Here is a 136,055-nt window from a genome sequence, read left to right on the forward strand (position 1 = left end):
CCTCTTTCATCAGAAGGAACTCCCTCTGCATCATCAAACTTGTCTTATACTCCCATAATTTTGTGGCTAGATATATGTAAATTTAGAAATATACTCCCGTAATTTTGTTTTGCCATAAATAAATAATATAATAGTATATAATTCGCTCGATCAATAGAAATAAATTGTTTTGAATATCTTCATCGAGATTCCAAATACTATGTATCTATTTATACGGATTATTTACTTTGTTATTACATTATAGTAATATTTCTCTTGCGAAATACTAATATTCTTTTAAATTTATTGTACTCTCGAATCTTGACACATATTGTTGAGGGGTCCAAGTCATACTTAAACTTTGATTAATCTTTACAACTTTAGCATAAACATTAGAGATAAGGTTAAGAAATTTTCTTGAGTAAGGCGGGGGGGGGGGGCATTGGCCCCCTTGACCGCAGGAAAGATCTGTCATTGTGAACAAGGGTCCCTTGGTGTTGTATCGTTCTAGGGCCCCCACAATCAGTGGAACGCGGCAGCAGTTCCTGCTAGCCTCTACGTCCTCTATTGTGAGCTCAGCTCCGCCAGCGGGATGGCGGTTCCGACGTCGTCCTTGGAGGACTGCTGCATTTCGGTGGAGGAGTCTCTGAACTCGGTCTACCGCCAGTGCCGAGCATCCGGGATCATTGGTCCTCTGCAGATCCGTCTCATTTTCAGCGGCACCTTCGACGCCCTCATGGACGACGCGCTCAGCAGGGGAGCTTCGGTGAACCACTACAAGTCCCCCGAGTGTGTCTCCTCCAAGACGCAGGTGGAGCTCCTCGACGGACGGGTGAACGCCCGCTACGTCAGCCCTCGCTGCCCCAAGCAGTGAACCTCCGTGCAGCAGGCCAGTGAACTTATATATATCTAGTAAAAAAATAAAACCAGGCCCGGGAAAAGTAGAGGAATAAGGGTTTGGAAACACCGACCGCTCCCTTGACCCTAGAGATAAGGTTAAGAAATTTTCTAGAGTAGGGGGGGGGCATTGGCCCCCTTGACCGTAGGAAAGAAATATCATTGTGAACAAGGGTCCGTTGGTGTTGTGTCGTTTTAGGGCCCCCACAATCAATGGAACGGCCCTGGTTCCTTGGACACATTGTGATATACGCCCCACAATCAGGCGAAGTGCTCCACGTAGACGCCTTCATGCATCGGTCTCCGCAGCGCCGCGGCGCGGAAGCTGGAGCGCTTCAGCGTTTCGCTTCCCGAGCTGGGCGGACGCGGTAGCAGTTCCTGCTGGCCGCTACGTCCTCTACTGTGAGCTCAGCTCCGCCGGTGAGATGGCGGTTCCGACGTGGTCCTTGGAGGAATGCTGCATTTCGGTGGAGGAGTCTCTGAACTCGGTCTACCGCCAGTGCCGAGCATCTGGGATCATCGGTCCTCTTCAGATCTATCTCGTTGCCAGCGGCACCTTCGACGCCCTCTTGGACGACGCGCTCAGCAGGGGAGCTTCGGTGAACCACTACAAGTCCCCATGTGTGTCTCCTCCAAGACGCAGGTGGAGCTCCTCGACGGACGGGTGAACGTCCGCTACGTCAGCCCTCACTTCCCCAAGCAGTGAACCTCTGTGCAGCAGGCCAGGGTACTTATATATATCTAGTAAAAAAAAATAAAACCGGCCCCTGGAAAAGTAGGGGACGAGGGTTAGGAAACAATGACCGCTCCCCACCGCTCCCTGAATGCCCTCCGCGCCTCCGGCCATTTCTCGCTCCTCTGTCGCCGCCTCTCATTTCTTCTTTCTTCCTCATCTTCTCATTTCTCCATCACTGGTGGCTCCTTCCCTTTCGTCCTCTCATCACTCTTCCCCTTCTATTGGAGGAGGGAGATCAATACATGGGTGTACAAATGTACACCCATTATTTTTTGCAAAAGTTTGTATATCTATCTCTAGTTCACATATAGTGCAATAAATATCAAGTAAACAAGAAGAAATATGAGTAAAACTATAACTTTGTACACCCATTATTCGTACGCTGACTCCGCCAAGCAGAGAAGGGCCAACTGGCCATGGGTTTATCTGAAAATAGATGGAGTATGCTGTCTAAATATATGAGGTCACCACTTTTGAAATGCAAGATGAAATGGCTTGTGAAAAACTAGCTGCCAAAAGAATACTCGTCGAAAGATCAAAAAACTGAGAACCAACCTGTGGTTGGATGGTTAGGTGGGCAGTGGCACCCCCAGCCCACCAGAGTTCAAATCCCAGATTTGACACTTTGGTGTCTCATAAAGGCGGAATATTCTTCAGTGGGAGGCGACGTTCCCGTCGACAATGAGCGCCTGTGGTGACTTTGTCAATCTCAAGACCCGCCGGATCAGTTCTTCAACGCAGTCTCTTGGAGGTGCTCATAGGGGTAGGGTGTGCGTGTGTGCGGTCATAGGGGTGAGTGTGTGCGCGTATGTATGAGCGCCTTTGACTGTATTGTGTTTCGCAAAAAAAAAAAAAATCAAAAAACTGCACGTGCCGTCCGCAAAACGGAACATATTCGTGCAAAACCCAGCCAACACGTCCCGTGCGCAACACACCATCCTTCTCCCTCTCAACCTACTACTGCGGCACGGGCCCACCCCAGCGCGAGCGAAAGCAACCCGCACTCCGCCAAGAAAAACGGAACGGCTTCGCCCGACAGGGCCGACCGGATCCCAAATCGCCATGGATTTCCTCTTCAACTCGCTCGCGGCGCCCGACCCCGCCTCGCCGCCGCCGGAGCCGGACACCGCGGGATCCGCCTCCTCCCCTCCCACCAACCCCGCCGACGCCGGCGGCGGCTGGGGGGCCTTCGGCGGGCTGCTCAAGACGCTCACCTCGCAGTCGGAGACCGTGCTGGAGACCTACCGCCGCGACCTCGCCGAGTTCAGCACGGGCCTGCGCCGCGAGACGGACGCCTTCCGCGAGGCGGCGGCCCGGGCCGCCCGCGACCTCCCGTCCTCCGCGCACGCGCTCGACGGGCTCGCCGACATCGTCGCGCAGGGCAAGGACGCCCTCGCCCAGGCCACCGCCGCCGCCACCCCCTCCTCCACTCCCGCGCCCACGGACGCCGCCGAATCCGACCCCAGCTCCGCGTCGGGCCACCTCCGCCACTACAGCCGCTTCGAGGCGCAGCTGCGGGCCCTCCAGTCGGATCCGTCCACCTTCGGCGCCGATCCCGACGACGCCGAGGACTTCGCGGCCTGGAGGAGGACCGCCGGGTTCAGCGTCGACGAGCGGCAGGAGGAGATCGAGGCGCTCTGCTACGAGAGCGACGCCGTGGAGGGTATGCTGGACCGGCTCGTGCCTGACGCGGTGGACAGCGAGCTGTTCTGGGCGAGGTACTTCTACCGCGTCCACAGGCTCAAGCAGCAGGAGGACGCCAGGGCCAAGCTCGTGAAGCGGGTGATTGCCCAGGAGGAGGAGGAGGATCTCAGCTGGGAGCTGGATGATGAGGCCGACGAGGAGGAGCCAGAGATCAAGCAGGCATCGATCAATGAAGAACCAAAACATGAACTACAAGAAGCTGAAAACAGCGTCGAGGAAGTGAAACAAGCCGGTGCTCTGAATAAGGAAACGAGGAACGCTGACGCGCCGCAGCCGGAAGTTTTCGGCAGCTCGATGGTGGTGGTGGACAAGGAGGAGAAGGAAGATGCGCCCAAACCGATCGTCGAAGAATCAAGCAACAAGAAAACCGTTGCCGAGGAACCACGTTCTAGCGCTGGAGATGACGCGGTGAAGGAAGGGGCGAAGCACGAGACTAGCGACTCGAGCAAGGACAGCGACTACTCCTTGGTGTCTAGACAGCAAACGGCGACCGAGGATGATATTGAGTGGGACGAGATTGAGGATCTCGGGGAGCATGAGGAGAAGAAGGGGAGTGGTGCGCATGGCTCAAGCCCCGCTCCGAAGGAGGAGTTGCGTAAGAGGCTCAGTGTTGCTGAAGATGATGAGGATTTGAGTTGGGACATTGAGGATGATGATGACAAGGCCTGAGAAGCCATCCTGGTATGATAGTGTCGATTGTATTGTCTACTTTTTTTTATGTTATATTACCTGTGCAAGATACTGTCGTGTGACCAATAAATATTGGTTTAGCTGTGCCGCTTATGTTATCGATACATGTGTAAACTCAAGCTTGATGTTATCTTGTGGCACCTGCAATTCTCTAATGTGTTTATGTTACTGTAAATATGTTGTTTTATTTGACTGTGTTGCTTCATTAAATGTACTTGACTACACTGGAAATTTGGAACGACGTTTGAACAATTTCTTTCAGAACACCCTTTCTCTTAGGACATACTAATATTATTAGCTGGGTTTTCCTGATTTGTGTATCCTTCAGTAGTGAATAATGTTATCTTCATAAGTTGGTATTTCCCCTCTTTGATCTGGTTTCGTGCATTAGTCAAGCTTTATCCAGTAGTAGTAGATACTCGATGTTGGATACATAAATCAATGCCTTGAGGTCGAAACTACTATGACCTCTCAATTACCTTATGAAAACATTGACATCTTCAGATGATCTAAGGGGTTGTTCGACTAGGCAGAACTCACACTGTTGCTACTTGGTTGTTGATTCTGCAACTTAACTCAACCCTAGGATAGTTGATTGACTTGTAGACTAGTCGCCAACTAATCTTGACTAGTTGAGCAACTTTTTTTTTTTTTGCCGTGAAAGGCAGACCCTCCGCCCTCCACTCCTCCAGGATCTACAATGAGCCATCTTCCAGGTTTAATCCAGGCCCGCCGGGCCACCGGTGGCCATGGTGCTTGCTATTGCTGCTCTGCTCCTCTACCCAGGAGCAATCTTCTCTCTGTTATTTGTTCTTCTTCCCCAGGCCTGTTTTCCTCTCCTTTCCTTCCAATCCTCTTTCTTCCAGTTTCAGATCAGCTCTGCTTTGGCAAGGGCTCTTCTACAGGGGAAGTGGAGACCCTGGCCACTGATATGCAAGTGTGACACCTCCACTCCATGTTCCTTCAATTTTATTTTTAGTACTTGTGGTATACGGGTATCTATTAGTATCTAGTGCTGGATTACCAGTCATGACTACCCTATGAGTCAGTACCCTATGGACATTGGCTCCACTCCCCAACCCTCAATGAGTTCAGGTTGAATTAATTTTGTCTCATCAGTTGGCTGTGAGTAATTCTAATTTGCAAGCTGTTAAAACCTAAGCTTGTTTATTGTTCGGTCACAAACTCAATGCCAAAGACTGGTTCATCCAATGTGATAATAGTGTAAGTCGCGCAGTTCCTTCCCTGAGATATTTCCATCACATATGTACCAGTAGAGATTTGTAATGATGGAGCTCCTATGTGCTAACATGTAAATCAGCAAGACACATCATCACATGGCGAATCAACTACTTGGATCTCGTGACTTGATATCTCATCATGGGTGGAGGCAGCACATGGGCTGGAACCGTGACTAGTTTACTGCTGACCCTGGTTCCGAACTCTTGAGCGAACCTATCCTCTGCATACTTGTTACCAGGAACCATCTCATGGACCCTGCTAAAGATAGCGTGCTCTAGGTATATCGGTCACTTGTTTTTCATTTAAGCTTCTTAGAGTATATTCCCGTTACAATCTTGCCCTCTTCACAGGGAAAGATTGTAGAAGGGCAAAGGTATTGTATGAAGTTTTATGATAAACGAGTGACAAACATACATAGAGAAACCTGTCAGTGTCCCCTGTAAGGAGCAGAGCATCTGTGAGATGGATCTCCACGACAGAAGTAGCCGGATATGCAGAGCGTAGGTTTTGCTCGCACTTCGGAATCGAATCACCGACCAACGAGTCTCTGTTCGACTTTCTGTCCCCTGTGCAGCCAACACTCTGTTCGACTAAGTCCCACTTATAATGCATTTGGCATTTCTAGTGTAAATTTGGTCTCAATTTGCATCAGAAAAGCCAAAATGAACTTTAAGTGGGATTTATGTGGGATCCCACTTGATGCCTTAATACCATGAATCTGAAAGGGGTAAAACTTATTCCAAACGCTAGACAGAGAACATGATCAGTAGAGGAACTATGGTCAACTCGGCTTATTTCACGTCTTCATGAATGTGTCTTAAGAAGACGACCAGCGAGGTGGTGGCTTGAGATGGCAGTGGCCAAGGGTGTGCAGCCGGATGAGGACATTCGCCCCCACCATGGGTGGCTAGAAATGGGTTTCCTGATTTGTGTATCCTTCAATAATGAATAATGTGATCTTCATAAGTTGGTATTCCCCTCTCTGATCTGGTTTCATGCATTAGTCAAGCTTTATCCAATAGTCGTAGATACTCGATGTTGGATACATAAATCAATGCGCCTTGAGGTCGAGACTACTATGACCTCTCAATTATCTTGCGAAAAAAATGAACATCTTCAGATGCTTAGGAGTTGTTTGACTACTCACAACTCACGCTGTTGCCACTGTTACTCAACCCTAGGGTAGTCGATTGACTTGTAGACTAGTCGCCATTTAATCTTGACTAGTTGAGCAATTTGTTTTTGCCATGAAAGGAAGGAGCTAGCCTCTTTGCACTTACCCTCCGGCCTCCAGTCCTCCACGATCTACAATGAGCCATCTTCAGGGTTTAACCCAGGCCTGCTGGGCCACCAGTAGCCTTGGTGGCTATTGCTGCTCTGCTCCTCTGCCTTCCGTTTGGTGCGTTGCTCCTCTACCGGGGAGCAATCTTCTCTCTGTCATTCTTCTTCCCCATGCCCTGTTTTCCTCTCCTTTCCTTCCAATCCTTTTTCTTCTAGTTCCAGATCAGCTCTGCTTTGGCAAGGGCTCTTCTACGGTGGAAGTGTAGGCCCTGGACACTGATATGCAAGTGTCACACCTCCACTCCATGCTCCTTCAATTTTATGTTTAGTACTTGTTGTGGTATACGGGTATCTGTAGTATCTAGTTGCTGGATTACTAGTCGTGAATACCCTGTGAGTCAGTAGTACCCTATGAACATTGGCTCAACTCCCTGACCCATCCTCAATTAGTTCAGGTTGAATAATTTTTGTCTCATCAGTTGGCTGTGAGTAATTCTAACTTGCAAGCTGTTAAAACCTGAGCTTGTTTATTGTTCGGTCACAAACTCAATGTCAAAGACTGGTTCATCCAATGTGATAATAGTGTATGTCGCTCAGTTCCTTCCCTGAGAAATATCCATCACACATGTACCAGTAGAGATTTGTAATGATGGAGCTTCCTTTGTGCTAACATGTAAAGCAGCAAGACACGGCATCACATGGCGAATCAACTACTTGGATCTCATGACTTGATATCTCATCATGGGTGGAGGCAGCACATGGGCTGGAACCGAGACTAGTTTACTGCTGACCCTGGTTCCGAACTCCTGAGCGAACCTATCCTCTGCATACTTGTTTAATAGGAACCATCTCATGGACTCTGATAAAGATAGCGTGCTCTAGGTATATTGGTCACTTGTTTTTCATTAAGCTTCTTAGAGTATATCCCCGTTACAATCTTGCCCTCTTCACAGGGAAAGGTTGTAGAAGGGCAAATGTATTGTATGAAGTTTTATGATAAACAAGTGACAAACATACTCTGGGCTGCCGTCTCGCGCACCACGCTTTGCACTGAGCCCGATAGGCTGGTCTGGAAGTGGACCGCCACTGGTACTTACACCGCCAAGTCTTGCTACCTCGTGCAATTCCATGGCTCCACTGTCTCCAGCTCCTGGAAGCTTAATTGGAAGACTTGGGCGCCGCCGCGGGTCAAGTTTTTCACTTGGCTTGCCTGCATGGATCGCTGCTGGACTGCCCAACGCCTTGCCAGGCGAGGCCTCCAGCACCATCCCCGCTGCCTCCTCTGCAACCATCTCATCCTCGCCTGTCCCTTCTCGCGACAGGTTTGGCACGAGGTGCTGGCTCGCCTCCGCATGACCTGTCAGCCGCCAGACTGCAACGACACCTCCCTCGACGAGTGGTGGCGCAAGGCCAGGCAGATGACCGCTAAGCCTATGCGCAAAGGGCTGGACTCCTTCACCCTGTTGACGCCTTGGATGCTCTGGAAACACCGCAACTCTTGCGTGTTTGACAGAACCCAGCCCTCGGTGCGCGACTTGGTCCAGGAGATCTTCGATGAGGCTCATCTTTGGGCTAGGGCCGGCGCGAACGGCATTAGGGTAGTGCTTCCGACGACCTGGGATGTGCACTGAGTCACTTCTTGTACCTGTACCCCGCCTCCTAGGAGGCTTGTAAAACTCTCTATCTTTTCAATGAAATGAAACGCAAAAGTCTTTTGCGTTTTCTCGAAAAACATACATAGAGAAACCTGTCAGTGTCCCTTGTAAGGATCAGAGCATCCGTGAGATGCATCTCCACAGCAAGTAGCCATATATGCAGAGCGTAGGTTTTGCTCAGTACTTCGGAATCAGAATCACCAGTGAACGAGTCTCTGTTCGACTTTCTGTCCCCTGTGCAGCCAACACTTGTGATGAGATATCATGTAGGGTGTCAAGTGGGATCCCACTAAGTCCCAGTTATAGTGCATTTTGGTTTTCTAGTGTAAATTTGGTATCAAAATGTGACGATAAGTGGGATTTATGTGGGATCCCACTTGATGCCTTAATATCATGAATCTGAAAGGGATAAAACTTACGTCCCAAAAGCTAGACAGAGAACATGATCAGTGGAGGAACTATGGTCAAGTGGGCATATTTCACATCTTCATGAATGTGTCTTAAGAACCATCGAGGTGGTGGCTTGAGATGGCAGTGGCCAAAGGTGTGCAGCCGGATGAGGATGTCGTTGTGTGCAGATACAATGGCGGACAGGAGTTTTCCTGAGGAAGAAACGGGTGGCAGATGATTCAAGTCACCAATTGGTAAGTCTTTGATGTGGCAATCATTCTGCATGTAGAGAATGGCAGAGGGCATGGACAATGATGGTGCATGTCTGATTATCTGGTAACCAAGAGGAGGGTGGTCCATGATCTGTGATGTCTTTGGAGAAGGTTGCCTAGTGAAGTCGGTAGGACTGGTAGATTTGTGCCATATATACAAGGGTGAATATTTATCCCAGTCCATCTCGAGGTATTTGTATCAATAAATATTCGGTAGACCTTTTTTTTTTCTTTGCCCGGAACCAGATTTGAACTGGTGACACGAGGATTTTCAGACCTCTCTACCAACTGAGCTATCCTGATTTAAGAGTCAAATGCTTAGTTTTTAGTTGAAGTCTGATAATGGAAAATGGCTAGGAGATAGTTTGACCATTGTTCAGGAATTCGTTAAGTGGTAACGCCTCGCTCGGCCACTGAATAGCGATTAATCGGCAAATTCGCCAGTTAATTGGTATTTATCGGCTACTCAGTGACCCACCGAGCAGCGATTAACTGGCTATTTAATCGGTGATTGGGCCGAATTCTTGAACAATGAGTTTTGACTTGTATCTGATCATAACTGTGATTCATTCTTGTAAAGACGAAAAAAACCTACATATTGTTTGCTACGGAAGAGCGCTGTGTATTGCAGATGATTTGTACTACTACTACATTTTATGGGTTTGATTTCAGCAGTACAGCTGCATTCATTCATTGTTCATCTTATTGCCCTTGTGAGAACAAGGTCAAGTTATAGGAATAGAGTTATAGAGTTACACCCAATTCCCAGTCAGATGTATAGAGTTACCGCAGGAACATTGCTACACACTTTATATACACTGTATGGCAAGAAAAGAATCCTGATCTTGCTGGAGTTCACTTTTTGTCTTGAATGAGAACTATATAAACATGATAAAGAGGATAAATAAGATAAGCGATAGAAAACTGGAAAAGGAAAAAAATAGAATGCAAAGAAGAAGAATAGAACGGAGAAAGAATGCGGTGCTTCCTTATTTTCCGCGACGTGCGGGAAATAAGGAACTAGCTCACCACCGTCCCTTCAGGCGAACCTCTTCCTGTGCGCTCGCCGGTTTCCTCCGGAGCGACAGCGGCACGAATGAGCCGCCTCGACCTCGCCGCAGCCAGGGCAAGCAGCAGAGCAGCTTGCTGTGGCTCCCGCCGGCTGCACCCTCCCCAAATCGGCAGGTGCGCTTACCTCCCTTGCGCCCCATCTCTTCCTGCATCCCTTCTGATTCCGCCAGCCGCCTCTCGCCAGCATAGCTCCCCCTGCACTACTTGCAAAGGTTTGGAGCATTCTGTGGCGAGGTCTAGGGTTTAGAAATTGCTGCCCTACCGCTTATGGTATGAATCACATTATGGTTTTGGGATGTACTCAGACTTTTTTTTTACTTGGTTGATTCTCTGATTTCTACCGAGTAATGTAGCATGCCGGTGCTTAATGAGGTGGTGTTTTGAGGTGCTGGAATCGAAGGGAAAAGAAATACTGCAGTGCTGGCGGTGTCGTGTGTTCTTAATTAAATGTTTAAAACAGTTTATTATGGGGCTCATACGGTCATACCCCTAATATCCAGATCATCAATTCATCATCTGCCAGTTATTATAATGAAACTGTTCAGTGTTTAGGATCTGGACTGAATTCACTGGCCTTTTAAGATACAACTCAATGCCTCTTGGCAGTTGGCATCATGCCAAACAGTGCAGTTTTAAGCTCAACTAGACCATAATGGCGCGCGTTGCCGCGCCCGTCCATTTTGACGATAGTATTGAGAAACGAATCAAGACGATAGTATTGAGAAACGAATCAAGCGAATCTGAACTTTTCAAGCTGTGTAGACATGTCTAAACTTGGAATGAAACATCCTGCAAGTGTAAACTGATCACTTAAGTGACCACAATTGGTTACTCCAGTCAGCTAATTAAATATGTGTATCCCAGTGATCACATGACTCTTGCATTGCAATTCAATCTTCTGAAGAACTAAATGTACAAAGTGCAGCATATCTCCCTGGGTGCTTACAGATTACTGCAGAATATATGTTCCTCTGAAAGCTTAACTAACAAAATACACATCGGCAGATGAGGGTATAGAAGGGCGAATTGAAAATCCACATGCTATCGTTGTGATATTGTGCAGCACCATAGACGTCAACACTTGCGGGAGCTATGACTGCATAATAGCGGATTCTTAGTCCTTATAGCTCTGAACCTGTCTATAAACACATCAGATGAGATAATACTTTAGATTCTGGCATATAATTTCATTACTCAAATTAACATTATCATCACATAGATTAATCGCATACAGAGTTATGACTAACAAACATAATAAGTGTACCGTGGACTAATAGTATTCCAGGATTGATTTGTTGGATTTCGTTCTCTCACTTCTAACAAAACACATATATATATATGACAACAATATTAATGCCCGAATGTATAAGCTATTCAAGAAAATGCAGAGAGCACTATCATGTTCCAACTGATTTATTGAGCAGGCTTCATGAATCCCCGACAATCTGATATAGAATGCAAAAAACTGAAGGTAGAAAAGATAACCAGAAGGTAGATTCCAGAATACAATCCTTCAGGAAGCAAGTCTGTAATGATTTGTTTCACCTCGTTGCTATGCTAAACAGGAAAGCCTGGCGGACTAAGGCTTGGATATGAGTTGACACCAGCAAAGCATCCGTTGTGACACCTCCATCCTTCGGACCTGGCCACCTATATTACCACACCAGCCTCAGCAATAGCAGCCACAAGCCTGAAAAAACAAGTACACACCTAAGTTGCCAATTATCATGATTAAGTAGTTGACCAGCTGAACACCCAAAGATAGGAGGACATGGAACAAACTAATAGACGTATTTGGATCTGGGCACAAATCAGGCAAATAGGACAGAGTACATAACCGGTCTGAAGGTAGTATCGACAGTAAGTAAAAATACATGAAACTGAAGGAGCGAGACTAAAATTGGATAAACAGGTGTAACTTGCCGGAAGACATTTTCGCATATGAGAGTTAACACCACCCTCTTAGCAGCTCCAGCACAGAAATCTAGAACCAGCGAGCACGGCAACTCAGAGCAAGTCAGTTGAAAGGATAATGGCGGACTCGTCGCTACGAACTACGAAATTAACACTACTCTAAGTACATCGAGATGGTAGGTCGACTGTACAACGAGATGGCAAAAGGAGAAAGATTATGCGCAACTTATACGAGGAACGGTCATCAACAATAAAAAGAAAACATATGTAACGGAAGCGGCACACCTGCTATGCCATTAACCACACGAATCAATAGCAGCAGCGGCGCCTGTGATGTAGACTATTACGAAATATTGATAGGGGTAGGTAGTTCGAACATGTACATGACAGTAAGAATATGCAGCATGGAAATGCATGTAAATGTTTGAGATAGCATAGAACGGATTTATGTAAGCAAGAGTATAGATGTACATAAAATTGAAGGAAGCATGTTTGAGTAAGATTACCTGTCCAGCAGCCTTGTTTGCAAATGATGGTTTCACAGGTCGTATGAGTACAGAAATTCCCGGACAAAATCCACTCCAGACAAATCCCGGAGAAACAATGAGGAGAATCCCTGAGGCAAATGAAGAGTGAGTCAATTATATAGCTAATGTTTGCATCACTTGAACAACAGGAAAGATAAGTACTGGAAACGAACCCTAAGCACCGAGCATGCTGTGATGACTGATGAACAATAGGAGGTCGACAGGGATGGATGGGGCAAGGAGATAGGATTGGCTGGTGCACATATTTATATAAAGGAAACATTAGAACCGGCAGTAAGGGTCGAATTTACCACCATCATTAGGCTGCCGACGGTTTCAGTTCTGGCACAATGATGACTACGCCGGCGATAGAAACATATGGCATCATGACCTGGGTCCACCCGGGAATCGAACAATCGGTGGATCGAAGAATCGTACGGCGACCGTCCCGCTGTCTGTGGGTCTTCCAAATCTCGCCGGCGCCGTAACCGGAGAAGAAAGGGGCAGGTCTACGTTGTGGATAGAAGGAAGTTAATTTGATGGAGGAAATAGATACAAAACATGGAAATAGAACGGAAATTAAGGGAAAATCCAATCGGTTACCCTTTTTTTTCATTCGTTGAACGATGACCGCTCCCGTACCGCTTGTTGTACCAGAAAGCATAGAAAGGCCGTATTGCACGGCCCAGAAACAGTTTAACGGCCCGATTAATCTGGGGAGGGCCAGCTCGTTTTGTGGAGCAGCAGCCCAACAACGCAGATGGCCTCGGCCCAGACGCTCGACAAAGGCAGCAACGATGTGAGCAAACGATTCGGGATTAGCCAACGATTGTGCACCTTTAGATCGTCTAATCGGATGGTCCAGACTCCCTAAGCGCTGTGGAGGCTCCTAGGTGGTTCCATTATACTGTTAACTAATTTTTTTCTTCTTCACGGGTAAAGCTCATATTTCGTGAGTACGGGCTTTTCAGCCTATTATATATGTAGTCGGCTCAATTATCACCCTTAACATTCCTGGGCAATGGGCGCAGCTTCTTATATACTAGCTCCGTTCTAATGAATAAGGTTTTTCTTAAAGTCAAGCTAAGTGAAGTTTGACCACATTTTTAGGAAAAGCTGTTGATAACTATAAAATTATATAGATATCACATCAAAATATCCAACGGTGTTGGTTTCGTATTGTCCATGTTGATCATCTTTTCTAAAAACTTGTCAAACTTTACATGGTTTGACTTTTAGTAAAAAGTATAAGCCTTATTCATTGAAACAGAGCTAGTATTCATCATTATATAAGAAACACACATATTTAACTTTATTTAACAGATGTGGTTGTTGTGTACACCAACACACGTGTCAGAACGTTCTGGTATCAATTCATACCAAAAAAAACTATGATGCCCTTGAACCAGGTGGAGTAGTAGTCACCTGGAACATCGACAGCCATTGATTGATTTATGAACATCTGGAAAACAAATAGTGGGAGCTACACAGGTTATACACCAGTATTGGAAGTATGCTACAAAGCAAAGCCTTATCCGCTCTAAGAATGTCGATCATACATCTGATCTTGTTAGTCTTGCCTCTAGGTTAGAAATGTGCATAGTCTTGTAACTACAATGCTGATTTTGTTTTACGATTTTATCCTCGCCATGACTTACATGCTTGATATTAACTCCAAATAGTTGATTGGATAGGTCAGTCATACCACCTAAATATATTGCTAGTTAGCACTCCTGAATGTTGATGCATGATCAGTCAGGCCACATGGTGTGTTAATTTATTTTTTGCTCTAGCCACAAGATCAGAGAGTGGTACGCTGTGCTCCATGAGTCCTGCATTCCCAAAGAAGAGCATGTAGTTTTCAACCTTTGAGGCTGTCTTTTCTACCGTAGCGAGTGCTTCTATCATTCGGTAGTTACTGAAATAGTTCGCATAACTTGAACTATTCTCCAATTCCATCATATGTATCACTTGCTCAACTATCGCCCTCCTTATCCCAGGAAAATGAGCAGTGGGTTTTGTATTTGCATTCAGAGCCATAACAAGCTTCTTCACAAATCTATCCTTAATCTGCCCACGCTCTAGTTCTCGGATAAAGTCTCCAGGAATAATGATACATATTCGGGAACTAAGGCTAATAAGGACCTCTAGTTCTCCTGCCTCCTCTGTATTCATTATTCTTTCCAACACCTGTAAAGAAAATAGCAATGCCATGTAAGGTACGTATGATTACTGAAAGCATATTTTGACAAACTATTCCACACATTTACCGGATATTTACATCCATTCACTCACTTGTGCTATTAAAACAGCACTACTTATGAACTCAGCGATAAGATGCAATATGAAAGGCTTGATGGAAGAATGGCACTTGGAGTGGAGATCCTCTGATGGGGGCAGAGAGGAACTAGATTTTCGGAGAGGGTCGTCCCACTTAACTTTTAAAGGTATAAGGCTTCTTGAAATAGATGAGGTTAGCACCGAACAACAATATATAACCCATATAACTACTGCAATTTTATCAATCAAAATAACTAATGCTGGTAACATGATATTCTTTTTGGTAAGAAAAGACCTGATTTAAACTAAGTAATTCTACAATGGTGCATATTGAACAGTACTCCTACACCTGGCATACATTTTTTGAATGATGAGATAAACATAAAGTTCCATGCATTATGGCAGGCCATCACAAGAGAAGAAAAGGTCATTTTGAAGGCTAGTTTAGGAAAAATAAAGATCAAAGAAAATAAATTAGATTGTAACATCTCTAACATTGAACATTTTGCATGAACTAGCAAGGCTCACCTTTCGCAGGAAATGAGATAATTCCACCATGTCCGAACTGCTGAGCATAGGTTGGGCATTCAGGCACAGATTTCGCAAGATAATTGCAGCCACATATCTGTTGTACCTGTCATCTTGAATCATAACGATGAGTTCCCTAATCAATTCATACCCTGGTTCCTTCAACATAAGTGAGCAGTTGTTGACACTCTCCATCGCTAGCAAGGCCAGTGCTTGACCAGCCGTTATTTGTAGTGATCGATCAGAATATGGATTTGACCGTGGATGCTGAGCAAGAAATGCATGGATCAACCTGCTAGTGATTACCCGAATGTGCACTATCTCCTGCCTTGTGTTTCTATCAGTGGCAAGATTTCTGAGGATCTCTGTTGTCAACTTCTTCAGTTCTTGGCTGCCTTCCATGTCATCCAAAATCTCTGCGAGGTTTCTCAGAAGGCAGGGTTGTTCTGATATCTTCCTCCGCAGTGTTATACCGATTTCTCCACCTGTAATTGAGAGCCTTCTCAGCAACTTTAGAGATGACCCTTTGAGTATTTGGTCATGTATCTCATTAGTATACTCTATGATCTTAGGGATGAGGTTATTTGCTCTGCAGATCTCCTCACAGTTTTCAGGACCACAATCAGCAAGCCTCTCAAGAATTGACATGCCCAGTACAGGGAGGAGTTCCTGATCTGTGAACAACTCTTCTTCAATCGAGTAGCATGTTGTCATCCATTGCCGGGATCTTAACATCCTGGAGTTTCGTCGGCTACTGGTATGCACAACTGGGTCTTGTCTATCCTCTTCGTCATCACCTATGTCTAGTACTATATCCTGTCTTTCCTCCTGACTGCCATACGTGTACAGAAGTGGACTTTGTCTTTTCATTTGGTTATCAGTGCCCAGAAGTGAAGATATGTTCTGCATTGACCCAGGAATCGCAACAACTTGAAGGTTATTTGCAAAATCGTTGATGACCTTTGCCGCAAATAACCTAATTGCTGCTTTTTGTGGACTTGTTGAGCCCAACATGCTGATCAATGTCTGTACTGTCTTCATGGAGGTACCTAGCCTCGAGAGGAGTAAAGCCTTGGAGGGTTCCCTTTGCAAGAAGGTGTGCAACATCTGAACCCCATAGAGCTGATTGCTGGCTGAGTCCGAGTTTGTGAAATCCATGGCAAAGCTGGTCAGTTGTGTGATCTTTGGGGCAAGTACACCCCCTGCTATGCATTGCTCATAGACACGTGAATAGTACATGTCGATGCACTTCACTCCCCACTTACTTCCAAACCCACTTTGATGGAGCAAGGATTTCCGAGGAATGGATGAAAATGTCTCAAGGATGCAGGCCAAAATACAGAGTGCCCCTTCAACCATCACCATTCTGTAGAAGATGGCCCGCGAATGCATGAAATTCTTCTTGGTTGGTTCCAAAGTGCCCTCAGGATAGTCATAGGAAACTTTTATAAAGCCCATCATTGCATACTGAATACGTACAACAGCTGCTAGTACCTCCAGGTTGCCACACGTCTCTACCAATAAAGCTAGTAGTAGGAATTGACACACCAAAACTCCATCCATGCTCCCCAAGATCGCTACTGCAGTGCACACGCAGAAGATCATAATCACTGGACTCTTAGATATCATTCTGCGGCCAGTAGGACTGTTCACCAGTGCAGTGATCCTTTGATACTGCAACTTGCTGATTGCCACTAGGAGCACCACCACTAGCAAGGGTATGAATATGAGTCTAGGCACCTTCAACTCATGTTCGGGTATTGATGTTTCCAGGAACAGACAGGGGCCTAGCAAGAGGATCGCAGCCAATGAGCTCCATACTGATCCGGGACGGTATTGTGGACCATAAAACAGGTTAAGAGCCACTGGATACATTAGCTTGCCGAGTGTAAACAGGAAGACTGCAAAATAGACTACAAACGCTTGGAATAAGTACTCCTCAAAGGTTGTGCAGTATATTGTGTATTTCTTGCAGTATCCATCCATATAGTTCTTGAACACTTCCTGAAAATTTGCTGCTTTCCAGAGGGGGCCTAATATTGGCAATGTATCTTCGTTCTCGTACTTGGCCATGAAGAATACTAGAACTTCAGCCATGCAAACAATCGCAATCAGCCTGTTCTGGCGAGGACGTCTGAGAGCACCCATGGCCCGGAAGAAGAATTGGTACTCCATTCTGGTGTTCTTGCTGAATATCCTGTAGAATGCATCATCAGTGTGAGTGACTATATTGACATCCAGCCATGAGGACATCCAATTCACATACGATCCAGTGACTAAGCCAGTGTTCTTTGATGAGTCATTTTGGGGTATGTGCGCCTATGTGAGTAATAAACAGGTGAAGAAGAACTGTTTGAGTATCCGTGTAATCCTTACGAGGCAGTAGTTGTTCCACGCTGTTCTTTGCCCGTTATTGTGACTTTACATAGGTGGATTTTTTCTGTTTCCCCTCGCAATTCTATCAATCTCGTGAGCTTCAAAGAAAAAGCCCTAGCCGCCTCCACTTCAGCCTCCTCCATAGATCGGTTCCCCCTCCTCCGGTCGGCTTCGCCGGCGTCGGGAGGAGCGGGGAACCCGATCTATGCGTGGAGTTTTCAATAAAAGTAGTCTTTTCATTAGTCTATGTTAGGGTTTTGGTCGCTGTTTTCTTGTTGGTTTCCCCGCAATGGAGATGGCATCGTCTGCAATAAGTGATCTTCGGCCTTTCGTTCGACGACGAGATCTTCTTCCCGACGTCAATGGTGGTGTTGAAAGATTACAATTATCTAGGTATGGGTGTTCAGATCTTGCTTCGCCAGATCGATCTTGGATCTTTTCTCATGGTTGCCGCGAGGAGGATTATCCTCGCAGTTTTTGTCCCGATTGCTACGTCCTCGACAATGGTGATTCGTACTCTCGGCTCTCCATCAATGTCGACAAGACAGATCGGTTTTTATTCCCTGACATACTGGTGTTGGTACTCTTGCCGATGTTGATTGACTACTTTAATGGTTGCGCGCGTGCACGCAGCCTTGGCATTGCGGCTCAAATTAAAATTATGGGAGAACCTTCGTTGGTATTTACAGGTCTATGGTTTGTTATCTATCTTTGGCTGCCTTCAGGAAAGTACAAGATTATGTCTTGGAAGAAGAAAGAGTTTGAAGACCTCGAAGATTTGTTAGTATCTTTTAGATTTTATTTTGTAATTGCTGGAGACAGCTCGTGTATCTCTACCATGTACTATTTGTTATTATGAATATATGTGGTATTGATTGTCAAAAAAAAAAAATCATTGTGTGCAATGAGAGGGTGCCTGCTTTAGAAACAAAAAAAAAATCATTTGTTCTTTCATTACCCCCGTGCACAGAAGCTAGCCAGTTGGAAATATCTAAGACTAGAGGGAACCATCACTGCCAGTCAAACTCACTGAGAATGTATCTCATTTGAAGCGGTGGCTGCATCAGCCCTTTTTCATGGGGATATTTGTGTTAGGATGATTATGGACTATTTGGAGGACCAGAAATGCTTTCATCTTTTAAGGAATCATGCCTAATTTATACATGCGCAAGACCTTATTTCAAGGAGGAGCTTCGTTGGATTGAAATTAATTACAGTGCTACGAGAAAGAGATGCTTCCTTTTTCCACTTGGATAGATAGCTTTCTTTAATCTTTTATTTTCATATAAAAATCTCTTGTACTAATGTAACAAACAAACCAAACTATTTAATACTCGTACATGCAGTAAAATGCTACCTACTACTATTTTCATGTCAAAAGATATATTTCCGACGCCGATTTTTTCCACAAAAGATTAGCTGAGCACATCAAATTAAGTTGAACAAGCCACAAACTAAACTTAAATAGCTAGGCGAAGCGAGGTACGTACTGCACCATCATTGCAGCCTTGCAGGTGGCTTGTCAAAAAACTGGTGGGAATATATATTTGAAACGAAATGTGGACGGGCTGCTGACCTGGCGGCTTGTCAAAAAACTGGTGGGAATATATATTTGAAACGAAATGTGGACGGGCTGCTGACCTGGCGGCTTCTAGGAAGACGAGGATGGTGGAGCAGAGGAAGTCCCGCTCGTTGAGCAGCGTGGAGAAGCCGCCGAGCACGACGACGGTGGCCCACATGAAGGCCACCGTGCCGATGCCGTTGCCGGCCCTCTCGAGGAAGGCGACGGTGCGGACAAAGAGGGTTAGGCGCCTCTCCGCCGGTGCGTCGTCAACGCCGGCACCAGAGCGTTCAACGGCAGGCATTGGGGCGTCGATGAGGTGGTGATCGAGTGTCGTCGCTCCTGCTCCGGCTGCGGCTCCGGCTTGCCGTCTTGGGTTCTTGGCTCTTGGCTTCACAGCTACGGCTATATCTTAGTGGAGTAGTTGCCTTGCAGTAGACGATCACGTACGCGGTCTGAGAGCCCTGAAGTAGCCAGTGAGTATATATACCGGCTTAGGAGTTAGGAGCATATAACACGGCCGCCGCGTGCATGGAGACTACACATGTTAAACGACAACTTGATTAACAAATTAGTGGCATCATCAAGCTCGCGCCATGGTTGACAGATTACGACACGGCAGTAAGCTAGGTTCAATTTAAGAATGAGCCCATGACGCTGGTGTAGCTATTCTAAACAAGCTGCGTGTGGCAAACTTTAACTTTCAACAACCAAAACGCTGAGCCCCAGACCGTCACCGTCCAAGCAAATTCCCATGCCGCTGCCGGTGAGGCAGGAGATGGCACACGCAGCTCGAAGCATCTGTTTACTTTCCTCCTGGCTATTGATTAATTAGGACCGGGCCTCTCTACGCGGAATCTGGCCGGGTTAGATTATCGATCCCATCCGGGGAGCGGGGAACGAAGCTGCATGAGCAGGTGCGTGACACTATCATTGTGTCTACCGGAATTTTTTTCCGACAAATAGTGTATATTAATAATACCAATTACATCCAGCCTCTGCAACAACGCACTGCTCTAGCGGCATTACGGATGCACACAGCTAAAAAAGAAAGTAGAATAACAAAAAGAAAAGCCCTGCTACAGTGATCTAATCCTTTAAACAATAGTACTAACACCACCATGACAACACCAGAAGTTTAGCTTCTCCAAAAGAGACGCCTCCAAGAAGATAACAGTGCACCGCTGTCGTCATCCGATCATAGATCTTAGCTTTTCACCCTGAAATCTTCACTCTCAAAACAATGCCTTCAACAAGGACATTGGCATGCACAACCAATTAAGACCAGACCTTGGATTTTCACCCTGAAAGGTAAGACTTTGAACTTCTATGCAGTCGCCCCCGCTCGCATGCCGCTGCTCCAAAGACCGATCACGAAGTCAATTCCTCCTCGCCACCCAGACTCGAGTTACCATTGCAAGACCACATATCTCGGCTTCCACGTCATTATCCGCCAGCACCACAGAACGAAAACGTGCTCCATGATAATAACCGCCAGCAGAGCTTCGAAGCGCTCCCTCCAGGCTTCATTCGCCCAATGGAGCGCCGGCGGAGCCTTCCGGAACACGACACATCCGCCAGATCGATGAGGACACATCTGCATCTTGGCGTGAGAAGAAATCAAAGGACTGCCATCATTATTCGCAAGACTACCGGATATGATAGTCCTCGTAAGAGACTTTCGCTCCGCTTTATTATAAGTAAAGACACAAATGACCAAACTGAAACAAAGTGATGCGTATACCCTCTTTTTTGGATAAAGGAAATATAATATCTAGAGATACCAATTACACCTCGCGTCTGAACAACGCAATACTCTAATGATAGTACGGATGCACACAACTAAACAAAGAAAAATAAAACTAAGCGAAAAAAGCCCCGCTACGGCCTTAGCAGCAACAATATATCCACCACCAAGACATCACATGAACTCCAGGCTCTCCAAACGCAACGTAGCCAATAAGGGAACAACGCACAAGCGTCGTCGTCGCTCAATCAAAAGATCTTAGGTTTTCACACTCTCAAAACAATGCCTTCAATAAGGTCATTGCCATGCACAACCAATTAAGGCCAGACTTTGGATTTTCATTCTAAAAGGTATGACTCTGGATTTCACCTGTGCTACCGCCCCCACTTACATATTGCTGCTTAGAACACCAAGCAAGTTCCTCAACAGCACATAGACTCGAACCTCCATTGCTAGTCCTCCAATTCGGCCTTCATGATATTCGCCGCCTTTGATTTCACCATGGACCAGAATATCATCTGATGGCAACACAGAACAGAGCTTCGCGCCACTCCCTTTAGAACCAAACGGTCGGAATAAAAGCATGGGTGCGCACGACCGAATACCACCCGATCTAGCAAACTCCAGGCAATATGTGCACTGTTACATTCGCCGGTGGAGCCTTCCGGAACTCAACACTCTGACCAGATCAAGAATGACAAGCCTCGGGCAGTTTTTCATCTTCGCACAAGAGAAACCCTAGGACCGCCTCCTTTATCCGCGACCCCACGCCGCTAGTCGTCTCCTTGACAGAACCGAAGAGGAAGGAGGTAGTCCAGCGCCAGGCTGCAAGTTAACGGCATCCCGAGGACATCCATAGACCATACAACACCGGCCCTGGCTGAACCCATTTGGTCAAGATCGGGCCTCACAACTTAGATCTCATCCCGACGGCGCAGATCACCGCCGTGCCCGCCGAAGCCGCGATGCCGATGTACCGCCTCCTCCTCGTCAACCCCCGACGGAGATCCTCAGGCCTCGGCCAGCGACAACCTGTGCCCCCACCAGCGACTCCCCAACTCCCGAGAGAAGTCGTCGAGCAGCACCTCTCCATCCCCACCGCCAATGATGGGAAGGGGGCCGCTACCACCGCCGGTGAGGGTGGCGGCGGCTAGAGGAGGATAGGGTGGAGGGTGGAGATGGCGCCTCCAGAGTCGCTTGGGAGGGAGCGGCCCAGAAGGGTTTCCCTGACTACCACCTCGTATACCCTGTTACAAAGTAGATTCAAGATAAACAAAGTACACATAAAACTTAAACTTGCCACCAAAGATATTCATAGTACTACCTAATCATCCTCGATCCCAAGAAAGGGCGTTGGGACTTGGGAGTAGGTAAGCCGAGTTGCCCTGAAAAAAATGGTACGCCGAGTTGCCTGCGAAAAAGTTCAGTGATTAGACTGGAGTCCGGAGACGTGGGCGCGAAACTCTGGTGGGCAAGCTACCCAGCGGGAAGCAAAACAGGGCGATAGGACATAGGAGTTTTTAAACATTAGGCCGTAGCCCTGCCTTAAATTAATAAGGCCGTTGCCGGCAAGTTGATACAAGATGCTGTGAACCAGCTAACAGGAACCGAAAGCTAGAAGCAAACAAGAAAAGAATGGAACACAGCTTGAGCTCCGAGACCATCGTCCAGTCTTGCGATCCTACTAGAGAGGCGTCGAGGCTGGTGAAGAAGGCCGCCATTGAGGGACTCGCACCATCATCAACCTCCAGAGGCCAAGCAAAGCCCAAGCACCATCCGTTTCCACCTCCAAAGAAAGCTCCCTGCTTTCTCGCCCCGGCTCGAAGGGCGCCGTACCTGTCGGAGGTAGATTGCTCTCCCTGAGCACGCATGGATATTGGAAGTTACCACCGGGGAGAAAGACTCCGAGCACTCGCCTCGCCTCGCCGCGCCGCCACCCACGAACATCATCGCCACCCGCAGCACACACCACCAAACCAGACCAAGCTGCCAGGAGTACGCGGAGACGATGCATACCAACCACCGCCGAGCTCATCCACCCAAACCCACTATCTCAAAACGGCGCCTCCAACGAGGGAACGGCACCACCCGGGCACCGCCACCGTCCAAACCAAAGCTTTAGGTTTTCACCCGAGATAGATAGGACAGGGAGGGAGGGGATATCACCTCGAAGTCGCCTTCAAGAAGGAGAACGGCGCCGTCAGCGTCGTCGATGTCGCGGCCGCCACCGTCGGCCAAGGGTTTCCCACGGTCCAGATCCCACATCCAACCACACCCCCAGCCACCGGAGGAGTCCGGGACCGGGGAGATGCGACGAGCACCGCAGGTAGAAGAAGCCTCCGTCTTTAGATCTGGTACCAGAGGCCCGTCGGGGCGACCTCGGTACCATGCCCACACCCGCCGCCCCCTTCACCGTCCGCACGGCCGAAGAGAGCCGACCGCAGCATCAGCACCCGCCGCCCGCCGCCAGGCCAGCGGTGCCCCACCCTGCGCCCAAGGCCGCCGCCCTGGAAGCCTGGCCCCAACCCGGTCGTCGGAGGGCACCATCCCCGGCCGCCACATCCCAGCGCCGGCGAGGCCGCGCCCGAGATGGGAACGGGGGGAGTCGGGCCGACCTCACCAGCGGCGGAGGCCACCCCCGCGCTGCCGTCTTCCTCCCTACAGCATCGCACGGGGGGCCGGAGGAGAGAGATCCCCGCCACCCCCATCACCGGCGTCGCACGGCCTTGCCGGCGGCCGCCTCCGGGGGCGACGAGGGGAGAGGAGAGGGAGGGGGGAGGCGGCGGCGGCGCGGTCTAGGGTTTCCCCCCCGGTCGCCTGGAGGGGCGACGCGAGGGAGAGCACGTTTCTGTCTCAGCTCGTGGAGAGTATCGGACATAGGAGTTCTGGCACACGCTGTGGTTAGATGGCTTGAAACCAAAGGATGTTGCTCCTTCTGCCTACAACACATAAGACATAAGAATGCGGTGGTTCGCAAATTAAATCCATTTTGGGCAACGAATGGGTAAACAAAACCGATACACATCATCATAAACTTTCGGGTCTAAATGTTCATCAACCGTCAGAATTTGTTTCGATTTGGATGATGTTGCAAGATATCCAACTCCTCGACGTGACCCAGCGCCACTATTTGGAAATTTTATACCTTCGGTGCTTATATAGCATCCTTTGCCTACGCCACGCGATTTGAGGGTGTGCCAACTAGAACGATGAAACCGGTAGTGTGGAACAATTGACCGACGTCAAAATGAATGTATTTTTGCTTGGTTGATTTTACAAAACAGGATTTGGAACGCAGATCGTCTAAAAATGGAAGGGTTGGCCCCATTGCGGCATTTTCTATCTTTGCAAGCGGGAGCTGGAGACGGCGGCTCATCTTATCTTTGGCTACTGCTATTCCATTTGGATTTGGGGCATGATTTTGTCAATGGCTAGGGCTCACGTGAGTTGTTTTGTTTTGGTGAGGCTTAAGACAGTGTTGCAGAATATGCTGAGCTGTTCGGCTGTCGGTAAGACCAATTTTCGATTAGGTACTTAGGTATTCCGATTCATTATCGAAGACTAACCAATACCGAATGGAAAATGGTCGATAAAATACTGCAAATTAGATTAAGCAATTGAAAAGGCAAATTACTATCCTTGAAAGGAAGATTAGTTCTCATAAACGTGGTACTAAGTAACATGGTATTGTATATGATATATTTCTTCCAACTTTCTAGAGGAGTCTTAAAACGGTCGGATTATTTCCGATCTAGATTCTTTTGGCAAGGGGATAGTGAGAAGCGTAAATATCGATTGGCTAAGTGGAGTGTGCTTTGCTGCCCCAAAGACCATGGAGGACTTGGAATCCAAGATCTTCAGGTCAAGAACAGGGCTTTACTTGGTAAATGGCTCTCTAAGCTACTTACCGAGGAAGGACTTTGGCAAACACTCCTCAAGAGAAAGTATATTGGTTCAAAGGTTTTATCTCAGGTTCTTTGGAAACCAGGAGATTCACACTTTTGGACAGGCCTTATGGATACAAAGAAATATTTATTTCCATATGGATCTTTCTCTATTAAGGATGGGTCGGAAATTCGTTTTCGGGAGGATAAATGGCTTGGTAATGCCACGCTCCGAGAATAATACCCGGCATTGTATAATATTGTGCGACACAAAGATGATACTATCGCTAAGGTGTTAGAAAATTTCCCACCGATTGTGACGTTCAGAAGAAGTCTCATCGGACTTAGACAAACCTCCTGGCATGAATTGCTACAACGTCTTGAGATAGTTCAATTGACGCAGGGGACAAATGAGTTTCGTCGGAACCTCACCGAAAATGGTTCATTCTCGGTGGCTTCCATGTACAATGCTTTGGTTCAGCCTGATATTCCAGTCGATAATAACTCGAAAATTTGGACGATGAAGATACCGCTCAAAAAGAAAGTTTTTTGCATGGTATCTTCGTCGTGGGTTCATCCTCACTAAAGATAATCTTGCCAAACGCAACTGACATGGAAGTAAAAAGTGTGTCTTCTGTCACCTAGATGAGACTATTAAACACTTGTTCTTTCAGTGTAATTTTGATAGGTCTATATGGTCAGCTTTTCAAATAGGGTCTACCTTATACCCACCGCGTAGTGTTGCCAATATATTTGGTAATTGGCTTAATGGTGTGGCTGTTAGGTTTAAACGTCTTATCAGGACGAGAGCAATTGTCGTTATTTGGTCGCTCCGCCTATGTAGAAATGACAAGATTTTCAATAATATTTTTTCCTCTTTTATGCAGGTCATATACCGGTGCACAGCTACGCTTCCCTCATGGATGCCACTTCAGCGGTTGGAGCATCGATACCTCTTTATGAAGGTGTCTTCACTGTTGGAGGATACGGCGAGGGATATTTTTCCCCAACATGGGTGGCAGCGTGGCACCTAGCTAGTTTTGTTTATCGAGATCTTTGAATTCTTATCGTCGAATTTTTTGGTGTTTGTAACAAATATTTGTACGGCTGTGTGCATCCTAGCTATGCAGAGGCCAGGTCTATTGATTAAAGTAATAAAGTGCATATTTTCGAGAAAAAAAAACCTTTGGAGCTCCTTCCTCATTGTCAAAGGATTCGTGGTCTTCAGGCACCTGTAGGATGTCAACCACTTTGCTACTCATACTTGTCTTTTGGGAAATATGCAACGAGAGAAACACGAGTGTCTTTAGAAGCATCTCCACCATGTCTTCAAAATTCCTTGCAAACATTAAAAAAGAAGCTACCTCATGGAGATCCGTGAGGGTAGAACACTTGGGGAATATTATGCCGCGAGAGTAGTTGTTATGTTATTTGGGCCTTCATGGCCATGTGTTGTAAACTATTCTAAACTCCTTGCTTAATTAATGGAAATGGGCAAAGCTTTATCCCTTATTTGGTCTCATATATGTAGAGGTACATTGAAAGGAGGAGGCGATGATACATCTATAGGAAGCTCCGTGCCAAATTACTTTTATCTTATTAATCGCATTGAAGTCTATGTAAGTGACCTATATAGTTTGATCGGATAAGTGTCTTACTTCATTCTCATGTGTTCGATACTCTTACTTCCATACAGAATTGTGCTAAGTATTCTTTGCACTTGGAGTACCACGGGCTCGGTGCAACATCACAATTAATTCTCAGTCCGAGAATCCATTAGCGTTTTGTTGTTGTTGGTTCGATAGCAACAAATATCTACAAGAAGAGCTCAAGTGGTCTTGTGGTCTCGTCATATATAGAAAAATGAGAGGACCGGAGGGCATCCACAACAACGGCGGTAGAGCTCCCCTGCTCGTGCAATTTTGTACCTCTTTAGGTTGGCTGTGTTTTTGGTGTATGTTGTCCCCTTGATGCTTACCCTAGTTTGTGGTGGTTGTGGTCATGGTTCTTTGGTTGAGGTTGCAAGGTCTCGCATTGGATGCCGCTCTTCGTGCCTTGCATGTAGTTCTACGATTCCTACTAGTATGTTAGCTTGGATCCTTAGGTCGTCTCATGGCGAGGACAAGGTTATGACCTCACCTCAGTGTGTTGTCATGGATTCTATATTATGTCGTACCGACAATCTCATTGTGGTTTTGTGTTGTTTAGCGCTAGTCACTACTCTTGGGTTGTGCCATCTTGTGGCAGTATAATCTTTTTCAATCTTAGTGAAGTACTCTCTCTGGTCTTTTTTTAATTGACTCGAATTTAGTATAAAGTTGTATTAAATCCGAGTCAATTAAAAGAGACCGGAGGGAGTACATATGTGGCTCTCCTAGATAATTTGGACCACTATAACAATGTCATTTTTTTAAAACGAACTATGTCACATGTAATTTAGTGTCTTCCAATGATCTTCAGGGTACCCTCTTTCAAAAATATAAATACTAAAAAGTCAAATTCAGGGAGCCAAACATACCACAACATTATCAGGCACACACGCACACACGCAGGTACAAAGCAGTAGAGGTGATTGATTGCAATAGCAAGTACCCCCAATTCATACATTAAACCAGTATAATAGGTCACGGTGGTACAAGTTTTTCTATTTGTTAATATATTCCCTTTCTAAAAAAAGTTTTTCTTTTTGAAAATCATTGATGTGCAAAAGAAGAAGAAGCTGGTGTCATGACTCATGCGTGCGAGAAGATCAACAAGTCAGAGTGGACGGTTGGAGAGCCAGCTGGAGAACATGGCCAAACACTCCTTGGGCTTGTACTCCGGAGCAGTGTGACCAGCGCCCTGATCAAACATATAAACACTTTCTTCACATTGCAACCACTGGTTATTGGCATAGGGTAATCAAAATAGAGTAATAAATAAATCGAACTAGCTAGCTAGGGCTTCCAATCCCTTGTATTGCATACCTTGACTGTGGCAAAGGTGAAGTTATTGGAATACACTGTGGCAAACCTGCACCAGAATGAAATGCAGACCGAAGGAATCAAATACACTATTAAGAACGAGTAGCCAGAAGTTCCCCTTGATCTTATCCCCGAAGCTCATCTGAAAAAACTTACCCTGCAACTTGGCCGGTGACATACCACGGCCTCCACTCATCCACGATGGGGAAGCCGAGTGACCTGATCCACGCCTCGGTGCCGATGAAAGGCCAAGTCATGTCGTGATCCCCACTGTAAATTAGACTCCGGTAGCCACTGGTGGTGACACTGCGGTGATACTCCACGCTGCTCGAGATGTCACCGTTGTACGGCATGCCATGGTTGCACCTCAACCACGAACGAACTGTTCCCTGCATCCATCACGCACTTAACTTAATTTTCTGATTTACAATATCCTGAATCTATTTTATCTTTTATTCAAGAAATGTATTTACATTGTGAACACCCAGAGCCTCTCTTACTCCCTTGTCGTTTGCCCATATGTTGGACATGGTATATCCCGCTTCCTGTAGTAATTATATAGTGAATCGAACATGTGATATATTATATAATACTAATATGCGGATATTCAATTCGGCTCTCATGTCCAGATGCTCCCTAAATCCTGACCTACAAGATGCACCAAGATTCGCTCAAGTCTCTGTATTCGCTGTTGTATTTTATATTCTGGTGGCCTTTAGGTACAGTCCATGGGTCCACATCTGTGCAGCAATTAATTCTGTCGTTGCCGTCACCACCTCTACGGTACAGATGTCAATAAACTTTCTTGGACCGTCTTCTTCTTTACCGGTGCCCTGCTCGATCCCCACCAAATTAACTTCGCATGATGTCTTTGCCATCGGTTTCAGCCATGACGGGCTTGAGGAGCGATCGTGACGTACTCGCGTCGTGGCCGGACACACAACAGTAGCTACTGTGAAAAGAAGCCACAACCTAAGTGGTCGCGTTCACGAGAATATCGAATTCAGCCATGATAGTAGTTTAGACTATCTTCACCGAAACCGTTTCCTAAAACGCGCCGGATCGAACATTTGGTGACGTGTTTTGTTCGTGTCGCGTTTGGAGGACGTCGCTCCCCAGTCGCGCCCCCTAAACAAAATTTCGGAAATTTTAAACTTGAACGAGATTCAATTAAATTCATCCAAACTTGACATATATTACATAGATTCGAACCAGATTCGACTAAATTTAAACTAAACCTAATCTAGAAGTACTTGCGGCGGCCGGAGGCGTCGTAAGTACTCGTCAGAAGTTGTACATGTCGTCGGTGACGACCTCCTGCTTGACGCGCTCGTCGGGCTCGTCGACGGGCTCGCCCTTCACCAGGCCGCTTGGTCCTGCCTCGTCGTCGTCGGTGAGGTCCACGAGCGGCTTGCCCGAGTCGCGGACGGACATGGCGATCGCCGTGTCGAGGTCGCCCCTCTAGGCGTCCTTGTCGTTCATCGACGCCAAGCACGCCGCTCGCAGCCCTGGGCAGTCCTCGGGGTCGTCGCTGCTGGCGATGAGCCGCTGCCGCCGCTCGTACTCCGCCAGCAGCACCGTCTGTGACGCTTCCTCCGGCTCCTCCTTCACCTCCGACTTCGGGATGAGGAGGGTGCCGCCGCGCCTCTCTTGCTGCCGCCGGCTAGCTCTGCCGCTGCCGCCGCGCCTCGGATTGACCGGCGTCGCGGGCTCCTCCTTCACCACGCGATTGCAGACGGTGTAGGGCGCCGAGCGGTCCGACGAGGACGGCGTCGATCGGGCCGGTCCTGAGGAGGAAGAGTTCGAGGAGGACGAGTACGTACTCGACCTCATTGGCTGCCATTGCGCTGCGGGAGATGGTGGCGGTGAGGACGGCGTCTCCAACCTTGGAGCGCCATTGCGGATGCCGTGGATAACGCTCTCCAGGGTGCGCCCCGGAACGCCCCAGAACAGGAGGCGCCCCTCCCTGTTCCAGCTGTTCGGCCCACCGATGAGGCCAGTGGTGCTGTGCATCTCCATGTCGTACTTGGCCTTGAAGTAGGTGGCCCACCATGCGTCGTTGTTCTTGGCCGCCCAGGTCGGATCCGCCCGCTCCTCGGCGTCGAGTTGAGCCCGCTTGGCCCTGATGCCGTCCTTCCATTGCTCCGTGTCCGGCTTCGGCGGCGGCGGGATGCCAATGCCGTTCACGGCCATCTTCCAGATGCCGCTGCTTGGTAGGCGCATGTCCGGCGGGACGGGATATCCCGCGCGGTACAGCGCCCACGCCTCCTTCACGGTTAGGCTGCCGCGGCCGAAGCCGTTCGCCGCGGTGATCTTGCGGGCGGACGAGGACGACATTGCTTGGAACGGCGAGGAGAAGATCTGGGGGCGGCGAGGAGAAGGTTTGGGAGCGGTGAGAGATTGTGATGAACCGCAGGGCCTCTTAATGTACATCGGCGATAGCGGGTGGTTGCATGCAATAACGCCGGTGCGGACGGCCACGTGGCCATGCACGACGAGACGCGTCCCTGCGTCGCCTGGGAAAGCAGGGATGCCATTAACGTCGCTTGACCAAAGGTAGGCGACGGGGTTTTAGACTTCCGAGCCGCTGACGTATCGGGCCCGCGTCGCTTCGCCTCGCTTTTCGTTGTGTCCGGCCTGCCCGGAGCGTCCCCTGTGGGGTGGGGACGGGCTCGGGGCGTCGGACACCGTATCGGGCCGCGCCGGACAAAAAAACGACTTTGGAGAACACGGCTAGAAACATTTTTTTTCTCCGGGACGCCCCAAATCGCTTTACGAGACGCTTTGGGGGATGCGACTGGAGATGCTCTTAGATAAGAGGAAGTGGCCGCGTTCACTAGAATACCAAATTAGGCCATCCTAGGATTCACGTTCGCTGGATCCGCCTGATGAATACTGATGTTGAGCTCTCTGTGAACGGATCCAGTCATGCCAGATACGCCGGTGACATCTTTGTCTCCTCCATCGTCTGTTAGCACTAATCTCGACTTGTACATGTTTTAGAGTTTCTTTGTATGAGTCATGCACGTAGAGTTGTATCAGGGAATTTCACCATAATCTTTTAAAAGCAATGACGAGAGTAGAATTTCTGGACCACGTTTTCGTCGCTGTTCTAACGTCAATGCGGCCGCAAGGAAACCAGTCCGTGAACTCCTCGCAAACCAACCGTCAAGGATCAGCTAGACAAAACGGCACGATTCAAAACTCCCGTCCACCTGTGGGCCCGTCGTATCTTTTCCAGGCATACGAACAGGACAATACGGGGCTTTCTGCACTCACGTATGCAACCATTAAATGCTTTTGGCACATATCCTCATGGCAGGTTTCATGGTCCAGATAACAGGACCATCTACACATGGGAGCCAAAACGCTGCCCCCACTAATATGGTCCTTTTAACAAAATATGTAACATTATAAAATGATTTTGAGGTTTCTCGGTCACTAACTCTGCACTCTGAACAAATGTCAGACAAGGGAAGCTCTGCATTGTTGTGGCCAAGCAGAATCCTTCCGCCTACTGAATTTCCATCGTATTCAGGACATTCAGGTTCGAGGATGTGGTGCATGTTAATGCCCTTCAAACACTACACTTTGAAGAAAAAAACATCATCAATAGTTAAGATCGACAAAATGGATTCAAATTCCCCTTTGCTGGAATTATTGTACCTTATCTATTGACTCGAGACAATTTGTGCATTCCACGTTTTGGGCCGCATCGGTGTCGGCGCCACAACTTTCCCTGTATATCTGAAATGTAAGCAAATAGAAATTTTAATCATCAGATGAATGAAGTAACTCAACTTGTTACTACGAGAAAGGATGCAATTCCTTCTACCACCTTATATTGTCCATCGGATAGGAGACCCATCCTATGTGCATATGGAATTCTAGCAGCAAAATCAGTCTTGCGATCTGTTAATGGGTTGCCTAGGATGTAGCCCTGAAGCAATATGTCTATAAAATTAGCAACTAATCAAAAATCTTCACGAAGATTAATTGTTCTACAACAAGAAAATTCCTGGAAAATTTATCCGTATCATTATTGTAAAGATGTTACAGTGAAGGTTTTGTCTGACCTTCAAATTAAGAACAGGCCGATCACCCATTTCCATACCTGGAAATGAGGCACGGAATAGGTTATTCGAAGCAAAACTTTGAGGGTTGAACACTAATGTCAAGCATTTGAGTAGATGGATTATAATTCATGTTAAGTGCAAATTTAGCAGTGATTGGCAATCAAGCAAAGTTTTTTGAAATTTTATAGGAAGCATGCAATATTCATAAAGAAGAACAAGGAAGTTAATACCTCTAGCAATTTTCAAGGTTAGAGGTGGCACAATTAAGCCAGAATACGAATCTCCGGCAATGTAAAGTGGATTGGATAAGAACTCTGGATGCTCCTCGTACCACTGCAGATGGGCAAAATAATGAGAGAGAGAGGGGGTTAGCATCCTAAGACTTGTTTTCTAGGATAACAACATCATAAGAATTCAGAATCTTTAGCACATCAAGAATAAAAAATATTTTAGGTAAGCAACACGATCGAGAGTCAAGCAAGCTAATTATGGGTCAGGTATAATGACATATGTGGTCGGACGGACCTTGGTAAGGAAGATGGCGATTTGATCAATGGTTTTGGTATCGGAGGAGTTGTATCCATCTTCTGTTGCAGAGTATGAAAAGCCAGCTCCAACAGGGGAATCCAGAAAGATGATGTTGGCCACCTAGTGATTAGATGTCGACCCAGATGAGGAGAGACAAGGATGATCAGAATGTTTAGTTAGGTGTCAAGTTCCGGAAGGGAGGTAGAAGAGAGATATACTGGCCTTGGTCCAGGAATCTGGCCTATACACCAGCTCTGGCAGACCATCGACGTAGGAATGCGTCTGGAAACTGAGAGGACCTGTAACAGCAACAATCAGTACAATATGGACGTCACATCAGGATGGATTGCATGGTAGTTACCGTTCTCGTAGACGAGGGCGGAGAAGCCGGAGCATCCGGGGCCGCCGGTGAGCCAGAGCAAGACGGGATCCTCCGCCGGATTCCTCTCCGACTGAACGAAGTAGTAGAAGAAGCGGACGCCGTTGCTCTCGTCCACCTCCACGTAGCCTGTCTGCAGGGAGAAGGGGAGAGGTCCTTGGTAGCCAGGGAGATGGCTCACCACCGTAGTACTCTGATGCTGCTCCTTCTCGCTCTGCATCATGATGATGATGATGATGATGAGGAAGAGGAAGAGCAGGAGGAGCAGGAGGAGCTTCAAGCCATGTCTACTTCTCATTGTCTCCTCGCGCAGCTCTGCAGAGTATTTGGATAGGAGTAGCTAGTAATTTCATTATGTAGGAAACATGGATTGTCATTACATACCTAGCTTGCGTGATGCCTCTGCAGTTCAATGGAGAGTCAGATCTCTGCGCGTCCAAATTCAACGTTGTGCTCTTACATTTTTTTTGCGAATAATCCCGAGCATCACACGATGGCCGTACTCTTATATTGTGTCTTCGGTTTCAGTTAATAATAATCCCACGCATCACACGATGCACGCGATAAACTATGGCATATAATGTACCACCTCCTTGTCTAGATAAGTTAAAGGAGATGTAGAACGAGTAGCTGGAGCAACTGAGATCCTTGTGGAGCGCCCAAGCGTTGACATTTTACTTTATTTTTTGTTGCGAGTGTATATGAAAAATCATCCAGTACTACATAATTGTCCATCACGCCGACACATCGACTTTATGCGTGCCCTTACCCCAGTTAATGATGCACTCCTCCTCCCCCCTTCTTCCAAAAAATATGTAGCTATCTAGGCGTGGGATTTCTTTTTAGAGAGAAGGCTCAAGCTGAGCCCGACTATAAATTAACAAAGTCATCACCACTACGTTTGATACAAAACACAACGTACAACGAAAAAATAGAAGTTCCAATACATGTGGATCCAGTTAGGTATTTTCCAGTGTTGACTTTGCCCTCTGTGGCGTTCTTGGCGATTTGCCAGCGACTGGCGTGATGCCGCTCTAATTCCCCTCCTGATTCCTTCTCTATCTGATTAGATCTCTCTAATCTTCCTCTTTCCCGGCTCAGTATCTTCAGGTCCGAATCCCTTTTATCAAGAACATACTGACTCACCGCTGCTTCTTTTTCCGCCGCCGCCGCCGGCTGTACCTTCACATCCGACGTCTCCCCAACTTGATCCAGTTGCCTGATCCTCTCCACCACCATCTCTTCCTACCTCGATTCATCAAATATCGCAAGTCGATCTGCTCAATTGTTTGAGAGACTCACGGTTCCTCTGTTTTCTTTTACCTAACACACCAACGAGCAAACTTCCAGGCAGCTACATAGGCTATCAATTTGCCTACTCAAATCTTGATTGGAGGAAGAGATTACTATCTGTGTGTCCGCTCATCGCCTCTACTAGCTGATACTGCTGGCTCTTGACAACGAATTCCAACCCAGATTCAAGTTCAATCTATGCAATACAACTGGATAGAGGTGCCAAGACCAAAGGCACTACAGACGCCATGAAATTTGTTGGCTGGAATTGTCAAGGTGCAGGCAAGAACCTTCGCCGTTCCACTAAAATGGAGTATCTTGCCAAGTTCATGAATTCCACTGGTGCACAAATAACTTTTGTCTCTGAAACTCAGACCTCTAGGTACAATTCTTCTAAACTTAACTCTCATTTTAATGTTGCCGATAGCTTTGTAGTTCCTTCCGAGGGTCGATCTGGTGGGCTTTGGATGCTTTGGTCTGACGAAGTTTGTGTTTCTGTTAAGATCTCCAACCACCACATGATTTTAGCCATAGTTATAGATAAAATTACTAATTCTGATTTTGTTTTGGCTTGTATCTACGGTGATCCCCATCATCGCCACACTAAGATGATTTGGGATCATGTTTCCAATTTTGTTCATGAAAATATTGGCAAGCCGGTTGTCTGTTTTGGAGACTTGAATGAAATCATGTGTGATGTGGACACCACTTCTGTCAATGTTCATAAGTATCGTATGCGCACTTTCAACACCTATGTAAAGCAGTGTGGTTTGTTTGATTTAGGTTTTAGTGGGCCGGCTTATACGTGGACGAATAAGCGTTTTTCTTCAACTCCTATCTTTGAAAGGCTTGATCGTTGTCTTGCAAACGCTGAATGGTGCACCCTTTTTCCTAACACCAATGTTTTTAATTTACCAATCATCATTGGTGACCATGCTCCTATTCTGATCTCAACTGAATCTAATTTTCATAGACCTAAACTTCAATTCAAGTTTGAAAATTGGTGGACTTATGAAGAAGATTTTCAGAATGTGGCAAAAAATGCTTGGAATGCTTCTATTAACAAACATTTCCATGCTAGAACAACTAATCTTGCAGGAACTTTGAAGCGATGGTGCAAAAAGAAGAAACCCATCCAGGAACAACTTCACTGTATACAGGAACAAATCAAAGATATACAAATGAGGCCATTACAGCTCCAGGATCATAATCTTGAGGTCAGCCTTATTGCCCAGTACGAAGAAAACATGACCAAACTCACTGAATATTATCGACAACGTGCAAAGAAGCACTGGGCTACCCAGGGGGACAGGAATACAACCTTCTTTCATAATGCTGTCCAAAAACGAAGGCGTCGAAATCGCATTGTTTCTATTAGAAACACTCATGGAAATGATTTGCATGATCCGAATGATATTGCGAATGAATTTGTTCACTACTTCAAATCTATATTTCGTTCCTCGACTACTAATAATGACAGGACCAGTTTAAATACAACTTTGCTGCAAGATAGTGAGGACTTCACCAACTCCGTGCCTGACAAGCAGGAGATTTGGGGCATACTCAAAGCAATGAGGAAAGATGCTTCACCAGGACCCGATGGTTTTAGCGTTGGATTTTACACTTCGGCTTGGTCTTGGATTGAAGATGACATAACAAATGTGGTAAGGAATTTTTACGCCACAGGTATTCTTCCTCCTCATCTTAATGATACTCAAATCGCGCTTATTCCCAAGAAACTTGTCTGTCATCTTCCATCTGACTTTAGACCCATCAGTTTGTGTAATGTAGTTTACAAAATTATTGCAAAATCCTTAGCAAACAGGCTGAAAGAGCATCTTCCTGATTACATACATCCTTCACAGCAAGCTTTTATTGAAGGCAGGCGCATTAGTAACAATATAATAGTTTCCCAAGAAATTGCCCATTCTTTCTCTTTAGCTTCGTGGAAAAGTCTTGATTTCATGTTAAAAATTGATCTTGCTAAAGCTTTCGATAGGTTAGAATGGCATTTCATTACGTCGGCTCTTGCGCGTAAAGGTCTACATGAGCATTTCATTAATCTTGTGCATGCATGCATTTCCTCACCGACTTTCTCGGTGATCATTAATGGCCAATCTTTTGCGAAGTTCAGCAGCACGAGAGGCATTAGACAAGGATGCCCTTTGTCGCCGTATCTTTTTGTCTTTGCAGTGAATGAATTATCTCTGACTCTTCAGGATGCCCTGCAAGCCGATCATCTCACAGGTATTTCACTTGGACCCAATTGCCCTCCCATCCACTCTCTTATGTTTGCGGACGACCTTATTGTGTGTGGCAGAGCTAACATACAGGAAGCTCAAGCTATATCTCAAATTCTAAACCAGTTTTGTGAGCAATCTGGACAGATTCCAAACTGGGGCAAATCTGGTATTCTTTTTAGCAAGAATGTTACCATGCAGGTTAAAGAAGATATCAAAAGAGTGTTTCCAGCTCCACAAATAGATAATTCTTTCACTCATCTAGGTCATCCTCTCATTTTGCCTTCCAAAGACAGGTCAGCTGCTTATGCATTTGTTTATGATAAATTCAAATCCAAACTTTCCACCTACAAAGCTAATCGTCTTTCACATGCAGCACGGTTAATTCTTATAAAATCTGTGTTCTCATCAATTCCAGTCTACTACATGTCCAACATCCTTTTCTCAAAAAAATTTCTTGCAAAACTCACATCGATTATCAGGAACTTTTGGTGGACAGGTGTTCAAGACGATCAGACAACTAGAAGTCTTTGCCTACGGGCATGGGCTGATGTTTGCATTGAGAAAAATATTGGTGGTCTTGGTATTCAAAATTTACAGGCAATAAACCAAGGCCTCATCCTCTCGACTGCGTGGAGATTGGCGAAGGAACCGCACAGCCAGCTGGCGCACATTCTGAAGGCTAAGTACCACCATGATACTTCCATTTGGAGAGCCAAGTCAAATAAACCTAAATCCGCTTTTTGGTCAGCAATCCTCAAGGTAAGACCCCTTCTAATCTCGGCATCTTTATATCAAATTGTTGATGGAAATAGTTCTATCTGGAGTTCTCCCTGGTTTGCCGGTTGGGAAACCATTTATGATAATCTAATTTTACAGCAACAACATTTTATTTATCCTGCTCAAGTCAAAGATCTTTGGATTCCTGGACAAAAAACTTGGAATATAAACCTGATCACTACTTTGTTCAGCCCTGAAACAACAAATGCTATACTTCAAACGCCCATTGTTAATTCTAATGGCGTTGATACTTTGATTTGGAAACTAACCCCTTCAGGCCAATTCTCCTCAAAAAGTGCTTACAAGCACTGTTTCAGTAATCTCCAACTTCCTCCGAGACAAAGGCCCAAAACAGTGCCACCGCAAGTTATAACACTTCTTAAGCAGGTTTGGAGGGACAAACATATGGCGCCAAGAGTTCAAACATTTGCTTGGAGACTACTTAGGAAGGCGCTTCCTACTGGTAAGAGGGCAGGCAGGTATTCAAAGCACATCAATGAATATTGTTCTAGATGTGGCAGTCTAGAAGATGAAATGCATATGCTGTTCTTGTGCCCATTCTCTAAGGCAGCTTGGTATTGTAACCCTTGGTTTATTAAAACAGAATTCATTGCTGAACATCATACATCTATCCCTGATATGATTAGTACCTTACTTGCTTCTCAGCACCCGGAAATAAATACTACTGCTATTTATACTTTTCTGTGGTGTCTTTGGAAAGCACGAAACGATACTTCATTTTGCAGGAAAATATGCAAGCCTTCTCAAGTATATGCAGCAGCAAATGCAATAATCAGAGGAACCAGTTTAGAAGTCAGCAACTCAGTTCAGCAACAAGAACATGACAACACAGCGGGGAAAAACCAACTAGGGCTAACAATTTCGCAAGCTCAAGATGCCAACTCCACTAGGAACATTATCTTTTGCGATGCTTCCTGGGAAAGGAAAACATGTGCAGAGAATAGCCGAGCTGGACTTGGAGTAGTCATTTGCTTACAAGGCAACAACCACCTTCAGGAGCTGCATGTTGCTGCACTTTCTCCGCCAGCCTCCTCACCACTGCAGGCAGAAACTTTTGGACTGCTGCTAGCTACGATGCTAGCAGATATTCTAGAGGTTCAAGACCCCATATTTTACACAGACAGTTTGGTGCTAGCCTTGGCGGCAGCTTCTCCATCTGTGTTCAATGCTCCAGGACATTGGGAGAATAGACCTCATCTTGCGGCAATCCAAGCATCTCCCTCCTTTCAATGCAACAACATAGCTCACATTGGGAGAGGCAGAAATGTTAAGGCGGATCATCAGGCACGTCTAGCTCTTAGAATTCAAAATTCTTCTTTAGCTATTCGTTGCTTAAGCACAAAAGCAGGTCAATGTCCTAGCAAGGACATCCTTTCTGTATCCAGCGTGGTCCCTTTCACGCTCCTTTTACGTAAAATGCACCTAAGTTTAATAAAATCTTTTATGTTCAAAAAAAAATACATGTGGATCCGATAGAACATGTGATTCATGAACGCACACACTGATCCGGAAGGTGTTGCCTCCTACTGCTGCATGGCGCGAAGCGAAGCGTGTAGGTCCTTCAGCCTACCAGTGACAAGTGCCAACCCTCCCTTGTCCTTCGTCTTCACCACCGGCTGCCATTGTTGCAAGACAAGGGTCATATGAAAGAGTAAATTAGCCGGATGCTTAGGAATGATCCATTCAATAGCAAGTTTGTTTTTCGCAATCCACAAAGGCCCGATTTTTTATCAAAAGAGACCACCTGCCCCAATTCATTGTCAAAAAGGACCACCTGCGAATCGAATTGACAAAAAAGACCACGTACTCAGTGGCGGCAGCGCCCCCAGGCGACACGTGGAGTTTGCCGCTGGAGGCTGTCGCGGCAGCTTCATGCCGTCGCCCGAGGTGGTGGCACGTTAGCCAGCAGAGATCACCGTCCGACCGCCATTCGATGGCGCGGGCCATGCCGCCGGTGCATGGGGCGGCATGCATGCGTGGAGCATGCCTCCACTCTCCCTGGCGGCAGGCGGCGGCAGGCCCCGCCATGCGCAGCTGCCCTGCAGCTGCATGCAAAGCTGAACCGGCCGACCGCCTCGCGCGGGAGATTCTCCGCCGACAGCCGGGCAACATCTGACTGCACACACTTTGATGCAGCACAGATTTTTTATGTTGTGTGTACTATTGTAAATTAACCTGCTTTCGATGCTCAAACTATTGCAAATTGCCTACTTTCGGTGGTCTAAGAGCATCTCCAGTCGCGTCCCCCAAACGGTTTTGGGGCGCGCCGGACAAAAAAACGGTTCCAGCCGCGTCCCCCAAAGCCGATTTTTGTCCGACGCGGCCCGATACGGTGTCCGGCGCCCCGAGCCCATCCCCGTCCCACAGGGGACACACCGGGCACGCCGGACACAACGAAAAGCGAGGTGAAACGACGCGGGCCCGACACGACAGCGGCTCATTCAAGTTTGGACCTAACCGTCGCCTACCTCGCTGCGGAAGTTATTCGCACGCAGTGACACACGACGGCACCTTTTCCTTAATGGCAACGGAGGGGCAGGCGAGACGTCTCGTCGGTGCTGCCGAGCCTCCACGCGTCGCCGGCATTCGCACGCCACCGCCCGTTCCCACGCTTTCTTCCCGCCTCTTCCCGCGCTTTCTTCCCGACGTCGGCGTCTATAAAAGGCCCTCCTGGCTCAATGGCAGCCACAACAGCCGCCGGCACCCCTTTCTCCACCACAAGCACATCCCTCGTCGCTCCACCGCCGTCTCCTCCACCACCAGTTGACAATTGCGAACCGCCCCGGCGATGGCCAATTCCCTCCACCGTCGTCTTCTCCAGCACCACCTCCACCACCGGATTCGCAGTTCGGCATCGATGTTGCCGCCCGTGAAGAGGAGCGGCGGCCAGGGATGGAGAATTGGCGTGCATACCGTCAGGAGCGGCGGGAGGCACTCGAGCTGCAGGCCCGCCAGCGGCGTGAGGCGGCACAAGCGGTGGATGTAGCGGCGTTCGACGCCCCTGGCCCCGCAGCTGCCGAGAGCGCGGCGGCAGCATTGTGGCAGGAGGAGGCGCTGGCGGACACCATTGCGGCATTCAACGCCTCCACGGAAGAAGAGGCGCGGCGGCGCCGGACACATGAGATGAGCCGGCGGTGGGATGATGAGCGCCGGCGCCAGCGCGAGGAGCGGGAGGCGCAATACCGTGAACGGCGGGTGGCGATCGAGCGCTGACGGCGGGAGTCGCTCGAGCGCCAGCAGCAGCTGGCGGTGGAGGAGCATCAGCAGCGGGAGGCGGCAACAGAGGTGGCCTGGGGGAGGCGGGCGGACGAGTTGGCGGCGGAGGCCGACGCGTTGGCGGTGGCGATGATGGAGGCGCCAACGGATGAGGAGGAGGCGCCAATGGAGGAGGAGGAGGCCGAGGCGGAGGAGGAGACCGAGGTGGAGGAGGACGACGACGACGAGTTCGAGTGGTCCGACGACGACGGGCCGCACCCGGACGAGACGGTCGATCAGCAACGCGCGCTCGTCGAGTCCTTCGAGTCGGAGAAGAAGCTCCAGGACGACGCCCGTGCCCGCGAAGAGGCGCAGATTCGTCGCGCCGTCGATTAATGCATGTTCTGTAGTTGCATGCAGAATTTGCATGCATAGGTCATCATCACAGGACCGAGCACCGTTCAATCGAAGCATTTGGCCCTGACTGCAGCAGCCATGATAGGCCAATCAGAGCATGAGGCACTGAGCCATAGCACCGGTCCATCGGAGCAGATGGTCGCCCAGTTTGCTACCGAACCAGGATACTGGTCCGCGTTCGTTGACATTAGCTAGCGTGCTCTATTTACTTTATCAGTACAAAACTCCTACGCAAATAGGGTTCTTTCGGTGGTTAATTTTCTGTACAAACGAGCAGGAATCTTAGACAACAGTCACGTCGCATCGAATTAAAATCAGTGCGGTCAGAGGTGTCGGTCTGCCGGCCAGGTTTGCTTGCGCGATATCGGGTACCATGCATCGAATTAATTTTCTGTACCATGCCGGCGGCATGACCCGCGCTAGTCGACGGCGGCCGGACGGCGATCTCTGCCGGCTAACGTGCCGCCACCTCGGGCGACGGCATGAAGCTGCTGTCACAGCCTTCGGCGGTAAGCTCCACGTGTTGCCTGGGGGCGCTGCTGCCACTGAGTACGTGGTCTTTTTTGTCAATTCGATTCGTAGGTGGTCGTTTTTGACAATAAATTGAGGCAAGTGGTCTCTTTTGGCAAAAATTCCAAAGGCCCAACATCATGCAGAAAAAGCTATCCAAACTAGGCGTCAACGTTGGCCTGGTACCATGCGAGAAAGGCGATAGAAATCACGAACGAGATAGGATTTCAATCAACCTGGAGCAGCTCCATCGCACAACTCCAAAGAAAACGATGAGGCGGCAATCGAAAAAAAAATGTGATCTACATCCTTAAAATCATTACATTACATAGAGCGCAAGTCCTAAATAGGCCTGCGGTGCTTGAGGATCTGGTCCTCGAATGGCAGTCGCCCCCTCGTGAGTTGCCTAAGTAGCCTTTACAGTAAGTGCAATGCTGTGCCTGTGATCTACTCCTACATTCGTCGGTGACAGTGTTCCCCTTCTGAGTCCTTCAAACTCCCTAGGTAGTATGCAAAATTACGAATGCAAACACTTCGTGTTTCTTCAGTTACAGTAGGCACGAACCAATTGTTGTTTCACGTAGAGATTACGCAGAGTCGAAGTGCTCCACCATTGTATTCCTCTCGGCCTACCTCGTCGCTATACCTTCTTCATGTCCATCCTCGCCATCTAGTCAATTGCCATGCCGCTGCCATGGCTGATACCTTTCGAGAGAGAATCATCAACAACAACAAATTTGGGTTTGAGAGCGAGACCTTCCTCCTCATCGGCCTGGTAGGCCATTGTCTTCTCGTTGTGGGAATCACATGCGCTGGCCGCTGGATGCACTTGCATGATAGGACATACTCCGAAGACGACCCCCTCTCCATGTTTCCTGCCATGCTTTAGTGTGTAATTACATCAAATCATGTGCCCTCTGGCAACCTAGCGCGGAGGTTTTGGATGGTGTTTCATGGAGTTTGAATGCTAATGATAGATTCTCTACTAAATCACTCTACCCATACCTTTGAAAATTAAAATTTTCATGTGGTAGCTATTTCAATATGCCATCTTGACTAGAGATAACCTGAAGAAGGTGGCATGGGTCTCCTCTTTGTTCTTTTTGCATTTTTTGAAAAGGGGCAGCCCCGGCCTCTGCAACAATCGATGCATATGGCCTTTATTTGCATTTTATTCAATAAATAACTGGTAAGAGCATACATTAGTCAACCCTAATCCATCACACAATGCCTACAAATCCGACAATGGGAGATGAAAATGACATGAGGGCCTTGTGCCCTAAAAACACAAACAAACCAGCTAGGTACAAGGGGGCATCACTGAGTCACCCTATGGTGGAACCGGAGCACTCATCCAGACCAGCTGACCATCAGCGAGCACCTCATGTCCTTCGTCACCTCTGTCAAACCGCAGAGAAATTTAGGGCAGATATCTGCATAACCCTATCTAGGCCTACCATCCGTCAACTACTTCAATCACTTAAAAAGTGTCACTTCTCCTTCCTACTAGCATACCTCCAGATTCCCGATTGGATGGAGCTACATGCCAAACAAAAAAAATGCTGTCTACCTTCAATTTTTTCCAACAAGCCCTCCCTAAAATCACCCCAAAGAAATCCAGACTACGCGCATCCATCATCCATGATTTACCTAATATGCTTCCTTTTATAAGAGGATCACATGCCCTTCCCACTCCAAACTAAGCCTTTGATTGCTTCTTCCTTCTCCCAACCTTAATTTTCAGGTTAACACTAATGGTTTTGAGGCTTTATTATTAAATTATCCTGAAGAGGAGAAAGCGTCTGAAGTGGGATCTCCTCTATATCATGGAACTCCCCCAAACTCTCACCATCATCTGACAAAGTGATTTTAGAGATTCAATATCAAGGGGCGCTTGAAAAATCTCTTCCTCCATTTTTATCGGAGTTCTTGGCATTCTTAACCGTTTTTTGCAGATATATGTACTATTTTGTAGTTATTTAATGATATCAATCACTTGGATGTGTTGTTTATACTCCCACTGAGATTAGCAAGCCTTCCGTGCGGTATTAACAATAGTGTGAAAATCATTGCATTTTATTTTGTTGCTTGCAAGTTATTTTTTTCGGCAAAATGCAAAAAAAAAATTGCATTTTATTTCATTATAAAAAAATAAAAGGGTTTGTCTTACAAGCCTCCGAAGAGGTTATATCATTGCTTAATATATGGAAATAATAGACATTCAGGTCGGCGGCATCACTACTCTAAGACCAGGTGCTCCAGCTTTGGCCCAAAGGTCCGCTGCATCTTTGATCTCTGCTAGAAGGTTGGAAGTGGATGGTTGGGCAACGTTGAAGAGACAGTCTTTACGGCATCAGCCTTTTCCTAATGTTTTTCTCTTCCATGGTTTTTATTCTTTCTCCTTCATAATCTCCTTTTCAACCTCAGCTTTACATTCTTTTTCCATATTATTTACCTCTTGAGTTAAACTGATATCCTCTTCAGCCTCTATCATTTCCTTCTCGGCTAAAACGTCATGCTCTTGAGAGAACCCCTCATTATCTCCATCCCCATAGACAATCCTCTCATCATTTTCATGCATCATTCTCCTTTTCCTGAATCCTATGCTCCTGTCTTTCTTGCATGTTATAATGTAGCTGCATATCTTCTATTTTCTGCATTGCCGCTGCCTGTTTCTATTCAGTTTTAGCTTGGATGAACTGGGACAGCGGCATCAGTAGTTGATCACTTAAAAAAGACCGCTGAAACTACTCTCTCCTTTCCAAAAATATGTTACATATAATATCTGGTTAAAGTCAAACTTTCTAAAGTTTGACCAATTATAGAGAAAAAATATCAACTTCTATAATATATAATCAATATCAATATTATTAGAATAATGGTGAATATCGTATACATTTTATATTGTAGATGTTGGCAATTTTTACTATATTTTTTTTTGACACAATTTTTTTACTATATAGCTGGTCAAACTTTATAAATTTTGATTTTGACTAAAAATTACATGCAACATGTTTTGGGAAGAAGGGAGTATGTCATATGGAATGTAGTGCCTTCCAATAATCTTGAGGGCACCCTCTTTCAATGATATAAATACTGAGAGATCTTTTACGGTGATTGGCATGGAACTTTGGTTCCGTCTAATTGAATCTGGGTTCCATCTAATGTATTTTTTTGTAGCCATTGATTAAATCGGCGTGTAACTTCAACAATTCTAAACGGGTGTTTTGAAGGTCAACTCGTCAGATCATAATCAGAAAAAAAGAACAAAAAGCTCAGCAAATCGTCCTTCTTCTCACGAGCGCCCGCCATGGCCGCCGCCCTCTCCTCAATCGCGCCGCCAGCCGCCGTGGCCGCCCCCTCTCCTCCATCACATCTCATCGTGACCTTCTCCTACCTGATTGGCCGCTGCCGCCATCATCCAGCCCGTCCTTGTCTCCCCGGGGATCCATGTGGCCTTCTTCTCCTACCTGACGAGCGCCACCCCCTCCTCACCAGTGAGATCCCGGCCGCCGCCAAACCCAAGATCCCGTCCGCTAGAACGCCGCGCTCTGCGCAACGGCGGGATCAGAGCCGCCATACTAAACAACGGGATTATCTTGAGAAGGTACTAGAAGCCATCTGTTAATTGATTTTGTTCCATGACTTTTGGTCAATTTCAGTTTAGGTGTGTTTCCGAAAGCGCTAACCGTCACGCGGGTTATGGTAGCAGCAGAGTATTCGGCTGTTTTAGATCAAACCTAGTTTAAGTTCTAGGCAGGAGTCAATCAACAGCACTATTTTAGTAACCTGATGTTGGTTTAGTGATTAATTTCTTTGGCTAGTGTTGTGGTAGCAAAAAGAAAAGAATAATTCATTTTGGTGGTGCATAAAGTTACTTTGGACACTGATAGCGTGTATACACACGTTCGTTGGGAACCCCAAGAGGAAGGTGTGATGCGTACAGCAGCAAGTTTTCCCTCAGTAAGAAACCAAGGTTTATCGAACCAGTAGGAGCCAAGAAGCACGTTGAAGGTTGATGGCGGCGAGATGTAGTGCGGCGCAACACCAGGGATTCCGGCGCCAACGTGGAACCTCGCACAACACAACCAAAGTACTTTGCCCCAACGAAACGAGTGAGGTTGTCAATCTCACCGGCTTGCTGTAACAAAGGATTAGATGTATAGTGTGGATGATGATTGTTTGCGAGAAAACAGTAGAACAAGTATTGCGAGTAGATTGTATTCGATGTAAAAGAATGGACCGGGGTCCACAGTTCACTAGAGGTGTCTCTCCCATAAGATAAATAGCATGTTGGGTGAACAAATTACAGTTGGGCAATTGACAAATAGAGAGGGCATGACAATGCACATACATGATATGAGGAATATTGTGAGATTCAATTGGGCATTACGACAAAGTACATAGACCGCTATCCAGCATGCATCTATGCCTAAAAAGTCCACTTTCAGGTTATCATCCGAACCCCTTCCAGTATTATGTTGCAAACAACAGACAATTGCATTAAGTATGGTGCGTAATGTAATCAATAACTACATCCTCGGACATAGCATCAATGTTTTATCCCTAGTGGCAACAAGCACATCCACAACCTTAGAACTTTCTGTCATTGTCCCAGATTTAATGGAGGCATGAACCCACTATCGAGCATAAATACTCCCTCTTGGAGTTAAGAGCAAAAACTTGGCCGAGCCTCTACTAATAATGGAGAGCATGCAAGATCATAAACAACACATAGGTAATAGATTGATAATCAACATAACATAGTATTCTCTATCCATCGGATCCCAACAAACACAACATATAGCATTACAGATAGATGATCTTGATCATGTTAGGCAGCTCACAAGACCCGACAATGAAGCACATGAGGAGAAGACGACCATCTAGCTACTACTATGGACCCATAGTCCAGGGGTGAACTACTCACTCATCAATCCGGAGGCGACCATGGCGGTGTAGAGTCCTCCGGGAGATGATTCCCCTCTCCGGCGGGGTGCCGGAGGCGATCTCCTGAATCCCCCGAGATGGGATTGGCGGCGGCGGCGTCTCTGGAAGGTTTTCCGTATCGTGGCTCTCGGATGCGGGGGTTTCGCGACGAAGGCTTTAAGTAGGCGGAAGGGCAACGCGGGGGGCCACACGAGGTCCCCACACGCCAGGCCGGCGCGGCCAAGGGCTAGGCCGCGCCGCCCTAGTGTTTGGGCGCCTCGTGGCCCCACTTCCTTTCCCCCTCGGTCTTCTGGAAGCTTCGTGTGAAAATAGGCCCCTGGGCGTTGATTTCGTCCAATTCCGAGAATATTTTCTTACTAGGATTTCTGAAACCAAAAACAGCAGAAAACAGCAACTGGCTCTTCGGCATCTCGTTAATAGGTTAGTGCCGGAAAATGCATAATAATGACATATAATGTGTATAAAACATGTGAGTATCATCATAAAAGTAGCATGGAACATAAGAAATTATAGATACGTTTGAGACGTATCAAGCATCCCCAAGCTTAGTTCCTACTCGTCCCGAGTAGGTAAACGATAACAAAGATAATTTCTTAGTGACAATGCTACCAACATAATCTTGATCAATACTATTGTAAGCACATGTAATGAATGCAGCGATTTGAAACAATGGTAAATGACATGAGTAAACAATTGAATCATAAAGCAAAGACTTTTCATGAATAATACTTCAAGACAAGAATCAATAAGTCTTGCATAAGAGTTAACTCATAAAGCAATAATTCAAAGTAAAGGTATTGAAGCAACACAAAGGAAGATGAAGTTTCAGCGGTTGCTTTCAACTTGTAACATGTATATCTAATGAATATTGTCAATGTAAAGTAATATAACAAGTGCAATATGCAAGTATGTAGGAATCAATGCACAGTTCACACAAGTGTTTGGTTCTTGAGGTGGAGAGAGATAGGTGAACTGACTCAACAATAAAAGTAAAAGAAAGGCCCTTCGCAGAGGAAAGCATCGATTGCTATATTTGTGCTAGAGCTTTGATTTTGAAAACAAGAAACAATTTTGTCAACGGTAGTAATAAAGCATATGTGTTATGTAAATTATATCCTACAAGTTGCAAGCCTCATGCATAGTATACTAATAGTGCCCGCACCTTGTCCTAATTAGCTCGGATTACCTGGATTATCATCGCAATGCACATGTTTTAACCAAGTGTCACAAAGGGGTACCTCTATGCAGCCTGTACAAAGGTCTAAGGAGAAAGCTCGCATCGGATTTCTCGCTTTTAATTATTCTCAACTTAGACATCCATACCGGGACAACATAGACAACAGATAATGGACTCCTCTTTTATGCATAAGCATGTAGCAACAATTAATTTTCTCATATGAGATTGAGGATATTTGTCCAAAACTGAAACTTCCACCATGGATCATGGCTTTAGTTAGCGGCCCAATGTTCTTATCTAACATTATGCATGCTCTAACCATTTTAGTGGTAAATCTCCCTTACTTCAGACAAGACGAACATGCATAGCAACTCACATGATATTCAACAAATAGTAGTTGATGGCGTCCCCAGGAACATGGTTATCGCACAACAATCAACTTAATAAGAGATAAGGTGCATAAGTGCATATTCAATACCACAATAGTTTTTAGGCTATTTGTCCCATGAGTTATATATTGTAAAGGTAGAGGATATAAATTTTAAAGGTAGCACTCAAGCAATTTACTTTGGAATGGCGGAGAAATACCATGTAGTAGGTAGGTATGATGGACACAAATGGCATAGTGGTTGGCTCAAGGATTTTGGATGCATGAGAAGTATTCCCTCTCGATACAAGGCTTAGGCTAGCAAGGCTATTTGAAATAAACACAAGGATGAAGCGGTGCAGCAAAACTCACATAAAAGACATATTGTAAACATTATAAGACTCTACACCGTCTTCCTTGTTGTTCAAACTCAATACTACAAATTATCTAGACCTTAGAGAGACCAAATATGCAAACCAAATTTTAGCAAGCTCTATGTATTTCTTCATTAATAGGTGCAAAGTATATGATGCAAGAGCTTAAACATGAGCACAACAACTGCCAAGTATCACATTATCCAAGACATTATAGCAATTACTACATGTAGCATTTCCCGTTTCCAACCATATAACAATTAACGAAGCAGTTTCAACCTTCGCCATGAAAATTAAAAGCTAAGAACACATGTGTTCATATGAACCAGGGGAGCGTGTCTCTCTCCCACACAAGAATTTATTCAAACAAAAACAAAAACAAAAATATACAGACGCTCCAAGTAAAGCACATAAGATGTGACCGAATAAAAATATAGTTTCAAGAGAAGAAACCTGATAATTTGTCGATGAAGAAGGGGATGCCTTGGGCATCCCCAAGCTTAGATGCTTGAGTCTTCTTGAAATATGCAGGGGTGAACCACCGGGGCATCCCCAAGCTTAGAGCTTTCACTCTTCTTGATCATATTGTATCATCCTCCCCTCTTGACCCTTGAAAACTTCCTCCACACCAAACTCGAAACAAACTCATTAGAGGGTTAGTGCATAATCAAAAATTCACATGTTCAGAGGTGACACAATCATTTTTAACACTTCTGGACATTGCCCAAAGCTTCTGAAAGTTAATGGAACAAAGAAATCCATCCAACATAGCAAAAGAGGCAATGCGAAATAAAAGGCAGAATCTGTCAAAACAGAACAGTCCGTAAAGACGAATTTTATTGAGGCACCAGACCTGCTCAAATGAAAATGCTCAAATTGAATGAAAGTTGCGTACATATCTGAGGATCACTCACGTAAGTTGGCATAATTTTCTGAGTTACCTACAGAGAATTAGGCCCAGATTCGTGACAGCAAGAAATCTGTTTCTGCGCAGTAATCCAAATCTAGTATGAACCTTACTATCAAAGACTTTACTTGGCACAACAATGCAAAAAAATTAAGATAAGTAGAGGTTGCTACAGTATTAACAACTTCCAAGACACAAATATAAAACAAAGTTACTGTGGCAAAATAAACACATGGGTTATCTCCCAAGAAGTTCTTTCTTTATAGCCATTAAGATGGGCTCAGCAGTTTTAATGATGCACTCGCAAGAAATAGTAGTTGAAGCAAAAGAGAGCATCCAGAGGCAAATTCAAAGCACATTTAAGTCTAACATGCTTCCTATGCATAGGAATCTTGTAAATAAACAAGTTCATGAAGAGCAAAGTAACAAGCATAGGAAGATAAAACAAGTGCAGCTTCAAGATTTTCAGCACATAGAGAGGTGTTTTAGTAACATGAAAATTTCTACAACCATATTTTCCTCTCTCATAATAATGTCCAGTAGCATCATGAGCAAACTCAACAATATAACTATCACATAAAGCATTCTTATCATGAGTCTCATGCATAAAATTATTGCTACTCCCAACATAAGCATAATCAATTTTATTAGTTGTAGTGGGAGCAAATTCAACAAAGTAGCTATCATTATTATTCTCATCATCAAATATAGGAGGCATATTGTAATCATAATCAAATTTATCCTCCATAACAGGCGGTACCAAAAGACCAATATCATTATAATCATCATAAATAGGAGGCAAAGTATCATCAACGAAAATTTCCTCCTCAATGCCCGGGGGACTAAAAAGATCATGCTCATCAAAACCAGCTTCCCCAAGCTTAGAATTTTCCATATCATTAGCAACAACGGTGTTCAAAGTATTCATACTAATATGTTCCATGTGTTTTTTAATTTTCGGATCAAACCATCCATGTCTTAAATCAGGAAATAGAATAAGAAGCTCATTGTTGTCCATTATGCCTTACTAGTGTAAACAAGAAACAAAAAGATGCAATTGCAGGATCTAAAGGAAATAGCTTCGAGCTCAAACACAATGGCGCCGTAAAAGTACTCGTTACCTGGAACCGAGTATGAGTGCCTTTTACCTTTCCCCCGGCAACGGCGCCGTGAAAAGTGCTTGATGTCTACGGGTGCTTCTATTCTTGTAGACAGTGTTGGGCCTCCAAGAGCAGAGGTTTGTAGAACAGCAGCAAGTTTCCCTTAAGTGGATCACCCAAGGTTTATCGAACTCAGGGAGGAAGAGGTCAAAGATATCCCTCTCATGCAACCCTGCAACCACAAAGCAAGAAGTCTCTTGTGTCCCCAACACACCTAATAGGTGCACTAGTTCAGCGAAGAGATAGTGAAATACATGTGGTATGAATAAGTATGAGCAGTAGTAACGGCGCCAGAAAAGTGTTTTGCTGCCCAGGATTGGCGTGTGATGGATGGTGGTAATATTGCAGTAATTAGAGATGCAGTAAAACAGTAAACAAGCAGTGATAGCAGTATTTGGGAACAAGGCCTAGGGATTATACTTTCACTAGTGGACACTCTCAACTTTGATCACATAACAGAATAAATAGATAGGTGCTAGACTCTACACCCTCTTGTTGGATGATGAACACCACTAACTGTGTAGGATTACACGAACCCTCAATGCCGGAGTTAACAAGCTCCACAATATTCGATATTCATATTTAAATAACCTTAGAGTGCACGACAGATCAACACAACTAAACCAAGTACTAACATAGCATGCACACTTTGTCACCTTCACGCTACGAAAGGAGGAATAAGTCACATCAATACTATCATAGCAATAGTTAACTTCATAATCTACAAGAGATCACAATCATAACCTACGCCAAGTACTACACGATGCACACACTCGTCACCATTACACCGTGCGGGAGGAATAGAGTACTTTAATAACATCAATAGAGTAGCACATAGATGAATTGTGATACAAAACTCATATGAATCTCAATCATGTAAGGCAGCTCATGAGATCATTGTATTGAAGTACATAGGAGAGAGATTAACCACATAGCTACCGGTACAGCCCCTTAGCCTCGATGGAGAACTACTCCCTCCTCATGGGAGACAGCAGCGTTGATGAAGATGGCGGTGGAGATGGCACCGGTGTCGATGGAGAAGCCTTCCGGGGGCACTTCCCCGTCCCGGCGGCGTGCCGGAACAGAGACTCCTGTCCCCCAGATCTTGGCTTCGCGATGGCGGCGGCTCTGGAAGGTTTCTCGTACCGTGGCTTTTTTTCGTATCGAAGATTTAGGTCGAGGAGAGGCGAAGAGGCGGCGTCAGAAGGGGTCTAGGGCCACCAGACACTAGGGCGGCGCCCCCCCGGGCCGCGCCGCCACCATGTGTGGGCCCCCTGTGGCCCCTCTCTGGCGGCTCTCGGGTGTTCTGGAAGCTTCATGCAATCCTAAGATGCTGGGCGTTGATTTCATCCGATTCCGAGAATATTTCCTTACTAGGATTTCCGAAACCAAAAACAGCAGAAAACGAGAGCTGGCCCTTCGGCATCTCGTCAATAGGTTAGTTCCGGAAAACGCATAAATATGACATAAAGTATGCATAAAACATGTAGATATCATCAATAATGTGGCATGGAACATAAGAAATTATCGATACGTCGGAGACGTATCAGGCGGCGCAGGAGGGGCGACAGGGTGGCCCCACACCAGGCCGGCGCGGCCAGGGTGTAGCCCGCGCGGCCCACATGTGTGGTGGCCCCCTGGCTCTCCTCCGACTCCCCTTAGGTGTTCTGGAGCCTCCCGGGAAAAATAAGATCTTTGGCGTTGATTTCGTCCAATTCCGAGAATATTGCCCGAACAGCCTTTCTGGAACCAAAAACAGCAGAAAACAGGAACTGGCACTGTGGCATCTTGTTAATAGGTTAGTTCCGGAAAATGCATAAAAACATTATAAAGTGCGAGCAAAACATGTAAGTATTGTCATAAAACAAGCATGGAACATCAGAAATTATGGATACGTTGGAGACGTATCAGCCTTTTGAAAGGATGTTTACCTTTTGGGTCGTGCTGAGCGTCCCCCAGGGGATCAAATCCCCCGATCCCCCGGGTGCACAGCCGTACGATGGAGTCCATCAACGGTCCAACGCGCTCAACGTTCCAGCATCCTTAAAAAATAGAAAAGCAGCACACGAAAAAGGAAGAAGGAAGGAGACCGTCCTGCACTTCCTCCACCCGCACTTTCAGCACCGCGCTGGCCGCAGACCCAAGTCGTCGGACAACCACATCGCACCCTCGCTGGAGAAACCCCTGGCGTTGCATCGCCGAAGAACCCATCATGGCGTCGCGATGCAGCTGCCCTCCTCGCATTTGGGCATCCTCCTCACGGCTCGCCTCCGCCACCCCATCCGTGCACGCCAGCGTTGCTCCACCGCCGGCCATGGCCGTCACCGATGCAGCAGCAACATGATGGGGGGCTTGCAGGCTTGCAGCAACGTCGATGGCGCAACGTAGCAGTGCCGCCACACCATTGTAGCAGCACCAGTGGCCACTAGGAGCAACTCCGCCGCGCCATTGTAGCAGCACTGGCGGCCGCTGTGAGCAACTCCGTCGCGCCATTGTAGCAGGACCGGCGGCCGATGGGAGCACCTCTGCCGCGCCATTGTAGCACTCCGCCGCGCCATTGTACCAGCACCAGTGGCCGCTGTGAGCAACTCCGCCGCGCCATTATAGCAGAACCGGCAACGCTGGGAGCAACTCTGTCGCGCCATAGTAGCACCGCCGCTAGCTCGAAGTAGCAACACCGGCTGCGCTTTTGTAGCAACATCCGTCGCCTCATGTAGCGAGTTTGGCCGCCTATTGTAGCAAGCCCGGAGATGGAGGATGCCGACACGGAGGTGGAAGGGCAGCGGTGACCTGGTCCTCGTCGCTGGTCCCCCGTGCCCACCGCATCTTGGGGAGCCCAAGGTCCAGGCCGAAGAGCACCCAGCGGCGAGCCAGGCGCTCTCTAGGTGGCGAGCTCCGGGAGGGAGGAGGTTGGGGCGGTGCTTGGTGTCGGTCCAGGGTTGTGGCGGCGCGAGGGAGCCACGAGGGAGCAGCAGCATGGGGAATTTACGGGAGGAAGAAGAAGACTAACTGGATCGAGCCCAGCGACAGCCGTGGGAGGAAGAAAGAGTGGGAATAGAGAGGCTCTGTCTTGGGCGGTGGGCGGGGACCACGCTGACGCGTGTCGATAGGAGGAGCCGGGGGACGCGAGACGTGCGATCCCCCGAAGGATTGATAGCGTTTTCCTTACCTTTTATAATGTTCGTAAAATATATTACCTTTTATAATGTTCGTAAAATATATTTGAGGTTCCGGTCCCACAAATTTTAGTTCCGGTTCCATGGTTCCGGTTCCGTCAGTTTGGTTCCGTTTATTTATCACCATCAGATCGAGGTCATTGAATGGTTATTAAAAATGTCAATCACCCTAAAACTTGTAAAATACTGAAGTGTCAAATTCATGGAGCCAGAAACGTAAAAAGAACCACGCCACAACATTCACCCGAAATCAACACTATAGAAAGAAAAACACTAGTATAACAATCACCCAAAATGAACACACGCGCCGGCGTGCACACGCACAGAGCAGCAGAGGTGATCGACTGCAGGACTAACAGTACCGCAGTTCTTCGTAACACTAACAGTACCGCAGTTCTTCGTAACAATAGGTCACGGTGGTACAAGTTATTCTTTTCGAAAACCGTTGATGTGCATAACAAGAAGTATCCCGTTCCATGCGTGCAAGAAGATCAACAAGTCAGAGCGGACTGTTGGAGAGCCAGCTGGACACCATGGCCAAGCACTGCTTGGGCTTGTACTCCGGAGCTGTGTGACCAGCGCCCTGATCAAACAAATAAACACAGCACTTTCTTCACATTGCAACCACTGGCCATTGGCATTGGCATATGGCAATCAAAATAGAGTAATAAAGAACTCAAACTAGCATTATGTACCTTGACTGTTGCAAAGGTGATGTTATTGAAATACACCGTCGCAAACCTGCACCAGAATCAAATGAGGACCAGAGGAATCACATACTATTAACAAAGAACTTCCAGGCTCGAACTTACCCTGCAACTTGTCCGGTGACATACCACGGCCTCCACTCATCCACGACGGCGCCGAGTGACCGGATCCACGCCTGGGTGCCGATGAAAGGCACGGTCATGTCGTGATCCCCACTGTAGATCAGACTCCGGTATCCTCTGCTGGTGACACTTCGGTGATACTCCAAGCTGCTCCATATGTCAGTGGTGTATGGCATGCCGTGGTTGCATCTCACCCACAAAGGAACCGTTTCCTATATTGGTCATATACTTAACTTAACTTTTGTAATTAGGATCCTGAATCAGCACTGTTTTTTATTCAAGTAATGTATTTACCGTGTGGACACCCAGAGCCTCTCTTACCGCCCTGTCATTTGCCCATATACTGGACATGGTGTATCCTGTATCCTGCAGTAATTATTAAACAATGAGTGGAAAATGCAATGTTATATCATAATAACATGGTCATTTTATCAAACAATACAATATCAGAAAACAAATTTGGTATTTCCTATTCACTGACTCTGCACTCTGAAGAAATATCAGACAAGGGGAGCTGTCCACTGTTGTAGTCAAGCAGCATCCTGTCGCCACTTGAATTTCCATCGTATTCGGAACATTCAGGTTCAAGAATGTGATGTGTGTTTATGCCCTTCAAACACTACACTTCGAAGAAAAAAACATCATGAATAGTTGAGATTTACAAAAATGGCTTTGAATTTACTTTCTGCTGCAATATTGTACCTTATCTATTGCATCAAGACAATTTGTGCATCGCATGTTTTGGGGCATACCGGTGACTGAGCTGCAACTTTCCCTGTATATCTGAAATTTAAGCACATACAAATGTTAATCATAAGAGATGAATGGAATAACCCAACTCATTACTGCAATGCAACTCCCTGTACCACCTCATATTGTTCATCGGATATGAGACCCATCATATGGGCATATGGAACTTTGGCTGCCATATCGATCTTGACGTCCGTTAATGGGTTGCCGATGATGTAACCCTGAAGCAATATGTTTAGAATATTAGAATCTACTCATAACCCTTTTCCGGCAAGATACCTGGGTGAATGGATCACCTCTGGCAGTTGTACAATAAATCTTTCCAAAAAAATGATTACTTGGAAGAAAGTAAAAGGTACTGGCTGGAAGTGTGTCAAATTCAGGAGAACTTTGTGGAGGGAAACTGAAGAACAATGGAATAATCTCAAAATTCTAGTTGATTCAGTATGTTTAACTGATAATCCTGACAGAGTTAGATGGAAAATTGGCTATCTGAATACTTTCAAGCCAGAAAATTATACTTGTAGTTCAAATCAGTTGACTTGGTCAATTTCTCATTCTTATGGAAAATAAAAATCCCCCTTGAAGATTTTTCTTTTTGGGTCATGGTTAGGAACATTATTTTGACCACATATAATCTGAGTCGTAGAGGGTGGACATGGAATGATCAATGAGATTTATATTGTTAGAAGTAAATTGTTGATCATCTGAAGTTCACGTGTGTTTTGTGTAAACTAGTTTTGCAAGTGATCTTGTGTGCTTTTGGCCTTACTAGGCAGCCAGATAGCACACATGATCTAACTGGGAGTCGTAGAGGGTGGACATGGAATGATCAATGAGATTTATATTGTTAGAAGTAAATTGTTGATCATCTGAAGTTCACCGAGTGCTTTTCCTCACATCTCAGCGAAAGCCGGTGCTCAGGGACAGTAGTGTGTAGGGTGGTTTGGAAAACCAGGAATGCAGCTTGTTTCAAGCAGCGATACCATAGTGATTGTGATGTTGTAATCTTCAGTTTCTTTAGCTATCTCACTGATTGGGCCATCTGCCCATCTCTTAGAAAAGTCAAGCCAGAGAAAAACTTGAAACCAGAGGATGAAAAAGCTACCGGTAGAAGCATACTCACGGCAGCATGGCTGGGCAGGTACTATAGGTAGACTGACGAATTGAAGGTTTCCGTGTGCTTGTTTTGATTACACTTATGTCATTTCGCTGATATTATGCTTGATAGCAGCAAGACTATAGGTGATTTTGAACACATGGGGATGTAATAAATGGTTCCTGCTTTCTACTTTGAACTCTTGGTCCATTTTGGTTCTCTTTCTGTTTCCAGTTTGTATTGTTGTAAAACTGGCGGATTCTTTAATAAAAATTGAAGGGGGGGGGGGGTGTTGTTTCAAAAAAAGACTACCAAAAGGCTGCACCAGGATTAATTGTTCTACAAGACAAATGACTAAAAAGTGATTCACATATTTATTCAAATTGTAAAGCTGTTGCAGTAAAGGTCTACCTGACCTTCAAATTAAGAAGCGGCCTGTCATCCGTTTTTATACCTGGAAAAGAGGCACGGAGTAGATCATGTGAAGAAATACATTGAGGGTTGAACAGAAAGGTCAACCATTTGAGTAGATAGATTGTTATTCACGTTAATTTTGCAAACTTTGCAGAGATAGGCAATAAAGTAAAGTTTACAAAATTTATAGGAATTACCCAATATTTTTAAAGAACAAGGAAGTTTACCTCTAGCAATTCGAAAGGTTAGAGGTGGCACAATTAAGCCAGAATACGAATCTCCGGCAATGTAAAGTGGATTCAGTAAGAATTCTGAATGCTCCTCGTACCACTGCAGATGGGAAAAATAACGAGATAGGAGCCCTAACATCATAAGAGAATGTCTTTACACGTGGCAAACACTAGTAAAGTAGCAGGAGAACTCCGAAGATTGGAAGTTTCAGAAGCAGTATTATAAACAACACGATCGAATAAACCAAATTGAATAGAAGTGATAAGACGATATGTGATTGGACGGACCTTGGTAAGGAAGATGGCAATTTGGTTAATGGTTATGGTATCGGAGGACTTGTATCCATCATCTGTTGCAGCGTATGAGAAGCCAGCTCCAACAGGGGAATCAAGGAAGATTATATTGGCCACCTAGTGATTAAATCGATGCAATGTAAAGATACAACTGGTATAAGAATATTTAAAAAGTTGCATATATATGCATGATGGTTGGTTAGTGACACTAGCCTTGGTCCAGGAATCTGGCCTGTGCACCAGCTCTGGCAGGCCATCGACATAGGAATGAGACTGGAAACTGAGAGGACCTGCAACATCACCAAAGTTATACTAACTTTTATAATATATGGACACCGCGTCCTGATGAATATGGACAATGCGTGCATGATGGTTGATCAGTTACCGATCTCATAGACGAGGCCGGAGAAGGCGGAGCACCCGGGGCCGCCGGTGAGCCAAAGCAAGACGGGATCCTCTGCCGGACTCCTCTCTGACTGAATGAAGTAATAGAAGAGGCGGACGCCGTTGCCTTTGTCCACTTCCACGTAGCCTGTCTGCAGGGAGAAGGGGAGAGGTCCATGGTAGCCAGGGAGATGGCTCACTACTGTAGTATTCTGCGGCTGCTTCTCGCTCTGCACGATGACCACGAGGAGGAGGAAGCTCAGTCCCAGTGCCAAGCCATGGCTACTTGCCATTGTCTCCTCGTCTATAGCTAGCGGTTGGAGACTGGAGAGGAACAGGATGGATCAACTCAGTTCAGCTCAGCTGTATTTATAGGATGATCATCAGTGAGTCGACATCTTAATTAATTTCCTTAAACAGGAAACTTTCACTGTCATTGGCGGCGTGCTTCCTCTTCAGTTACATGGAGAATCAGATCTCTACACACGTCTTAATTCCAGAAGCCAGCACCGCTGTGCTATTACTTGAGGCATTATAATAGTCCTAAATGAGCACCACGAAAGCAGTGTTAGATGGCACTAGTGTATGTCTTCTAATATCAGTAACTGGAGCCCAGCTGCTTCTCATGATCGCCAGAGAAAGAAGAACCCAGCTGGAACGTCCAACTTCAACTCAATTGCCTTGCTGCTGCGATGGCTGGTATCTTTTGGGAGAGAATCAGCAGCAGCAGCAGCAAATTTGGGTTTGATGGGTGGACAAGTGAAGTGCATGTATGTGTAGAACAAGAAAACCCTGTCCAGAAAGGCACAGGTGCAAGTGTTTGATAGGAGTAGGTCCGTAAGGCAATCAGCTTCAGCACAAAGAGTTTCTCATAAAGTAGAGAGTGCACGTGCTGAGGTTTTCCAACAACAATCCACATATGAAGTGATACGCAAAGACATTTGTACAAGATGCGACAAAAAGCACCTGAAAGAGATCCCCATCAAGGAAGGATCACATTTGCTATTTTTGTGCAACAGTGTAAGTGTAGTACATCCAACAGGACAACTTCTCAAGGGATGGTTGAAGATGAGCCATCAACTTCAGCTGAAAGCATTGGCGAGACTGCAAGAACCACTATTGTCCAACGATCTAAGTATACTGCATCTGAGGGCCGACGACATATCAATGTGAGATTCAGTACACTATTGTCACAGCAAATTGGAGATTGAAAGAAACTAAAAAAAAAAGGTACTTAAAAAATTCCAAAAAAGATGTGCATTCTCATTAAATCCGTCATGCTAATGTCAGCATAAAATTGTTGTATTGTTAGTGCTTCACCAGTTTTGACTGCTATATCTATGTATGACAAGTATAGTATTCATCAAGTGAGCTGTCAATCTGGAAGAACTCAATCAGTCATCTTACATTCAGACACTATGCAATGGAGATTGAAAGAAACAAAAAAAAAGCAGGAGTTAAAAATCTTCCAAAAAAAAGTGCATTCTCATGAAGTCCATCATGCTAATGTCAGCATAAAATTGCTATATTGTTATGCATAACAAGTATAGTATTCATCAAGTGAGCTGTCAATCTGGCAGAACTCAACCAGTCATCTTACATTCAGACACAATGCGGAAACTCCCAAAAGAATGCACAAAATACTGTTCAAGACGTACCTCAAATCAACTATATTTTATTAATCGAATGGGAAAAATTACATCAGCCCAAGATTGGGCACATATTATTAATCGAACATGAAAAATTATTCTGTCAAGGACCATACCAAATGGCTTTGTCTTCAACTACATTGCACCAACTTATTGCGATCAATGCAGGCACAAGCCCAGCAGTTTGCTACTACCCCCGAAAACACAGGAAAGGAAAGGACTGGTACACACCGTCAGCCCAATACATAAATGGGTACAAGACCACCAAAAATTCTGCAGACAAAAGAAGAAACACGGTGTAAATATGACATAGATACCTCATGTGAATCGGAAACTATGCCCTATCCGAGTGAGAGGTAAAATAAGTGGCACCAAGTCACGTTATGAAGCAACTTTGTTACTTGTCAAAATCAGCGTGTTCTATGAATCTTCCTGTTTATAATCATGTCATGATGGACAACATTCAGCATGAATAGCCAGTTGTCCACAAATAACTAAAAATGCAATATCCTAAAATATACATTGAAAGGCTAAAAAAGCCCCAAACCATACCATGTTTATCTTAGCTGTTTTAGTTCATTATGAGCAAAGAAATTCACAGCTAGGGAAAGGTACGCCTAACATAAAAAAATGTTTGTATCGCCAGGAGTGAGCGTACGTCTCCATCAGTTGGCAACAGCTGCACATGACACCTCTAACAACTAGAGTGATCCTACAGTAAGTGCTGGTATTGATCCAGATTTGGATGCTCAAGTGGAATTTGGAACATTCCAAAAAGTGGGAGATCCAACTACACATTGTTATGGTATCTTCGACCTCTCTTTTTTGATTTCGCATGGGAAATAAAACAGCTCCCATTCTTTCTTTGACTCTTTTTCTTTCTTTACATGGGAAATTGTCCCAAATGACAAATGAATAGGTGTGAAAGTACAGTTGCTACAGGCATGCAAAGTTGCAAACGCAGTACGAACAGGCATGAAAGTTACAACAGGCTAATTTCGCAAAGAGATGTTTTAGTTTAGCAAACATGTACCACACTGAATGGCCAGAAACATGTTCAATCAATGTGATACACATACAGAGAGACAAAGAAGCAAGGTACCTTTCTACTTCAACAATCTAGACGTTGAGATAACCCTGGCACCTGCTCTGTCGAGGTGGGCGATGGTGGCCGTCGCTTTCAGCTTCCCCGCCGACCAGAAGGCGTCGACCATCCTCCGGGCAATCTCCTCCCCCTTCTCCTCCCCCTCGATGACAGCCACGGCGGTCGGGCCGGCTCCGCTGATGGTGCATCCCAGCGCCCCGGCCTCCAGAGCGGCGGCCTTGACCGCGACCATGCCGGGTATGAGCGGCGCCCTGGTGGGCTCGACGATGCCGTCGGACGACATGGCGGAGCCGATGCCGGCAGCGTCGCCCTGCAGCACGGCGGCCACGAGCGCGGCGGCCTGGCTGGAGTTGCGGACGTGGTGGCCGATGTCGACTTTCTTGGGCAGCGCGGCGCGCATCTTGGCGGTGGGCGCCTCGAATTCCGGCGTGACGAGGACGAAGCAGAGGCGTAGTGCGGGCGGGCAGGGGAGCTGGACGAGCGTGAAGGGGTCGTAGCTCCGGACGAGGACGAAGCCGCCCTGGATGGCGGGCGCGATGTTGTCGGCGTGGAAGCCGCTGACGGCCTTCTCGGACTCGAGGCCGGCGAGGACGAGGTCGTGGGGCGAGAGCAGGGAGCCGAAGAGCGCGTCGACGGCCTTGGCGGCGGCGGCGGCGGAGGCGGCGGAGGAGCCGAGGCCGGAGCCGAGCGGCAGGCCCTTGGCGAGCGCGAGGGAGACGGCGTGCGAGCGCACGCCGAGGGCGCGCAGCGCGGCGGCGGCGGCGATGCCCGCGCAGTTGCGGAGCGGGTCGCGGGAGAGGCGGGCGGCGAGGTGCGGGCGGGACGGGGAGGTGACGGCGGAGATGGCGACGGTGCCCGCGGGCAGGGAGGGGTCGAGGGTGGCGGTGACGGTGTCGCCGAGGGAGAGGGAGGCGTCGGCCACCGCGCAGCCCAGGAAGTCGAAACCCGGGCCCAGGTTGGCCACCGTGGCCGGCGCGAACGCCGTGACGGACTGGAAGGCTGGGGACGGGTCGGAGGAGAGTGAGGCGGCGGGGAGCTTGAGCTTTCTGGGGAGGCGGAGGATCGGGAGGGGGGACTTGCGGGTGGTGGAGGGGAAGGAGGAGGGCGGCGCGGTGGCCGGAGATGCCGTCGTGGCCGCCGCCATTTTTGGGGTTGGTGCGAGGGTGGGTTTGGTCTGTGAAAAAGGTTTTGACCTTTGCGAGCGCGCACGGGACGGGGTTGCCGGTTGGATACCTATTGAAACTTACAGCTATGGCCCACCACCCACCACAGTCCACACAGGCAAAGGCAAAGGCAACCCAACTACATCTGGGCATGGGCAGCCCGGCCCGGATGGCCCGGCCCGAAAATACTGGGCCAGACCGGCCTCGGGCCTGAAATCTAAGCCCGAACGTCGGGCCAGGCTGGGCTCGGGCCTTCCTTTTTGCTCATTTTAGTCTGGTTGGGCCGGGTTTCTTGGGCCAGACCGGGCTTTTTACTCATTCGGGCAGGGTTCGGGCTTAAATTACAAGCCCGACGGTCGAGCCGGGCTCGGGCCTGACTTTTTACCCGTGGGCTTTTTAAAGCCTAGCCCGTAGCCCGGCGCAGCCCAAGCTTTGCCCAGGTGTAAACCCAACCCACTACAAATCTGCACGATCGACCACCATGGCGATGGTGACGTCGCCTCTGGCTCCGGTCGTCGTGGTCGTCGTCTTCGTCCTCAACTATGAGTGTGCATGTCCTTGATCCTCATCTGAAATCGATTCTGTCATTCCTGATCTGCCTTAAATTGTTGCGCATTTGGCACATGAGGGCATTTGATTGTTGGAAGGTTTTCAAGTTGTGGCCAACACGGTTCTTAAAGCACCACCAGACCTGGTTCGGCAGGAACGGTCGAATCACCCGTTTCCAGCGAGTCACCATCGTCTCATCCAAAAGCTCTTGCATAGCCACCGAAGGGAGATGGCGCGATCTCGGGTGGCACGGCGAAAAAGCAGCAGAACGAATTCGGTCACCACTCGTGAAATTTCGCCACCGTATTTAGAGACGACTCTCCCACCGCGAAATCAAAATCTCCCTTTTCCCCTGTTTCAAGCTCACCATTCGAGATCTAGCGACATGGTCGTCTCTTTGGCACTAGCAAGGTCCCCGAGGTCGGTGGCGGTGACTCGACCGTTGCAGTGGTGACTGGCCACGAAGAGTCCGCTTCTTACTCTACATCGTTCATCCAGTTGTTGTAAGAATCCCAACCCCTACCTCTAGGTCAAATCGAACTGATTGGTATACATGGGGAGATCTGATAGCTTCGATTCGATTGTAGTCGATCCCTTCTAAGACGCTCGTCCTTCCTGGATCTTCGTCAAGCACTGCGACGTTGGTTCTCCTTGGATCTTCGTCGTCCATGGAGACGATTGTGCTGACTGCCTCTGTGCGGGGATCTCCTTCTTCCCCTACCTATATATGTGCTACATGTTCTCCCTCTAACAGTAAGAAGCCTTTGTTCTTTCTTGTTCTACTTTAGAGATCTGTATAGTTATGGTTTATCAGTTTTGTGGTACAATGCTTAGCAATGCTCTCCATAACATAATGTAGGCGATCATACCTGTTAGCTTCCCCGATTTGTCAACTCCGTCAATCAACATCATTGCCATGACCTCAAATGAGCCCGCAACTTATGTGCATGATGAATCATTGTATGCACACAAACCTTTAATGGTTTGGCAACCTAATGTGTCTGAGTTCGTCCTGAACCGGTTAGTTGAGCTTCTGAAAAGCGGTGTATGCTTTAACCAAGGCTTCAAAGAGTCCTAGATAAAGAAGGTCACCAATGGTGTTCTTGATTTCATTGGCATCGTTGTGAGCACTCTTCAGATTTACAACCACATCGGGAAGTGGAGGAACATGTGGAGCCTCATTAGCAGCAGGTTAAAAAGTGAGGGCAAACTCAAATGGACCGAAGAAGGCACTTGCTTCGTGCTTGACGATGAGGACAACATGCATGATCACCTTAAGTAATAAACCTTTGTCATGCTTCCTTGTTGTTCCTTCGTGAACATTGATGCATGACCACCGAAAGTGGCTCGTAGCTCGTTTGCAACGGGCTAACACCCACTAAGCCTGCTCTCATGGAGCCCCAAATTCGGCTCAGTCTACCAAACGTCCATGGTGTGGCAAATATGCAATTTGTAGACAAAGGTTCCTTTATAATTTCGTTCATCTCTTAGTTCTTTTTAATCATTGGATCCATCAGTGACGAAAACATGACGCAAACGAGCTGCTGGTATTGTTCCCAATCGACCAGAACATTGGCCTGGATTTCTACATACAAAATAAAGCATTGCCAGCAACAGTTTCTGTCAATTCTTTCTGACGACATATACAGATAGATGTTACAGGATGAGCGTAAAGACAACGATTTTGAGTAGCCTTTTCGTAATACCTGAACCTATGATCCTTCTAAGAGCAGCAACTTTTGAACACCAAAAACACAGTTCAACACAGACGTTACAAGATTATTATCACGACACATCACGAAATCCCTTCTATAAAAACATCACAAAAACCCTACCTACGCGACGCCGTTCACAACGTCATCATCGTCGATTTTGCAACGGCTTCAACAGGTTTCTGAAAGTACCCGCTCTCTTGACATCCTTGTCCTGCAACTCCTCCTCCTCGGTGCAGCTGCAACTGCCCGTGTTGAAGTTCATGCCGCAGGTAAGGCACAAACCCTTGCAGCTTGTGCTGCAGAAGGCATCCAGTGTGATCTCCAGGTGGATGATGTCCCGGATGTGCTTCGAGATGTCCACCTCCTTCTCACTGGCCGGGAAGTGCACACGGTCATCCCAGTCGATGTCTTGGTCGTCTTCGTCCTGGCTCCCGGTCACTGAAGGGAACTTGGTAGTGTCTTCTTCGTATACGGTGCCGAGGTCAACCACGTCAGGTTCCTCCACCAGGTCTTCTGTCAGTAAGAGGGAGAAGTTGGCGAATATACCTTGTGGCGCTGGCTCGGCACACCTGTAAAAGGAAGCATAATAATGAGTTTAAAATAAGAGAACCAACAACAACCTTGCTAGAGTTGTGCAACAAAACAACCTAGTCGTCAGAATGATAGGTTTCCACTTTTCAGACAATTCAGGCATTCACCTGGGCCGTGAAATACCAGTCTTACATGGAAATATTTCCATGTTGTCACAGTTAAGTTGGACTACAATTTTTGACTGCTTATTGTCTCTGGCAGAGGTATCAGTACATGTCAGCTCCAGCTTAAAGATTATATTACTCTCTGGGAACTAAATAACTTTTCTTAAAGGTTAAGGGACTCTACATGATATGGAGACCATGGAGGCAAAGTCTGTCCTTATAGACAGTCTGAAAATGCCACACATGAGTCTGCCAGATTACTCTCAAACTAGCTAACGAAGTATCCTTGGCTGTTAGCCAATGGCCAAAGCAACAGGTTTTTGAACTGAATATTTGAGCAAGTCAAAGCTGGAATGCCATCCGCAGTTTAAATGCTGATTAGGTGATGCGATACAATAACAACAGAACAATGCTACTACCTTTGTTCCTAAATATAAGATGTTTTGGTAGGTCTTATATCGTGGAGAGGTAATACATTTCTGTAGGGTAAATTGGTATCAAGATTGTCACTCGGCTCTGAAATTTCTCAAGTCTGAAAATGCCAGGTTATTAAAAGTTTAAAACTAGCAAGCTAGTTGTACAAATTACTCGAAATTTGGTTGGCTGTTTTGCTGCTGCTTTCTTTTGGGTGAAACTAAGCTAGTATCAAGACCGCCACTTCATTCTCTCCAATTCTTGCAACAATTAATCGTCTATCAATAACACACAATTAGACATTATGCAAAGGTAACAGCAAGAGAATTTATGCTATTGTTCTGTAGAATACTAAATCAAAGTGGTAGTAACAGGAATGTCACTTTTGCTCTGCAATCATACACATACATTGAAACATACAGTGGAGGAACGAGGCAGCAAGAATTGGGGTCTAACCGGTAGCAGCCGAGGGTGATGACGGTGCGCACGATGCCGTCGAGGCGCAGGCGGCCGCGGCGCCTGGTGACGTCGACGGAGACGAGCACGGGCGTGGTCTCCGCGCCGTCCCTGGGCTTCGTCTTGGTGGAGGGGAGGATGCCCATGGCGGCGGCGCGGGCCCTGGAGTGCGAGGAGGAGAGGTCGGCGAGGCCCAGGCGCTCGAGCGTGGTGGCGTACTCCACGTGGTGCGCCGCCGCGTCGCGCCGGTACACCAGCGCGCCCTCCCACGGCGACGACCCGTCCTCGTCGTCGTCGTCCCCGTCAAGGCCCTCGAGCTCGTCGAGGTCGAGCGTGAGGAAGGCATCGTCGGGGTCGACGGCGTGGCGGCGCCCCCATGGCCGCCCAGCTGAGGAGGGGAGCCGGCGGGATTGTAACCACGGCTGGAGGAGGCGGCGCTGCAGGAGGGCGGTCGTCGCCGGCGTGCGGTGGGGGAGGAGGAGCGGGCAGTGGCAGTGCGCCGCGGCGCCGACCGGATAACACACCATCATTTCTCCTCTTTTCTCTCCGAAGTGAGCAGGGAACTTTTATTTTCTTTCCAAGGCTCATACAAGAAGATATTTCTACAATAACCATCAATCATGGAATAATTATGAAAAAATAAGAAAACATCATGTTACAAGAAGGCCAAATGGAAGATATTTTTGTTCTCCATAATATGCAAGATATCATGACACGAGCAGTGGAGCGTAGCTATGTCCTTGAGAAATACACTTGTAGCGTGTGACATCCCGTGCACGTAGCCACCGTCCATCCGCAATTAGATTTGAAAATTCACTATCTCTGATATTTCCTGACACACATGCACGCATCTTTCCTATTCACTTTGTTACCATATAGTATTAGTAGAGAAAAGCCTTTCAGTGGCAACCATCCTTACTCCTTAGGCTGGTGCCAATGCGGGCGAGAGCTGGGACGGTATCGCCCGCAACGGGGTGATAGCGGGGCGAGTTGGCGGCGAGACGGCAGCGCGGGGCGACGGATCCACCGCCCGGCGGTACCGCCCGCTACCGCCCGGCTGCCGCCCGCGCTGGTGCGGAGGGAGGCGAGAGCGGGGCGAGAAGGGGGCGAGAGCGGGAGCGGCGCGCTGGCCGGTGGGGGCGGTAGCGGGGCGAGAGCGGGTGGCGCGATTTGATTCGTCCACGGCAGCAAGTCGTTGGGTGATGTGGAGGAGAGAGAAGTGAGAGCTGGGACTATAGCCCGTGCACTGGCACCGTGGGGTGAGAGTGTGGTGAGAGTGAGGGTAAAAGCTGACGTGGCGAGGCTGTAAGGGTACATTGCCCCTATGTGTGGTTTTGGTAATTAATGACAACCCCTATGGACTAATGTTTTCATTGAGTTTATATGAAGGAATATTCCATAGGTACTACTTGTTCTCCATGTGTTGGATTCAAGTATGGATGCCATGAAGATAAATGTATACCTTGTGTATTGGATCAAGAACATCGTATGAGAAGATACAAGGTTGAGTTGGACAAGTTCAAGATAAGTATCTTGAGTGGATCACATGCTTGAAGCTTGTCGTCCATTTGGTGATAATGGACATGTGAAGATGTGCATCAATGGGGCTTTCCCATCATAGTGTATGGGGGAGCATTTGTGAGTCTTCACGAAGCAACATTGGTCAAGTGTGGCATTCCGGCTGAGTGAAGCTTGAAGAGTTATCATCAAGATCAAGCGGGATGCGCAAGGCAAAGGTATGACCTTGCTAGGTTTTCCTTTTACCGGTCTCAAGGTGGATGTTGGGAGACCGGATTATAGGATAGATAGCCGCACTATTAAGAGGGGCTTTCGGTTGGGTAACTTGATCACATCGTCTTAGGGAGCTCAATCCTTTGCATACTTTGCATATCCTTATTGCTTCTTGGTGTTTCTCTATGTGAGGTTCTTGAGCTTGTTGCTAGCTTTACAACAAGCCCAAGTTCATCGAAAACGGAGTTCGCATGCATCTTCTATTGCGTTTTCGAGGTTGGGTGATTTTACCGGGTATTCATGATATAAGGTTCTACCCTTTTATATTCATGATAAAATCCCCTCCTACAGGTTCTTGAGTTTGCACTTTCTATTGGATAGCATTCGTCGTTATCTTTCCAACAAAATTGGTTTCATGTTAATCGGAGTTCGGGAGCAATAGTTATTAAAGAAAAGGTAAAAGAGAAAAAGAAAAGAAAAAAGAAAAAGGGGGAGGCGGCCGGTTGCCGCCCGCCTGCCGGACCGCATGCCGGCCCACCCGGCCGACCGGGCGGCCACCGGCCCACCAGCCGGGCAGCCCAGCTCCACCTCCGGTCCAACCGGACTACGCACCGGGCCGCCTCGGCCTTTTCCCTCGCGCGGCTCGTGGACCGGCCTTGGGCCTCGGTCCACGACCGCCAGCCCGGCCGCCTCTCCGGTCCAGGCCGGATGCTCCTCCGGGCCGCTTCCCCACCGACGGCCCACGAGGCCCGGCGCCTCCCCGCGCGGCTCGGGGCTTATCCGCCGCCCTGCGCGCCCTCTACCCCGCCCGGCCGGTGGGCCGGCTCGACCGGACAGAGCCACCGGCCTCCCCGGCCCGAGTCTCGGCCGGCCGGCCTCGCCGGCCGGCCGGGCTGCTTTTTCAGCTCGTTTTTTAGCCGATTTTCTGCCCGTTTTTTCTGTCTTTTTCCCCCAACAGTTATTTTTCCACTTGGGCTATAAATACCTTTCTTCCACCTTGAGCTTGGGCACTTCTTCCCCTTTCTCTCACCTCCATTGTTGCATTTGAAGAAGTTGCTCTCTCTCTTGTTCCCCCCCATGATTCTTGCTCATATTTGAGGATTTGAGAGAGGAGATCTAGATCTACACTTCCACCAAACCATTTCTTCTCTAAGTGAGGGAATCTCTTGGGATCTAGATCTTGGAGTCTTTGGTTGACTTTCCCCTTGTTCTTCCTCTCCAATCTCATCCTAGCATTCGTTGCTTTGGTGGGATTTGAGTGTGAAGGACTTGAACACCTCCGGTGTTCTTGCTTTGCATCATTGCATTGTGTTGAGCTCTCCACCACGATTTGTTCGAGTGAGAGACCGTGAGCTTGTTACTCTTGGAGGGTGACCTCCTAGTTGGCTTGGTGATTGGTGCTCCGGTGATCTCTTCAAGAAGATTGTGAAGAGGCCCGGGCTTCTCCTTCGTGGAGCTTGTGAAGTGGTTGTGGAGCTTGCCATCTCCGGAGCGGAGGAAAAGCTAACCATAAGGAAGGGGCCATTATCCTTCGTGGGTGTGGTTCGGAGAATAGGGTGAGCCTTCGTGGCGCGGGGAATCCTTCGTGGGACCTCCACTCCTCCAAACGTGACGTACCTTGTTGCAAAGCAAGGGAACACGGGAATACATCCTCGTCTCCGCGTGCCTCGGTTATTTCTATACCCGAGCTCTCTTTCCTTGTGATAGCCATCGTGCTTGAAGTACATATATCTTGCTATCACTTGTGCTACATATATCTTGTGCCTATCTTGCTTAGCTCTAGTTGCTATTGTTACACTTAGTTGAGCTTAGCATATTTAGGGTTTGTGCTTGTAAACTAAACGATAGTTTAATTCCGCATTCATACAAGACAAATCCGCAAGAGTTTGTAATTGCCTATTCACCCCCCCCCTCTAGGCGACATCTCGATCTTTCAATTGGTATCAGAGCAAGGTCTCTCCTTGTTTTAGGCTTCACCGCCTTGAGAGTAAAGATGTCGGCTAGTAATTTAGTGCACAATGACACAATTATCTTTAATGGCACAAATTATCTTTTGTGGCGAAATTGCTTGCTTTGTAATCTTCGGACCTTGTGTCCACATATAGAGCAATTTCTAGATGTTGGTTTTTCTCCTCCGATGGATTCTCAAAATCTATCTTTAGAGGATGAGAAAACTTACATCTTGAAGCTCAAGTATCTAATGAGCTTTTATTCTCCTTGAGACCCGATTTTCGTAGGTTCTTGATATATATAAAGAGAAAATCGTCTCATGAGATGTGGATCAAGCTTAAGGAAATGTTTGGTGGATCCACTTCTAAATTGGTCGGTGGTGACTCCGAGGAGCTCTCTTCCCTTCACATCATGAAGAGCTCCAAGTTGCTTCCACCTCCGGTCGTGATGATATATCATCTTCTTCCACTTCACCAACGTGTTGCAAGACACAAGGTAATGATATGGTGAGTGGTGAGGGAAATTGCAATGTTGATATTGTGATCAATAGTGATGACTCTTCATCTCTATCTCATTGCAATGTTTCCTCTTTGGACTTAAACACATCTAGCATTGAAAATGACCTACATGCTTGTGTTGTTAGTCCTTGCATATCATGTGTAAATTGCTTACATAAATCTCATGAAGATATGCTTACCTTGTCTTGCCCCCATAATCGAAATGCTTATATTTCCTCTAGTTGTTTGTTGACTAACAATGTAGAGGAAACCGAACACTATATGGATCAAGACATGTTTTCAAATGAGGATTCAAGAATATCTTCATCTTCATCCTCCGGTATGCACATGTGCCTTATGGCAAATGGATCAAAGGTATCTCCTACTTTGACTCCTAACACTTCCTCTAATGATGAGAGTGATGATGATGATAATGATGAAGAATATAATACCTTGGTGCATAATATGGCAATGATATATGCTTCTCTTCATGGTAATAAAGAAGCTCGTGCTAATCTCGAATACTCTATGGATATCTTGAATAAATATAAGGAAACCATAGTGAAGTTGGAATCCCATGTTGAAAATGAGGAAATGAGATTCACTCTCCTCAAGCATGAGCTAAAAGAGGAGAAGCATGCTAATTTCATGCTTACACAAAAAGTTGAATCCTATATGCATGAAAATGAGAAAACTATTGTTGATGCTTGTGCTACTAACTCTAATTCTTGTGAAGCATCGACCTTAAAGGAGAATGTTGAGCTAAGGGCTCAACTTGAGTTGCTAACTAGCAATTATAGGGAATTGGAAGAAAGTCATAAAAAGCTCTCAAGCTCTCATGATGAACTTCTAATTTCCTATGATGGGCTAAAGTTAGCTCATGAGGCTAGTATCACTAAGGTAACATCTTGTGAGCCTCATGTGGACATTAGCACAATCTCTACTACAAATGCTATATCTTCATGTGCTAGTCCTTGTAATCCATCTAGTCAAACTAGTGATACACCTTGTGTTGGATTACTCACTTTGCCTTGTTGCTCTAACAATGAAGCTTCTACTTCCTCTAGTACTTGTATTTCTACTAACCATGTAGAGGAAATAAAAGAGCTCGAGGCCCAAGTTCTTTCTTTGAAGAAAGACTTGGAAAAGCGTCATGAAGGGAAATCCGCACTTGACAAGATGCTAAGTGTGCAACAATCCCCCAATGACAAGAGTGGACTTGGATTCAACTCCAATAACAAGAACAAGTCCAAGAGCAAGAGCAACAAGAAGAAGGGCCAAGACAAAGTCAAGGATTCGGCCAAGTTGGTTTGTTTCAAGTGCAAGGTTGAAGGGCATCATGTTAGATCATGCCCATTGAAGAAGAAGAAGAAGCACTTGAGTGAGAAACAACAAGGGAAACGGCCACAAGGTAAAGGTCAAGCTCATGCTCGACCTCAAGTTGAAGATAGGCCACTTCCCAAGAAGAATCAAGATATTGTTCCCCAAGAGAAGAAATCAATAAAGAAGAGAAAGGGGAACACTTGCTACTTATGCCGTGAGAAGGGCACTTTGCTTCTTCTTGCTTAGGTGGTACCTTATCTAACCCTATAATTGTTGATGATGATTATTCTCTAGGGAAGGATAAGAATGGCAATGTGTTTGCCAAGTTTGTTGGAACTCAAAGTGGTTTCAAGAAAAGAACCATTTGGGTTGCCAAGCCTATTGTGATTAACCTCTTAGGACCCAACTTGGTTGGGGACCAACAATCTCAAACTTGATCAATAGGTACAAATGGAGGGCATTGGAGATTTGGCTACTTCATGAAGAATTAAGGGATCTTCATATATTGTATTTTTACCAAGCCAAGTCGTATGGATTATCATCTATATCTTATATCCAATGTTCCTCTTTGCGGTAACTTATACTTCAACTCTTCATGTTTATTGTAAGTTACTTGCCCCTTTGCATGTTTGGTTTTGTACCAAATATGTGTATGTATGTGTTGTGTCTTACTTGCTTATCTTGTGTATTCAAGTATGTTTGTTTGACTCATCATATACTTATGTATTGTTTTGAGCCTAATGCATCTTGATGATATCTTATTTGGCTCTCTTTGAGTGATTAATGGAACATCCCATTTTGGGGGAGTGTTATGCTTTGTGCATTTCTCCTTCTATAAAATGTGTGTATATGAGTATCACCACTTAGTATTGATATTGCAAGATTATCTAGTCACTATGTGGTGTGTCATACTCATGAGAAATTCAAATTCTAAATGTCCATTAATCATCTCTAGTTGAATTTTTGTTGCCTCTTGTTTAGAAGAAATGTTTTATCACATTATGGGGGAGTAATATGTTTTGTACATATCACAAGCCTAGAAAATGTGAACATATGAGGTTATGCCACTTAGAGTTGATGCTCTTAATTATCTTATTCCTAAGTGGCATGTTTACTCAAACAAGCTCCACTCCTATTAAAAATCTTTTATTACTCATCTTATGGGTTCTTGTTTGAATAAGAAATTCTTGGTACGGTTTCCCTCAAATACATATCTCTATATCTTATTTGGGACACCGTTTGCTTCAAGTTATTCTAATCATTGCCTTGCGTGATTGTTTGACTATTTGAAGCTATCAAGAATCTTCATCCGTGCATAGTGCTTAATTCTATATACTTATTCTATGCCCTTTATTGTGAAGTTGATCCTTACTATCTTTGTTGAAATATACCACCGGAAGTTAATTCCAATATTCTCATTGTCTTTGACAATTGACAACCTTGTATGTGGTTGAATTTATGGATCATCTTCATCTTGGATTGCTTCTTATTTCCTTATATTATTTCCAAGAAATCTTTGTTGCTCCCACATGTCTTCCTTGTCCTTTTGAAAAATCTTTTGACAAATTCTCTTGATTCACATCAAGTGTTTGTTTTGGAAGACAAACCTTTTCCTTACGGTACATTGTGCCATTGTGAGAAATGTGGAGGGTTTGGTTTATTTGTTTGAACCTTGCTCTTTTTGGGAGCTTGCTATCTCATTCTTTCTTACATGATTTATTTGCTTGAATGAGATAAATCCTTGAGCATGTTTGCTTTATTTCATCCTTTATGCTCAATGGTTTCTTCTTAGTTCATTTGTTGAACTTTGTTGAACAAATCTTTTGTGATTTGCGTCTTTGATATAATTTGGACAACAAATTTGTTTGGTGACACCTTTATGCCTTATTCGATTCATTTGGTGTTTTGTCCAAAGTATATCTTTCTTGGATCTTTAAAGTCTTTATGTGTGCTTATATGTAATTTGTGTATATATGTAGCATGCTTGCTTTGTTTGATCCATTATATAGGATATACTCCATCAAATCCTAAATGGCTAAGATGTGCATGAAATTCAAACTTCATCTAAATATGCACATATTTATATGGAGTGTGTCCTATATATTGTGGTTTATCTAACCATGTTGGACCCAATAAGTTTGGGGACCAAGATGTACTTGAATGATGTTTTAGGTACATTGGAGATGCAATGGAGGCTTGTCTCATCTATAAGGAAGGTGTTGTCACCATATGAGGATTGGAGTCAAGCTAGGATGTTTGATGAACTCTTATCTACTACATCAAGCCATTGCCATCTCGGTAACAAGTATCTTATTCATGCACTCTCATATAGCATCCAACCTCTTGTAGGTTGTATCTTGGCATGAAATTATTTATTTCGAAAATATTGCGGTTCTTGAAAAACCCTTTTTAAAGTAAAACTTCTTATTGAACATTTGAGTAATTTGAGAAGATGCATATGATAGGTTATATATATATCATATTTTATGATTCACCTATCACAAATATGCCCTCTAGCAATTTATTGCATATCAATTCCTCAAAGATCTCTTGTGTGCAATATTGATGAATTTGTGAAGTAAATCCATATTTATGATACTTGTTGTCTTTCTCAAAACACTCCACCTAGCTCTACTTCCCTTATTGTTAGTTGTGATGTTTTTGAGGTTTAACTTGGTTGAAGTTCATTCATATACACCATAAGTGAAAATTGGAGCCATAGGCTATATATGCTTCTTAAGCAAACATCCTTTGGTATATTTTATGACTTCTTCTTGGATATCTTGTTTTATTTATTTTGTTAACCTCTTGTGTGTGCATGTTTCTTTATGGATCACTTTGTCCACTTTAGAAACTCATATACATAAGAGCGTTAATCCATCATCTTGATATCCTTGTTCTTTGCCGACCATCTTTTACCCCTTTTGTTTTTAGTGGGTTGGTAAAGAAAATTTATGAGTGCTTGGTTTATTTATTTTCTTCATACACTCATATCTCGCAACTGTTGGACTAAAGTTGTTCTTGATAAGCATACTCTCTTTATCTTAATTGTGTTCTAAATGATATATAGGGAGTGAGGATTCCATGTTTGTGCATATTGTATTCAAATGCAAACATTATAAATTGTGCACGAACCTTGGGGAGCTTTCTTATTTTATTAAGAGCACTATATCTCTCTTATCATGATATCTTTGTTTGTCCAATTGGATCTTTGATTGCTTGCTTTACTTGTTGAAGCTCACTTCACCATGTTATCTTTATGCAATCTTTGATCCTCAATATAGTTTGATTTCCTTCAAGTATTCATCATTGAATATGTGCACTTGATTCCACTCAAATTATGAGAAGTGCACACTTTGGGGAGGAACTCACATGATATTGGCCTTCTAAATTTTTCACCCATTTTGACAATCGATGCCAATAGGGGAGAAGTTTAGAGGGTTTAAGGGAATGGTTTTATACTTAAGTTTGGTTTGTGCTTAAGTGTTTTGCCTCTCATGCATTCCATATTTATATGTCTTGCATGGTTGTATATATATAGTGTAAATTGTCCCAAAGGTTAATCTTGACAATATATGCAATGAATTCATGTTCATCACACGTGCATACATTGTGGGGGAGTTTTCTCGATATATATTGGTTCTACTCACATCCATTGCATTTGTTGTAGTTGTGTGAGTAGAGCCGGTTTTGATATGCGCTAGTAGCTTTGTGTTACTTGACCATATCAAATACAACCTCTTGTATACAACTTATTCTCGGATAAGTTGCGTACTTGTTTCTAATATTCATCATATAAACCCTCTTATTTGTGGTTGTCATCAATTACCAAAATGGGGGAGATTGTAAGGGTACATTGCCCCTATGTGTGGTTTTGGTAATTAATGACAACCCCTATGGACTAATGTTTTCATTGAGTTTATATGAAGGAATATTCCATAGGTACTACTTGTTCTCCATGTGTTGGATTCAAGTATGGATGCCATGAAGATAAATGTATACCTTGTGTATTGGATCAAGAACATCGTATGAGAAGATACAAGGTTGAGTTGGACAAGTTCAAGATAAGTATCTTGAGTGGATCACATGCTTGAAGCTTGTCGTCCATTTGGTGATAATGGACATGTGAAGATGTGCATCAATGGGGCTTTCCCATCATAGTGTATGGGGGAGCATTTGTGAGTCTTCACGAAGCAACATTGGTCAAGTGTGGCATTCCGGCTTGAGTGAAGCTTGAAGAGTTATCATCAAGATCAAGCGGGATGCGCAAGGCAAAGGTATGACCTTGCTAGGTTTTCCTTTTACCGGTCTCAAGGTGGATGTTGGGAGACCGGATTATAGGATAGATAGCCGCACTATTAAGAGGGGCTTTCGGTTGGGTAACTTGATCACATCGTCTTAGGGAGCTCAATCCTTTGCATACTTTGCATATCCTTATTGCTTCTTGGTGTTTCTCTATGTGAGGTTCTTGAGCTTGTTGCTAGCTTTACAACAAGCCCAAGTTCATCGAAAACGGAGTTCGCATGCATCTTCTATTGCGTTTTCGAGGTTGGGTGATTTTACCGGGTATTCATGATATAAGGTTCTACCCTTTTATATTCATGATAAAATCCCTCCTACAGGTTCTTGAGTTTGCACTTTCTATTGGATAGCATTCGTCGTTATCTTTCCAACAAAATTGGTTTCATGTTAATCGGAGTTCGGGAGCAATAGTTATTAAAGAAAAGGTAAAAGAGAAAAAGAAAAGAAAAAAGAAAAAAGGGGGGGAGGCGGCCGGTTGCCGCCCGGCCTGCCGGACCGCATGCCGGCCCACCCGGTCGACCGGGCGGCCACCGGCCCACCAGCCGGGCAGCCCAGCTCCACCTCCGGTCCAACCGGACTACGCACCGGGCCGCCTCGGCCTTTTCCCCCGCGCGGCCTGTGACCGGCCTTGGGCCTGGTCCACGACCGGCCAGCCCGGCTGCCCCTCCGGTCCAGCCGGATGCTCCTCCGGGCCGCTTCCCCACCGACGGCCCACGAGGCCTGGCGCCTCCCCGCGCGGCCTGGGGCTTATCCGCCGCCCTGCGCGCCCTCTACCCCGCCCGGTCGGTGGGCCGGCCTGACCGGACAGGCCACCGGCCTCCCCGGCCCAGGCTCCGGTCGGCCGGCCTGCTGGCCGGCTGGGCTGCTTTTTCAGCTCGTTTTTTAGCCGATTTTCTGCCCGTTTTTTCTGTCTTTTTCCCCCAACAGTTATTTTTCCACTTGGGCTATAAATACCTTTCTTCCACCTTGAGCTTGGGCACTTCTTCCCCTTTCTCTCACCTCCATTGTTGCATTTGAAGAAGTTGCTCTCTCTCTTGTTCCCCCCATGATTCTTGCTCATATTTGAGGATTTGAGAGAGGAGATCTAGATCTACACTTCCACCAAACCATTTCTTCTCTAAGTGAGGGAATCTCTTGGGATCTAGATCTTGGAGTCTTTGGTTGACTTTCCCCCTTGTTCTTCCTCTCCAATCTCATCCTAGCATTCGTTGCTTTGGTGGGATTTGAGTGTGAAGGACTTGAACACCTCCGGTGTTCTTGCTTTGCATCATTGCATTGTGTTGAGCTCTCCACCACGATTTGTTCGAGTGAGAGACCGTGAGCTTGTTACTCTTGGAGGGTGACCTCCTAGTTGGCTTGGTGATTGGTGCTCCGGTGATCTCTTCAAGAAGATTGTGAAGAGGCCCGGGCTTCTCCTTCGTGGAGCTTGTGAAGTGGTTGTGGAGCTTGCCATCTCCGGAGCGGAGGAAAAGCTAACCATAAGGAAGGGGCCATTATCCTTCGTGGGTGTGGTTCGGAGAATAGGGTGAGCCTTCGTGGCGCGGGAATCCTTCGTGGGACCTCCACTCCTCCAAACGTGACGTACCTTGTTGCAAAGCAAGGGAACACGGGAATACATCCTCGTCTCCGCGTGCCTCGGTTATTTCTATACCCGAGCTCTCTTTCCTTGTGATAGCCATCGTGCTTGAAGTACATATATCTTGCTATCACTTGTGCTACATATATCTTGTGCCTATCTTGCTTAGCTCTAGTTGCTATTGTTACACTTAGTTGAGCTTAGCATATTTAGGGTTTGTGCTTGTAAACTAAACGATAGTTTAATTCCGCATTCATACAAGACAAATCCGCAAGAGTTTGTAATTGCCTATTCACCCCCCCCCCCTCTAGGCGACATCTCGATCTTTCAGAGGCTATAACCTATGATGCATTAGCACCAGCCTTAGTGACTTGAATTTAGCACGTCACTATGTCACGTTATTCATATCTGGTACCTATAGCGAGTCTTGTGCGCACCATAAGTATGTGGCAGAAACACGTCATAGGTACCAAATAATCTAGTGGCATGTGAGTTAGTAAGCCACGTTGCTATTTTTTTTAATTAAAACAAAATTATTGCTTTTATTCAAGTTGACATCAAAGAGAAATACAAGAAGCACATCTGAAATACATTATTAACACATTCAACAAGCTTTCATATTGGTAATCAAATCCATTACTAAGGAACATACAAGTTGTGTTGTAGCTTGAACCATTAACACATTCTTTTTTTTTTGCGAATCAACCATTAACACATTCAACAAGCTTATTAACACATTGGCCCTTATTTTTTACACAGGCTGTCAGCGAAATGGGTAGCGAAAAATGTGGGGCCTAAGTAAAGCTTATATGTCAAGTTGTGTTGTCGCTTGACCCAGAAAATTGCACCCAAATCACGTTCAAAAGAGGAAACGGAAAAGAAGGAAAGCGCTCAACCCAATATTGATCTTGTGGCCCATATTGTTTTGTCGTACTTGCTCAAGGGTGCATATAACTAAAATCTAATCCCCACTCTCACTTTTCATTTTTATATAAGACAAAGTACCTTCACCCACTCCTCCCTCCTCGCTCTCTCCACGCACCCCAAACATCAGCCACACTACTATGCTCATTGTCACACTCCGCGTCATCATCTGTAAACCCTAGATAGCCTCCCATCTCGATGTGAACATCCTCGCCCTGGTTTATGCAAGATCCAGACATGAACGATGTCTATGTGGGTTATTACCATGTTCTTTCCATGAAAGAATTTGTGCAGGAGTCCCCCATCGGCATTCTTGACCCACCGGTATCAAGTGCAGATGCATGATAGTAGTTGACTCAACTCTTCACCACTGTTTTGTTCAACACATTTTTGTTTTGACCATGCAACCTTTACTATGTCTACTAAAAAGCATCAGACAATCTTTGTTTTCGCATCTCACTCCACTATTAGGGGAAGATGAAGAGCTGATATTCCAAAAGATTTAAGTCCTCATGTTGCTGCATCATTTTTGCCAATCATGGTGCATTTGATTTGCATGCAAAATATAGCAAGAGTCATCTTGTTTTCAATGATGATATCCAGGAGTATTTGTTTCATCAGATGCTATTCTTATTACTCAGTATCGCTTTCAGTTTGTTGTGTTTTGTGTTCATATGAAATTATGAATTGTGTTGATTGGAGGGAACAACATCTGTGGTCCTTGCATGTCTGCTATCTTCCCTGAAGGTTGTCGGTCGAATCCTAGCATAGCACACTTATTTGCTCCTTGGTGCTGGCAAGGTTGTCACGCTCTAGGTTTTGCTGAACGGTTAAAACATGATGCTTATGGGTGGAAATGATATGCGCCTGGGTCGCTGCTTCCATCTTTTCTTGCATCGTCAATCATCTCCATTCATGTCGTCACTTCATGTCTATGATAAGCTTCCATCTTTTCTCGCATCGTCAATCATCTCCATTCATGTCGTCACTTCATGTCTATGATAAGATTTGCTCTGCATACTTGAATGTGCTTCAATGGATCTCTTGGCCCCTGTTTTCAGGGTTCATTTATTTTGGTTCCTGAAATGCATGCCACTGTTGTACTCACTGTCCTGATGTAAGCTGAATTCGTCCATCTTTTACTATCTTTTCGCACTTAGGTGGTGAATTGTTCTGTTGGTAGCAAATGATATATTTGTTCCGCTCTTAGGTGGTGAAACAAAGGCATGATAATCTGTATGGCATTATGTTGTTGCTGATATTATTGTTTGTGTGTTCACTGTAGAACTCTAAGGAGATTGGCTTCCTGGCCACCACGACGATGACCTTGCAATCTGCTGCTGGGAAGAGTGGCTTCCTGGCTGGGCGAGCAAGAGAGGGAGGCTTGGCGATTGCCTTGGGCAATCAGGTGCAGAGCGAGAGGAGGGCGATGCCCTGGGCAAGCAAGAGCAAAGCGGGACGGGAGGGGCGGCGATTCCAGGAATAGGAGAGGGAGGAGTTGGAGAGGGAAGGGAGGAGCAACGCCTGGGCATGCAAGAGCAGGATCTCAGGGAGGTGCTTCGCAGTAGGAGATGCACAACTGCTTGGCCAGAGATCATGGCGAGGAGCTCTCGAGGTGATTAACCGGCGACCGACGAAGATCAGAGGTGCCGGCGAGGTGCTTGGCTGGCGACCGGCGGAGATCACGATGAGGTGCTTGGCCGGCGGCCGACGGAGATGAGGAGATCAGGGTGAAGTGCTTGGCTGGATGAGATCATGGCGACATGCTAGCTCGGGGCGCGTGGAGGAGAAGCTGTGGCGGTGGTGGCGTTGGGGCGGAACGCGATGGAAGACGATGATAACGTGAGATTTAGATCTAGAGAAGGTAGAGATGTAAATTCCTAAATTCTATTAGGTGCTAGTGCATGGTGGTGTCTTACCCGGTGCCCCCCCTTTCCTCTTGCCGATCCACGTGGTCTTAGTTTGTGGAAGACAGCGGGTTGGGGCCCACCACACCACGAGCGACCTTATCTCTTTTGGGAGAGCTTTTCCCTTCTTTCGTACAGAGAGATCTTCACGAGCGCGCCGCCGCCGATTACCACCTCCGCAATCGCGTCGCGCCGGTCGCCACCTCCGCGAGCGCGCCGCCGCTGGTCGCCACCCCTGCGAGCACGCTGCCGCCGTTAGCCACCTCCGCGAGCGCGCCGCCGCCGGTCGCCACCCCTGCGAGCACGCTGCCGCCGTTAGCCAACCACCGCGAGCGCCGTCGCCCGTCGTGAAGGGCCTTCGCCTCGCTATCCGGCGCGCCGGTGATCCCCTTCTCACCTGGCGCCGTCGGGAAGGGCGAGCCGCTGGGCCCTCTCTCCCATGGTCCAGCGCGTCGCTGGTCCCTGCCACCACTCCTCTTCTCGTTAATTTCCGCTCCTCCAGGCTCCTTAGTTCTACATCTAAAAACATCCAATGATGTAATAAAAGCATGCTCCCCATTGTTCTGGTTGTATTTTTTTCTTTGAAGTTGTATCTATTTTTCGATTTTTTTACATCCCAAATGATGGTAGCGCTGGATGTATATTTTCTTCCTTTTCTACATCCAAGATCTGATTCGCCCCTATTTTGGATGTAAAAATAGTAGGTTCACCCAAGGTTTTTTACATCCCGAATGATGGCAGTGTTAGATGTATTTTATTTCTTTTTTCTACATTCACCGATCTGGAACCATATAACTTTTCTGAACTTGAAGTCTCGAAGTGCAATAGAAGTAGATGATGTATTTATTTTTTTCAGGATCGATCTTGTATTTTTTTCTCTCGTCATGAACTTGGAACGGAGCCACGAAATGTGAACTCGCTGATTTTGCACATCCCGAGGTTTACTTGCAGCGGACATTCCAGATGGAAAGAAGAAACGTGCGGAAGTAGACTTTCTATTTTTAGAAGGTGGGAAATGTTAGACTACTTTATTTCTATTTTTGGATGGAGCACTCTGTAAAACTAACCGGCGCTATAGCACCGTGTAGCAACGTCCATGTAAATTCCCCTGTTTTCACCTGGTCGGATATTTCCTAGAATGTTTTATAAATCGGAACGAAGGGAGTATTACGGATCTCCAACACGCGATTGGACAGAGGCTGGAGGGGGTATAGCCTACCGGGGGCAAAAAAATCCGCACTCGGGGCAAATAACATGTGTCGTCCATGGCCAATATGTTCTGCCTTTCTTTTCTAATTATTATTATTTTCTTCCCTTGCTTGATCACGTACTTGCATATCCCTCGTGACATCCGCCGCGAGGAGGATGCGGTGTAGGTCTACCACGGGGAGAGAGCGCAATCAGCTGGATGGCATGTACAAAGGCGAGTTGCTTAAGGTCGTTGGGAAGAGGAAGTAAGAAATTCCTAGAAAAGAAAGAGGATCCTCTTTATGCAGAAATGAAATGTATAAAATAATTAACTATACAGAAATGAAACAGAATTTATATCTGAATAAAATGAAGCAAATGAGTTATAGATTAAAATAAGTGTGGTCATTTGACCTTGACGTATGAATGGCTTTAGCGAAAACAAGGAGGCTACATCCCGAAAGCCGGATCAAGGATCGGTTACAACGGTTCGATAGTCGTTAAGACCCACCTAGATCACCTTTCGAGTCGTTGTTAGAGACCCAAAACCTTCATACATGGGACATACTTAGAATTTTTTGTTTCCCTTTCTTTCAGAACACCTAAATTTTCTAATGTTCACCTTTGTCAAGAGAAACCTTTTTTTTTAAACTGAAACCTTTTTTGTTAGATAAAGCAACACTTTTTTTTTGTAATGTTTATCTTTTGCACATGGCCAGTATGTTACACTTCGAGGCCCAGCTCAACTCAAATGAAACTTTACGGCCCATCCAAAACTACGGTGCCCTTGACGGGCCAAAGAAACGGCCTAGCTGACCAAACACGCAGTCGACTCGACCCCTTCTTCTCTTCCATTCCTCCTCCCGTCCAGGTCAGAAGCCTACCAAATCCCCAGCCTCCAGATCCACCCGCCGCCGCCGGCCACCACCGTCGCTTCCCGGCCCCGCCCGTCCCCGCCAGCCAGGTACGCGTCGATCTCTCCCTTCCCACTCCGACCCCGATCCTTTCTCGATCTACTCCGTCGACGCGACGTGAGGCCGTCGTGTGCCCCCGTGCGATTCTGTTTCATCCATTCGTATTCGTGAGGGGATCTAGTCGGTGGTCTGCGACGCGCCGGTGATCCGCTTGACGCGGTTTTCCTGGGCTGGGATTCGTCTCGCGGCGCGGACATGTGGACGCATCTTCTCGCGCTGTAGGGTTATTATTAGATGACTAGTTCTCTCCTGGGAATTGGGTATCGGTCCGTGGTGGTGATCTGGTGTTTGTTTTAACCTAGTTTGATGTTGGGTTATGTGTGTGAAATATCTCTCCTTGGAATTATGTCGTGGCTAGATTGGTAATACTGTGCGAGCTCCAATGGAATTTCTTCGGTTCGCTAGATCTTGAATGTGGAGGACACAAGTGGATTTTTTGGGCTCGTCAGTCGGTCTTTCAGGCTCTGGTCATTATCAGTGATTGCCTAGAAAGTGTCATATTATTTGTAGATGAGCATGGAAATGTTGTCTTATAGTGTTAGTGTGCTAAAAATTCAAATACGTTGAGATGCTTTGAAACACCAAATTCAAAGATGCCTGTTTGATCACCTAATGTAGTGGATTGTACAGTAAGTATTATTTCTCCATTTCGGTGTTTGCTCCCGCGAGTAGCTGAACAACTGTTTGAAGCCTGTATAGAAGTTAAATCAGTCTCACGAATTCAAGGCCCATGTTGCTGTAATGCTTTGCAGCCATAATGTAATCCTGTACAGAACTGTCCATCTCAAGGTTCGAAATAAAAGAGTAGCTTTTAAGTCGTGCTATATATTTTTGTGCAGGATGACAACAGAAGCGCCATTTTACCCACGTGAGAAGATTGTGCAGCAGCAGCAGTATTTCCAGAAGTTGAGCAAGCACACCCACCTTAAAGGGCGTTACGACGTGATCACCTCCGTTGCCATTCCCCTTGCGCTTGCTGGCACCAGCTTGTTCATGATTGTAAGTTCAAAAATCTCTACTGCTGCTTTGTTACTTGTGTTCTTTGAAATTGCTTCTACCCAGTGAGTGACATGTCTGTTGATTTGTAAACAGGGCCGTGGGATCTACAACATGTCTCACGGGATTGGGAAAAAGGAGTGAAGTTCTGTGGGCTTGCTAGTTACCCCAGTACGAGGCATGGAAGCGATACCGTCCAAGCTATGACGTCTTCTTTGTTTGCAAATAATTATTGTCAAAGAACGAGGGTCCATTTCCAGTTCTCTTTTGTTGGTGTTTGTGGATATTCGATGTCAGCAAATTGATGCTACACTGGCAATGATGATGCTATAACATCCGCATTGTTACCTTTTTCAGTTAATCTCATATTGTCTGCTCTATGATTTATTTCAGCTTGTGCTTTCTTTGTGCAATCCTTTGCGTGCCTGTTCATGATATAACTTTGTGTGAATTCATCAGTTCATTTGCGTGGTGTGCAGCAAGTTGCTAACAGTTTCAGGTTGAAGCCCTGAATAGTTGGATCTAAAAACATATCGGCTAATCTGAGCTCAAAGAGCTGATAGGTTATACGACTTGTTGGTCTCTTGCATGATAGTGCCTTATTGGCTAATCTGAGCTCAAGCTATTAGTCTGATTTTTGGTAGACGAATGTATTCTCATTAATGAACTCGTGATTTTTGGTAGATGATCGTATTCTCATTAATGAACTCGTTCCTAAACCATTTGGTTTTAAGTGCTGTTGGTTCGTTTAGAGAATCGGAATGGAATGTCCTGATCATTCGGAATGGACAAAATTGTCCATTATTCACGAGCCATACCATCCTGAAGGTTTGTTTAGAGAATCGGAATGGAACGTCCTGATCATTCGGAATGGACAAAATTGTCCATTATTGGCGAGCCATACCATCCTGAAAGCAATGATGAGCGTCTGATTCTGAGGAATGCTAAGCTTTACTCCGTCATAGGATAACCTGGCTAACATAGGGTATCAGACCGTCACAATAGATATTAGAGGGACGCTAGGAACTATTTACACATGTACAACTAAAATTTCAAATGCCACTGCAGCAGCTAGACTGAATTAGTACTTCGACAACTCCATTCCTCACATGTTGCTACAAGTTAAAATTGGAGAGATTGCCCACCTAAAAAAGGGGATGAACAGGAATCAGCTTCACTAGAGTAGGAGATCTGCATTCCAGATCATTTGATTCCATCAAGTCTGAGCAAGAAGATTAGCAGAAAATATAATAAACAATCAAGGAAAAACCTTGCATCAGAATGATAGTACTGAATTTCAAACAGACAGATGCAGTTTAATCCCTTCTAGGCAAGCATAAAAGAGCATCAACCGATCTTTTGAATCTGCGCAAGCAGGTGTCAAGATAGTTTTTTTTTTTTGTGTGTGTGGAGAAAGTGGCAAGAGGGGAGTTCTCGCTGAAACCCTGGTAGTAGCGACAATCACTAAAACTGTTGGTTATGGTAGATGTTTGACAGATCCAGTTCCAGGTGCTTGTATAAGTTAGTAAGTTGATAACTGTCCTTAAATACTACTCCTAAAACAATTAACAACTCATGTAGCAGATACCTTAGACATACATTATGTCAAAAATGAATAAACATGCAAATCTACAACAAAAGCTAATACGCCAGAACACTATTATACTAATCGTTTAATTGATTGGGAATATAGGATTCAGTTTCTACTTTGTTATATCCAAAATGCCTATGTTGGACTAAAGAACATTGAGAATAATCAAGCCTGAAACTTTTATTACAATGAAGTGCAATGCGACCATAAAGGATTTGAGGATCCCTGAACATACCATTCAGCATTCGTTGTATGTACTCCCTCCTGTAGATTTCAGGGAGGGCTAGGAACATGCCCATTTGGTTTGGTTCCTTCGTGAAAACAGTTGCAGCATTGACCACTTCACTTCCAGTAAACCCAAGCTTTTGCATTTCAGCAATAGCTCTTACCCTTGCATTCTGTTGGGGCACCTCAGGCGACAACCTTTCTTGCAGATCAGTATGACACTCAATCACTGCTGCAGCCGTGCTGGTGCTCTGAGTGATACTTTGAAAATGATCATGTGCATCCTTGAACCGTTCCATGGCTGATGTGGTGGTGCTCACATTCTGCACAACAGCCTGAAATTGAGTGTACGCATCCTTGAACGTCTCCATCGCTGTTGCCATTGAGCTGGCATGTTGAACAACACTCTGGAAGTGACGGTGCACATCCTTAAACAGCTCAACTGCTTCCACCATTGCGACGACATGTTGACTGGCACCTTGATAGTGGCCACGTACATCTTTAAGCATGTCCAGAGACGGGCAATTTGATTCAGTTCTCTTCCTTTTCCCACCATACTTACATTTCTTCGGCTTTTCATAGCTTGATGCAGCATTCAAGGAGCGACCAGATGGTCCTATGGACATCATATCCTCCTCCAGTTCCTCATTTCCACCTTCACTCGTATTTCCATTCTCCAAGTTAGCAGCTGCTTCTTCGGGCACTTCCATTCCTTCTCTGGCAGCTCTATCCTTGCCATATATCGCATCAAACGCGTCAAAATGTGGAAACGGAATACCATTCAGACCCTTGGCTCTAGGATTATCCTGCCGAGATGAAAACAAGTCAATCAATACAAGCAACATATTCCGAAGATAGATGCAGTGCCTAAAACACCAGGAATGGCTTACCTTGCAATATTTATCGTACCGTTCCTTTTCACAGCGGACGGCCTTTCTCAACCCATCCCAGGAGAACCCCGGCGACGCCAGCATATCTTTGATCGAGTAGAACTTGCGCTTCAGCACTTTCAGCCGAGAATCGACGTGGGGACTGGCCTTGATACCGCGGCCGGGCAGCCTCTGCGCGAGGAGGCTCTCGATCCCTTGAGAGTAGCAGTTCTTGAAGCCCCCTCCCTGGACCCTGAACCTGGGGTCGAGGGAGACCTCGCACAGGGCTTTGACCAGCTCCTCGTCCTCGTCCCATGTCCACTTCCTCTTGTTCCTGCCTCTGCCTCGCACAATCGTGGAGCTCTCAGCCTGATTCATCCCTGAAACGTGACGAAGGAAAAATCAGTTGATGAACACTGCAATGATAAACTTTATCGAAACGAACCTGAAACAGTAGCCGTACCGCGGAGCATAGTGTGCTAAGAGAAAAGAAATTACGGAAATATATGAACTGGATATAGACCTGCGAAAATCAGATGCCGCACCACAGTGCGAGGACAAGAGCGGAGCGGGAGCACTTTGAGCTTGAAGTAACCTGGAGGAGGACAGAAAAGAACAGTAGAAAATTCGCGTCAGAGAAGAAAATGCTAGTTCCGAACGCGGTAATCTAGAGGAGGAGGGGATGGGGGCTATGTACCTCACGAGCGGCGGCTTCGAGACGGCGGGGGCGAGTGGCGGTGGCGGAGCAGGCGGCGAGCACGAGAGACGTCGGAGGCTAGCGGCGGGGAGAGACGGGATTGGGAATGGGAATCCGGGTTCGCGGTGGGGGATTACCGGACTAGGGTTACTGCAATTGCGCAGTTGGGAGTTGGGACTTGGGAGTGGCCGAGCGGCAGTCTTCAGAGTGCGATTCCCACTACTACTTCACCTCGACCACGCGTCCGGGATTGGCTTTGAGGGCATGACCGTTTGCGTCCGCGCGGACCGCCTATATCCTTCTCCAGCGGAACGACGCATCATGTTTGGGGTGTCCGTATCGACGCAAACGCGACGCAAATATGTGGCACGTTTGCGTCTCTGTGGACGCAACGCGGTCGCGCCGAGCTTCGCTTGCTTCCCCCACGGGCCTGCCTGGCAGCGACCCTGGCTCGATCGACGGGAATTAAAGCATAGCAACTGCCGGGGAGATCGACCGCTGGAGTGGCAACCACGCCGATAAACCCGCCAACCGCCGAAATGGAGCGCCGAACTGCCGCGGAAGAGCAACCGCATGCCTCTTCGTTATACGAGCCATCATTAATCCCCGCTGAATATAACTCATGCGCCTGCTGTAATTCACGTCCAACACCGCTGCCATTCTTCTTCTTCTCCAACACCGGCTAGCCACCATGAACAACTTGTCCTTGCCGTCGGACACGGACAGCGAGGGCAAGCCGTCGGGATGGCGGCATTCGTGGGATAGGGCTGCGACGCCCAGCGACCCTAGCTCCCCGCAGAGGAAGGTCGGGGAGGAGGGAGGCGCCGTTGGCATCGATGGCCAGGAGGAGGAGGAGGAGGACCCCGACGCAAGTGGCTGGAGGCGGCGGCAAGGAAGGAGGCAAGGGCCCGGGCGAGGGCGCAGGCGCAGGCGGAGCATCGTCGTTCGTTCACCAACGACGACGATGAAGACCCTACTGACCAGTCGTCCGACTGGAACTCAAACTCCACAGACGCGTCGTTCGGCAATTCCTCTTCCGAGGAGGAGGTGATAAGAAAGAGGCGCGTCCGTGAGGACGACGATGCAGGGCCTTCTAACAAGAAGGCGAAGAATTAGTTTATAATTTCTTTGTTTTCAAATTTATTCTCTAGTTTGTATGTTAAATATGTTTAAACTTGTTCGATTCGAGAATTAGTTTATAATCAGTACAATTTGTTTTCGCGTTTGAACTTGCTCTTTCAAAGAGTCGTTACAACCGATGTAGAAATTGGAGAGTGCTTCAACAAGAGGAAAAGAAGAAGCATGAAAATAAAACAGTGGGTGTTCAATATGCGTCGGACCACTGTTGGTGCCCCCGATGCAAACGGATAATTTGCGCCTCGCGGTCATTTTTAGTCCGCCATCTGACGTAAACAGACGCTCACGGACAATTTGGGCGTCCAAAATGTGTTGCCCCGTTGGAGATGCCATGACGTCTGGGATTAGGAATTCGTCATAAAGCGAACTTTTGGAAACATGGGCACCCTTGAACCCGATGAAATTTACAAAAGTTACAGAAAGTTCCGGGAGGAGGGAGTTTTCTTTAGACTTCATTTTAAACTTGTGATTTTCGCCTAAGATAAATGCTTTTCTTTTAGAATTTTTGGATCGGTAGAAATACAAATTTTGGAGCTAACAAATTATAGGATTCATGAGTACCCATGTGTCGCTACTTACTTTTGAATTCGTGGCCTCATATGTAAGGGCATCTCCAGCCAACCAAAACGGTGCCCCACAATAATATACTACCTCCATCTCAAGGCTTAAGGTTTATATTTTTTTAAAAAAAGTCAAACTATGTTAAGTTTGACTAAGTTTTTATAAAAAATCATTAACATATCAAATATAAAAATAATATTATTAGATAGATAATAAAATATATTTTCATGTGCTATCTACAAAATATCATATTTATTGATAGATTATTCTAAAATTTTGATCAAACTTTACTTACTTTAAGTTTTTCAGAAAAAATATAAGCCTTAAGCCTTGGGATAGAGGTAGTAATGCGCAGCGGTATGTTTAGGTCAGGGATGCGTGACACATGTTGCCCTCCCATTCGCTGTCAAGGATTGACGCTGTACCTCTAATTCCGGTCAAAGTTTTATACTAACGAGTTTCAATATTACACACTAAAACTTTTCAGATAACAAACTAAAAAAGTATGCTTATGTTTGTCTTAAAAAGAATTTGAAAGATGTTAAGACCTTTTGGCTTTACACATACGGAAGTAATTTTTTTTGGACAAAGTCATAATTTGAGAACCGTGTCAATGCCAAAGCTAGCGGGAACAGTGCATAGTTTGCAACGTAAAGGCATGCTTTGTTTTATGTTGAATGTTGTTATCCTACAAAAACTAACTAGTAAGTATGCACGTGCTAGACACAAACCAGAATGCGAAAAAATCAAACAATCAAAGAACACCACACCTATACATGGGTGGTGTAATAAGATGATTCAACAAATATACACGGTGTTTAAATTTAGAAACTATGTTTCAAATTTGCAGAGTGTGGCAACACGTAAACTCATATAAATAGAATGTTTGTTGTAATCTCGTATGAATGGCCTGCTCATTACAACAATAATTTCAGAACATGTTTATGCATAAACCTAACTGTTAAAGTATTATTGAAATAATCATGCTTTGATTTAACAAATTATTTCTTACAAGGATGGCTAGATCGTGAAAGCTTTGAATACTCAAATCTTGTGTCTTCTCTCAAACAATCGTGTCACCAAGCAAGAAACTTTCTCAATACTCACTATAAATGCTAGCAACTCCTAAGACAATCAACAAAGATAACTGAACAATATCAATTTTTCATTCAGTGGGCACTGTTGTTAATAAATGATTAATAAGGAGCAGCAAATATACTCACAAATGGGTAAGAAGCAAATCCAAGGGGTAAGCAGTCAAGCAAGTTTCTGTCTTCTCCGGCCGCTCCTAATACAGTGGCATAGGCAAAATCATTTACAATTTCCAAGACAATTTGTTCCAAAATTATCAAAAAACCAAAATGAAAACAACTCAGCCTGTTATAAATATGAGTTTGTTTGTGGCTTATGTCGATGAAAGACCGTGTCTACCCAAACAATTCATAGCATCAACCCATCCTTGTAACTTCAAAGAGTTGGAACACATTAAGAAGTGCCTCTAGCACTCTAATTGACTGCATAATAAGAAATTGTTGGAAGCAAATTAGAAAGTATGTATCAGAAAGCACAGATGAGCAGCTGTTAAAGGGATTACAGATGGTTATATGAAAAGTCTATATGTTAAGCATTAGTATGATCTGTCAAAAATGTGCCAGCCTTTTTTATTTATGCTACTATTACATAAAACATGGAAAAGCTAGCATCTAAGGATTGAATTTGTGTCGGTGTCCGCTCCTATCATTTGTTTCAATAGCAAGCAGCAACTGCCAGATGCCTTTTCCCACAGGCCATTAGAAGGGCAAAAATTGACCCTTACTTATGAAGAGTGCTAAAGCCTAAAAATTGTCAATCAGACCACATAATAAAAGATAGTGGGAAAGTAAATTCTGTATTTATAAATCCAATGTCATTTGCATCCTAAGAATTATTCAACACGGTGAAGTGCATTACCTTGTCTGAAAAGAACACAAGTTGCATAAACTGCAACTCTCCTCATGAAAGAAACCATCACGATTGATTTTCAAGTTGTTAGGTTCTTCTTTCTGGAAATGACATCAGTCAACTAAAGTGGGATAATAATCATTCGCAGATGCATGCTGAACTTTTGATCTATCAAGTATAAACAACATCATAGTTGATCAAAACTAAATCATATTTGAACAACCTAGAGGTTGGTGATCAATTTGGGAAGCAGATCATGCTGCATCTTGCCAAGTGCCCAACCAAGAAAATCCATAATTCATGAGGAAGTTTGCCAGTGTAAAACATTATATAGATTAGACTTTATATATGCAAGAAGACAATGTTATATGGTCAGGTACTAAGGAGAACGCCGAAATGTTATATCGTTTGCACCCGTGTCCGGGGTTAGGTCATTTTATACCACACATGGGCTAATACTATGAAAAACAGCAATCATCGACTTCTACTTTTGGAGTACAAAAGTTAAATAGCGCAAAGGAAAACCTACTCTTGGAGTACTTGTAGCTGATAGAAGATATCTTCTGAAGCGAAACAGCTTCAGGTTGACTACATTGCATTTTAGTAAACAGAGAAGAAAAACGGGTTAACCATGATGTTCCATGTGGCTTGTACTGGATAATAATTCTACCAGTGTAACAACAGATGTTGCAAAATAAACAAATCAAAACATGCAATCTAGTGATGAAGTTCAAACTTCAAACCATGCTAAAGGAAATGGAGCATCATCTTTTACTATTTTCGCTGGATCATCTCCTCCGGCATCACATGACCAGTAAAATACCAGAATGATTATAATCAAATGCTGGTTGCATTGGGTCTCCCAATGCGTAGCTATCTGCCACACGTATCATTTCTGCCAATGTTGTCGGCATGTTTCTCTGTAGCTTTTGCCACAAAGGTGAACCTCTTCTGCACCCGTTGCAAAACCACGCAATGGCTTGTGCCTCGATCACACCTTCACAGGAGTTCCTTGTGGAGTTCCACCGGGTTAGGTAATCTCGATCTGTCTCATTGGGACGCTGCACGCATAAAGCGAGCTGCTGCGGCCTGTTTGGCCTCCGGTAGGTGTTACTGAAGTTGCTTACAAAGGCCTCTTCAAAGTCCAGCCAGCCATTGATGCTTCCTGCCGGCAAATTGTTTAGCCAGATGCGCGCTGGTCCTACCAGAAAAGATGGTACGATTCTTACGGCCCAGCGCCGGTTCCCTCCACCAGTGATAGTTCCTCCGCCACCGGCAACATATACCGCGGTCACGTAATCCGCGAGCCAGTCTTCCGGCTTGGTGGTGCCATCGTAAGTTTTTGTGTCACGGGGCAACGTGAAGTTGCGAACCGGTGGCTCCTCTCTCATGATTCTTGGGCCAAAACATTTGGGGCCTGGAGGACCTTCTGCCTCCACTATTTCTGACAAGTACACCCTATCCAGCCTGTGCCTCGCATCCCGGTCTGGTAGGCATCTTTCGCCTAACCGGTCTCCCAATGGATTCCGGTAAGCTGGAATTCTTTCAGCTCCTGAGTCAACCTCTTCATATCTTTCCGGTACCGCGGCTCTTGCCTGCCGGTACCTTGGCGGAGGCATTTCCTCTTCCGCGTACGCTGCTCTTGCAGCGCGAAAATTTTGCCCACTTTGCTCCTTTCCGGCATAATCTCTTGCGGCGTAGCCGTTTCCGGCATAGCCACCTGCTGCCCCTTGATTTTTTCTACCGGCCTCGTTCCGCCCGGCTTGTTGTTTTCCGGCAAGTACCGGATTGTACACAGTCATTTGTTGTGCATTCATTTTTTCCTTTCTCTTTTTCGGATGGGGGGACGATGCCTGCCCTTGGGACTTGCTACCGGCATTCTTTGTTGAACGCGCGGATTTTGAAGCCACAGCCTTGTTCAGCTTAGCCAGCTGCTCAGCATTTTGCTGCTCGATGGTTTCAAGCAGCTCCCGGACGCGCTCTTGCTGCTTTGCCAGAGCGTCCCCGGAAAGCGATTCACACAGCTCTACAGCAGCCTTAGCAGCTTTTATGGTTTTATCCGGGCTACTGTATTTAGGTTTCTCTATGATGCTCACAGATGCAGAGACACTCTTTCCGGTAAGAACTTCCTTACGCAAATCCTGGTCTAGATTGCGAGCTCTAAGCCGATTTTCCGGTTGCCTAGCCGGATGAGCGCTAACAGAAGCAAAGCCATGGGCAGCGTGATACTCACGTAGGGTTAGGTTCAGCTCGCGCTGCGCCCGGATGACGTCGTTGCCGCTCTTGAGCAGCCTCTGGCGCTCCGCTTCCAGCTCCGCCTGAGCCGCTGCCGGGTCGATGTTCTGCGCGATGGGCGTTGCGAGGACGTTCATCGCCGCTTGGAGAGGAGTTTCCGGTAGCACGGAGGCACCTACAACCACTTGGTCACGCTCGGTCGGCGGTTTGGCCGAGCGCGTGGACTTCGTCGCTCCAGCGCCTTCCGCCGCAGGTCCCTTGCCGGCGTCTCCTGCGCCAACGACCAGCACCTCGACGCTGCCGGCAGCGCGGCCGCTGGGAAACGCAGATCTTGGCGGGTCCGGAGCCACCAGCACCGGCGAGAGGTACTGGCGCTCGGGGACGGTGCCGTAGTAGACGCGGAAGCTCCCGAGCTCGACGGTGTGCCTCTTCTTGGGGAACTTACCGCCGCTTGCGAAGTAGCCTGTGTTGTCGTTGATGAGGTCCATGTCGAGGACGCGGTCGACGAGCGCGGTGACGACACGCTCGTCGTCGATGGTGAGGAGGCCCGCCCGAATATGAACTCCAGCAAGCGCAGCTGCTGGCCCCACGGTGGGCGCCAACTGTCGTCGTGGTGAACGAGCAGATGCCATGGGATGGCTTTAGTTGGGACCGAATGTGCGCTAGAGGATTCGGGGGAGGGTTTTGGATTAGATTGGATGAATTTCCGGATGCTTTCCTCAAGAACACAACCAAAGGAAGCGATGCAAGAAGAAGAACACAAGAAAGAACTCTGCTCTAGATCCTTTTCTTTATTGATTTCAACAGGATACAAGTTTTTGGGAGACAGAGCCTTACATGACCTGCCCGCGTAATGGGCTACCCCCTCTCCTTATATAGGGAGAGGTGGCTTACAGAACAAGGAACCCTAATGGCATCTTTGACTAGACAAACTACTTTTACAAAGCTACTTTAATCATAAACGGCGGCGCCGGTGTCTTTAATCAGGGAGGCTGACGTCCTCCGGTTGCTTTTGGCGTCATCCTCCTCTTTATCGTCAGGCCTTCGTTTAAAACTACTTTGCTTAACTCATCTTTGTCTTCTAGCTCTGAAGAGAATCTTTGACCAGCTTTGCCGACACGCTCTTCTTACCGGTAGTCCGGTGTCTTCTTTATCCGGTTCCGGTATACCCCTCTGGACTTTGCCAAACATTAAACTTTGTCCTTCGGTATAAACATTAAACCGGTACCTTGATGGCTCAAACCATCCGGTTGGCATGCCTTTGGCATACCGGGGGTCATCCCCCCAACAAAAAGTATGTTTATGTTTGTCTTAAAAAGAATTTGAAAGATGTTAAGACCTTTTGGCTTTACACATACTGAAGTAATTTTTTTTGGACAAAGTCATAATTTGAGAACCGTGTCAATACCAAGGCTAGCGGGAACAGTGCATAGTTTGCAACGTAAAGGCATGCTTTGTTTTATGTTTAATGTTGTTATCCTACAAAAACTAATATGGCAGATAATTTTATCGAAACAATATACAGGTCTGACAGAAGAGGCCAATTTTTGGAGGATTTGGATTTGGAGTATTTCAACACTTATTTTCCTGCAAATTAGAGGCCCTAAACATCTAACAAAACGCATCTCTATTGGCTATTACTGACGATATGCCATTTTTTGAACAGCTGAGAGGACTATGTAAAACTAACTGGACTTCATGCATACAAGAAAGCAAAGCTTGAGAAAACAATGACATATTACATTTTTTTCCTTCTGCGACCACAAAATCATCGGAGCAGTGAGCACACATGAACTATCAAGAGATGGTGGCTCATACATCAGAAGAAAATATTATCCTTTACAGTGTAAAATAACATAGTACCTTCCTTTGGGTAGAATCCATTGATCCAACAGTAAATACTAGCATCCATGTTGCTAATAAGAGCGCCGTTAGAAACAAGGCGTTACACAAGAACATTCTGTACAGAATTGCGGAGTACAAGCAAGATCAGTCACTGGCGGAATGTCAACTGTGAACTATGAGTTCGTGAATTACTTGAAAGTTCTCTCTGTAAGGAAAACTCCGGCGAACAAGAGCTCCGTATCGCAGTCTGAGATATTGGCAGACTGACAGTCACGGCAACTGGAACTTGAAGAGTTCACAGTGGTGTTGTATGTGCAGGATTTTGCATCATATAGTGCAATCAGTGCCGGAATGTTCTGACAGCTTGGTCAATTCTTCTCCGGCAAAGCGGACAGTTTGTTACGTGTGAAGAGCAGGTCATACAGCAACACATGTGGCCACATCTGCAAAAGGTTGAATGGTCAGGCACATTTTGGGTTGACATAGCAAGATCAGAGCTAGCAGGGAAAGATGCTTATCAACGAGCATTTGTGGAGACAGCTCAGGGAAAAATTCCTCGCTAATCAGAGCTAAAAATGTAAATAAGGTTTGCGAGGTCAGGGGAAACTAATCAGATTCCAACAGAAATTGAAATGAATAGATTTCGATAATTTTTACTAAGTTGCTTCATCATTTAGAAATATTCCCACTGGTAAGCAAGTTAAATGCAAGGCGTTAAACAGAAAAAAATGTGGTTTTTTAATTGAGGAGAGACAAGCATGATGCACCGCTCCTGACAGGGATCAAACATGGGTGGCAGGCTGCACGCAAACAGCCAGCCAACTGGTCGAGGCTCACTTCTTGATCAAAATAAAACAGTTCACCCAAGATAGAACAGCAAACAGTACAATGTTTATAACGTATACTTGGAATTATCCAAAATGAAAATGTCGAAAACAGCTTAATTATTAACATATACTATGCGATGAAATGTGGAGTGCAAAATAAGGTACTTACGGCACAAAAACTGCATTATACTCCTGTTCAAGGCATATGACACATATTTCCAGGACCAACTGATCCTTCTTACTGTTAGGCTCACCGCCTGATGTACCATCTGCCATTTCACATAATAATAAAGGACATCATAAGATAGGAACTAGTACAAACAACATAGCCTAATCAATCTATAAGAAAATCACCGTCAGCTTCCCTAGCCTGCCTTTGTGCTGCAGCAGCACGAGCCCTGTATGGATAAAATGAACACGTTATCTTACATAACATCATTGTTCTGAAACTCCATATCAACAACATTCTTAGTGCTTGCTAAAGTATCTTGGAATTGCCTATTTGGTCCCATGCATGACTGCTAGTTTGCGGTGTTCATCGAACACAAAAATAGTTCCTAGTGTAAAAACATTTTGCATACAGTGTGTCTAGTGCATTCCTTTTCAACTGCATGTGACCTTTAGAATACATGGATTAGCTGCAGGTATCTCATATGCAGTTTTTGCAATTGAAAACATAGGGAAATTGAAGTACTACTCAGTGATCAAGATAAAAAAAAAGTGTCGGGTGTATCGCTGCCACCAATACGAGCCCATGGAGTACGACTATGCCGCCGTACATTACGGGAGTGCTGTCCCCGTCGACAACCGGGTTGTACAACGACGGCCCCTCCGCCACTCCCGTGTGCGTGACGCCAAACTTGTCGCCGCGGTACGAGGATGCGCTGCCTCATGGCGGCTTCAACCCCAACGCTATGTTCTACTTCCCAACGTACGAGCCAGGACCCGGTCCGGAGGGCGCCCCGTTCAATGGCTGCAGGGGCCAGATCGAATTCGACGGCACCGGTGCTGAGGAGGAGGAGGTGGAGGAGGAGGAGGAGGAGGAGGAGGGGGATGGGGAGGGGTGGAGGAGGGGGTGGAGGACGACGAGGACAAAGAGGGTGGCGACGAAGAGGACGACGAGGGTGCCGGTGAGGATGTCGATGATCTCGTGGAGGTTGACGCGGACGGCGTGAAGAGGAAGAAGAAGAAGAAGGCGTCGGGCACACGAGACCCCAAGTGGACGGTTCTAGAGGATCAATGTCTGTGCGAGTCGTGGGCGACGGTGAGCCATGACTCCATCATCGGCGTCAACCAAAAATACGGGAAGTATTGGGCGAGGATCAAGACCGAGTTCGACGAGCGCAAGCTCATCAAGAGCGAATACAACAAAGTGACGATGAAGATAAGCCAAAAGGCAATATCGATGCGATGGGCCATCATCCAGGCGTCGGTGAACATGTTCCATGGGTACCATCATGACTTAGAGACCAGAGGCGACAGCGGCGCCGACGTCGCCCAACTGGTACGACTCTTTCTTACATAATCTGTAGCGCTTACAATGTGTTCGATGAAATGATTGCGCTTCCTTTGGTTAGTTTGACAAACCCATGAATTTGTACCGGAGGAACTCGGATGGGCATAAGTCGTTCGCGCTGATGCATTGCTATACCAAGCTCAAGAAGAACCACAAATGGAGGTTGATGCGCGTTTCGTTGTCGAAGGGGAAAGACGCCATTGATCTGGATGCGCCGCTGGCAACATCGGCAGGGCGCCCTATCGGCAACAAGGCTGCCAAGGCCGCCTTGGCCGACGCTGCGTCGGCCGAGAAGACGCAGGCGTTGCTCACGCAGTGCCTCGTCGAGGTCTCCTCGACCTTGTGCTCCCGCGACAAAAAGGCCGACGAAAGGTGGGCGGCGCTGCTCAAGAGGCAAGAGGAGAAGATGGAGCTGAAGAAACGCTGCTGAGAGCGTCGACACAAGGAATGTCTCCCCGGACGCGGGCGGCGCACAACTTCTTCAAAGGCTAGATCCACGACGACATCGATGCCAAAATGGCGGCGGCCGAGGCGGAGTCCTAGGCGGCGGCCCAAGCAGCTGTAGCGGCAGCGGCCCCAACCCCGGAGCAAGAGCTAGCAGACGCATCCACTACTACACCTGCGTCGGCCTCTACCTCGAGGTCGGCTACGGAGCATGTACACCGGGCAGATCACGACGAGTTTATCGTGATCGACATGCCTACGTCGACTCAGGATGCATCGTCGGCGTCGGCATCGCCCTACCCCAACCCCTTCTTTTAATTATATCGTCGGCATGTAATATGATCGCGCGCCTAGTACTTTGATCGCTGCTACTCTGATCGCGACGACTTCAGCGGGAACGATCTCTTTTGAATGCAAACTATTTGAATTCCTCATTGGGGACAGCCTTTGGGGGACGCGACTGGGAAGCGACGTCCCCCAAACACGACTGGAGATGCTCTGATTTTTGCCTAAGATAAATGCTTTCGAATTTGGGTACGAAAATTAGCACGCATATACATACATGCGTCCTCCGGCAATTTTTAGAATTTTTGGACCGGTAGAAATACAAATTTAGGAGCCAATAAATTATAGGGTCCATGAGTACCACCCCACATACTTTTGAATTCGTGGCCTCATATATAAGGGCATCTCCAGCCAACCAAAACGGCGCCCCGCAGACATATAATGCACACATCAGCATCCCAACACATGTTGCGCTCCTGTCCGCTGTCAAGGATTGACGCTCTACCTCTAATTTCAGTCAAAGTTTTATACTACCTCTCTATAAATAAATGCCAAAAGTTTTTCTAAATTTGAATGTATCTAGCCACAATTTAGTGTATAGATACATCCGAATTTAGACAAATCTTTGGCATCTATTTATGGACGGAGGGAGTACTAACGAGTTTCAATATTACACACGAAAACTTTTCAGATAACAAACTAAAAAAAGTATGTTTATGTTTGTCTTAAAAAGAATTTGGAAGATGTTATGACCTTTTGGCTTTACACATACTAAAGTAATTTTCTGGACAAAGTCATAATTTCAGAACCGTGTCAACGCCAAGGCTAGCGGGAACAGTGCATAATTTGCAACGTAAAGGCATGCTTTGTTTTATGTTGAATGCTGGGATCCTACAAAAACTAATATGGCAGATAATTTTATCGAAACAAAATACAGGTCTGACAGAAGATGCCAATTTTTGGAGGATTTAGATTTGGAGTATTTCAACACTTATTTTCCTTATTCCCATGCAAATGTTTTTGGACTTTTGCAAATCAGAGGCCGTTAACATCTAATAAAATCCATCTCTATTGGCTATTACTGACGATATGCCATTTTTGAAACAGTTGAGAGGACTATGTAAAACTAACTGGACTTCATGCATACAAGAAAGCAAAGCTTGAGAAAACAATGACATATTACATTTTTTCCTTCTGCGACCACAAAATCATCGGAGCAGTGAGCACACATGAACTATCAAGAGATGGTGGCCCATACATCAGAAGAAAATATTATCCTTTACAGTGTAAAATAGCATAGTACCTTCCTTTGGGTAGAGTCCATTGATCCAACAGTAAATACTAGCATCCATGTTGCTAATACGAGCGCCGTTAGAAACAAGGCGTTACACAAGAACATTCTGTACAGAATTGCAGAGTACAAGCAAGATCAGTCACTGGCGGAGTGCCAACTGTGAACTATGAGTTCGTGAATTACTTGAAGTTCTGTCTGTAAGGAGAACTCCAGCGAACAAGAGCTCCCTATCGCAGTCTGAGATATTGGCAGACTGACAGTCACGGCAACTGGAACTTGAAGAGTTCACAGTAGTGTTGTATGTGCAGGATTTTGCATCATATAATCAGTGCCGGAATGTTCTGACAGCTTGGTCAATTCTTCTCCGGCAAAGCGGACAGTTTGTTACGTGTGAAGAGCAGGTCATACAGCAACACATGTGGCCACATCTGCAAAAGGTTGAATGGTCAGGCACATTTTGGGTTGACATAAAGCTAACAGGGAAAGATGCTTATCAACGAGCATTTGTGGAGACGGCTCAGGAAAAGAAAATCCTCGCTAATCAGAGCTAAAAATGCAAATAAGGTCTGCGAGGTCAGGGGAAACTGATCAGATTCCAACAGAAATTGAAATGAATAGCTTTCGATAATGTTTACTAAGTTGCTTCATCATTTAGAAATATTCCCACTGGTAAGCAAGTTAAATGCAAGGCGTTAAACAGAAAAAATGTGGTTTTTTAATTGAGGAGAGACAAGCATGATGCACCGCTCCTGACAGGGATCAAACATGGGTGGCAGGCTGCACGCAAACAGCTAGCCAACTAGTCGAGGCTCAGTTCTTGATCAAAATAAAACAGTTCACCCAAGATGGAACAACAAACAGTACAATGTTTATAACATATACTTGGAATTATCCAAAATGAAAATGTCGAAAACAGCATAATTATTAACATATAATACTATGCGATGAAATGTGGAGTGTAAAATAAGGTACTTACGGCACAAAAACTGCATTATACTCCTGTTCAAGGCATATGACACATATTTCCAGGACCAACTGATCCTTCTTACTGTTAGGCTCACCGGCTGATGTACCATCTGCCATTTCACATAATAATAAAGGACATCATAAGATAGGAACTAGTACAGACAAGATAGCCTAATCAATCTATAAGAAAATCACCTTCAGCTTCCCTAGCCTGCCTTTGTGCTGCAGCAGCACGAGCCCTGTATGGATAAAATGAACACGTTATCTTACATAACATCATTGTTCTGAAACTCCATATCAACAACATGCTTAGTGCTTGCTAAAGTATCTTAGAATTGCCTATTTGGTCCCATGCATGATTGCTAGTTTGTGGTGTTCATTGAACACAAAAATAGTTCCCAGTGTAAAAACATTTTGCATACAGTGTGTCTAGTGCATTCCTTTTCAACTGCATGTGGCCTTTAGAATACATGGAGTAGCTGCAGGTGGCTGATATGCAGTTTTTGCAATTGAAAGCATAGGGAAATTTAAGTACTACTCAGTGATCAAGATAAAAAAGAAAGGGTCATCCAACCATGTCCAGCACATATGAATGAACCTCCGGAACAAATGAAAACAAAAAGGATGGAATTGCTGTCCAAAGAACCTATCCCCTATAAGGCTATAATCAAATAAAGGAACTGATGTTTGTCCATACTTTCTGTGAAATTCATGCTGGCGCTTTTTCTGTAGAAAATGCTCTAGTGCACGCTTAGCAAGAAGAAAGACACCAAAAGCTGCAAAGCCCATGGAAGCAAGCTTGTACAATCTGTCAAAAGAAGACATGCCATCATCAGCAAGACCCTTGAGGCCTTAACAGAGAGAGAAATATTGTTCTAACATCATTTCCATACTTGGCCCATTTCCCGAGATTCAAGATAAGTTGATCGATGCTTTTAGGAGATGCATAAAATGGTCCTTTGTGTGGTCTCTGAATTCGAATAGTTCCAACATCGTCTTTAATGGCCTGGTCAAATAGCATAACAAACATGAACAAAATTAAGGGACTAAAGAAATTAGCCATGCCAACGAAAATTCACAACAGCTTGAAATCCAACTAAACCTATGGAGACTACCTCACCAACAACAGTCAATGAAGTTCCAGTTGGAAGAACTCTTTCAGTTCGCTTTACTCCGAGCATCTACAAAAGTTATTGCTAAATTATGAATAGCAGTTCCATATGCATTGGCCTTGCTCAAAATGTGGTTGCACAAACCTTCAGTCCTTGTAAATAATCTAGAGTTCCACGTACAAGTGTTCGCCCTGACTCCTCAAAAACCTCGCTTGCAACAGTTAAAACTAACCCGGCTGCAGAACGAGCGCCGACTACATAAACACGCCCAGTGCCATCATCCTGGCGATGAATTGGATGTTAGAAAAGTAATGAAGCTGGAAGCTATCACAGAATCGTAAGATATCATCAAGTTAAATAAGCACATAGTGAATTTATAAATACAATTATCTTTTCTCTTACGAGCAGTCACTTCATTTACGTTTACATAGCAATTTGGAGCTTAAGCTTGGGAATATTGTTTTTTCTGTACAAGCATTAACAATGCCCAATAAGCTAAGGTCTTAACGTCAATACATTAACAATGCCTAAGCTAAGGTCTTAACGTCTAAAGTCGGTGTAGAGGGAATGCTCTTTTCAAAACAATACTGTTAGCTACTCTGGACATAGCCCATAGCATATAGCACCACATATAGGTGCTAACTGATACCAAACATTTACAGTTCCGTTTTACCCATGAACATATGATTTAGCATCACCAGCCAAGCTTAGCTTTGTGCCATAGATACTGGAGTTGACAACCATGGCTACAATACTTAGCATTAACATTACCAACATTTTCTCACCTACACGACTATCTTAGAAGCTAGGGGCACAGGGTGTTCTTGTTTGGCATAGATCTGGGTAGCAAACAGAAAAGGTAGTCCAGAGTCCAGAGTACAAACAGAGACAGCTAAAGCCCAAGCTTTCCACAAATAAAGTTCTAGCTAAACTCAGTTTGGACACATAATAGCAACATCAATATTCAAAGTAAGGCTTAAAATTAACTACTTGTATCGACAGAGGAAACAAAAAAAAAGCCCACAGAACATTACCAGGTACCATGGAACCTCTTTGCTAACAGAAAGCATGACAGCAGAATCTTGAATCCAGGATCCAGCATCATTGTGCTTCAGGAAGTGTTGCTCTGCCTACAAAGAACAAAAAGTTAGCACAATGCTACAGTTACTAACAACAAACCCATCTTCTAATTAAAAAAAATGAAATCAGTAGTTACCGTTTCCTCGACTATTACACCTCTCATACCACTTTGTTGGCAGACAAGCGGTGTATCTGAACTAACTCGCCCAGAGACTGCCACCACAAGTGGCAGGACTTTACTCGCAGCGTCCAAGATAGCAGCTGTTGAAGAGAGTGAAGCATGTTAAAACACAACTTTACATATTTAACCAAGCATTTCAAGTTATATTCTGCGTACAAAGTACATCACATGGTAAAGCATGCTGATAGAAAATGCCTAACTCTTGGCCACATGTGAAGCAAACGTTGGACCCCGATTACCATATTTAAAGCAAACTGGATAAATCCAGAATTTCTGGAGTTTGCAGAAGAACAAATTATGCCGTTGCGGAGACAGTGGTGACACAGACATCTATGATCTATCTACCTACAAATGCAAGCAAATTACTGATAGCTAAACCAGGAACTACCATTTTACCAGCGAACAGCACGAAATACCAACATCGTCTGCGAACTTAATCATCGACATCATTAATTAAACTCAAAACTCCATTTTAAGAGTTCATCTCATGGGAGGAAGCTAAAATCAGACTAGCTCAGAGGACAAGCACTTGCTGGAAACTAGAGCTCAAATGGCTTCACTGACGCAGTAGCAAATAAGCTGCAACCCAGTGTACCGCTACTAAGGAATCCATCAGACAACCTACAACACATGGATCAAACCCTAGCTCAGCTGCTAACCCACCCAAATCCTTCAAGCTGCCAGTCCTCGCCACCGATCGCAGCACCTCCGCGTCCCTGAGGATCGAACCAACCAACACAAAGTCAGCACCACCAGAATCGCCAAATGGAAAGCAAATTCAAAACAAGAAACGAAAATCCGCACCTCCCGCTGCTCCTCCCGAGGAGATACAGCGCCGCGGCGCTGAGGCAGCACCCGACCCCGCCCCACGGGATCATCATCTCGCGCGGAGGATCGAGCACGCGGCCGGCGAATCCGGCGCGCGGGAACGGATTGCGCAAATTCGGCTGTTGGGGAGAAGAAGATTTCTTTTTCTTCCCCTGTTTTTGGGCAGGATTACGGCGAGGTGGGCAAAGCACTGGATACCAGAGCTGGAAGCGGACGGCAATGGTCGCGAGCGGGTCCCACCTGTCATTCAGAGAACACACTGACATGTGGGGCCGAGCAGCTGGATAAGCACGCGCATGTGGGACCCACTGTAACCGGCGGATCGGCGAAATGGCGAATGGCGTCGTGGCCAGATCTGGACCGTCGATTTTCGATCGGAGGAACCGCGCGAGCTCCGTGGCTTACATGTGGGACCGTGCTAGGGTTTAAGAGGAGAAGCAGGTTCCCCGGCGGCGGCGAATCCACCCACCACCATGGAGAAGACGAGCCTCTCGTCGGCGCTGTTCGCCGGCACCCGCTTCGACCGCAAGCGCTTCGCCGGAGACATCGCCCGCTTCCGGAAAGGCGGCCCACCCGCCCCTGTCCAAGAAGCCGCGCCGCCGCCGGCCCCGGAGAGGAAGCGGAAGCGCAAGAGCAAGAACAACGCGAAGAAGAAGAACAAGAAGAAGAAGCGCGCCGATGGGGCCCCCTCTGGTGAGCTTTCTTGTTTGGTCTCAAACGGTTGATGCTTGGAGTGTCCGTGCTGGTAAATTTCATTCTGCTGGGTTTGCTCTGCAGATGTCGTGGAGGGGTTCAGCGTGTTCAAGGGCGCGGAGCTGAAGGATGCTGCTGCGGACGACGCTGTGGAGGTGGAGCCGCGGAAGGATGAGGACACGGAAGCTGAACGCCGGCGGAAGGAAGCCGAGAGGGAAATCGAGGTAATGCTCAGGATTCGTCCCTTTTGGGGTTAAGTGTATCTGAATATGTGATGAGCAAGTAGCTTTGTTACGAGTTATGAGTTATGCTCGCATCACCATCTTGATTGAGTAGAAACCAGTCGTGCTGAATTGCTTATGTTTGCAACTCTAAGTGTGTAACCTCCTGAGGTTGGACTTTTGATCTTGTGGGTTGGTTTCCAGAGAGCTGCCATTCTCCGGAAGAGGTTTGACATCCACATTTCGGGTCACAATGTCCCAGCACCGCTTGAGAGCTTTGAAGAGCTGGTTTCGAGGTTAGCAGTTCGTCATTGTAGGGTCCAGAAATTACTTATCCTAGCCTTGTTAGTGAACACAGCATCAGGTCACTGTAATCATGTAAGGTCGTTATGCTAAGCCTCTTTATTTGTGTGATGACTAGGTATGGCTGCGATTCATATTTGGTTGGGAACTTGTCAAAACTTGGCTTCCAAGAGCCTACACCAATCCAGAGACAGGCCATTTCCATTCTTCTTTCAGTGAGTTATTTCCCCCTCTGTTTTGGACATTAGTACCCTTGGCATGGGAAATTATAGTTGCTAACAGTAATTGCCTCTCAATGCTTGCTTCAGGGCAGGGAATGCTTTGCTTGTGCACCTACAGGCTCTGGCAAGACACTGGCTTTCTTGCTCCCGATACTTATGAAAATCAAGGTATTTATCTTCATGATATTGTGCTTTTGCTGTTTAGATTCCTTTGACATGCTTTATGATGATTGTTGTTCTAATAGCCAGGGTCCAAAGGAGCTGTCAAAGCTGTTATTCTTTGCCCGACAAGGGAGTTGGCAGCACAAACTACGAGAGAATGCAAGAAGTTTGCAAAGGGAAGAAAGTTCTCTATCAAGCTAGTTACCAAAGATCTTTCCCAGGATGGGAATTTCAAGGATATGCACTGTGACATCCTTGTATCCACCCCCCTTCGTTTGAACCATGCTATACAGAAAAGAGACCTTGACTTAAGTAGGTATGTGATCATACTGTAGAGCCTTAAGTGTTAAGTACTTCTAATTTTGAAGAAATATATCATCTTTGTCATCTGTGTCCTCATATTATTGGCAGAGAACCCAGGAATTTTGCTTAAACATTTTCTTTAGAGCTATAAACATAGTCCAACCATAACACGGAATTGCCTCATGCAGGGTGGAGTACCTTGTCTTGGATGAGTCTGATAAGCTTTTTGAGCTTGGATTTGTTGAAGTGATTGACTCAGTTGTTAAAGCATGCTCAAACCCTTCAATAATCCGATCTTTGTTCAGTGCCACATTGCCTGAAACAATTGAGTCTCTTGCACGCACAATAATGCATGATGCTGTTCGGGTCATTGTGGGAAGAAAGTGAGTATCATGTCCTCTTGTGAACATGCAGATCTACTTTGCAGGGGCTATTTTCATAATGATTTTTTGAACTTGCAGGAATTCAGCATCCTCACTGATTAAGCAACGGTTAATTTTTACTGGAACTGAGAGGGGGAAGTTGATAGCTCTTCGCCAAAGCTTTGCAGAAGTATGTAATGATCCTTGACTGGCAGTTTCTCCCGGTTTCCATATATCTCGCATGGTTTTAGGACTGTTTTATGCCTAACCTGCTAAACACTAATGCATCAACATCCTTCTATGTATGCACATATATAAATAGTAAAGCTAAGCCTATCATTGTGCTATTAGCCTTAATCTAACTACTTGCAAAATAGGAGTTTCTATGTGTTTCAGATTTTATTACGAGTTGTTGACCGACTGTCTTCAATTGTAGTCCCTGAATCCTCCGGTGTTGATATTTGTTCAAAGTAAAGAGAGGGCGAAAGAGCTCTACAAGGAACTGGCATTTGATGACATTAGAGCCGATGTAATTCATGGAGACCTTAGTGAAGAGCAGGTTACTTTTGCAAAATACATGTTACTACTGATTTTTTTTTTATAAATGCTCATATTATTTTGATTTTCACATGTGTTATATTGTTGACATCAAGCTCACTAGCTCAATTTGTATTTCCTAACTGTAGCGCGAAGATGCTGTTGACAACTTGAGAGCTGGCAAGAGTTGGGTACTAATAGCAACGGAGGTCCTTGCCCGTGGAATGGATTTCAAAGGTGTCAACTGTGTAATCAACTACGATTTTCCAGAGTCTGCTTCTGCCTATATTCACAGAATAGGTAAGGAAGATATCCGGCTTTCCCACCTGGACATGGCCGTTGCAGTAAGATTATAAATCACTTGTCTTGTTATACAGGGCGGTCTGGAAGAGCAGGCAGATCAGGGGAGGCGATCACGTTCTTCACAGAGGAGGACAAGCCATTCCTGCGCAACATTGCGAACGTGCTGGTATCTTCAGGCTGCGAGGTTCCTTCCTGGATGGTGGCATTGCCGAAGCTCAAGAGCAGGAAGCACAGGGTGGACAGGGACCACATCTCCTTTTTAACTGATGAAGATTGAGATGCTGCGATTGTAAGTTTATAACCATAACGATTTGTTAGATGACATGTTTGGCTTCAGTTTTCCATGTTTGATTGCCTTGTGTGTCATTCATCCCGTTCGGCTAAAAATTAATACATGAGATGGGCTTATGCAAGTTTCTTGCTACAGTTTTGTGGATAGGTAAAGTAGGTTGGTTCTGGAATTTGACTTATAATTAGGTTCATCTCAGAACATGATACAAAGAATAACGGACATACTTGAGTTACGGACCTGACCTCGTGGCTCAACTTGTTTTGTTAGCTCATCCCCTAGATCCGTGCTGCTGAAGAACAGGATACACAGCTCCTCGTTGCCGGTCTCTCAGAATCTCCATCCTGTGTACCCTTGAGCTTTATGAACTCTAGTCCTGAGTCCTGACTTTTGTCCTCGACTCTTCTCCAGAAGGAGAAAAAAAGGCTTTCAGCCACCTCAACCTCATTGATAGGCAGCGTTTCTAAGATTATAATATAGATATGACTACAATTGGCGCACAAATAAAAAATCTGATGCAAGGTGAAGAAATTGACAGCTCTGGTGGTGATGACGCTGATGCACATAGTGACATAGACATCAATTGAGATCAGTATAGTTCTGGTGGTTGATGAGGGTGATCGTCTTTTCGGTCCCGGCAATGGCATCCTCTCTAGGTTGCTAATATTCCTCTATCTGTGCTATCTGCCCGTTACCAGCGTAAACAAAAGAGCAATGCCCCTAGTCTCCGGGGCATGGGAAGAGTCAGAGAGACCCTGCTCCACTTGACTATTTGAGACTATAAAAACGCCGGCAGGCCGGCTCCCTTCTCCACTGGCAAGTTACGCTCAGCTCAAGCTAAGACCCTGTTCCTCACTGTTAAGATGGATATATATGTGCTCACTACAGCTCTGAAGAACATGTTCAACTTGACAACCTGATCATGGTCTCCGTTACTAAGCTACAGCCACAGAAATACTGAAGAAAACACACAGACACACAAATCTGATGCTATCAATCTATCTGATTCTACGCGGGTTGGGAGCCATTAGCATCATCAGCTGCCCATGTCGAGAGGGCGTAGAGCACCCTGCCTTTCCATCCCAGCAGAAGCCAGCGGCCGTCCTCATTGACTATGAAATGCCTGTGGTACTGCTCCTTCACTTGGTCCTTGAGTATCTCAACAATGCCACGGTCCAACGGCAGTTGCCTCAGGCCCGCTCGCTGGTTTTGTGTCTGCCATTCCTTGTAGTTCTGAGGGCGCTCCACCCGGTCAGCGCCCTCGCAGGCAATGATATTCACTGCGCGCCGGCCCAATACTTTGCGCTCAAGCAGTAACCTCTTGCTGCTGTCCCGCTCCCGCGGCATGGTGGTTGCCATCATGTCAAACTGTGCTGTGAAGTTGGAGAGCGCTTGGTGGAAACGAGTCTTGAAGAGTGCAGAGCTGTAAGGTCCGTTTATGGTGGCGTGGACGAACACGGATGGTTTCATCTTCCTGACAGTGTTGAGCACCAAGTCCCTTGGGTTTACCATGTCGAAGGTGAGGCCTTCGTCCATCAAGGTCCTAAAATGGAAAAGGTTGTTCACGACGAGCACCTCATCAGGATCAATGTCGAGGTCCTCGGCGCGGATGACCTCTAACTTGGCTATTATAGCACGGAACTTGAATGGGACGCCTAACTGGCTTGCGCAGTGGCTGAGCATGTGTTTCGACTCCTCGGCATGCTTGACCGGACACAACCCGGGCTGTGGGCTAGTGATTCCGGTAAACCTCACCTCCGGTGGCCCACCCTCCCTTTCTGCTAGCCACCGGAGTAGCTCCGGCCACTGGAACCCGTCGTTGACGCCGTAGTGCACAATGTGCAGCTTCTTTCTCCCCGCCACTGCATTGTAGATGTTCTTGTTGGAGAAGTGGATGGACACCTTCAGGAAACAGCAGGTGGCCATGTACAGGTGGTAGCCCTTGAGGAACTCCATGATGTTGGCGTGCGTCGCCACGGTGATTGAGTGGTAGAGTTGCCAACCTGTGCCTGCCAGCCGTGCCTCCAGCCCCTCGGCAAAGTAATGCGCCAGCCGCTGCGTCGCGTCCCCCGTCGGCAATGAGTTCCTCTTGATCAGCTCCAGAAGATCGCCCGCTCTGCGCCGGTCGATGGTAGCCACCGCCTCAGCGCAGCGGATCAGCAGCGTTTCCAGGTCAGCCACCATCATCTGCGTTGCACCACGCCTCACAAGCGGCACCTTCCTGCAAATGCTCTGCTGCGCCGCCTTGTCGCCCCTCTCCTTGAGGTGCATGCCGTAGCCATCAGGGGTGAGCAGGTTGTCTGACATCTCAACCGTGGTGTGTTCCTTCTCTGAGCCAGTATGCACAGGCACTATTTGCTTGCTGCTCCTGCCCATGCGCGGCACTGTCTCACCATCCAAGTCGTCAAACCTGTTCTTATGCCATCTACTATCCATGAACCCGTTTTGTGTGGGTAAGAACCTGTTGGCTTCCTCCATGCCTTTGAGAAAAGCCATGCTCGACAGCATGCCCATGCTGGTGCTGCTACTGCTGGGCTCCTCCGCCGCGGTGACTGTGCCATTCAAGAAGGTAGGATTGTGTACCTCGGCAGATAAGAACCCAGAAACCATGCGGCTGGAAAGCAAGGTGGAGGGATCCTGGGCATCAGATGAGGTGGTACCGGAAGCAGAGAGGATCTCGGCGAAGGGCTGCTCGGCCTGCAGGACCATTGGGTGGTCAGGGTATCGGTAAAAGAACTTGTCGACAGGAACGTCCTCCTCCATGAGCATCTGTGAGATGTATGCCAGGGCCAGTTCGTCCTGCGTCTTCTGTGAATCGCCATGGGTTGTCGAGGAACAGTCGAGGAAGAGGGAAGGAGACAGTGGTGCAGGCTCGACAATTGCAAACAGCTTGTCCTGGGTGTCAGCCATTGTATGCAAGGTGCATGCGTGGTGGTTCTTGGTCATGATGTACAGGAAATATCATCTGTATCCATCCCATGTGAAGCCAAACAAGCTCATCCTTTTGCAGTTGGAACCATCGAAGCATTTCATTGCAGAAGATTGGTTTAACCATCCCAGCGCCTGCACGTCTGGACAAACAAAGGTCTGCTGTATGTTTGTCTCGCTGTTTCAGCCAACCTTTTGTCCCTTTTCTGATCAACGGTGTTAGATTATTAGGCAATTTCTGTGTGAGTTTAATTACCGAAAGCAACATTACAGATGCACAAGCATACTTAATCACACACATCATACTAAGCACATGCATCAGATCTGAACATGGAACAAGTAGCAGTGCAAGGTAGGAGAGGAAAAGCACGTACATCGCGACTGGGAAGGTCGCACCAGCACCAGCACCACCATGGGAATTGTTGATGTCGCCCATGGTGTAGTCGGAGTCGTGGATGAAGCAGTCGAACCGGCGAAGAAGAGCACGAACAGCAGTGAGCAGTCGCGTCGAGACGCTCCCCAAAAACCTTATCGCCCGTCTCCTGGTGCAGGATCACAACGAATGGGGTTTTGGAGGCCTGCTCTCCCGGACGGCTGTGCACGCAGTCGTCGGAATGGGGAAGTCTAGAGAGTAGCGCAACAAAAGGAACTTCGTGAGAGAGACGGACTAGAGAGTTTTGAGAGCTATGTTCTCCAGATCTGATCTGTCTCCTTGTATAGCCTAGGAGGAGAGCCGACCCGACCGCGTTGCCACGCGTAGGAAGCCAGGGACACGCGGCGAGCATGCACATGCAGGTCGACACGTACCCAACTCAGTTGAGGCTTCCTTGAGTGTGTCTCGAACTCGAACTCGAGTCACGAAATGCGACGTGCGTGAGGTGACGTGACGAGCCGAGGCGGGGCGGACGGAGGAGGAGGAGTGCGCGAGGGCTCCTTCTATTCTCATTCACTTGGAAGGACTAGAACAACATCTCTTATATACCACTCTAACTCCCTCCCAACTAGCAATGTGGGACTAAACTTTATCCCCAAGGCTGTTCCAAGCTGCCAACGTGATGGGTCTTAAGATTTCAGGAATTGTAGACTACATGGGCTGCCTTACTGGGCTGCAGCCCATCTACATTCAACAAACGGCACCGATTTTCTTGTGCAAAAATCAGTTTGTGTGGAGGTGATGTGATGTACTGCTGTGGCGAGTTCATATTATGATTCTTATTTGGACAGATATTTGGACAGATATTTGGGTTTCTAGGGGCTCCAGCCTTAAATATTTATTCCAACACCTGGCTTCCAGGATCACGAGGTCAGATACCCATTTTTGTGTTTTGAACGAGACCTTTTCTTTAACACCTGGCTTCTAGGACCATACTTTTTGTTTTATAAGCCAGGTGTAGTATCTTTACTCCCTTCGTTTCACCAAAAGTGTCTCAATTTTATCAAAAGTATCTCAAGGGAGTACTATTGTTACAAGGCCGAATCCTCATGCCCAATAATGGCCTGGGAGCCAAGCGGGTATCTTTTGCACACGCACCAGTCGGGCCTTGGGGTGCATCCATCGTTAGTAGATTAAGATTCTGATATCATTATAGGAAATCGGACTAGAGAAATGGCTCAGATTAACTTGTTTCGAGAGGTAGTTGATGCCTGTGACAAGCTCAGGCTTGCCGATCACTTAACTGACGAACATGATTCAGAAAATATGCACCATATCACATTAATTCAGAGATCTATTATGAGCGATCAACGAGATTACAAATGAAGTTTTATACCGGACCTCGAACAGAAGCGGCTAGGGTTTCAACCCAATATTACACGCATGCCTAGTATCTTCTAGATCCGAGGCTAAATACAGGGGAAAGTAAGGATAATCAAGGGAGCACCTGAGCTATAAAGTGATCTTGTCCGAGTTCAGACAGATGAAAGTTAGCCATTGGATCAATTATGGACGCTCCTTGAGTCACAGCAATTGGCACGAAGCAGTATGTTGTGATTAGCACCTGATGCGATATCAACGGTTGACGATGCTAACTATGCATAGCGTGTAGTGGCGATAAAACTTATTCCTGAAAAAGAAAAATTCAAAAACCGCAGGCCATCCCATCGGTTCAAAAGTCCGGTATCCTGTCCTCACTTTAGACCTAACCCAAACTAAGATGTTGTCTTTCATTCTTGATTATGATTATGAAATTATGCCTCACATCTATGTTTAGGCAATGCATTTGGCTATTGTAGACAATTGGAGGACTACTTTAAATAATGTGGTTATGCATGTATTCTCCTGGACAATATGTTAGCTGGTGAAGTCTTTAACATGTCTTTCTTTTTTAAATATAGTAGGTCGTAACGAGAGTGAACAAATGGAGGCCAAGCTACATGTAGCTCTTATTTTCAAACACTCAAAATTCATATTTTGAAGTGTCAAAAAGTCCTGATTTTTTTTCTAGAGGTACCCAATGATGTAGAATACAAACCTGTAAAATCTCAATACGAACTACTTTTTATTCTAGGCTCCACAAAAATGATAAAATCGGACAAAAGTAATTTGGACTGACATTTTCGCATTTGTAGTATACATCATTGGCTACCTCTAGAAATTTGTTTCAGACTTTTCTAAAACTTTGAAATATGAAATATAAATATTTGAAATTAAAGGGCTACATGTAACTCGGCCTCTGTTTCGAGTTTCCCACACTATAACATGCTATAACTTGTATAGAGTCAGGAGAAAGGTCACGCTAAATAAAACAACACGTTATTCTAAACCTTTGGTATATTCTATAATATGCATTAGAAGGGAAATGGTCCAATGTGGAAGAGGTGCGTCTCCTCTAATTATGTGATACACCGTATCAGATTATCAACAAATCTGCTTGATCAAAATTACCTGCTGGCCGTCCGCGCATTCCCCTCGAAGATTTGATCTGCCACCTGACTGAGATCATGTGAGCCGATTAGAATAGTTTGATAAGGGTGGTGCAACATTTTATAATATGCATTAGAAGGAAAATGCCCCGCGTGGAAGAGGTGTGTCTCCTCTAATTATGGGTGGTGCAATATTTTATAATATGCACTAGAAGGAAAATGCCCCGCGTGGAAGAGGTGTGTCTCCTCTAATTATGGGATACACCCAGTATCGGATTATCAACCAATTCTTTTGATCGAGATGACGTGCCCGCCGTCGTGCATTGCCCGTAAAGATTGGAAGACGCGATATGCCACCTGACTCAGATCATGTGAACCGATCGGAATAGCTTGGTACAAGTTGTATTTTATAATGTGCACTAGAAGTAAAATGCTCCACTGTGGAAGAGGTGTGACTCGTCTAATTGCCACATGCACGACTATCAAATTATCAATCAAAATCCTCTTGATCAGAATGAGGTCCCAGCCAACGCGTATTGTCCGCGAAGGTCTGTAGACTCGATCTGCCACCATTTGTTTTTTAATTTTAATAAAAAATGCTAGAATATCACGCGATATCAATAACACCTGGTCTTTGTAGTATAATGTCAAAAAAACACACAAGGACGTGCTTGTTACAGGCTATTGCACAGAGAAGCAGAGGATGTTGCCCACGCCTTATTCAAATGTCCGCATGCATACATATTATGGGAGAAAATGAGAGAGGTATGGTATTTGCTGCGCGACACGGATCTCCATCTACATCCGTATTCTTGGTTTAAATAAGTATTATCAAATATACCGGTTGAGATGGTTGACCACTTGCTGCTTGTTACTTGGAGAGCATGGCATGCTAGAAACGAGGTGACTCGTGATAAACCTCTACCCTCGGTTGAAGGTTCTATGAGATTTCGATGCAGTTATATTAAATTGGTTAGAGATACTCATTCTCTTACGGTTGAAGCTATGATCAAAGGAAAGCAACCAATGATGAAGTCACATGTCTGTTGTGAGCCTGTGAAATCTGCTAGTACTCCATGCAAACCATGGTGTTGTCCACCTCCAGGCTGGGCTAAATTATCCATCGATGGATCCTTCCATTAAGGGGATAGTGAGGGAGGCACCGGAATGGTCTTGCGTGATGAGAATGGTTCTATCATTTATTCTGCTTGCAGATGGATGCCTAGATGTGATGATCCGTTTGAAACTGAACTACAAGCGTGTATCGAGGGGGTGCAACTGGCCTTGGAAAATTGCCAGTTGCCTGTCATCGTTGAAACTGATTGCATCGCGTTGGTGTAAGCAACCAAGAAGTTACTCGAGGATCGTTCTATCTATTGAAATCTTTTCTTAGAGCTTAGTCATTTAATTGGTCAAAGTGTGGAGTCTTATTTTGTAAAAGCGGAGCGTTCGCAGGTTAGGGTTAGTCACTGTCTTGCAAATTTTGCGAGGACAAAACACCGAACTATCATGTGGTTGGGTTCGGGTCCTGACATTTTGTTGCAGGATCTGGAACTTACGCACTGTGTAATCCCGCCTGCTTAATGAAATCCTCTTTTACCCGCAAAAAAAGGACGTGCAGCTGCTATCTAAGAAGATTGCATGTTTCTTTGCAGAGAGTTTAATGATATTATCTAGGGAGGCGGTAGACACAAGAAGAAACTTATTCATTCTCCTGTTCAGAAGGAAGGTATGATTGAGGTCATGAGCAGGTGAAGCGTATGTCACGTCATATTATAAAGGTTTATTTGGCGCCCCGAAGGAATCAAATAGCTCGTTGGATGAATCCAGAATTGATGATATTTCTCAAGTGTCTCCGGAACACAATAAGGCGCCAGGTGCCGATGGTTTTATGGCTGAGTTCTTTCAAACCTTCTAGGAAATAATCAAAGGTGATTTATTAGAGCTGTTCGGTGAACTGCATGCCGGACAACTTGATCTTTTCTGGATCAATTTTGGGGAGATTATCTTACTACCAAAAATTAATGATGCAGAACAGATTCAACAATGCATACCAACATGTCCTCTTAATGTTTTATTTTAAAATTTTCACCAAGGTATCTACTATTCGGCTATATTCTGTGGTTGATCACGTGGTGCGCCATACTCAGAATACTTTCATGCAAGGTCGATATGTTTGAGATGTGGTTGTAACCTTGCCTTAAACAATCCATGAGTTGCATCGAAAAAAGTTGAATTGGGTGGTCCTCAAAATCAACTTTGAAAAATCCTATGATAAAGTCAAGTGGTCTTTTCTTCAATAAACTCTTAGAATGAAAGGCTTTTCTAATGAGTGGTGAGGTTTAATTAATAACTTCATTTTTACAGAAAGTGTTGCTATTGTAGGGATTCGTTGCATAGAAAACAAAAATTTTCCTACCGCAAACACACAATCCAAGCCAAGATGCAATCTAGAAGACGGTAGCAACGAGGGGATTATCGAGTCTCACCCTTGAAGAGATTCCAAAGCCTACAAGATGAGGCTCTTGTTGCTGCGGTAGACGTTCACTTGCCACTTGCAAAAGCGCGTAGAAGATCTTGATCACGACGCCACGAACGGGCAGCACCTCCGTACTCGGTCACAAGTTCGGTTGTTGATGAAGACGACGTCCACCTCCTCGTTCCAACGGGTAGCGGAAGTAGTAGCTCCTCTTGAATCCGGCAGCACGACGGCGTGGTGTCGGTGGTGGTGGAGAAACCCGGCGGAGCTTCGCTAAGCGTGCGGGAAGTGGTGGAGGAGAGAGGGCCGCTAGGGTTTGGGAGAGGGGGGCGCCAGCCACTAGGGGTGCGGCCACCTTGTGCTTGTTGGGGTGGCCGGCCCCCTCCCCTTGACCCTCATTATATAGGTGGAAGCCCCAAGTGTTGGACTACAAGTCTCCGAATAAGACCCGAACCCAAAACCTTCCATGTGATAGGGAAACCTACCCAAGGTGGGAATCCCACTTGGGGTGGGATTCCCCCCTTCCATGTGGGGGGGTGGCCGGCCCCCTTAGGGGAGTCCACTTGGGACTCCTTGTGGTGACCCTGCATACCACTGCATGTTGTAGTATGCCAGTCGTTGATATAACATTCACGAAGTACCATTCCGCAAATATTACATCCCTCAGAGTAGTACAACAGAACATAGCAGGTCCATAACTCATTCATTAATGTTACAAATATAATACACATATCGTCTCGGAGCTCCCCTTGGGTCCTAAGAGGGATACTTTTAGGTTCGAGGCGAACCTAACTTAGCTTACAATATAGAAGTCTCATTAAGTTATACATTTATTTTCTCGAGCAGCTTAGTATTAAGAGTTCGGGCTGCTCGGCTACTACTACTACTCGATGCTTCTAGGCTTGATCTCCTCCGGAAGCCTCACCGGTTCCGTAGACTATGAGGTAGTCTACGCCTTCAATACCTCCAGAGAGGTCTGGTTCTTCATAGCCGATGATCTCGGCTCCTTCGGAGTTGTCGTAGTCCTCCTCCAGACGATTCAGACAATCTAAGCAAGGGATTTAAGAGTGGGATGAGTACGAGCGTACTCAACAAGTTCATTATAGATAAGAGGTGTTTAATGCACTAGCTACGATATTAGACCAGAAAGTCTAATACCAATGCGAGGTTTTGATAAACATTTCTTCAAGAGATTGCTTTTATTTCAAAGAGCTATATCCGTCGGCCTTCACCGGTTTACTAGAACTTCATGGAGCTCCTTTCCGGCCGCGTTCGCTGTTCCATATCCGGAACGAGGAGTGACAGTCACAGTTCTTTACACTCTGCAGAGGTGTGTTGCTTTACCTATAAGAGATCTTAACCTTGGTGCCAACCGGGCAGCTCTCCCGTCCACACTTCCTATGGTGTGAGGCCCGGTATAAGGTCTAGCCAATCATGTTCCTCCGCTACCTCGAACACCCACCCTTTGTTGCATGCCCCGACCCTGGGTCCTCGCCGGTCCCATTATTCCCACTCACGGGTGGACCCCGACCACGACAACGGTTTGGGACTCGTTAACCAAACTCCTTCGCCGGTAGCTGTAACCCATCATAGGCTGCAATACCGTGGGGACTTAAGGCTTCCCCGACCAACCGCTTGTTCTTCGAGCGACAAGTGTCTACGGACTATGCCGTGGGGACTTAAGGCTTCCCCGGCCAACCGCTTGCCCCGACGGATACAAGTGTCTACGGTAGAGCGCATCCGTTGATGAACGAGAGGTGGAAACACTTTTGACTACTCCGTCCCACTCCGGATCTTATGGTTAACACGGGTATTACGGCACAAGAATCAACTGGACGACATTTGTTGTTTAATCCTAGATGGATATAAACCCTTGCAATGGAACCTCCACCATATCCACACAATCCATGGTTCCATTGCCCACCACATAGTCATATTCATAGTTATGAAAATAGTGGTTTTGGTTTTTATGCAATAGTGATAATCATAGTACTTTGCAAGTAATTTGATAAAGATACTCAAATGGTATGAGCAAGCGATGAACTTGCACGAACAACGCAAAGTTTTGCAGTTGGATGGTGTGGACTGACCCTTGCCCTCTGTTTCTGAAAAATAGCATCATTGTCCGATAAGGGCAATGGTTAAAAAGCAATTATGCATGATTCCAATTTTAGGGTTTGTTCCCACTTAGATGACATTATTATTTCATGTAAGAGGTTAATACTAAGATTGATTTGGAGATACTCTATTTAGGGTAAATACAACCTTGAAATATTGTCAAGGTGTTTTTAAAGTCCAATTGCATTAATGGACTTATTTTCATTATTGAAAATAATATGTGTGATTTAAATCATTATTTAAATCATCAAATTAAGACTTATTCTTAATTGTCTTCAAAAATTCTCTTTGATATTTTATTTAGATAGAGAAATTTATGCTGATCAATTTTCATATTTTAATTATTTTTTTAGAGCTTTTAAACATTTCTTATGTAATTTCAAAGTTTCTGTTTTTAACTAATTTTGTGAAATGACTAAAATGCCCTTGGGCCCCACCTGTCAGGGTGGCCCAACGGGTTAGGTCGGCCGACCCACCTGGTCCGGCCCGACCACCTCACTTCTCTCCCTCTCTCTCTCGCGCGTGTCCGAACCCTAACCCTAACCCCTCTCTGGCGATTCGCGTCGCCTCCACCGTCGCCGCTCGATTCCGGTGAGCTTCGCCGGAATTGGCCCCCGCCATGGTGCGCAACCGACGCGCCTCACGACGGCGGTCCTCCTCATCCACGTCGATCTGGAGCGGTGCTGCTCCAGCTCGTCTTCGTCTATCTCTGCGGCGGCTGGGGTTACGGGATTTGGCGATCCCACCGCTCCTGGCGCTGTGGTGCCGCCGTGGCTTCGCCACCGTGTGCGCGAGGTGCCGTGGTGCTGCCATGGCCTGGCTTGGCCTGGCGCCACCGCGCTCCGGCGTGTGCCGCTGTGGCCGCCATGGCTGCGCCCGTCTGCTCGACCCTGGTATGTGCGCCTCCTTTTCTGCTCCCCTCCTGTGCTTGATCTTCTTCCTCCTCTAGCTCTACTGCTGTGCTGTGCTTGCCTGCACAAGAGCTGTTGTGCTCTCCTACAGCGCCATGTATCCCTGCTCCTGCTGTGCTATGCTGCTGCGCTATGCATGCGGTACTGCTGTGTGTAGCCCTGCCATGCCTCTGTGCAAGAGTTTCTAGCCTAAGCACTTGCTGTGCTAGTATTGCTTGTCTACTTCCATTCCCGTGCCTTTGTTCTTGTTGATAATCTTGCCAGATCCTCAAGTGTATTCCTTTTAATTGGTATGGCTTGATTACAGTGTGTAATTCTTGCATATTTGCAAGTGTCTGTGCTACTGTGGCTAATTCTTGTGCTCCATCTTATGATTATGCTCAATTGAGCATCACTGTGGCTTAGCAGTGTGATTAAATAAGGATTAGGTATGTGCCTTGCTTGTGCATCTTGATCCAGTGGCTCATCATGCCTTTGATGTGCTCTGGAAGCAATCATGGATTAATATTTACTTAGCTGTGAAGCATCTAGTGATTATCTGTGACTTTGTATTCATCTATTTCCAGTGTGGTGCCTGTGAGTAATTTTAGCATGCCATGGCATGACCTAGCAGGCTCTGGTGATCAATGGATCACCACTTGCTTGTGGCTTACATACTTTCTCCTTGCCTGTGCCTATCTGGTGCTCATCCTGGTGTCTGTGTGACACATGCACTTGTGCTAGTGAGTGTTAATGCTTGCTCAAGCATCATCTGATGCTTGCAGTGAGCCATTGGGTCACTGGCAAGATATTTGTGCTTGGTTTTCTGTCTGTTTCATTTATCTATAATTCCTTGCTTGGCTAAATAGATAAATGATGTGAACTGTGTATCAGTAATGATCATCTTATAATTAAGAAGATTGAGCTAGAGGGATGCCAATCATTTATTGGGAACCCTAGCTTCATTTGAACCCTTCTGGGTAATGATATTCTGCTTTGGTGACTTTCTTGTGTGGCTAGGTAGCTGTTGTGACCTGTCGTTGCCTAATCGACGGTACCCCGGAGGAGGGATCCTCACGAGGGGGAGAAGAAGTAGGGGCCATAGGGCGGAGTGCACACGGGACGGTGGTACGCGATTTACCCAGCTTCGGAACACACGCACGATGACGGGGCCTACTGCTGCTTGTGCAGGAATTATCCGGGCGCTTTCGCGATATTACAATGAGTTGAGGTTCTGTCTCTAGGGCTCCGGGATCCGGCTTATAAAGGCGCACGGATCTAGGGTTTACATGGAGAGTCCTACCCGGATACGGGTTTCCTAACTACGGTACAATGTCTTGCCGTGTACGCCAAGGATCCGCCCTTCCATCTACGTCGTACCGGATCCGGGTCCCTTAATGGGCCTCCGTGGATCCGGGTTCCTCCTCAATGTCGGTTGGATCCGGCTCCCTGCTCCTGGGCCGGACATCTTCCGTCAGGATCAACAGCAACTGGGCCGCCCGATGGGTGTAACACCCCAAATTTCAAAATAAAGAGAAAATGAATTTCCTTTTTCCAAAAATGAGAGCCAACAAAAACTTTTCTTATATAAGGTATTATGCTTAGTGCTCCTACCTATTACTTGTGCTTTTGTCCTGATGAGTGTTATTATACTTGTGTGATAAACCCCAAAACCCTAGAGTGATCAAGTGAAGATCACTAACCCAAACAAAATTAAGGCAGAAAGAAATCAAATAAGAAGAACCCTAAACCCTAACCTTTTCAAAAGACATTTGAATCTTTTTTGGTGAGAAACCTAAAATAAAGGAAAAACCATATGTGGGCCTGTAGCCCTAATATGTGAATCCGAAACCTTACCCCTTTTCTTACTGCTAAATAGTGGTGAACCTTTGCCAAAGTTACTAAACCCTCAACCTCACCCCTCTTGTCCTCAATCTTGGAAGAATAAAATAAAAAGGAAAAATCTTATTTAAGAAAAGAGGCAGATATGCCTATGGCCCTTTTTGTAAAACTTTCCCTAGGCCTTTCTACTTGATGTAGAGATTTGGAAAACCTTCTTGAACCCTAGTTAGTGCTTTTCCAACGCAATCCAAATGTGGAACACAAGGTTTTCAAAAAGAGAGTAATGATGCCATAGAGGCATCTGAGAGCAAAACATCAAATTCGTGAAATTGAGGATCTTGACCCTAGACTTGAAGTTGAATGGTTGGATCACTCCTATATGCCATTTCAACACCCAACAACATCTTTGGGTCAAGCCAAGTTCTATTAAAAATCAAATGCCACATATGCATAGAGGCATATGTGACCCCTAGCCATTTTCACAAATTCTTGTCCTATGCACTTCTACCTTTACCAAAATGGTGTGAAACCATCTCTGAACCTAATCTAAACCTAATTTGACCCTTCACCCTTGCTCAAGTAAAGCAAGGGGAGCACCTTACAAGAATAAGAAAAATTGACTTGTCATCTCCTATGTGTTTTGGCCAATTTTACAAATCTTTGAGCTAGACCTCTTGGAATGGTTTCAATGGTTTGAAATTGTTTCTAAACTAATAGGAATGGCTTTAGAATCAAGACAAGTCCAATCAAATGGAGAGAAACCCAATAGTGGGATAACTCCATTTTTCCCTCACATACACATAGGGCCAATTTATCAACTCTTGATCTAGGCACCAACCTTGCCTCAAAATGGTTGGAACCTTTCATCCAACTTCATCTAACACCAAATAAACCTCACCCTTGTCAAAGCAAGGCCAAGAAAAATAAAAGTTTAAATAGTTAGAAATTCACAAAACCTCACATAGGGCTTATGCCATTTTTCTAAATTTTGACCCTAGCCCATTTTGGCCTTCACCATTAGTTGTATAATGTTACTAAACATTTATTACAACTTTTGGAATCAAGCAACCCTTTTCAAATCATTTTCAAACTCAATTGGGGATCACATGCAATAATGGTCAATTCTGCCATTATTATTACGAGTCACTACTTTGAGCATCTCCATTTCAAGTTTTTCAATCTAAACTTTCTCAACTCTTTGCATGCCATCCAAGAGGACATCAAGATGAACACTTTTTGTAAAGACCACCTTGCCAAAACCTTTCTTGATCAATTGCTTTGCCCCTCCAAAGTTGGCACTTTGAATTAAGTGGAACAATCTCCCACTTAGTGAAAATTGTCATATTTTGAATTTCTAAATTCCACCACCATCTCTCCTTGCCTCTGGTCATTTAAAACCAAACCAAACCCACTCTTGTCTTTTTGGTCAACCTTTTTAAACTCAAGCAAAATTGAGCAAATATTGAAAAGTCCAAATATGACATAAATACAACACTATTTGAAATAGTGTTCTACTACCCATAACCTACCCCAAACCAACCCTACATGTTTCCTTGCCCCCTCCCTGCCTCACACCACCACAGCAACCCTAGGGAAGGGCAAGACATGGCCTAGCCATGGCCATGCCATAGCATGCCGGCCATGCCGTGCTCCCCCTCTTCCCCTTGCTCTCCACTTCTGGCCCTGGTGCCCAAAACCGCCACCATGCATCCCTACACCACCCTAGCCCCTCCGAGTGTCGAGGAGAACGACGACGGCCGCCGGACGAAGCGCGCCCGAACGGCATCGGCATGCCGAGGACGTCGCGAGCATGCCCACGGCCGACGTCGCGGGCACGCGCGTCGCCTCGCCGCGGCACGCCTCCCCTGGACCCCCTCTGCGCGCATCGAGCCTCACCGCCGCACCACGAACCCGCCGAGGCAAGCGCCCGTGTCCCGCGAGCGCCGTCGCGCGACGACCGGCTCGCCGCTTTCCCGCAGCCCCGCCGCCGGAACGTCACCGTCGCGCGTCGTCACCGGACCGTCCCCCACCTCGCACTGCTGGCTCCCTAGCACCGCCCGGACACCCTCTACCTCGCCCTGCTCCCTCCTACCCCTCTCCATCGCCGGAGAAGCCGCGCCCTAGTCGCCATCATCGCCGCGCCTCGGCACCTTCACGCGCCTATAAAGGGAGCCTCCCCTCGACTCATTACGCACACCGGCATCATTCCCTCCCCTCTACGAACCACCTATACTCCTTCTCCAACCACATTGGCCGCCGGAGCAAGCCAATTCGTCGCCGGAGACCCGCAAGCGAGCGCGGACGCCGCCGCCGATTGGAGCCCTCCCGGAGGACGCCCACTGCTACCGGGAGGATCGCCGTCTTCGACAACGTCGCTGCGCACCTCGCCGTCGATCGCCGGAGCTCCGACGACCGCTCCGACCCCCTACCTCCGCCGTGCCCACGTGCGCCTCTCGTCGACGGCGACGACGATCCACGACCGCCCGATCTGCATCTAATCCAACCGCCCACCTTCTCCCGTGCCGTTTCGGTGAGTTTCACTCACTGACGCGCGGGCCCCTTGGTCAGCTGGCCCGCAGCGCTAGTTGGGCTGCCCCCGGGCATTTTCAAATCTTTCGGCCCGTTTAGTTTCCCGCCGGCCCATTTTGCAAATCCTGTTAAATAAATTGGTTATAAATTGTAATACTGCCTCCACTTTGAAATTCAACCATTTCAAATTGGCTAAACCAAATCTAGTGAATTTTATATTTTTGGAAAGCTTAGGAAAATATCTATCCAATGCCACTGGCCTCATGGTCAATCTCTTTGTAGAATTAATCTGACAAAAATAACAAGTCAGGGACTTTTCTGCCTTAGATTAATTCTTAAAAATCAACCACAAATGATTTTAAGTTAATTCCAACACCTTTAGCTCACATTTGACTTACACTAATTGTTTATGCAATAAAATGGTGTGGTCACCTTGCATGATCATGCCCTAGTTTAAGAAGTGTGCAATATGGCTAGTTTAACTAGTTGATATTGTCCAAAACTATTAAGTAATTCATATGAAGTCAGATACTTCATTTAAATCTTGTCTCAAATGAATTCATGTGATGTTTGGACCCCTGGCCAAACTCACCTATGTAATTCCTTAGAGATTTAAATCATTTGTAGTGTTAATAAATGGCATGAGGTACTCTACCTCATTTAAATCTATTTCTCAAATGATAATGATGAATGGTTGACTTGGGTCAACATGATTTCATGCATGATTGTTTGAGAAATTAAATCTTAAGAAGTTTTCAATAAGAGAAAGGTATTTCTCAAACACTAGATGGAAAACTATCACTTACATATGTAGGGAGAGGAAATTATTTTCCCAAACCACACAACCAATGCACCCTAATTGTAGTATTTGGGTGAATAGAATAATTGGTATAAGTACAAGCAATGTTAGAATAGCCAATGAATTGTTGAGGATGTGAAATCACCTCAATGGTAGTTGTTAACCTAGTTACAACTATGTGTTAAATCTTATGAGAGGCTTTCCCTCTCATTTAAATCTTGTTCTCAAGTATTTCAACATGAGGTATGGACCATGGTCTATATAATCTTATGTTGAGTATTTGGTGACATTAAATCACTACCAGGTTAGTATTAAATTGTATGAGGTATGGAACCTCATTTAAATCATTTTCTTAAATGATGAGTATGAAGAGGTTGACTTTAGTCAACCTAGGTCATATTTTGTTCATAAGAGAAATTAAATCTTAATAAGATATGAGAGGAAAGTATTTCTCTAAGTAATTAAAAGTAACACATAAGTTAGTATGAGAGAAAATTATTTTCTTAAATAGGAAGAACACCTCCACCCACTTAATAGTAGTGTGGGATGCTAGTTAAATTGTGTAAAGCTTGTATGAGATTAGTTAGTATGTAAGTTTGGTATGATGATCGTGTACCCCGTATTCGTATTTTAGACGCTAGTACCGGAGACCATCAGGAAGAGGAGGACTTCTACAACAAGGAAGGAGAAGAGAACTTGGACCCTCACTTCAACCAAGGCAAGCTGATAGTATTGCAAGTTATTACCAACGCAAGCTAGCACTGATAGAAATTACCTTTGCAAGGTGATATTGTTTGCAAGCTAAGATATTGTTTGCAAACTAATATTCTTGCAAGGTGCAACGCCCCTTGGGGCAAGGCACCATGTTTCTTACCTTTTATTCTATGAACCCATCCTAAGTTTTGATTTTACAAATTCTTACTTGTTTTCTAGATGGGTTACTTTTATAGTTAACTTTGGTCAAAGTACAAGTTGGTGACTAAAGTAGTAAAGTTAGCAAGCTACCACCAATGCAAGCTAGCTTAAGGCAAACCATTTTGATTGCAAGATAATAATCTTGCAACTTGCTAAGCTCTCTATGAGCAAAGCCTTCCCCTATTTTTACTTCAGGCTTATGATCTTAATTCCCCGTTTATACTTACAAACTTTATTTACCTTTGTTTTATCAAAGTACTTTTCGATTCATGATTCACTTGGCTAGTATTGGACTAGTACAAGAGTATCAAATTTAGCCTAGAAACACACCAAATACTTAGCATCCCTTTTGCATAGATGCTAGTGCTGATTTGAAAGTGGCTACTCCATGTGGGAGGCCAGGAGCCGAAATGATTTCGAAAACCTTGGAATGACGAGTCATTCTATTGAGAGATTTTTAAAGGAGTTTCGAAACCTTGGGATGAAGATGCATTCCATTGAATGATTTCTTTTGAAGGTGAATATGACCGGTGAATGACTTGGTGAATTTTACCAAAAACAACGATGGTTGGGTTCGGATGCGATACCATTCCAATTTTACCGTACCCCCACAATACCGAATGCGGGTAGGGCTTAGCTGGAAGTTTGTGTGTCTTAGTATGGGTTCCCTCTAAACAAGCGTCATCGGGGTTAGGCCGAAAGCTGCCTCTACCACAAAAGAAACGATACGATATGATGCGAAATGAGGTGAATGTCGGCCCAAGCCTGTGCGGTTCCCGGGTTGACGGTTGGTCTTCACTTGGGAGGCCAAGCTCATGGGGAGAGGTGCCTATACTAGGGTATGTAAATGAAAGGTTATGATTGGTAGTTCGCGTCTTTGCGTACGATAAATCGGGGCCGGTTACCCCTGACGAGCTATTGCAATTGTTGTGGCACAAGTGTACAACCTCTGCAGAGTTAAACCTATTCGAATAGCCGCGTCCTCGGTTATGGACGGTTGGAAAGGCCATGCTTGTTCACGTCATCGAGAACTTTTCGAAAACTATGAATGGTGAAGGGTGACTTCGACTTTGAACTTGAATGAAGACTTTGTTTTGGAATCACAACCTGGTTGTGGGAATGACACTAAGGTTCCCACCTGAGTTAGTGAGTACATGAAGAGTTGTTTACAAAAATGTTTGTGAAACAAAATCTGCTTTATGCAAAATAAACCAGAGCTTAGCACCCCCTTACTAGGATTGTGAGCACTTACCTTAGTATTAGTTTGCGAGTACTTTAAAGTACTCACGGCTGTGTCCCTGGCTATTCAAATGGCCAGATTATGAAGCAGAACCACAGCATGAAGAAGACGACCCGCAGGACGCCCACGACAACTAGGGAGCCTTCTGACGTCAGACGTTGGCCTGTGGACTAGAGAGTCCCTTCTATTTACGCTTCCGCTATGAAACTGTGAACCTTGTGTATGTTGATCAATAGATCAACTATTTGTGTAATATGGATCATGTGATCTCTATTTGTAAGACGACTATGGTATGTAATGAATGATGACTTATGATATTCAGCTGTTATGGCTCGCAACAACAATATTCACAGGATTGCGATGTATGGCATAACAGGCATCTGGACTTAAAAATCCGGGTGTTGACAAGTTGGTATCAGAGCCATTGTTTGACCTTAGGAGACCCTAGTTAGAATGGACGTCTGAAAAACTTAGTTTCAAAAACCAATGAAGTGAATATTTGTGAAAAACTTGTTCGTACCCTTATCCTAGAAATCCTTTTTCAAAAAGATGAGAAATCTCTACTCTACCTTATTTGCAAACTACATAAAAATTTGCACACTTAACTACTTCTCTAATTTACTCCTCTTTGCTCACAGATGACGTACCAATGGGAGTCTTACCAGCTTGGTCCCGAAGGCGACCTCAAGTTCGAAAAAGAGTTGAAGCAACTAGTGGATTATCTAGGACACCCGTACCCCAAGTTCTTCGGAATGCCACTCAAGGCTAAGGCAGGAGAACCACCTCAGTGGGACGTTTCTACTGATCTACGACGGAAGCTTGATGCCCCGGTATGGGAAACCATTTGGATTGTCGTAACGGGAAACACTTGGAAGGAAGGACTAGCCGAAGCGATGCAAGAGGCAATTTTTCGTCTGTGTGGACAAAATAAGGACAAGATCAAGAACACTCGCTTCATCTACTACCCAAGACATGACCCCTGGGGAGAACCAATGACCATGCCCCCACCGCAACCAAGGATGAACCCCTACGAAGCACCTCGGGACTTCGAGGCGGTACAAAACCTGCGGGGATTTGGACAACGCCCTCGCCTCACGCCAAGCACCTCAACCGTGAAGAAGAAGAGTCCACCGAGAGAATAGTATCACTCCGGCACTTAAGTAGGTGTGAGTGTATCGGGATCCCCTTGTATCGTAGAACGAATGAATGGTTCTTCAAACCAACGGTGTGTTAGGTTTGTAATGTGTGATGTTTGGTATGAATGAAAAAGTGTTGCTGGTTTTTACCCCCTCAACACTCCTCAAGTTTTCAAGTTTTCAATTATTGAATTTTAACTCAAACAAACCATAGAAGTTTCCCTCTTACCTTATTATCTACTTCGATGTTCAGATGGCCCCTCCTACCCGCAACAACTCCCGTGCCCAAGCCAAGCAGATACACCCTGGGCACGCCAGGATGACTGAAGCCATCAGCATCCTTGCCATGGAGCGCAAGGCACTTCGCCATCAACACGCCAAGAAGGACTACCTCATTGCCCGCCTCCGCGTGAAGATAGCATCATTAGAACGGCTCATCCCAGTACCCCACCATGCCCCTAGAGCCAAGTCCAATGTGACTTGCTACGCATGTGGTGTTACTGGCCACTACTCTAACAAGTGCCCGAGGAAAGCCACCAACAAAGCCCCAAGGACTGGAAGCAATGCTGTACCCATCGCACAAACAAGCAAGTCAACGGTAACCTGCTATGAATGTGGAACTGTGGGTCATTACTCCAAGGAATGTCGCAAGAAGCTTTCCAAGATCGCCGCCAACCCCGCTGCATCTGCACAGCAGCAGCGCCATATCGCAACCAGAAGGAAGTTTGCTCCAAACTACCCGAACAACCGCAACGGTCGCTACTACAACCTGAAGGCCACCGAAACACAAGAAACCTCTCAGAATATGCCAAGTATGTTCCCTGCTAAATCCTATCGCCCAATCTCTCTTAGGAACCTAACTCTTCTTAAAATATCGGGACGAGATTTGTTTAAGGGGGAAGGGTTTGTAACACCCCAAATTTCAAAATAAAGAGAAAATGAATTTCCTTTTTCCAAAAATGAGAGCCAACAAAAACTTTTCTTATATAAGGTATTATGCTTAGTGCTCCTACCTATTACTTGTGCTTTTGTCCTGATGAGTGTTATTATACTTGTGTGATAAACCCCAAAACCCTAGAGTGATCAAGTGAAGATCACTAACCCAAACAAAATTAAGGCAGAAAGAAATCAAATAAGAAGAACCCTAAACCCTAACCTTTTCAAAAGACATTTGAATCTTTTTTGGTGAGAAACCTAAAATAAAGGAAAAACCATATGTGGGCCTGTAGCCCTAATATGTGAATCTGAAACCTTACCCCTTTTCTTCTGCTAAATAGTGGTGAACCTTTGCCAAAGTTACTAAACCCTCAACCTCACCCCTCTTGTCCTCAATCTTGGAAGAATAAAATAAAAAGGAAAAATCTTATTTAAGAAAAGAGGCAGATATGCCTATGGCCCTTTTTGTAAAACTTTCCCTAGGCCTTTCTACTTGATGTAGAGATTTGGAAAACCTTCTTGAACCCTAGTTAGTGCTTTTCCAACGCAATCCAAATGTGGAACACAAGGTTTTCAAAAGAGAGTAATGATGCCATAGAGGCATGCGAGAGCAAAACATCAAATTCGTGAAATTGAGGATCTTGACCCTAGACTTGAAGTTGAATGGTTGGATCACTCCTATATGCCATTTCAACACCCAACAACATCTTTGGGTCAAGCCAAGTTCTATTAAAAATCAAATGCCACATATGCATAGAGGCATATGTGACCCCTAGCCATTTTCACAAATTCTTGTCCTATGCACTTCTACCTTTACCAAAATGGTGTGAAACCATCTCTGAACCTAATCTAAACCTAATTTGACCCTTCACCCTTGCTCAAGTAAAGCAAGGGGAGCACCTTACAAGAATAAGAAAAATTGACTTGTCATCTCCTATGTGTTTTGGCCAATTTTACAAATCTTTGAGCTAGACCTCTTGGAATGGTTTCAATGGTTTGAAATTGTTTCTAAACTAATAGGAATGGCTTTAGAATCAAGACAAGTCCAATCAAATGGAGAGAAACCCAATAGTGGGATAACTCCATTTTTCCCTCACATACACATAGGGCCAATTTATCAACTCTTGATCTAGGCACCAACCTTGCCTCAAAATGGTTGGAACCTTTCATCCAACTTCATCTAACACCAAATAAACCTCACCCTTGTCAAAGCAAGGCCAAGAAAAATAAAAGTTTAAATAGTTAGAAATTCACAAAACCTCACATAGGGCTTATGCCATTTTTCTAAATTTTGACCCTAGCCCATTTTGGCCTTCACCATTAGTTGTATAATGTTACTAAACATTTATTACAACTTTTGGAATCCAAGCAACCCTTTTCAAATCATTTTCAAACTCAATTGGGGATCACATGCAATAATGGTCAATTCTGCCATTATTATTCTGGTCACTACTTTGAGCATCTCCATTTCAAGTTTTTCAATCTAAACTTTCTCAACTCTTTGCATGCCATCCAAGAGGACATCAAGATGAACACTTTTTGTAAAGACCACCTTGCCAAAACCTTTCTTGATCAATTGCTTTGCCCCTCCAAAGTTGGCACTTTGAATTAAGTGGAACAATCTCCCACTTAGTGAAAATTGTCATATTTTGAATTTCTAAATTCCACCACCATCTCTCCTTGCCTCTGGTCATTTAAAACCAAACCAAACCCACTCTTGTCTTTTTGGTCAACCTTTTTAAACTCAAGCAAAATTGAGCAAATATTGAAAAGTCCAAATATGACATAAATACAACACTATTTGAAATAGTGTTCTACTACCCATAACCTACCCCAAACCAACCCTACATGTTTCCTTGCCCCCTCACCGCCTCACACCACCACGAGCAACCCTAGGGAAGGGCAAGACATGGCCTAGCCATGGCCATGCCATAGCATGCCGGCCATGCCGTGCTCCCCCTCTTCCCCTTGCTCTCCACTTCGGCCCCGGTGCCCAAAACCGCCACCATGCATCCCTACACCACCCTAGCCCCTCCGAGTGTCGAGGAGAACGGCGACAGCCGCCGGACGAAGCGCGCCCAGAACGGCATCGGCATGCCGAGGACGTCGCGAGCATGCCCACAGCCGACGTCACTGGGCACGCGTCGCCTCGCCGCAGCACGCCTCCCCTGGACCCCCTCTCTGCGCGTCGAGCCTCACCGCCGCACCCTGAACCCGCCAGGCAAGCGCCCGTGTCCCCGCGAGCGCCGTCGCCGACGACCAGCTCGCCGCTTTCCCGCAACCCTGCCGCCAGAACGTCACCGTCGCGCGTCGTCACCGGACCGTCCCCCACCTCGCCTGCTAGCTCCCTAGCACCGCCCAGACACCCTCTACCTCGCCCTGCTCCCTCCTACCCCTCTCCATCGCCGGAGAAGCCGCGCCCTAGTCGCCATCATCGCCGCGCCTCAGCACCTTCACGCGCCTATAAAAGGGAGCCTCCCCTCGACTCATTCTGCACACCAGCATCATTCCCTCCCCTCTCTGAACCACCTATACTCCTTCTCCAACCACATTGGCCGCCGGAGCAAGCCAATTCGTCGCCGGAGACCCGCAAGCAGACGCAGACGCCGCCGCCGATTGGAGCCCTCCCCGGAGACGCCACTGCTACCAGGAGGATCGCCGTCTTCGACAACGTCGCTGCGCACCTCGCCGTCGATCGCCGGAGCTCCGACGACCGCTCCGACCCCCTACCTCCGCCGTGCCCACGTCTGCCTCTCGTCGACGACGACGACGATCCACAGCCGCCCGATCTGCATCTAATCCAACCGCCCACCTTCTCCCGTACCGTTTCGGTGAGTTTCACTCACTGACGCGCGGGCCCCTTGGTCAGCTGGCCCGCAGCGCTAGTTGGGCTGCCCCCGGGCATTTTCAAATCTTTCGGCCCGTTTAGTTTCCCGCCGGCCCATTTTGCAAATCCGTTAAATAAATTGGTTATAAATTGTAATACTGCCTCCACTTTGAAATTCAACCATTTCAAATTGGCTAAACCAAATCTAGTGAATTTTATATTTTTGGAAAGCTTAGGAAAATATCTATCCAATGCCACTGGCCTCATGGTCAATCTCTTTGTAGAATTAATCTGACAAAAATAACAAGTCAGGGACTTTTCTGCCTTAGATTAATTCTTAAAAATCAACCACAAATGATTTTAAGTTAATTCCAACACCTTTAGCTCACATTTGACTTACACTAATTGTTTATGCAATAAAATGGTGTGGTCACCTTGCATGATCATGCCCTAGTTTAAGAAGTGTGCAATATGGCTAGTTTAACTAGTTGATATTGTCCAAAACTATTAAGTAATTCATATGAAGTCAGATACTTCATTTAAATCTTGTCTCAAATGAATTCATGTGATGTTTGGACCCCTGGCCAAACTCACCTATATGAATTCCTTAGAGATTTAAATCATTTGTAGTGTTAATAAATGGCATGAGGTACTCTACCTCATTTAAATCTATTTCTCAAATGATAATGATGAATGGTTGACTTGGGTCAACATGATTTCATGCATGATTGTTTGAGAAATTAAATCTTAAGAAGTTTTCAATAAGAGAAAGGTATTTCTCAAACACTAGATGGAAAACTATCACTTACATATGTAGGGAGAGGAAATTATTTTCCCAAACCACACAACCAATGCACCCTAATTGTAGTATTTGGGTGAATAGAATAATTGGTATAAGTACAAGCAATGTTAGAATAGCCAATGAATTGTTGAGGATGTGAAATCACCTCAATGGTAGTTGTTAACCTAGTTACAACTATGTGTTAAATCTTATGAGAGGCTTTCCCTCTCATTTAAATCTTGTTCTCAAGTATTTCAACATGAGGTATGGACCATGGTCTATATAATCTTATGTTGAGTATTTGGTGACATTAAATCACTACCAGGTTAGTATTAAATTGTATGAGGTATGGAACCTCATTTAAATCATTTTCTTAAATGATGAGTATGAAGAGGTTGACTTTAGTCAACCTAGGTCATATTTTGTTCATAAGAGAAATTAAATCTTAATAAGATATGAGAGGAAAGTATTTCTCTAAGTAATTAAAAGTAACACATAAGTTAGTATGAGAGAAAATTATTTTCTTAAATAGGAAGAACACCTCCACCCACTTAATAGTAGTGTGGGATGCTAGTTAAATTGTGTAAAGCTTGTATGAGATTAGTTAGTATGTAAGTTTGGTATGATGATCGTGTACCCCGTATTCGTATTTTAGACGCTAGTACCGGAGACCATCAGGGAAGAGGAGGACTTCTACAACAAGGAAGGAGAAGAGAACTTGGACCCTCACTTCAACCAAGGCAAGCTGATAGTATTGCAAGTTATTACCAACGCAAGCTAGCACTGATAGAAATTACCTTTGCAAGGTGATATTGTTTGCAAGCTAAGATATTGTTTGCAAACTAATATTCTTGCAAGGTGCAACGCCCCTTGGGGCAAGGCACCATGTTTCTTACCTTTTATTCTATGAACCCATCCTAAGTTTTGATTTTACAAATTCTTACTTGTTTTCTAGATGGGTTACTTTTATAGTTAACTTTGGTCAAAGTACAAGTTGGTGACTAAAGTAGTAAAGTTAGCAAGCTACCACCAATGCAAGCTAGCTTAAGGCAAACCATTTTGATTGCAAGATAATAATCTTGCAACTTGCTAAGCTCTCTATGAGCAAAGCCTTCCCCTATTTTTACTTCAGGCTTATGATCTTAATTCCCCGTTTATACTTACAAACTTTATTTACCTTTGTTTTATCAAAGTACTTTTCGATTCATGATTCACTTGGCTAGTATTGGACTAGTACAAGAGTATCAAATTTAGCCTAGAAACACACCAAATACTTAGCATCCCTTTTGCATAGATGCTAGTGCTGATTTGAAAGTGGCTACTCCATGTGGGAGACTGGGAACTGAAATGATTTCGAAAACCTTGGAATGACGAGTCATTCTATTGAGAGATTTTTAAAGGAGTTTCGAAACCTTGGGATGAAGATGCATTCCATTGAATGATTTCTTTTGAAGGTGAATATGACCGGTGAATGACTTGGTGAATTTTACCAAAAACACTGATGGTTGGGTTCGGATGCGATACCATTCCAATTTTACCGTACCCCCACAATACCTGAATCTGGGTAGGGCTTAACTGGAAGTTTGTGTGTCTTAGTATGGGTTCCCTCTAAACAAGCGTCATCGGGGTTAGGCCGAAAGCTGCCTCTACCACAAAAGAAACGATACGATATGATGCGAAATGAGGTGAATGTCCGGCCCAAGCCCTGTGCAGTTCCCAGGTTGACGGTTGGTCTTCACTCGGGAGGCCAAGCTCATGGGGAGAGGTGCCTATACTAGGGTATGTAAATGAAAGGTTATGATTGGTAGTTCGCGTACTGCGTACGATAAATCGGGGCCAGATTACCTCGACGAGCTATTGCAATTGTTGTGGCACAAGTGTACAACCTCTCGAGAGTTAAACCTATTCGAATAGCCGCGTCCTCGGTTATGGACAGTTGGAAAGGCCATACTGTTCCGTCATCAGAACTTTTCGAAAACTATGAATGGTGAAGGGTGACTTCTGACTTTGAACTTGAATGAAGACTTTGTTTTGGAATCACAACCTGGTTGTGGGAATGACACTAAGGTTCCCACCTGAGTTAGTGAGTACATGAAGAGTTGTTTACAAAAATGTTTGTGAAACAAAATCTGCTTTATGCAAAATAAACCGGAGCTTAGCACCCCCTTACTAGGATTGTGAGCACTTACCTTAGTATTAGTTTGCGAGTACTTTAAAGTACTCACGGCTGTGTCCCTGGCTATTCAAATGGCCAGATTATGAAGCGAGAACCACGAGCATGAAGAAGACGACCCGCGGGACGCCCACGACAACTAGGGAGCCTTCCGACGTCGGACGTTGGCCTGTGGACTAGAGAGTCCCTTCTATTTACGCTTCCGCTATGAAACTCGTGAACCTTGTGTATGTTGATCAATAGATCAACTATTTGTGTAATATGGATCATGTGATCTCTATTTGTAAGACGACTATGGTATGTAATGAATGATGACTTATGATATTCAACTGTTATGGCTGGCAACAACAATATTCCTGGGATTGCGATGTATGGCATAACAGGCATCTGGACTTAAAAATCCGGGTGTTGACAATGGGCCACATGCCTCACCACCATCTGTGGGCCACCCGGGCTTGCCGGATCCAGGCACTGTCGATGGTACACCCATGAAGTATACCCACAACAGTAGCCCCCAGAGTTCTCCGAGTTTCACCTGCTGTTTCCGCCTTGCTAGTCCATCATGATCTCCGGCAAATGTTGGTAACGCGGAGAAACTTGAAGAACTACAACTTCACATTTTCTTCTTTTTCCAACTTATAGCCGGAAAATGCTCCCATCCTGCGGGACTTCATCCATCGACGTTCCAAAGAACATTTCTGGGTTACTCCCTGCTCGCGAATGAGAGCCAATCTTATCCACACGCAATTACCCGGAATCTTAAAAGACTCAAACGGTTCCGCCAATTCTGGCGCCATTTTCGCGCGATTTGTGCGGTAACTTATCTCTAGCCATTTTTACCGCTTAGGGTTCGGGACACGTGTCACGCATCTAACGGTGCAACGCTTGCGTTCCGACCACAGGATGCGGAGCACGAATCTCGTCCCGCCGGCCTATAAATATCCGCCGTCGACGCCTTAACCCTCATTCACCCCCTTCTCACCTCTCTGCCAAGCGCCGCCGCGAGCTCCCTCTCCGACGTGCCGGAATCTCACCGGAACATCACCGGAGTTACTTCGCCACCGCGTCGTGTTCATCCTGTTCTTAACATCAGCGAGCCACCGCGCGGAAACCTCGTCGCCGGTGACTCCGACCGCCGCAGACGCCATTACGGTGAGTCCTCGACCTTCGCTCTCGCGCCGTAGTTGGTAGGGATGAATTCGGGGAAGATGACGTTGGATCCGACTAAAGAACATTTCCGCCATTCGTCATTTCTTCAGATGTCTTCAACGACTCCGCCTCCGGCCTCTGAACAAATCATGGCCACTCCAATCTCCTCCGCCCCTCCACCTTTTGTTCCAGTTAAGCTGGGTCCTTCGAAGGATTCCAGCAAGGAAACTGAAGGGACTTCCGCTAACCCGGAAAAGGCCTCCGGGGAGGATCAGGCGGAGCACAAGGCGGAAGAGGCCGCCGCCAAAAAATCAAAGGCTCGCCAACGGGACGCTGAAGCCAAGGGAAAATGGTGGCCTTGCACCACCACCAAGACGGAGCTGACGAACCTCGAGACAGAGGGCTTCCTGCAACCCAGAAGCTGGAGGTCGGTTCCTAATGAACTAGCCCCAGCTCCGGAGGACAATGAGATGGTGGCCGACGAAGGCACCGGTGGAGCGGGGTTTTTCGTTTCCGCCTTCGGACTTCTTCCCGGAGATCCCGAAGGTCTACGGGCTCCAACCCCACAACATCTCTCCAAACGAGCGTGCTTGCGATCAGCAATCACGTCACCCTGTGCGAGGGCCATCTCCGGGTAACTCCCGAGCTTCCTCTGTTTCAATACTACTTCACCGTCAAGAAGGAGAGGATCTGGAACTCCACCGAGCTGGCAACATGCGGATCTATCACCTTCATGATCCGCCCGGGCCGCGTCTACCCCCACACCGACCGCCACGAATCCGCGCGGTACTGGTCCGGAGGCTTCTTCTACTTGAAGAACGTTTTCGACCCGGCGAGCACAAGGAGACTGCCGCCGTTCAAGAACTGCCCCGCCACCGAGCTTCCGACATGGACGCACTGCCCCCACCTCTCCGAGTCGCCCTAGCTCACTCGCGCTGTCAGGCGGATCTGCAAGCTCAGGGAGGAGGGGCTGTCAGGGAAGGACTTGACCCTTTCCTGGTTCACCAAGCGGATCCAGCCGCTCCAGCACAGGGACCGGCTGATGTTCCAGTACTCAGGGCGCGATGACCCAATGCGCGCCACGAAAGACAACTTGTCCGCCGATGCCATCGACAAGATGATCCGGCTCCTCATCAAGGTTCCGCGTGAACTTCACGTTCACGTGTGCAACAAAGACATTTTCATGAAAGGTGCCGGAACCGCGGTACGTCGTCTTGACTATTTAATCCATAGCTTTTCTTCGTATTCGAACTTTTTTGTCTAAGTGTTTAACACATGCATTAGCTTGAGGCGCTCGAAGAAAGTGAACTCGTAACTCTTCTCCGAGTTCCTTCCACTGGCAACACGGATCCGGAAGCTGCTTCGGAGGCGGAAGTCCACGAGGCCCCACGCCCTCCTAAGAGGAAGAGGCCTGCTCCGTCCAGCCCCACCGCTAAACGCGCCCGCGAAGTGCCTAGCACCGCGGCAACTCGGAAGGCGGAGGCGGAAAAGAAACGCCTCAAGCTGATTAACACCAGCAACAAGGGGCAGCCGGCCATCCAGAAATTCTTCAAGCCCTCCGGGTAAGTGTCTGTTTCCGAGATCCAAGTTCTAGCTTCACGAGCAATTCCTCACATAACTGTTATGCTTTTTTCTCTCTACTGAAGCTCCAGCAGCCAGCCCCCCAAGGCTCCAAAGGTCTTGAAGAAGAAGGTCAAGCCGTCTCCGGCTTCAGTTCCTGTTACTCCAGAGGTGGAAATCCCACCCAAAGCTTCATCTGCTTCCAAGCCGGATGCCAAGGACATCATCGACCTTGAAGATCTTCCGGAAGATCCCGCAGATCACGGCGATTCCACCAAGGGTGCCTCCTCGTCAGCCCCTCCTCAAGATCAACCAAGCGCTACTTTCGCGGAGCCCACCGAGGAAGAATATGAGGAGAAGGTAAAGCTCGTTCAAGCCTCCAATGCGATCCGGGTGGATCCTCGACCGACCCAGTCTCTTCAAAAGCTTTCCCTCGCCGAGCGCCACACGGAAGTTTCCGCCATGCTGAACAAGGTCCGGGGGAAGTCGGATGAGGAGATGCAAGAGCTCACCATCCTGGAGAACGATCTGAAAGAGTTTTTTGCCAAGCACAAAGAAGTGCGGCAGTAATACTAGCCCCAAGCATTGGGTCGACATTTCCGTGTAACATGTGTTAGCCGATGCTTTCTCAAAATGTACCTTAGGCGGAGATTTAAAAATTTTATTCCTTCAAGAATTTGAATTCTTCGCCAGCCCCCCGGATTTCAAATATCCGGCTAACTCCTCTCTGCTTCTCAGACGACGCGGAAATTGCACGAGGATCTCCGCGTCCATGTGCTGGAGCAGATCACGGAGATCGAAGGGCTGCGTCAGAGCGCGGAAAACAGCCAGAAAGCTGTCCAGCTTCTTGAGACCCGCCTCCGTGGTATGAGATCCGAGTTGATTTCGTATACTAATATAACTGTTCATGATGGTTGATATGTGCAATTTTCCGCCTTCAGAAGAAACTGCCAAGCACTCCTCATTTGATGAGCTGTCCGCCAAGGTCAAGGTGCTTGAGGCAGAGAACGAATCCCTCAAAACCTTCATCCAAGAATCCTCCAACAAGGAGACTGAGGCGAGGAAGGAGCTCTCCGAGAAGCATGCCCGCGTCCTGGTGGATCTGAACGAAAAACTAGAGAAGAGCCAGGGTCGCGTGATCTCCTTGGTAGCCAAGAACAAAGTTCTAGAAGCGGAGGCGGAGGCCATCGACCAACTTATCTTCCGTAAGCTTTTTTCCGTGTCGTTGTTCCGACTGCCTTATATGCTTTCTTTCTAACGGAACTGGACCTCCTTCTTCCACAGCGAGCCTTGGCTTTGAGTGGTCAAAAGAGTCGAACCTGAAGAGGACGGAGGCATACGATGAAGCGCGGATTTCTATTGACGCGTTATTTGAAGCCTGTCGCGGAATCGCCAAGACTCTGTCTCTGAAGAAGGCCAAAACCACAATCATCGATACGATGACCAATCTTATGGAACAAGTGCCGGATTTCATCAAGGACTGGCAAGGGCGAATCGTGGA

At 46.1% G+C, this 136,055-nt stretch overlaps 10 protein-coding genes across 11 annotated transcripts; 3 read left to right on the forward strand and 7 right to left on the reverse strand.

The window, feature by feature from the left end:
• Positions 1–2,670: 2,670 nt before the first annotated feature.
• Positions 2,671–4,193, forward strand: LOC124676918 (BSD domain-containing protein 1-like). Its single transcript, XM_047212931.1, has one exon. It carries the CDS (start codon positions 2,675–2,677, stop codon positions 3,983–3,985), a length of 1,311 nt encoding a protein of 436 aa, XP_047068887.1. The 5' UTR covers positions 2,671–2,674; the 3' UTR covers positions 3,986–4,193.
• Positions 4,194–27,491: 23,298 nt separating this feature from the next.
• LOC124672869 (serine carboxypeptidase-like 17) lies at positions 27,492–32,900 on the reverse strand. Its single transcript, XM_047209030.1, has 12 exons — positions 32,663–32,900; positions 32,524–32,600; positions 32,299–32,421; positions 32,004–32,106; positions 31,774–31,811; positions 31,536–31,637; positions 31,364–31,444; positions 31,144–31,281; positions 28,171–28,242; positions 27,854–28,086; positions 27,701–27,746; positions 27,492–27,575 (listed from the first exon to the last, which is right to left on the reverse strand). The coding sequence occupies exons 1-12, from the start codon at positions 32,898–32,900 to the stop codon at positions 27,492–27,494; spliced, it is 1,335 nt and encodes a 444-aa protein (XP_047064986.1).
• A 20,846-nt stretch (positions 32,901–53,746) lies between these two features.
• On the reverse strand, positions 53,747–57,541 carry LOC124672870 (serine carboxypeptidase-like 17). The gene is made up of 12 exons (XM_047209031.1): positions 57,250–57,541; positions 57,078–57,154; positions 56,859–56,981; positions 56,568–56,670; positions 56,343–56,380; positions 54,947–55,048; positions 54,780–54,860; positions 54,559–54,696; positions 54,372–54,443; positions 54,060–54,289; positions 53,943–53,988; positions 53,747–53,830 (listed from the first exon to the last, which is right to left on the reverse strand). Exons 1-12 carry the CDS (start codon positions 57,539–57,541, stop codon positions 53,747–53,749), a joined length of 1,386 nt encoding a protein of 461 aa, XP_047064987.1.
• Positions 57,542–58,757: 1,216 nt separating this feature from the next.
• LOC124675747 (homoserine kinase-like) lies at positions 58,758–61,190 on the reverse strand. The gene is made up of 2 exons (XM_047211821.1): positions 60,000–61,190; positions 58,758–59,170 (listed from the first exon to the last, which is right to left on the reverse strand). Exon 1 carries the CDS (start codon positions 61,144–61,146, stop codon positions 60,004–60,006), a length of 1,143 nt encoding a protein of 380 aa, XP_047067777.1. The 5' UTR covers positions 61,147–61,190; the 3' UTR covers positions 58,758–59,170; positions 60,000–60,003.
• Positions 61,191–63,262: 2,072 nt separating this feature from the next.
• LOC124675328 (large ribosomal RNA subunit accumulation protein YCED homolog 1, chloroplastic-like) lies at positions 63,263–65,530 on the reverse strand. Its single transcript, XM_047211395.1, has 2 exons — positions 64,995–65,530; positions 63,263–63,998 (listed from the first exon to the last, which is right to left on the reverse strand). The coding sequence occupies exons 1-2, from the start codon at positions 65,522–65,524 to the stop codon at positions 63,575–63,577; spliced, it is 954 nt and encodes a 317-aa protein (XP_047067351.1). The 5' UTR covers positions 65,525–65,530; the 3' UTR covers positions 63,263–63,574.
• A 15,730-nt stretch (positions 65,531–81,260) lies between these two features.
• LOC124674269 lies at positions 81,261–82,749 on the forward strand. Its single transcript, XM_047210307.1, has 3 exons — positions 81,261–81,356; positions 82,206–82,365; positions 82,459–82,749. The coding sequence occupies exons 2-3, from the start codon at positions 82,207–82,209 to the stop codon at positions 82,504–82,506; spliced, it is 207 nt and encodes a 68-aa protein (XP_047066263.1). The 5' UTR covers positions 81,261–81,356; position 82,206; the 3' UTR covers positions 82,507–82,749.
• Positions 82,750–83,826: 1,077 nt separating this feature from the next.
• LOC124672871 lies at positions 83,827–85,663 on the reverse strand. The gene is made up of 4 exons (XM_047209032.1): positions 85,571–85,663; positions 85,069–85,427; positions 84,189–84,984; positions 83,827–83,918 (listed from the first exon to the last, which is right to left on the reverse strand). The coding sequence occupies exons 2-4, from the start codon at positions 85,423–85,425 to the stop codon at positions 83,827–83,829; spliced, it is 1,245 nt and encodes a 414-aa protein (XP_047064988.1). The 5' UTR covers positions 85,426–85,427; positions 85,571–85,663.
• A 7,750-nt stretch (positions 85,664–93,413) lies between these two features.
• On the reverse strand, positions 93,414–102,160 carry LOC124673810 (E3 ubiquitin-protein ligase SP1-like). Of its 2 annotated transcripts, none has more exons than XM_047209851.1 (11): positions 101,973–102,158; positions 101,832–101,884; positions 101,124–101,248; positions 100,942–101,037; positions 100,052–100,189; positions 99,911–99,976; positions 99,689–99,801; positions 99,493–99,603; positions 98,991–99,034; positions 94,460–94,559; positions 93,414–93,906 (listed from the first exon to the last, which is right to left on the reverse strand). In XM_047209851.1, the coding sequence occupies exons 1-11, from the start codon at positions 102,047–102,049 to the stop codon at positions 93,804–93,806; spliced, it is 1,026 nt and encodes a 341-aa protein (XP_047065807.1). In that variant the 5' UTR covers positions 102,050–102,158; the 3' UTR covers positions 93,414–93,803. The 2 variants fall into 2 exon arrangements, with proteins under 2 accessions (XP_047065807.1, XP_047065806.1); XM_047209850.1 differs by lacking the exons at positions 93,414–93,906; positions 94,460–94,559 and adding exons at positions 97,749–98,257; positions 98,806–98,905 and having other exon boundaries at positions 101,973–102,160.
• A 309-nt stretch (positions 102,161–102,469) lies between these two features.
• LOC124676311 (DEAD-box ATP-dependent RNA helicase 57-like) lies at positions 102,470–105,471 on the forward strand. The gene is made up of 11 exons (XM_047212390.1): positions 102,470–102,689; positions 102,774–102,913; positions 103,115–103,206; positions 103,332–103,428; positions 103,522–103,602; positions 103,680–103,912; positions 104,088–104,282; positions 104,361–104,451; positions 104,698–104,820; positions 104,948–105,098; positions 105,176–105,471. Exons 1-11 carry the CDS (start codon positions 102,470–102,472, stop codon positions 105,376–105,378), a joined length of 1,626 nt encoding a protein of 541 aa, XP_047068346.1. The 3' UTR covers positions 105,379–105,471.
• Positions 105,472–106,398: 927 nt separating this feature from the next.
• On the reverse strand, positions 106,399–108,300 carry LOC124672872 (scarecrow-like protein 33). The gene has a single exon (XM_047209033.1). It carries the CDS (start codon positions 108,298–108,300, stop codon positions 106,399–106,401), a length of 1,902 nt encoding a protein of 633 aa, XP_047064989.1.
• Positions 108,301–136,055: the final 27,755 nt, after the last annotated feature.

This window comes from Lolium rigidum, chromosome 7, assembly GCF_022539505.1.
Source record: "Lolium rigidum isolate FL_2022 chromosome 7, APGP_CSIRO_Lrig_0.1, whole genome shotgun sequence".
Taxonomy (NCBI): Eukaryota; Viridiplantae; Streptophyta; class Magnoliopsida; order Poales; family Poaceae; genus Lolium; species Lolium rigidum.

What these genes read in the sequence shown, in the direction of transcription:
- LOC124672872 (XM_047209033.1), bottom strand. Translation starts at nt 108,300, where the DNA reads ATGGCTGACACCCAGGACAAGCTGTTTGCAATTGTCGAGCCTGCACCA.
- LOC124676918 (XM_047212931.1), top strand. Translation starts at nt 2,675, where the DNA reads ATGGATTTCCTCTTCAACTCGCTCGCGGCGCCCGACCCCGCCTCGCCG.
- LOC124672870 (XM_047209031.1), bottom strand. Translation starts at nt 57,541, where the DNA reads ATGGCAAGTAGCCATGGCTTGGCACTGGGACTGAGCTTCCTCCTCCTC. An exon ending in GGCCAGATTCCTGGACCAAG is followed by an intron (nt 56,982 to 57,077) that starts GCTAGTGTCACT and finishes TTTAATCACTAG; the next exon opens with GTGGCCAATATAATCTTCCT. An exon ending in AACCTTTCGAATTGCTAGAG is followed by an intron (nt 56,381 to 56,567) that starts GTAAACTTCCTT and finishes CCTCTTTTCCAG; the next exon opens with GTATAAAAACGGATGACAGG.
- LOC124675747 (XM_047211821.1), bottom strand. Translation starts at nt 61,146, where the DNA reads ATGGCGGCGGCCACGACGGCATCTCCGGCCACCGCGCCGCCCTCCTCC.
- LOC124674269 (XM_047210307.1), top strand. Translation starts at nt 82,207, where the DNA reads ATGACAACAGAAGCGCCATTTTACCCACGTGAGAAGATTGTGCAGCAG. An exon ending in GCACCAGCTTGTTCATGATT is followed by an intron (nt 82,366 to 82,458) that starts GTAAGTTCAAAA and finishes ATTTGTAAACAG; the next exon opens with GGCCGTGGGATCTACAACAT.
- LOC124675328 (XM_047211395.1), bottom strand. Translation starts at nt 65,524, where the DNA reads ATGATGGTGTGTTATCCGGTCGGCGCCGCGGCGCACTGCCACTGCCCG. An exon ending in ATCACCCTCGGCTGCTACCG is followed by an intron (nt 63,999 to 64,994) that starts GTTAGACCCCAA and finishes TTCCTTTTACAG; the next exon opens with GTGTGCCGAGCCAGCGCCAC.
- LOC124676311 (XM_047212390.1), top strand. Translation starts at nt 102,470, where the DNA reads ATGGAGAAGACGAGCCTCTCGTCGGCGCTGTTCGCCGGCACCCGCTTC. An exon ending in CCATTTCCATTCTTCTTTCA is followed by an intron (nt 103,429 to 103,521) that starts GTGAGTTATTTC and finishes TGCTTGCTTCAG; the next exon opens with GGCAGGGAATGCTTTGCTTG. An exon ending in AGAGACCTTGACTTAAGTAG is followed by an intron (nt 103,913 to 104,087) that starts GTATGTGATCAT and finishes TGCCTCATGCAG; the next exon opens with GGTGGAGTACCTTGTCTTGG.
- LOC124672871 (XM_047209032.1), bottom strand. Translation starts at nt 85,425, where the DNA reads ATGAATCAGGCTGAGAGCTCCACGATTGTGCGAGGCAGAGGCAGGAAC. An exon ending in GGTACGATAAATATTGCAAG is followed by an intron (nt 84,985 to 85,068) that starts GTAAGCCATTCC and finishes TCATCTCGGCAG; the next exon opens with GATAATCCTAGAGCCAAGGG. An exon ending in CATACAACGAATGCTGAATG is followed by an intron (nt 83,919 to 84,188) that starts GTATGTTCAGGG and finishes TAATTGTTTTAG; the next exon opens with GAGTAGTATTTAAGGACAGT.
- LOC124673810 (XM_047209851.1), bottom strand. Translation starts at nt 102,049, where the DNA reads ATGATGATCCCGTGGGGCGGGGTCGGGTGCTGCCTCAGCGCCGCGGCG. An exon ending in AATCTCGGGAAATGGGCCAA is followed by an intron (nt 99,604 to 99,688) that starts GTATGGAAATGA and finishes TTCTTTTGACAG; the next exon opens with ATTGTACAAGCTTGCTTCCA. An exon ending in CAGCATGAATTTCACAGAAA is followed by an intron (nt 99,035 to 99,492) that starts GTATGGACAAAC and finishes TTATCCATACAG; the next exon opens with GGCTCGTGCTGCTGCAGCAC.
- LOC124672869 (XM_047209030.1), bottom strand. Translation starts at nt 32,900, where the DNA reads ATGCAGAGCGAGAAGGAGCAGCATCAGAGTACTACGGTGGTGAGCCAT. An exon ending in GGCCAGATTCCTGGACCAAG is followed by an intron (nt 32,422 to 32,523) that starts GCCAGTATATCT and finishes TCTAATCACTAG; the next exon opens with GTGGCCAACATCATCTTTCT. An exon ending in AACCTTGAAAATTGCTAGAG is followed by an intron (nt 31,812 to 32,003) that starts GTATTAACTTCC and finishes CCTCATTTCCAG; the next exon opens with GTATGGAAATGGGTGATCGG.